Raw genomic sequence first — 144,179 nt, forward strand, 5'->3', positions numbered from 1 at the left:
AATTATATATATATATATTATTTTTTTTACAATGTTTGCAAACTGATATGTGACACTTATTAATATCAAAATAAAATGCAAAACAGGCAACATGTTTTAATAACCCAAATGTAATGCAAATGTAACTTAAATATGAACAACAATGGATCACTGTTAATGTTTAGTCAATTATTTTTTATTACATCATGAATAAATACAGGTTATTGACACTTTTCTACTGTTACGAGAGGGGACTTTTATTTAGACAATTTCCTCATTTCCATGAACCGGAAGTACTTTATTTTGTGTCGCTGAGGAAACGTTGATCAGACACGTGCACACAGCGTTTATCAACTGGTGGCTGGCTATATATAGCATTTTTGCAAGTGGGACACCTGTGTAAAATATGTTTTGGAAGCGTTAAACGTAAGTAGACATGTCTCGAGTGTACGTCAAGCATGGATGGATGGATAGATAGATAGATATACTTACTTACTATATGCGGCAACTGTGTCTTGACTGCTAGGAGTACAATCTGAAACCTGAACTGTTGCGCCTGCAACTGTTTTGTCTTGAAGGGCATGGTGCTTTTGTAACAAACTGTTACATTAGCATGCTAGTTTAACTGCTAACTTGTTACAAGGAAGGGAACAGGCTAACCTAGCACTTGATCAAGACTCTCAGTTCAATTACACGTCATTGGACGAAGCAGTCTTCTGTAGGGCGGTGTTTCGTTAACGAGAGCCGCCAACGGTCGATCTGAACATTAACACGCATCGCTTGCGGTACGGGTTTGGAGTCATAAGGACTTTATATCCGCGAGAAATCATTAACAAAAAGTGAAATTGATACCTCTTGTATACGGTTAGTGTTCCCACACGGCCATAAATCGATATTATAGCGCTTGTTTCCGGAAAACAGACGGTAGACAGTGGATTGACTACCTGTGCTAATGGTGTAAACAAGACAGACGTCACAAACTTGTGTCCACTGAAAATGCTGTCGGCTGCAACTGTGCCAAGAGTGTGTGTGTTGTATTTGTGACATTATTTTGTCATATGACTGGACTGGTGACCACACCAGCCCAGGACCTCCACATCTGTCTTCTTCCCCTGGGGGATCTCTGAGACCAGCCACCTGGACAGCTGATGAAACTGTGGGTTTGGACAACATCAAATAATTTCTGCACAAACTGTTAGAAACTGTCTCAGGGAAGCTCATGTGCGTGCTTGTCATCCTCACCAGGGTCTTGACCTGACTGCAGTTTGGCGTGGTAACTGACTTCAGTGGGCATATGCTCACTGGCACTCTGGAGATGTGTGCGCTTCGTTGATGAATCCTAGGTTTCAACTGTACTGGGTAGATGGCGTTGTATGGTTGAGCGGTTTGCTGATGTCAATGTTGTGAACAGATTTCCACATGGTGGGTTATGGTATGGGCAGGCATAAGTTACGGACAACCAACACAATTGCATTTTATCAATGGCTATTATTATTATTTATTTTTGCTGACCTTTTTTCTCCCCAATTTTGTGGTATCCAATTGGTAGTTAGTCTTGTCATCGCTGCAACTCCTGTTTGGACCCGGGAGAGGCGACGGTCGAGAGCTGTGCATCCCCCGATACACAACCCAACCAAGCTGCACTGCTTCTTGACACAATGCCCACTTAACCCGGAAGCCTGCCGCACCAATGTGTCGGAGGAAAAACACTGTACACCTGGCGACTGTCAGCGTGCACTGTGCCCGGCCTGCCACAGGAATTTGCTAGTGCACGATGGGACAAGGATATCCTTGGTGGCCAAACGCTCCCTTAACGCGGACGACGCTGGGCCAATTGTGTGCCGCACTATCCTGTTGCCCATTGTTATGCCATTCATGTGCTGCCATCACTTGATGTTTCAGAATGCTAATGTACTGCCACAAGTCGCAAGGATCTGTACACAATTCCTGAAAGCTTAATGTCCTAGTTCTTCAATGGTCTGCATTCTCACAAGATGTCACCCATTGAACATGTTTTGAGATGCTCTTGATCGACATGTATGACAGTGTGTTCCAGTTCCCACCAATATCCAGCAACTTCGCACAGCCATTGAAGAGGGATGGGACAACATTCCACAGGCCACAATCAACAGCATGATCAACTCTATTGGAAGATGTGTGCATGAGGCAAATAGTCACAAATGGTCAGCTACTGACTGGTTTTCTGACCCACACCTCTACCTTTTTTTAAATGTTATCGGTGACCAACAAATGCATATCTGTATTCCCGGTCATGTGAAATACATAGATTTCTATTGCATAGAGGGCCTAATTTATTTATTTCAATTGACTGATTTCCTTAAATGAACTGTAACTCAGTAAAATCTTTGAAATTGTTGAGTTTATATTTTGGTTCAATGTAGAACCCAGGGCTAGTCCTGGACATTCTGCCGCCCTAGGGGGACACATTGTTGCTCTTTTACGTTGAACAGACGTCCTAAAATACCTATTTTTCCATATTTTGAAGTTAGGTTGATTTTGGGTTCTGATTGAAAGTTGAAAATATGTAATTTTATAGATGTCTACGTTTAAGGAAAATCGAGGCTGGTCCAGACAGGACAAAATCTGAACCAAACATAGACGTTTATGATTGGTTCAGACCAAAGACCAACGTCCGTGGACGTGGAAATCAAGGCCGGTCCGGATTGCACCAAAAAAGACTCACAGACAGAACAACAAAAATTTCTAAAAGGTGCCAGCGTCTGTCTGTGCTTACTGAGGTATAGCCTACGGTGTCGCCTGAAATTGAATTTTAGGTATGCCAATTTGTGGTAGTCCTACCATTTGACCCAATGCCTCGATTCGATTTTATGTAGCAACATTTGTAATAGTGTTTTAATTAAAAAAATGTAATTTATTTTTTTAATTTAATTTTTATTTTTTTTATATTGGACTCAAAGCTACAAAATGATATCTTACACTGCAGATGGGGAAATAATGATGCTTTGAAAGTTGATAAACTTGTAACTTCACTTGGCCTTTGGAATATTTTGGGAAAGCTACTGGAGCATAATTCACACCCTCTTAAGCCTAGCCCCACCCATCTCTTTAAGGTAAACAACCAAAGACAAAGTGGTGAAAGTAGTAGCCTACAATAAGGGAGAACTCCACGTAAAAATACACTATCTAGTCCTTGGCCTATATGATCTAACATTGAAAGTGTCCAGATAAAAATATTGTATAATTATTAGATAATGCTTACACAGACACTTGTCTAAATTGATGGGTCATGTGAAAGAATTGCTATAACCACCATCCCAGCCATATCTAGCTAAGTGGATGGGTCACTATTGTCTAGACATGTACACATGTTCATGAAATACAAAAGATGGCTGTAATTTTTTACATTTTTATTTCACCTTTATTTAACCAGGTAGGCTAGTTGAGAATACAGTGAGTGCAAATGAGGTAAGTTAAGGAAATAAATAGGCAACGGTGGCGAAGTAATTACAATATAGCAATTAAAACACTGGAATGGTAGAAGATGAATGTGCAGGTGGGGTACTGGGGTGCAAAGGAGCAAAATAAATAAATACCAGTATGGGGATGAGTTAGGTAGATAGGCTAAGTACAGGTGCAGTGATGTGTAAACTGCTCTGACAGCTGGTGCTTAAAGCTAGTGAGGGAGATGTGAGGCTTCAGAGATTTTTGCAATTCGTTCCAGTCATGGGCAGCAGAGAACTGGAAGGAAAGACGACCAAAGGAGGAATTGGCTTTGGGGGTGACCAGTGAGATATACCTGCTGGAGCGCGTGCTACGAGTGGGTGCTGCAATGGTGACCAGTGAGCTGAGATAAGGCGGGGCTTTACCTAGCAGAGACTTGTAGATAACCTGTAGCTAGTGGGTTTGGCGACGAGTATGAAGCGAGGGCCAACCAACGAGAGCGTACAGGTCACAATGGCGGGTAGTGTATGGGGCTTTGGTGACAAAACAGATGGCACTGTGATAGACTGCATCCAGTTTGTTGAGTAGAGTGTTGGAGGCTATTTTATAGATGACATCACCGAAGTCGAGGATCGGTAGGATGGTCAGTTTTACGAGGATATGTTTGGCAGCATGAGTGAAGGATGCTTTGTTGCGATATAGGAAGCCGATTCTAGATTTAATTTTGGATTGGAGATGCTTAATGTGAGTCTGGAAGGAGAGTTTACAGTCTAACCAGACACCCAGGTATTTGTAGTTGTACACACATTCTAAGTCAGAGCCATCCAGAGTAGTGATGCTGGACGGGCGAGCAGGTGCGGGCAGCGATCGATTGAAAAGCATGCATTTAGTTTTACTTAAGAGCAGTATTTAAGAGCAGTTGGAGGCCACGGAAGGAGAGTTATGGCATTGAAGCTCGTCTGGAGGTTAGTTAACACAGTGTCCAAGGAGGGGCCAGAAGTATACAGAATGGTGTCGTCTGCATAGAGGTGGATCAGAGAATCACCAGCAGCAAGGGGCAACATCATTGATGTATACAGAAAGAGAGTCGGCCCGAGAATTGAACCCTGTGGCACACCCATAGAGACTGTCAGAGGTCCAGACAACAGGCCCTCCGATTTGACACACTGAACTCTATCAGAGAAGTAGTTGGTAAACCAGGCGAGGCAATCATTTGAGAAACCAAGGCTGTCGAGTCTGCCAATAAGAATGTTGTGATTGACAGTCGAAAGCCTTGGCCAGGTCGATGAATACAGTAATGTCTCTTATCGATGGCGGTTATGATGTTGTTTAGAACCTTGAGCGTGGCTGAGGTGCACCCATGACCAGCTCTGAAACCAGATTGCATAGCGGAGAAGGTATGGTGGGATTCGAAATGGTCAGTAATCTGTTTGTTAATAACTTGGCTTTCGAAGACCTTAGAAAGACAGGGTAGGATAGATATAGGTCTAGAGTGTCACCTCCTTTGAAGAGGGAGATGACCGCGGCAGCTTTCCAATCTTTGGGAGAGAGAGGTTGAACAGGCTAGTAATAGGTGTTGCAACAATTTTGGTAGATAATTTTATAAAGAGAGGGTCCAGATTGTCTAGCCCGGCTGATTTGTAGGGGTCCAGATTTTGCAGCTCTTTCAGAACATCGGCTACCTGGATTTGGGTAAAGGAGAAATGGTGGGGGCTTTGGCGGGTTGCTGAGGAGGGTGCCGGGCAGTTGACCGGGGTAGGGGTAGCCATGTGGAAAGCATGGCCAGCCGTAGAGAAATTCCCAATTATAGTGGATTTATCGGTGGTGACAATGTTTCCTAGCCTCAGAGCAGTGGGCAGCTGGGAGGAGGTTTGAAAAAGCTTGCCTTGGCTTTTCGAACTGCCTGTGTATATTTGTTCCTAACTTCCCTGAAAAGTTGCATATCACGGGGGCTATTCGATGCTAATGCAGAACGCCACAGGATGTTTTTGTGCTGGTCAAGGGCAGTCTGGTCTGGCGTGGACCAAGGACTAAATCTATTCCTAGTTCTACATTTTTGAGAGGGGCATGCTTATTTAAGCTGGTGAGGAAGGCACTTTTAAAGAATAGCCAGGCATCATCTACTGACGGGATGAGGTCAATGTCATTCCAGGATACCCCGGCCAGGTCGATAAGAAAGGCCTGCTCGCAGAAGTGTTTCAGGGAGCGTTTGACAGTGATGAGGGGTGGTCGTTTGGTCGCAGACCCATTACGGATGCAGGCAATGAGGCAGTGAATCGCTCAGATCTTGATTGAAAACAGCAGAGGTGTATTTGGAGGGCGAATTAGTTAGGATGACATCTATGAGGGTGCCCGTGTTTACTGATTTGGGGTTGTACCTGGTAGGTTCATTGATCATTTGTGTGAGATTTGGGGCATCAAGCTTAGTTTGTAGGATGGCCGGGGTGTTAAGCATGTCCCAGTTTAGGTCACCTAGTAGCACGAGCTCAGAAGATAGATGGGGGGCAATCAGTTCACATATAGTATCGAGGGCACAGCTGGGGGCAGAGGGAGGTCTATAGCAAGCGGCAACAGTGAGAGACTTGTTTCTGGAAAGGTGAATTTTTAGAAGTAGAAGCTCAAATTGTTTGGGTACAGACTTAGCCTGCAGAGTTCTGTATTACTTTCTATCTTTGCAGTAGATTGCAACACTGCCCCCTTTGGCAGTTCTATCTTGGCGGAAAACGTTATAGTTAGCAATGGAGATTTCAGGGTTTTTGGTGGTTTTCCTAAGCCAGGATTCAGAAGACATCTGGGTTGGCAGAGTGTGCTAAAGCAGTGAGTAAAACAAACTTAGGGAGTAGGCTTCTAATGTTAACATGCATTAACCCAAGGCTTTTACGTTTACAGAAGTCAACAAATGAGAGCACCTGGGGGGTGGGAGTGGAGTTAGGCACTGCAGAACCTGGATTAACCTCCACATCACCAGAGGAACAGAGGAGAAGTAGGATAAGGGTATGGCTAAAGACTATACGAACTGGCCTTCTAGCACGTTCAGATCAGAGAGTAAAAGGAGCAGGTTTCTGGGCACGATAGCATAGATTCTAGGCATAGTGTACAGACAAAGGTAAGGTAGGATGTGTACATTGGAGGTAAACCTAGGCATTGAGTAATGAAGAGAGAGATATAGTCTCTAGAGATGTTTAAACCAGGTGATGTCATCGCATATGTAGGAGGTGGAACAACATGGTTGGTTAAGGCATATTGATCAGGGCTAGAGGCTCTACAGTGAAATAAGACAGTAATCACTAACCAGGACAGTAATGGACAAGGCATATTGATATTAGAGAGAGGCATGCGTAGCCAAGTAAACATATGGTCCAGTGAGTGGTTGGGCTGGCTGGGGACATGGCGATTCAGACAGTTAGCAGGCTAACAAGCTAACAGTTAGTAGGCCGGAGCTAAATAAGCTAGCAGCTAGTAGACCAGGGCAAGCTAGCAGTTAGCAGACCGGGTTAGCAAGCAAGCAGTTAGCATGGGCTGGCAGTTAGTAGACCAGGGCAAGCTAGCAGTTAGCAGACCGGGTTAGCAAGTTAGCAAGGGCTAGCAGTTAGCAGACCGGGCAGGCAAGCTAGCAGTTAGCAGACCGGGTTAGCAAGCAAGCAGTTAGCAAGGGCTAGCAGTTAGCAGACCGGGCAGGCAAGCTAGCAGACCATGGCCCGGCAGTTTAGCAGTTAGCAGACCGGGTTAGCAAGCAAGCAGATAGCAGGGGCTAGAAAGTTAGTCTTTGGGGGGGACGTCGATAGACCAGTCATGGAATTAGTAGGGTTCCAAGTAGCTCTAGGTAGCTAGCAGGCCGATATTGTAGCCCAGGAGTATGCTTCGGTGGTAGCACAGGAGCCCTGGCCGGGCTAGCTTCAAGCTAAATTGGTGCTTGCTCTGGGATGGAAACGCTAGCCAGGAGTAGTCATCCGGGATTGTGGTTAGCTAGTTGTGAAGATCCAGATGAAAATGTTCAGTTTGCGGTAGGAATCCGGGGGTAAAAATAACAGGCCCGTTATGCTCTGGTTAGAGTCACGTTGTTCGAACTGGCGAGAGCTTTCTGAGCTGAAGGTTAGCTGATGACCGCTGGCAATGGATTGCTGACTGATATCTGGTAGTTAGCTGGCTAGCTTCAGTTGAGGGATTCCAGATCTGAAGTAAATATAAATACTTTATGAAAAAAAACAGATCCACGCCACATTGGGTGAGGCGGGTTGCAGGAGAGTATTTAGATGAGGTTTAGCAAAATATTTGAAAGGATATGCAACGAAAAATATGTAAAACGATATGTAAAACGATGTATACAAGGGACACGACAGGATAAAAGACGTCTGACTGCTACGCCATCTTGGATTAATAATAACCCCCAGACACACCTGGCTAACTTTATGGGTCATGTAGTCCTTCTCTTGTGAAGTGGAGTCTTTTGTCTAGACAGGTAGCTAGCTAAACAATTAACCATAATCCCACCCATAGCTACAGGACCATCATCCATAAAATGCTGGAGTATGAATCTACATGTAACGTTAGCTAAAGCTAACCAACTAGGTTCGATGTTAGCTAAAGCTAACCAACTAGGTTCGATGTTAGCTAGCTAACGTTAGGCTATAACTAGCAATGCAGATGGCTTTCTGAGATACGAATAATATTACTACACAGATCATACACGTAATGTTCGCTATCTAGCTAACAGTATGCTTTATCTTGCAATGAAGATTACTTTCTGACTAAATTAGAAACATAATATATGAATGTTGCCAGACTCTTACTCATATATATATATATATATATATACGGACGAACGCACGCTGTTTGGCCCATTGTCAAGTCACTCCGGGCAACCGTGTGCAGGAAGTAATGTTAGTCCGACACCTTTTTCCCACTGATCTTTGTTGATAGCGCCTGCTAAATTCTCTGAATCAGCTACCCAACTTTATCAAGAGGAGTTATCCATTGCCTATTTTTTTGCCAAAGCAGGAAATGCAAAAGGTATGCTTTTAGCTATGATCGGCTTGTAAAAAAAATTGACAGATACAAGCATGAAACAATTTATGACAATTTAGCTCACGGGATGAAAGTCCTGGACATCAGTTGTGAGTAGCCTGATTTGTCCATTTTACTTTGATCTGTTCTGATTTTAAGATGTTGTTTGTTAACATATCACCACATTTTTGTTGTTTGGGCAACATTTAGGTTAGGCTATTTGACCGTAGAAACCGAATGTAATAAGTTTACTTCTCATTACACTGTCATCAATTTTATCTCCAGCCTGTAGGCTACAGAAAAGGGCACATACTCTTTCTACCATATGATATCTGCTACATGATTTATGTTAGATTTGTTTTTTGGAGGAATATTGGTGGAGCGCTGCAGAGATGATCTCTCCAACAGCACCATGGTGAGCCACGCTGGGAATTGACAAGATAAATATTTGGTGTCCTTGCATAAAGTGAGCACTGCTTATCCCAGGGTGGTATCAGCGCCCACCTAAAAAGGCCAAATACCACTGGTGGGGAAAAATTGTCATTGTTTTTGGAAAGAATTATGTGTCGTTGTATGTGTTGTTGGAGGTACATCGTGGTCGGTTTAACTCAGAAAATGACGCACTATTGAGCGGCCCGGCCCTGGTAGAATTGTACCGCAATTGAAAACCGATTCATGTTTAGAGTATTTGGCTATTTTGGCTTCCGGAGCCAATTCGCCCTTTATTAAACAGAACATGTAAGGTCATTGGACTAAGGAGTAACGTTACCCTTCTTTAGTCCAATATTGGGCTAACCTGGCCCTCAAACTATGCTGGATTCTTCCTTCTCCCTACAGTTCTCAACCATTAGCTTTGCCCACGACTGCCTTATGTGAGCTACAATCCCGACGAACTTTCTTTGATCAGCGAGAAAGAATCCTTCAAATAAAAGATACTTACTGTTGCAGTTTTGCACAGATTCATACAGCTATGGGTGCCTCCAGCTGACGAAACTACAATTCCCGAGTTATGCTTCCATACAGGTGCTCGGAACATGCTGATAACTAATTAGCACAGGTGATCGATCGCCTCTTGTTTTCCGTAAACAACGCTGTGACATGGAGATATGGCCGTGAGGGAACACTAACCCGATCATACCCAAGCTGTAATCGCTGCCAAAGGGGCTCCAACAAAGTACTGAGTAAAGGGTCTGAATACTTATGTAAATTAGTTATTTCTTCCTTTTTTTTTTATACATTTGCAAACATTATACTTTTTAGGGAACTGTCCCTTTAATTGTGGGCAACTCTGAGCGCACCTCCAACCCGTTACCTAGCTGCTTTTATCAACGCGGGTGTATTTACATAAACTAGCATTGCTTTCAATTGTTTGGTTTTTACAAAAGCAGCATTTTTAAGACTACAAAGTGTAAATAGGATAATTTGGGTGAAGTCAGTCTCGCCTAAAATGTAGTTTGGAACATCCGTGCGTCACAACAGGTAAATGAAGGTTGGGTTTTGATTTGAAACTGTCCATATGCCGTCTTACATGGGGTGAACAACTGCGGTGATTTGCTCTCTATCCAATAGCATAGACAGCGAAACAGACCTGCCCAGCAGCTCCAACTTTGTTTAGATAAGACAACACGTTGTGCATTTTTTTTACTTGATAAATACTCCACCACACACCATAGTTAGATCTAAAACATCCTCAGCATAAACGACGAATTCCTGTGATTTTGAAGAAGTGAAAGTGTCTCTTGGGGGACAAACTTCATTAACCAAACGCAGAATCGGTCAGGAAACACAGGTCCAAGACTGAAATCCCGTGTTTCTAATCAGCATCAGAAAAACACGTGTGCCAATCGGACTGTTTTTGTTCAACCCAATACAATTGAGCGCAACGCTAGTGTATGTACAGTGCCTTGCGAAAGTATTCGGCCCCCTTGAACTTTGCGACCTTTTGCCACATTTCAGGCTTCAAACATAAAGATATAAAACTGTATTTTTTTGTGAAGAATCAACAACAAGTGGGACACAATCATGAAGTGGAACGACATTTATTGGATATTTCAAACTTTTTTAACAAATCAAAAACTGAAAAATTGGGCGTGCAAAATTATTCAGCCCCTTTACTTTCAGTGCAGCAAACTCTCTCCAGAAGTTCAGTGAGGATCTCTGAATGATCCAATGTTGACCTAAATGACTAATGATGATAAATACAATCCACCTGTGTGTAATCAAGTCTCCGTATAAATGCACCTGCACTGTGATAGTCTCAGAGGTCCGTTTAAAAGCGCAGAGAGCATCATGAAGAACAAGGAACACACCAGGCAGGTCCGAGATACTGTTGTGAAGAAGTTTAAAGCCGGATTTGGATACAAAAAGATTTCCCAAGCTTTAAACATCCCAAGGAGCACTGTGCAAGCGATAATATTGAAATGGAAGGAGTATCAGACCACTGCAAATCTACCAAGACCTGGCCGTCCCTCTAAACTTTCAGCTCATACAAGGAGAAGACTGATCAGAGATGCAGCCAAGAGGCCATTGATCACTCTGGATGAACTGCAGAGATCTACAGCTGAGGTGGGAGACTCTGTCCATAGGACAACAATCAGTCGTATATTGCACAAATCTGGCCTTTATGGAAGAGTGGCAAGAAGAAAGCCATTTCTTAAAGATATCCATAAAAAAAGTGTCATTTAAAGTTTGCCACAAGCCACCTGGGAGACACACCAAACATGTGGAAGAAGGTGCTCTGGTCAGATGAAACCAAAATTGAACTTTTTGGCAACAATGCTCAGTACCTGAGTACCTTTGAACTAAAAGACAGTTACAGATTATCCATGCTCTTAAAACTCACATTACATTTTCCTTTTAATTTGTGTCATTCAGTGTGCATTTAAAGACACAGTGTTGTGATTTGCGTTAGAATGTATGGATAGTAATGTTGGATATGTATCGAAATGATCGAATTTTACATTTATGATTAATCTATTTTGTAAATGCATTTGGGAATTATGGGTAAAGAATTATGTAATGGAAATAATGTGTTTGATTATAATTGTAGTTTGGCTACTGGCTCTGAGTTGGAATATTGGTATTATGCCTATGATATACAATATGAAGTTTGCTGATGCAAATGTTTTTTCAGATTTTTCTTTTTTTTTAAACGCACACACATGGAATTGTTTTGGGGAGAACAAATGGGAGCTAAACCAGATCCTCAAGTCTCTCTCCTATCCTTGTCCTCTTACCGGGACACCTACACCTTGTATCACCTGCTTCCTCACCCAGTGCATTCTAAAATAGGCTACCTGCCGTAACACTAACATTCTAAAATGACTGGGGAAATGCGGGTATTAACGATAACTTTAATACTGAGTAGGCCTATATATTTAACTGGGAATGTATAAACATGGTCAAGGGGCTCACAATTGACACACTAGCTGGTCTCCATCCAATTGGTGACAGATTTTGATGTGAATATTTTAAATTCGTATAAAGATAATGTTCACGTTTTCCAATCAGTGGTGTTTGTTGAGAATAAAAATCAGTGCGTGATGGTTTTGTCACACAAACTGTTGCGTTAAAAAGCAAATGTGCCTACTGTGGTCTTGGCATGTACACTATAGACAACAATTCGGAGATACAATGCGGGTAGGCTTGTCAACATTATGAGATTATGGGTAAAGGAGAATATTTGTCATGGCAGTCAAGCATCGATTATGTCACCAGAATAAAACCCTCGATAGTTATTGGAAAGGAACATCAAACTCATCACTGTGCACTTTCGCCACCCTGTGAAGTTAATCACTTTTTCATCTGTAGCCTAATAAACTGCATGGTTTCCCGAGTCGTAGTGGGGGGACAATCGGCGTCCACTTTTAATTCGATATGATCAATATTTGCTCCAAAAGGCGTTTCCACTGCCATTTCTCACATAATGAATATAACCAACACTGGGATTCCACCATATCGAACAAATTCTGTCTGCATTTATACAATTGTACTGAAACGTCCCGTTTCCATCGCAGCTTTTGTAAATTTTATTTTTTATATACGGTATGACTTTACTCGCATAAACTGGTAGATCGAAACGTGGTTATTGAATAAATGACTGCGCGAATTGGCGGGAGTCGGTGCGCATTCGTGGGGAGAGACGTGCCTACTGTGTCTCTGCCATACAGCTCAGTACCGGAAAGGAAGAGGCGACGCAAGAGTGAGGAATTTATGTATGACGTCAATGAGTGTCGAATTTGGTCAACAGAAAATGTAATTGCTACTGTGAGGCTTATTTGATCGAAAATAAATTTGGTAATGTTTAGGTTGTTACAAATGCACTGATTTATAAAGTGGACGCACGTGGCATTTTGGCAACCTTGAAAACATCTGTTTTAACATGGACATTGCCATTGACTGCTTCCACCATTTTAAAGTAGTCAACAGGGTGGGGATGCCTATGAGTTAGGAGCAATCGGCCAATGAAGAAGGAAAATTGACTACTTTAAAATGCAGATTGCCTCAATGGCGCTGCCCATGCTGTCAGGCACTATAATGGTACAGATGCAAAGATGAGCCCTCTATCTCTATTGCCTGTTGTTCAAACACGCATCTGCCTTCACATTGGCTAGAATGGTCCCACCTGATCTCGCCGCCTTACATCACAGAGGACATGTATTTCCATTGTTAGAGCGGTCAATTTAGTATCTTGTTAATATAATAGTCTTGGTCAATTACTAACAAGTACAGTTTACTACAACAAAGCAGTTTTTTGTTGTCTCATTTGCCACCATTAGGGGGCATCCAAAGACCGTAAAAGTAATATCTGAGGTGTTGAAAAAAAATCACTTATTTCAATTCAGAGATGTAATGTGAAAAGGACACTGTCATACATTTCTTAAAAGTGAAGCAAAAAATAAATAGTCCTCCAACTGAGGTTTCCTATATGACCGTGTAATCATGGCCATCAATGCCATGACTATTTTAATAGTGAACTGAGTTTGAGCGAAAGGAATGATTTATTTTGTCAGTGGACTCTTGAGGTATAGCAATGCAGCATAGAGCATGTTTACAATCTCACATTACTGTTCTCCCGGAAAAGCCTTTTGAAATCTGTCTTTGGCTTCTCACTATTATCATGATTGTAATTTGATCTATGTTCCATAATGTTTGCTCCTGTGAACATACTTTAATCTACCTCTTGAGGAATCGTGTGTCTTCTGGAGTTGAACATTAGAAGACTACTTGCATTATGGCTTGCCTGAGGCCAGACTGTACAAGAAGAATGTGGTGTAACAACATAAGACCATGACAGAAGAGGTTATTTTCATGAAAAATTTATTCTCATGAAGTTTACGGTGGGATCCCTGCCTGTATAACGTGACGTGCAAAAACGTGCACTTCATACAATGGCTTTATCCACTCTTTTCTCTCCAGTCAGAACTCGTATGAGGATGATAAAGGAGATATCCAATGTGGATTGACTGAAGTCCCATCTTTGGAAGACCTCTTAGAGGAAGAACTGCCAGGAACAGAAGGATGAAAAGGAAAAGGAGAAAGAAGAATGCTGCTGTAACAGAGGCCATGGGAGGGGAGGAGGACCCAAAAGAAGAGGCCCACCAGGGGCCTAGCACCTTAGCTGATGTGAGGGAGGAATATCGTCCAGCTGTGGAGGATCTGGGAGTTAGGTTTGTCAAAGTCCTGCTTTGTATTATCTCACAACTGACCTCAGATCTGTGTCAATGTCACACAATAGAGCCAAAATGGGTCTCTCTTATTTAATTGTTAGTTAATGATAATGTAATTACTATCTTCCACTTAGTGAGGAGGAAGACCTGTATCGAGGAGCTGAAGATCTCCCCCAAGGGCCAGTCAAACATGCAGGACCGGAGGCACTGTTTGAAAGCACACGTCAGTCACTTTCAGATCATTACATTTTTTCCAGAAGTGTGTCCTTAAAGGGGGAATCTGCATTTGTCAGATCAATTGTTTTACATATAAATGGATGATATGATCCCATAGATTTTGAATAATGTTACGATCACACCCCGTCAGAACCCAGGAAATATAAACTTGTTTTATTTCAATGTTAGTAAACATTGTAAATGTAAAAAATAAAAACATACATTTTTTTATATATATCCTCAACATAGTTAAAATGATCTCATTGATGATCAGTCCTTGCATCCATAGTGCTGTCTATGAATTTGATTGTGGTTACATTTCTCCAGGTAACCTTGACAATTTGTTTAAAACGAGTGGCCTCCTGGATCTTTAATTTAAAGCACTCGCTCCCTTCGGTCTCAACGTAGAGTTTGATCTGAAGCCATTCTTGTGATTTTGCTATCCATTGTATATCATGTTTGTATCTATGATCGATCGATCGTATGTTATCCATTCATGTTTTATTTATTTATATATGCCACAGCTGCCATTATTACAGATACCTGTGTGTCCTTCCAAACTATATAAACTAGTAACCCGCAGTGTTTGTCATTATACCCCGATGAAAACAGCGTGGCTGTCTAAATGTCGGTTGAACAATTATTGCATCTCAGCTCCTATTTCTTTTTCATACATTTCTCCAGGCCCATCCGTTGTTTCAACTGTGGATTGGCCCTTTAAATGTTATACCCCCAAATATTTTTGAAACAATTCTAGTTTGCATCTTCTCACTTTCTTCTCCATATCTCAGTTCCGAAGGCTGAGGACCGATGCAGTCTGGAGCCGATGCTGGATATTCTGTTCTACAGTGAGAGTGAGTGGAAGGGAAACACTACCAAAAGTACCCTTATTAGAAAGGTCAGTTGATTAGCCAGTTATTATGATCTTCATATTTTCAAATAAATATTTTGGACATTCTTATAAATCATTCACGATTCACCTAGATCCCTCTTCCTGTCTGGTCCCAGGGTTACACTAAGCTGTCTCAGAGGTTTGAGAGCCTGAGACGGGTGAGAGGCGATAACTACTGTGCCCTCCGAGCCACTCTTTTCCAGGTGCTCTCCACCAGCACCCAGCCTCCTGTCTGGCTGCAGGTCGAACACATCTCCACGGTACACCATGCTTGCGTAACTAATGCTGACTACACTGTGACACTTTTATATAAGTCACTAGCCCTCGTACTGTCTGTACATTCAGTGGAAGTCCAAGTATACAGTTGAGTGGACATCAGCTGATGGTCAGTGTGGCTTGCCGTTAGTTTTATTGTATTCATCTTGGGTTGTATTCATTAGTATACACTGTAGCAAAACATTTTGCAACAGAACTAAAATTAGCACATTTTTTGGGTAGAAAAGTTCTGGTTTTTCCCTCCTGTTTGTCTGTTTTCTTCCATTTGGTGCATAATGAATAGGACCCTGTTGCTTCTCCACAGTGGGCGGAGGAGCTGGAGGCACGTGAGGGGCTGATTGGCCAGTGGATGTTCCCCTCGGAGTGCAGACAGGGGGATGGGAGCGAAGACGCCGTCCAACAGCTCAAACGCTATATGGAACTCCTCCAGAACAGGGTACCGCCCATGTCTTCCTTCCACAGCCATACAGTTGAAGTCGGAAGTTTACATACACTTAGGTTGAAGAAATTAAAACTATTTTTTTAACCACTCCACAAATGTCTTGTTAACAAACTATAGTTTTGGCAGTCGGTTAGGACATCTACTTTGTGTATGACACAAGTAATTTTCCCAACAATTGTTTACAGACAGATTATTTCACTTACAATTCACTGTATCACAATTCCAGTGGGTCAGAAGTTTACATACGCTAAGTTGACTGTGCCTTTAAACATCTTGGAAAATTTCAGAAAATTATGTCATAGCTTTAGAAGTTTCTGATAGACTAATTGACATAATTTGAGTCAATTGGAGGTGTACCTGTGGATGTGTTTCAAGGCCTACCTTCAAACTCAGTGCCTCTTTGCTTGACATCATGGGAAAATCAAGAAATCAGTCAAGACCTCAGGAAAAAAAATTGTAGACCTCCACAAGTCTGGTTCATCCTTGGGAGGAATTTCCAAACGCCTGAAAGTACCATGTTCATCTGTACAAACAATAGTACGCAAGTATAAAGACCATGGGACCATGCAGCCTTCATACCGCTTCAGGGAGGAGACACGTTCTGTCTCCTAGAGATGATCGATGATCACGCACAAAAGTACCTATATCTACAGTAAAACGAGTCCTATATCGACATAACCTGAAAGGCCGCTCAGCAACGAAGAAGCCACTGCCCCAAAACCGCCATTAAAAAAAGCCAGACGGTTTGCAACTGCACATGGGGACAAAGATTGTACTTTTTGGAGAAATGCCCTCTGGTCTGATAAAACAAAAATAGAACTGTTTGGCCGTAATGACCATCGTTATGTTCGGAGGAAAAAGGGGGAGGCTTGCAAGCTGAAGAACACCATCCCAACCGTGAAGCAACATCATGTTGTGGGGGTGCTTTGCTGGAGGAGGGACTGGTGCACTTCACAAAATAGATGGCATCATTAGGAAGGAAAATTATGTGGATATATTGAAGCAACATCGCAAGACATCAGTCAGGAAGTTAAAGCTTGGTCGCAAATGCGTCTTCCAAGCGTACTTCCAAAGGACAACAAAGTCAATGTATTGGAGTGGCCATCACAAAACCCTGACCTCAATCCTATAGAACATTTGTGGGCAGAACTGAAAAAGTGTGTGTGAGCAAGGAGGCATACAAACCTGACTCAGTTACACCAGCTCTGTCAGGAGGAATGGGCCAAAATTCACCCAACTTATTGTGGGAGGCTTGTGGAAGGATACCTGAAACGTTTGACCCAAGTTAAACAATTTAAAGGCAATGCTGCCAAATACAAATTGAGTATATGTTAACTTCTGACGCACTGGGAATGTAATGAAAGAAATAAAAGCTGAAGTAAATCATTCTCTCTACTATTATTCTGACATTTCATATTCTTAAAATAAAGTGTTGATCCTAAATGACTTAAGACGGGGAATTTTACTAGGATTAAATGTCAGGAATTGTGAAAAACTGAGTTTAAATGTATTTGGCTAAGGTGTATGTAAACTTCCGACTTCAACTGTATGTACTGTGCTCTCTAGTTTAAACAATCAAACACTGATGTCCTTCTTAGACTGTCAATGGAGAAGTTGCTGATTCCCAATCCTTATGGTTGTAATTATGGCCATATAGAAGAGGGTTTTAATGGCAGTTTCAGGATAGTTTCAGGATAGTTTGTGGTATACTGCAACAACTGTACCCTTCCTTGTGGATTGCTGTGTCTTATTGAACCCATCTGATTGGAGACAGGATAGATGGACCCTCAGTCTTCAGGAAACAGTTGAATACATATGTGTGACGTAGACTTGAGACCTCTGCCAAAAGTTAGAGGCTGACATCTAACAGCCTCTTCCAGCTCTTGAAAAATGTTGTTCATTACACTCTACACTTCAAAGACTCCTGTCGTTAAATGGTTGGTAGCTGTACTCTAACATCGCCAACTAAGGGGAAAATGATGCACACTGTCACCTTTTGTATTATGGTGAAAACTGACAGTGAAAGTCATGAATTGCAGTTGCGAAAAGAGCAAAAGTTGAATATTCAATATGGTTTACACTAATGATGACAGTAAGTGCGTGTGTGAATTGCAGTCAATAAAAGGGCAATAATTCAGTATACATGCTGTGTATTATTTCCAGCCATGGTAATGTTGACAGTATGTGGCATGTCTGTGTGTTGTGCCCAGTGGCAGGCGGCGGTGGGCTGCTCCAGCATGGAGGAGAGACGGCGGTTGTGTGAGCGTGTGTTCCAGGGAGGGGAGGAGGAACTGGGGCTGCTGGAGGCCCTGAAGCTCCTCATGCTGGTCCGGGCGTCGGAGTTCCATACCACCATGCAAGAGGGAGGGGACGTGCCCGTCTTTTGCTGGCTGCTCTATGCACGCGACTCTTCCGACTGCCCACGCACATTCCTCTCCAACCACCTGAGTCGAGTGGGTTTCAGCGGGGGTCTAGAGCAGGTGAGCACTGAAGTTTTCCCTAGATGCTGATTTTTGAGTCAATTTAGAATTTTCCCCACTAATGGTTAGGATTGGGAAAGAGATAATCCTGGATCTTTTACCTAGGGGAAACTTCACCCCAGAGTTGTGACCGTATGACTATAGAATACACATTCATGGTTCCCTGTTGAATTAAATGGTGGTAAATCACAAACAGGAGGATACAGTAGAATGGGAGTGCAGCTTTCCCACAAACCAAACCCTGAAAACCTAACATGCATACAGTTGCACCGCACCATCTGTTCTGTTGCCACTTAACAGCTGTCCAGTCTAAGCCTCCGGGTCTGTCTGAATTGTTCAGTGACCTTCTTGGGAAGGTCTTAAGCCAGAGCTTACATTTTTTAAATTTTGGTTTGAAGGTTATTATCATCAATGACAGTGCGGTGTCTCGGGGAAGAATGTATTACACAACAGTACTTTTTTGTTGTTGTTGAGGTTTCTACTGATAAAAGCTAATTTTCAAAGTGGATACTGAACAACGTCAACACTCCCATTAAATCTTAATGGGCCGTTTTTAAATACAGTGTGTAATAATTATGTTTTAAAGCATCAACTCCATATGTCATTGGTTCCTTCAGGTGGAGATGTTTCTGCTCGGATATGCCTTGCAGTGCACCATCCAGGTCTACAGGCTGTACATGACAGACACTGAGGAGTTTGTCACCTATTATCCTGATGACCATAAGGAAGACTGGCCCTGTGTGTGTCTGGTCACAGAGGATGACCGCCACTACAACGTCCCAGTGGGACAGCACAATGGACTCCAAGTCCCAGAGGACGTCCCTCCAGACTGTTTGGACTCTAAGTCCCAGGCTGATTGCCACTGAAGAAAAAGCTCATGGCATGCACACAGGGCCATAATGTCAGAAGGCTCCTCAGGTTGACTGGAAGAAGACTAATGCTTATTGACAGTTTACACTTAGTTAAAAATAGCTTTTGGAGTATGACTAGGGCAGAACGACAGGTTTTTACCTTGTCAGCACGGGGATTCGATCTAGCAACCTTTCGGTTACTGGCCCAACGCTCTAACCATTAGGCTACCTGCCGCCCCAATGTGGCTTGCTTGCTTGCGTTGAATCCGTCCCAGAACTGATGAATAAATATCAGATCACACAATACCATCACGATGCATTTTAATATCAGGTGTAAATGGTGTCTGTCAGATGTCCACTTGCATGAGAGATGGACACTTAACCATCCTGCAAAAGGTGACCAGAGCAAACTACAGTAAGCAGAAGTCGAAACCTCACAGCACGTCATTTAAAATAGAACTACTTCATGTTAAGGGTTTAACTTTGACATTGTTTGACACTGAACCATTTTGATACCAGTATTTGCTGTGACATTTAAAAAAATGTAAAACATGATATACTGGTACACTTGCATTTTGAGACAATCGTAAGGTTAGCACTAGCAATAACGCATTTGAAGATGGGCTTAAACTAGAATACAGAGAGATTGTTTGATCATTTGTCCCTGTGTCAAAGGCATGCCTGGTCTTTGCTTTTGCCATTATGCACTTGACTGAAGGTGTGATCTTAACCAAGGTGCTCTTGGAGAAAAACATTGTGCCAGTGTTGTTGCAACATCCAGATACTGACAACTGTTTCCAGGTTCATTGTTAAACCACCAGCCTCAGTTGGGTTCCAGATAGGAAGCCTGGCTTGGTCCTCCATGTTGCCTTAAGTTATTTATGTGCAATAGGGGTGAAGATTGGCAATTGCTGCCTAGAGACCATTTAGGAAAGAAAGATCAAGGTAACACTGATTATACCACTTGGGTAAATGCTTTTCTACATTGTTAATTATTATTTTTTATTCACTGTGTCAATGTTTCAATAGTCTTCTATTATTTTGATATATTTATTTATACGAGTTCAGCACGAGAAATTGTAGGCTGTATAGAAATAATTATACTCAAATGAAATTAATAAAATATATCCAAATTGTGGTGTAGATTACATTTCACATTCCAGTATTTTAATTTGTAAACAAGGCTGCATGGGATTGACTCTGTGCAGCCAATGGCAATGTCTGCTTTAGGTACAGTATAATGCCAGGAGCCACTTGTGGATTTGACTCTAACAAAGTTCCACCTCGGACACAATAAAAACAACCCCAATGTGGCTGTTGGCTAAAACAGATCTGATTGAATGTAGCCCTAGTCTTTCCAGCTACCTGAAGATTGTGTAGCTGTTAGTAATGCTAATAATAACAAAGTGGCAGACATACACTATAGAAACAAAAGTATGTGGACACCCCTTCAAATTAGTGGATTCAGCCATTTCATCCACATTCATTGCTGACAGGTGTATAAATATTAATCACACAGCCATGCAATCTCTACAGACATAAATTGGCAGTAGAATGACCTTACTGAACAGCTCAGTGACTTTCAATGTGGCACCGTCATAAGATGCCACCTTTCCAACAATTCAGTTCGTTAAATTTCTGCCCTGCTAGAGCTGCCCCGGTCAACTGTAAGTGCGAAGTGGAAAAGTATAGGAGCAATAACGGCTCAGCCGCAAAGTGGTATGCCACAATCTCACAGAACGGGACGGCCGAGTGCTGAAATGTGTCGATTGTCTGTCCTTGGTTGCAACACTCACTACCGGGTTCCAAACTGCCTCTGGAAGAAACGTCAGCATAACTGTTCGTCGGGAGCTTCATGAAATTGGTTTCCATGGCCAAGCAGCTGCACACAAGCCTAAGATCACCATGTGCAATGCCAAGCGTCAGCTGGAGTGGTGGAAAGCTCGCCCCCATTGGACTCAGGAGCAGTGGAGTGATGAATCACGCTTCACCATCTGGCAGTCCAATCAACGGATCTGGGTTTGAGGGATGCCAGGAGAACGCTACCTGCCCCAATGCATAGTGCCAACTGTAAAGTTTGGTGGGGGAGGAATAATGGTTCGGGGTAGGCCCCTTTGTTCCAGTGAAGGGAAATCTTAACTCTATAGCATACAATGACATTCTAGACGGTTCTGTGCTTGCAACATTGTGCTAACAGTTTGGGAAGGCCCTTTCCTGTTTTAGCATGACAATGTCCCAGTCCACAAAGCGAGGTCCATATAGAAATGGTTTGTTGAGATCGGTGTGGAAGATCTTGACTGTGCTGCACAGAGCCATGACCTGAACCCCATGTAACACCTTTGGGATGTATTGGAACGCAGACTGCGAGCCAGGGCTAATTGTCCAATCATTAGTGCCCAACCTCACTAATGCTCGTGGTTGAATGGAAGCAAGTCCCCACAGCAATGTTCCAACATCTAGTGGAAATCCTTCCCAGAAGAGGGAAGGCTGTTATAGCAGCAAAGGGGAGACCAACTCCATATTAATGCCCATGATTTTGGAATGAGATTTTCAACAAGCAGTTGTCCACATACTTTTGGTCATGTAGTGTACATACACTGCCCGAAACACTATACAACGAGCACCCGTTAAGGTCCCGAGGAGCGAGTTTGGGAAACGCTGTCGTAGGGTTCGTGTTGGAATACCACTGGTGCTGCCTATATAGAAATAATTACCCTCAACTAAAAAAAATATTCTACGTAATGAGGATTTATATCAGCCTAATCGAGGTGTAGATTAGCCAACACCTCACATCCTAGTGTTCTGCATGGGATTTCGCTATATGCGACTCCGTCTGCTATGTCCGCTTCAGGATAATGTGCGCTCGTTGATTTGACAGCCGTACCACCTCGACGACACAGCTTTGTGGATTTCGGCTAAAGCGGATCTGATTGAATCGGGCCCAAGGTCACACATACAAGCTTCTGAGGCATTCCCGACCCCTCATTGTTAGTTAATACACACTGCAATACCCGTCGCCAGTATAAAATACACTTGCCCAACTCAACAGGTCCTTAAAAATGTCCCGGCATTATGATCAAGTTTCCCTTTCATTGCTGAGGACAGGTTCTCCTGTGTCAGTTGTTTCCCATGCTCCATTAGCAGTAACATGATGGAAGTTATTTAAATGTATGAACACTTTAGTGCATGGCTTGTCTGTACAGTGTGCGTTCCTCATCATGGCAGATCTCCACCCTTATTGGCTGACTGTCTACGCTCAAGGAGCCAATTAACCCTTTACATTCCTGGGAATTGTCCTATATGGATTAGTGCTTAATTAAAACATTTCTTACAGAAGAAATCTGAAAATAATATGCATAACCATGGTAGCAACTGAAAGGGATACAGTTTGTAAGTAAATGGGAAAAATAAATAATGGGAAAATCGCTTCATACTCGTCACCAAACCCACTGGCTCCAGGTCATCTACAAGTCTTTGCTAGGTAAAGCCCAGCCTTATCTCAGCTCACTGGTCACCAAAGCAGCACGCACTCCAGCAGGTATATTTCAATGGTCACCCCCAAAGCCAACACCTCCTTTCGTCACCTTTCCTTCCAGTTCTCTGCTGCCAATGACTGGAACGAACTGCAAAAATCGCTGAAGCTGGAGACTCATATCTCCCTCACTAACTTTAAGCACCAGCTGTCAGAACAGCTCACAGATTACTGCACATCTACCTACCTCATCCTGTATTTATTTATCTTGCTATTTTGCACCCCAGTAGCTCTACTTGCACATTCATCTTCTGCACATCTACCATTCCAGTGTTTAATTGCTATATTGTAATTACATCACCACCATGGCCTATTTATTGCCTTAAGGGAGTTATCTTACCTCATTGGCACTCACTGTATACAGACTTTTTTATTTTGTTCTACTGTATTATTGACTGTTTTGTTTATTCCATGTGGAACTCTGTGTTGTTGTGTGTCAAACTGCTTTGCTTTATCTTGGCCAGGTCGCAGTTGCAAATGAGAACTTGTTCAACTAGCCTACCTGGTTGAATAAAGGTGAAATAAAATAAATACAATTAGTCCAAAAGGTGAGAGCACACAACTGAATCCAAATAGTACATTTGATTTTGTGCATTTCACATTTACTGTACTTTTGCAGCATTTGTTGATCATGAAAAAAAACCCAACTTGAATATATTCAGTAACAAGACTATTCCTGGAAAATGTGGGTTAGGTAGACCATAAGACAAAACAATTACAAGGGTTTGAGTGAGTACTAACTTGAGTCCATATCCCGGTTTATACCTGGTGCTAACATTGTATTTTGTCCTGATCTTGCCCACATTTTTAGACAGATGAATATGATTAAAATACAGTGATCCGATTGTGACCAGATCTTAAAAGTGTAAACAGATCAAGACATCAGGTCAAGATCATGACGAAGGAGATGACAGGTATAATATAGGCTCAAGTGGCCACTCCTTTCCAAAGTGTGCACAGCCATTTCAATGCCCATTCATGACTAAGGCTGCGTTTACACAGGCAGCTCAATTCTGAAAATGTTTCCACTGAATGGTCTTTTGACCAATCGCATCAGTTATTTTCTTTTTCGCAGCTGATCTCAGAATTGGGATGACTTAACGCAGCCAAAGAAGTCTCCAACAATAAGGTACTTTTTAAATTCTCCTAGATGTGCCGTTGAGGAACTAGAGCAAGCACACCTGCAATTGTTTTGTTTGGAACAACCCTGCATCCCCGCCATCACACAATTACTGTTGTTTACGCAATCCAAAAACAATCCGTAAATCGCAATCTGGGTGAGGTGGGCATGATTTGAAAGCTTGTTCCATTGCCAAAATGACTAGCTAGGTTCTAAAACACGCTGTTACAGTGTTAGGCTTTTACAAGGCAAATCAGAGAAACAGATGGTCCTTTTGGTGAGCATAGAAAGGAGTCATGAGTGCATTCAGGTTCATGTGCAGCAGCACATTTTCTTCACAATAAACAAACATAGGCTCATTCTGTTCAGCACAACCCAGAGAGTGGCACCATGTCATCTTGTAAAAGCACATCAAACAGTGATCATGAACGTTGACACTGTATATTACATACATTTTATGATTTGGAAATGTGAAGTGCAAATTTGGACAAGTTGTTCGGGTTGCTGGTTTGACATCAAAGCGGCATTTATTATAATCCTCATCTCATCTTTCAAAATATAGTCATTTTCATTTAAAGCATTCTCGGACAAAAATTGCAAGAGGTGCCCAATTATCAGGAGGGATGGGGGCAACTTCTTGTCGCACAGGGTGCTCAAGTTCAGAATGGCTGTCAGTCAAAACCCATACACCGCTGTGACATCATATATAGCATGTTACTGTACAGCCACAACATTCCAATTCAGGCTCTTATTAGTGCCCAGACCTACACTTTTCAACCAGTATATGAGTATGAGTGTAAAAGGTTAAGGACTCTGTGATCCCCTCAGTTGTTCTCTCAGGTCCAGTATTAGGACCTACCCACTGCAATTCCCTTTCTCTGTGGCTTTTAGCTCCATTTTCTCCTGTCCCTTTCCCTCCGAGTGCCTCTACTCATGTTCCTCCTGGAGCTCCTCGATGGCGTCCTTTTGAGTTCTGGAACACACCTCACTCGGAGGAACAGACTCCTCTCCCTCCACCAGCTTGTTGGCCATCTCATAGTTTTTCTGTGCAAAAGGAGAGATCGGAAGAAAGGAGAGAGACACGAAAGGAATGAAGGGCAATTTAGAGTGATTTTGTACTTCACTGTGACTATACAGTTTCTTACTCTCCTTTTGCCTTTAGGGATGGGACTTCACCTGTTTTTGATAGACATAGCAGGCAGCTAGGGCCACCATGATAGACTCCCCTATGAAACCAGCCAACAAGGACCCAACCCCCAGAGTTGCCCCGTGGACACTGAAACACAAACCCAAATTCATTAACACTGGAACCACTGACCAGTAGAGATCAGAATACAGGATTTACAGTAGGCCTATGTGGTACAGGCTTATCATTTTGGAATACATTTTGAGGATCCACATAGACTAAAATAAGACACTTAACCCTTCCTCAAAAACAAAAACAAAGCAGCCATTTAGTTGTAGGTCTATTATAGGTGTGTGGCGAGCGAAAAATGTGCGAGCGGGTTCCGGAAGAACATGAGTCATCTGAGATGTCTTGTTGCGAAATATCCTGACATCTGGCACAGATGGATATTGTTGGTTGGGTAAAGATAAAAAGGATTTTCCACTCCTGTGAGTCTTCGCCATAGCAGCAGGTCTGGTCGACTTGCTTCCACTTGTCAGTCCAGATGAAAGGCGTTGCTAAGCGAAGAAAGAAATGTAATCTCTATATGGCCAGTCTTTATGGTGATGTATATAAACAATACATTTTACTTGTAACTCACTCATATTTTTGCAGAATAAGTGCAGATGCAGTTTGCCCACAGAGAAACAACTATCTTGAAGTGACCGTTTTCTGGTACATACGTTTCAGATATAAAAATGGCTTTGCGAGAAACGGCAGTAACATATTCACTTACATTTACGGATAAGGTAGAGTAAAATAAGGGCAGCTACTATTGCAGATGGGTCAAATTTTGGTGGCATAGCTCATAAATTCATGTTTCCATAACCTTATGCCTTATGTTTAATTCAAAACCATGCACAAGGAAACGGTAGAAAGATTTTACGTGTATATCAGCTCAATAAAAAACGGCAGAGAATCCATTAATGCGCACCTCAATGAATTTGCACAGACTGCATTTGATGGTAGGTGATGCAGTGAATGGGGATCCTTTACATTGTCCTGATTTAAACTCACCTCGGAATACATTTCTATGAATATTTGCTCATCATGAAACAGGGAGCAGCTCTTCAACGCTGTCAGATTGAAGTCCAATCAAAATCACACTGAGCAAAGTTTGCTGAATTCAAAATTAACCATCTTTAGTGATCCAGTATTAGAATAGAACATCATTTGTCATATTAGTCCAAAGTAATAGGGTGACATTTGGGACTCAGAGGCTGGTCTGTGTCCACTGAATTGTCCACCTACCCAATAGAAGGCAACATGACCAGGCTGGTGATGAGGACGATGATGCGGAGCACAGAGCTGGGGGCCAGCACAAAGGTCATCTTCAGGGTCATGAACCAACCGGTCAGGTGGGACCGGACTATCACTACACACACACGCACACAGGGAAGTCAGTGGAAACATTACATCCCAGACATACTGCTCTCTCAGCTAAACCATGGCTCATAGCTGTTCACACAGGCAAGAGAGGAACAAAACACTGCATTTTGGGACTAATCATCATGGTCAAACATTTCCAGCAGATATTTCCTGTTAAAACAACTTTGTTAATATATATTGTATTTAATCTATGTGGCCCGTCGGGAATCAAACCCACAACTCTACGCTCCAGCCAACAGCGCAAGAGGCATAGGGAGTGTTTTAATGGTGAAATAAGACGAGTGGTTCTTCTTACCTGGCAGAGGGAAGAAGGAGAAGATCCTCAGTGGAAGAACACAGAGGTCAGCGAAGGCCAAGTCCACCCCAATCACATTCACCAGGATCATTTCCGAGATGTGAGGGGTCCAGAACACCATGAAGCAGAGCTGTCCAAAGTTTAACAAACAGGTGTTCGGTACATCACACACAGCAAATAAACAGAGTAATTTAACTTGGTGTTAAGCACACACACACCAAAGTTGGGCAACCTTGCCAAAACCATGCCTCGTTAGAATTGACTAGATCAATAAAGCGGTAATCAGCAGCTATAACAATAATAAAGCATCCTCCCCGCCCATTTTTCAGTAAAAAGCTGAAGGATGGGGCTGGAGACCATCCACAATATCAAAATGACTGTTTTAACCCTGTTTTAAAAAGGTTGTATTACATTTATTTGTCTACAAACATTGGAATAAAACAAGCTTATATTTTGGGTTCTGATGAGGTACGACAACTAAGCTCATGAGCCATTTAAAAGTTAATATCATTAATATCATTAATTTATAAATCCATAAATGTAGGTAGCAACTGCATATTTCCCCTTTAAGGCGAGTGGTTTTCGATTCACTGTGGTCCCTTAGAAGTTAACACAAGCCAGACGTGTGACCGAATTCATTCATTCAAATTGTGGTAGCAATGTACTGTAGATACAGTATGTAACAATATTGCAAATCAACATATAAACCACCTGTAGTGCTCATCAGGTTCTGGTTAACAAACATTGTATTGTCAAAGAAAATGTAGCAGTGTAGTCGTGCTGATTACTATCAGATGTTTTTCTAGTTGTAGACGGTTAGTCAGTCACCTGTCATACTGTACACAAAGAGAGAGGTCATTTTGATTCAATGAGTCAGTGGTTTTCCTCCCTTTTTCGCCAGACTTCCTCACTCAGTCTAAATCTTTAAACGCCATCTAAAGGGGGGGAAGGATAGATACCTAGTCAGTTGTACAACTGAATGCATTCTGCAACTGAAATGCGTCTTCCGCATTTAACCCAACCCCTCTGAATCAGAGAGGTGCGGAGGGCTGTCTTAATTGACATCTATGTCTTTGGAGCCCGGGGAACAGTGGGCTAACTGCCTTGCTCAGGGGTAGAACGACTAATTTCTACGTATTTTGACATGACTTAGGCCCATGATCAGGGTGGGACATCTTTAAATAAAACCCCAGATCATGTGGGTTGAGGATGCTTTGAACATTAAATGAACACTCAAAATTCGACAACTTTTTTTACTGTCAGAATTTTGTTGGATTACATTTAATGTATGGTCATTTGTTTTGGGTGGTTTGACACTTTATTCAGAAAGTAATTAGATGGGCAAACGGTAGAAACATTGGAAGTAGGTATTGATCCCTATTCTCAAGTGGAAAGTTGTATGCAACACCTGCCGTGGAGTGTGGCCAACTACAACAAGTTGCCACACAGGCCATTTTAACATTAATGGTTGATGGCAGTGGATAACCAAATCATATATTGCAGTCTCCTTGTCCATAGACTGCTTTCAAGGTAAGGACAGAAACTATTTCGTATTTTGTCATTTGGGTTAACTCTTTAAAACAGGGCCAATTTCTGAAAATCACCCAACCTTCAATACAAATCTAATGAATACCAATATTAAGTGGGTTTGAGTTGAGTCCCCCTACCATCTCATATAATTCATTTAAGACAAGCAGGCATATCAGATTTCAAATATGTGATTACACTGGCAAAATTGGGAATAAGTGGAATAAGTATGGGTAATAACTGTAGTGTTCCTGCTGACAAGCACAGTAATTACCCTTTATTTTATCCCATTAAGACTGATTATTGTTCCACAGATCAGACTAAATAAAGTAAAGAGATAAAATATGTTTTAGACAAGTTTACATAAATATGCCCCTACACCCCAACCAAATTATTTTTCTATGTACTGTCCCCCCCCTCTAGAATCAAAACTCACACGTTTGGGTTCACAATCTGTTTGACAAAATCAGGTCACCCTACCAAACTTCCCTGCTAAAACATTCTGTAGGTCTGTCTGCTGCCGCCACTTCTTTGTCACAGCCTAAATGCCAATCACCAAACGAGGGGACTAAGGCAAGTAGGGATTAAATTGACTTCAGTACATGCTGTCAAAAGGCTGCATTCTGCAATAGGGAAGGGTATGAAGGCAACCTAATTTTGTTGACAACATTGTACATAAAACAGCACTACAGTGCTGCTCTTTTTACAGTTTTATAAACTCAGAGGAGAACGTTTTGTTCACTTTAAAAGATGCATCCAATCCCATTGGTCCCTTACATAACTATACCAATCATATCCTTCAATGTGCTGCAGCTCACAGTGCTGTGGCAAGATAAGACCGCTCATGATGTTAAATTGCAGGCGCAGATGCTGCAATTTCAAAACGATTTGGAGCATAGTTGAAAGGTTAACACGCCGAGTACACAAATGGACTAATTACAAAAATAAAAGCAGTAGTTTTCAATGCGCGAGATATAAGAGGTGGTGAGGGAGTGAGAAGAGGGTCCAAATGCGTCTCCCAGCCAATGCATGAGAGTTGGCAGCTCTGTGCTTTGAAATTCTCTGAAAAGCTCTATAGAAGTTGAATTATTATTATTATTCAAACTGCAAGTTTCACCAATTCCAGTCCTTTTTAAATTGTAAATAAAAGTTAAAAACCAGATGATTTATGACAGGGCATAACAAAAGTCAGCAAAAAAAAAAAATGTCCTCACTGTCAACTGCGTTACTTTTCAGCAAACTTAACGTGTAAATATTTGTATGAACATAAGATTCAACAACAGACAAACTGAACAAGTTCCACAGACATGTGACTAACAGAAATTGAATAATGCGTCCCTAAACAAAGGGGGGGTGGTGTCAAAATCAAAAGTAAGTCTGTATCTGGTGTGGCCACCAGCTGCATTAAGTACTGCAGTGCATCTTCTTCTCATGGATTGCACCAGATTTACCAGTTCTTGCTATGATATGTTAGCCCACTCTTCCACCAAGGAACCTGCAAGTTCCCGGACATTTCTGGGGGGAATGGCCCTAGCACTCACCCTCCAATCCAACAGGTCCCAGATGTGCTCAATGGGATTGAGATCCAGGCTCTTCGCTGGCCATGGCAGAACACTGACAAATCACACACAGAATGAGCAGTATGGCTGGTGACATTGTCATGCTGAAGGGTCATGTCAGGGTGAGCTTGCAGGAAGGGTACCAAATGAGGGAGGAGGATGTCTTCTCTATAACACACAGCGTTGAGATTGCCTGCAATAACAACAAGCTCAGTCCGATGATGCTGTGACACACCGCCCCAGACCACGACGGACCCTTCACCTCCAAATTGATCCCGCTCCAGAGTACAGGCCTCGGTGTAACGCTCATTCCTTCGACGATAAACGCGAATCTGACCATCACCCCTATTGAGACAAAACCACGACTCATCAGTGAAGGGCACTTTTTGCCAGTCCTGTCTGGTCCAGTGACGGTGGGTTTGTGCCCATAGGCAACGTAGTTGCCGGTGATGTCTGGTGAAAACTTGCCTTACAACAGGCCTACAAGCCCTCAGTCCAGCCTCTCTCAGCCTATTGCAGACAGTCGAAGCACCGAAGGAAGGATTGTGCATTCCTGATGTAACTCGGGCAGTTGTTGCCTTCCTGTACCTGTCCCACAGGTGTGATGTTCGGATGTACCGATCCTGTGCAGGTGTTGTTACACGTGGTCTGCCACTGCGAGGGCGATCAGCTGTCCATCCTGTAGTGCCGTCTTGAGCATCTCACAGTACAGACATTACAATTTATTGCCCTGGCCACATCTGCAGTCCTCATGCCTCCTTGCAGCATGCCAAAGGCACATTCACGCAGAGTAGCAGGGACACTGGGCATCTTTCTTTTGGTGTTTTTCAGAGTTAGTAAAAAGGCCTCTTTAGTGTCCTAAGTTTTCATAATTGTGACCTTAATTGCCTACTGTCTGTAAGCTGTTAGTGTCTTAACGACCGTTCCACATGTGCATGTTCATTAATTGTTTATGGTTCATTGAACAAGCATGGGAAACAGTGTTTAAACCCTTTACAATGAAGATCTGTGAAGTTGGATTTTTACGAATTATCTTTGAAAGACAGGGTCCTGAAAGACAGGATCCTTTCTTTTTTTTGCTGAGTTTATATCCGTTGGGATATATGTTCTCTCAACAGCGCTTTTACAAAAACAACCTGTTGTGCTCTGTTAATGTCTATTATTCGTACATCTAGAGCTGAATGTAAAATAGAAGACAGCTTTTATTATTTTGAAACCTCCATGCTTCACGGTGGGAACCACACATGCAGAGATCATCCGTTCACCTACTCTGCGTCTCACACAAAGACACGGTGGTTGGAACCAAAAATCTCAAATTTAGACTTCAGACCAAAGGACAAATTTCTACCGGTCTAATGTCCATTGCTCGTGTTTCTTGGCCCAAGCAAGTCTCTTCTACATATTGGTGTCCTTTAGTAGTGGTTTCTTTTCAGCAATTCCACCATGAAGGCCTAATTCATGCCGTCTCCTCTGAACAGTTGATGTTAAGATGTGTCTGTTACTTGAACTCTGAAGTGTTTATTTGGGCTGCAATTTCTGAGGCTGGTAACTCTAATGAACTTATCCTCTGCAGCAGAGGTGACTCGGTCTTCCTTTCCTGTGGCGGTCCTCATGAGAGACAGTTTCATCATAGCGCTTGATGGTTTATGCAAGTGCACTTGAAGAAACTTTCAAAGTTCTTGACATTTTCCGGATTGACTGACCTTCAGGTCTTAAAGTAATGGACTAGAATTTCTCTTTGCTTATTCAAGCTGTTCTTGCCATAATATGGACGTGGTCTTTTACCAAATAGAGCTATCTTCTGTATACCACCCCAACCTTGTCACAACTGATTGGCTGAAATGTATTATTGAAAGAAATTACACAAAATAACTTAATGCACACCTGTTAATTGAAATGCATTCCAGATGACAACCTCATTAAGCTGGTTGAGAGAATGGCAAGAGTTCACAAAGCTGTCAGAGGCAAAGGATGGCTACTTTGAAGAATCTCAAAGGATTCCATGTGTCATTTCATCATGTAAGGGCTATTTGACTAAGGAGTGCTGCATCAGATGACCTGGCCTCCTCAGTCACCCGACCTCAACCCAACTGTGATGGTTTGGGATGAGTTTGGACCGCAGAGTGAAGGAAAAGCAGCCAACAAGTGCTCAGCATATGTGGGAACTCCGTCAAGACTGTAGGAAAAGCATTCCTCTGGTTGAGAGAATGCCAAGAGCGTGCAAAGCTGTCATCACGGCAAAGGATAGCTACTTGAAGAATATAAAATATATATTTGTTTCACATTTTTTGGGTTACTACAGGATTCAATATGTGTTATTTCATCGTTTTGATGTCTTCACTATTATTCTACAATGTCGAAAATAGTAAAAAATAAAGAAAAACCCTGGAATGAGTAGGTGTCCAAACTTTTGCCTGGTACTGTATATCCAGCCATCCATGGCACTGTGCTAATCTATCAGATGCGCCATCTTCGCCTTCCTCCTTTTCTCACAATCATTTTCAGCTAGGACCAAAAAAGTAGGCTATAGCTCAGGAAATTAACAAGTACGACACCGGATGTTATGTAAGAAGCATTGACAGAGGTAGAAATGCCAAGCATTTGTCAGTGCAGGAATCTTAAAGGGACAACTTCCTCTGCTTGCGTGAGTCTCAACCTGTTTTGGCTCTGAATGCTATACTCATACTTCTTTTTTCTGTAGAGTTGGTATACTTCCCAATATAATTTGATCCTGTGACAAATACAGTATTGGAATAAAAACAGATCCATACATCCTTCCATCTATAGATCCTTCTTACCGTAAGTGATATTGCCAAACAACAGGCTGTAAACTTTTTGATATGCGTCTTTGTAACCGGTGTGTCAGAAGTAAGCTTATTGCTGGGATTGGTCTGTTGGAAAAGAACAGTATCATTATTGGGGAATAAAGGACGCCAATACAAGTCACCTGTATTCATTTAAATGTGATGACATTTACTATGTTGTGATCTGCAACAAGAGGCTATTCTTAGACTGTGTATAAGGTCTTGGTTTACCTGGTCGAAAGCAGGATAGACGGCCCTCAGTTCAGTCAGCCAGCCGTACGGCAAGTGACCCACAGGGTAGGTGGCAGTGAGGACAGCCACAGCCTGGCCAAGCAAAGAGAGAGACAAAGAAGTCATTCGGACTCATATTTAATTTCCTTTTTGAACAGCTTACAGTAATGTAGAAAAGTTGTTAAAACACGACTGCTGAGCCAAAGCCTGTCAGCAAAGACAATTATGAATATGTGCCAAGTTGGTAATCACATGTGGATTGTCCCATAACTATCAAATCAAATGTTTTGTGTCACATTCTTGGTCAACAGCAGGTGAAGATAAACAGTGAAATGCTTACTTACTTTTCCAAAAATGCAGAGTTAAAGATAAAATAAATAGCAAGTGACACAAGGAATAAATACACATAGAATAACAATAACATGGCTATATACAGGAAGTACCAGTACTGAGTCAATGGGCAAAGGTATGAGGTAATTGAGGTAGATTTCAGAAAGTATTCAGACTCCTTGACTTTTTCCAAATGTTGTTAGGTTAGTCATTCTAAAATTGCCCCCCCCCCCCCCCCCCCCAATCTACACACAATACTTAAAAATATATATATATTTCACCTTTATTTAACCAGGTAGGCCAGTTGAGAACAATTTAGTTCTCATTTACAACTGCGACCTGGCCAAGATAAAGCAAAGCAGTGCGACAAAAACAACAGAGTTACACATGGGATAAACAAACGTAGTCAATAACGCAATAGAAAAAGTCTATATACAGTGTGTGTAAATGTAGTAAGATTAGGGAGGTTAGGCAATAAATAGACAATAGAGGCAAAATAATTACAATTTAGCATTAACACTGGAGTGATAGATGTGCAGATGATGTGCAAGTAGAGATACTGGGGTGAAAAATAGCAAAACAAATAATTATATGGGGATGAGGTAGTTGGGTGTGCTATTTACAGATGGGCTGTGTACAGGTACAGTGATCGGTAAGCTGCCTGGCAGCTGATGCTTAAAGTTAGAGGGAGATAAGTCTCCAGCTTCAGGGATTTTTGCAATTCGTTCCAGTCATTGGCAGCAGAGAACTGGAAGGAAAGGTGGCCAAAGGTGTTGGCTTTGGGGATCACCCATGAAATATACCTGCTGGAGCAGGTTGGTGTTGCTATGGTGACCAGTGAGCTGAGATAAGGTGGGGCTTTACCTAGCAGAGACTTATAGATGACCTGGAGCCAGTGGGTTTTGCAACACATATGTAGTGAGGGCCAGCCAAAGAGCATACAGGTCACAGTGGTGGGTAGTATATGGGGCTTTAGTGACAAAACGGATGGCACTGTGATAGATTACAGTGGGGCAAAAAAGTATTTAGTCAGCCACCAATTGTGCAAGTTCTCCCACTTAAAAAGATGAGGCCTGTAATTTTCATTATAGGTACACTTCAACTATGACAGACAAAATGAGGGAAAGAAATCCAGAAAATCACATTGTAGGATTTTTAATGAATTTATTTGCAAATTATGGTGGAAATAAGTATTTGGTCACCTACAAACAAGCAAGATTTCTGGCTCTCACAGACCTGTAACAACTTCTTTAAGAGGCTCCTCTGCCCTCCACTCGTTACCTGTATTAATGGCACCTGTTTGAACTTGTTATCAGTACAAAAGACATCTGTCCACAACCTCAAACAGTCACCCTCCAAACTCCACTATGGCCAAGACCAAAGAGCTGTCAAAGGACACCAGAAACAATATTGTAGACCTGCACCAGGCTGGGAAGACTGAATCTGCAATTGGTAAGCAGCTTGGTTTGAAGAAATCAACTGTGGGAGCAATTATTAGGAAATGGAAGACATACAAGACCACTGATAATCTCCCTCGATCTGGGGCTCCACGCAAGATCTCACCCCGTGGGGTCAAAATGATCACAAGAACGGTGAGCAAAAATCCCAGAACCACACGGGGGGACCTAGTGAATGACCTGCAGAGAGATGGGACCAAAGTAACAAAGCCTACCATCAGTAACACACTACGCCGCCAGGGACTCAAATCCTGCAGTGCCAGACGTGTCCCCCTGATTAAGCCAGTACATGTCCAGGCCCGTCTGAAGTTTGTTAGAGAACATTTGGATGATCCAGAAGACGATTGGGAGAATATCATATGACCAAAATATAACTTTTTGGTAAAAACTCAACTCGTCGTGTTTGGAGGACAAAGAATGCTGAGTTGCATCCAAAGAACACCATACCTACTGTGAAGCATGGGGGTGGAAACATCATGCTTTGGGGCTGTTTTTCTGCAAAGGGACCAGGACGACTGATCCGTGTAAAGGAAAGGAATCAGCAAGGGCATTGAAGATGAAACGTGGCTGGGTCTTTCAGGATGACAATGATCCCAAACACACTGCCCGGGCAACGAAGGAGTGGCTTCGTAAGAAGCATTTCAAGGTCCTGGAGTGGCCTAGCCAGTCTCCAGATCTCAACCCCATAGAAAATCTTTGGAGGGAGTTGAAAGTCTGTGTTGCCCAGCAACAGCCCCAAAACATCACTGCTCTAGAGGAGATCTGCATGGAGGAATGGGCCAAAATACCAGCAACAGTGTGTGAAAACGTTGTGAAGACTTACAGAAAGCATTTGACCTCTGTCATTGCCAACAAATGGTATATAACAAAGTATTGAGATAAACTTTTGTTATTGACCAAATACTTATTTTCCACCATAATTTGCAAATAAATTCAGAAAAAAATCCTACAATGTGATTTTCTCATTTTGTCTGTCATAGTTGAAGTGTACCTATGATGAAAATTACAGGCCTCTCATCTTTTTAAGTGGGAGAACTTGCACAATTGGTGGCTGACTAAATCGTTTTTTGCCCCACTGTATATCCAATTTGCTGAGTAGAGTGTTGGAGGCTATTTTGTAAATGACATTGCCGAAGTCAAGGATCGGTAGGATAGTCAGTTTTACAAGGGTATAAGTGAAGGATGCTTTGTCGCGAAATAGGAAGCCGATTCTATATTTAATTTTGGATTGGAGATGCTTAATGTGAGTCTGGAAGGAGAGTTTACAGTCTAACCAGACACCTAGGTCTTTGTAGTTGTTAACATATTCTAAATCAGAAACATCCAGAGTAGTGATGTTAGTCGTGCGGGCATGTAGCAATCGGTTGAAGAGCATGCATTTAGTTTTAATAGCATTTAAAAGCGGTTGGAGGCCACGGAAGGAGTGTTGTATGGCATTGAAGCTCATTTGGAAGTTTGTTAACACAGTGTCCAAAGAAGGGCCAGATGTATACAGAATGGTGTCGTCTGCGTAGATGTGGATCAGAGAATCACCAGCAGCAAGACCGACATCATTGATATATACAGAGAAAAGAGTCGGCCTGAGAATTGAACCCTGTGGCACCCCCATAGAGACTGCAAGAGGTCCGGACAACAGGCCCTCCGATTTGACACACTGAACTCTATCAGAGAAATAGTTGGTGAACCAGATGAGGCAGTCATTTGAGAAACCAAGGCTATTGAGTCTGCCAATAAGAATGCGGTGATTGACAGAGTCGAAAGCCTTGGCCAGGTCGATGAATACGGCTGCACAGTACTGTATTTTATCAATGGCGGTTATGATATCGTTTAGGAGGTGCGTGCATCCATGACCAGCTCGGAAACCAGATTGCATAGTGGGAATCGAAATTGTCGGGGATATGTTTGTTAACTTGGCTTTTGAAGATTTTAGAAAGGCAGGGCAGGATGGATATAGGTCTATAACAGTTTGGGTCTTGAGTGTCTCCACCTTTGAAGAGGGGGATGACCGCGGCAGCTTTCCAAACTTCTGGGATCTCAGACGATACGAAAGAGGTTGAACAAGATAGTAATGATTGCAACAATTTTCGGCAGATCATTTTAGAGAGGGTCCAGATTGTCTAGCCCAGGTGATTTGTAGGGATCCAGATTTTGCAGCTCTTTCAGAACAACAGCTGTCTGGATTTGGGTGAAGGAGAAGTGTGTGTGTTGGGGGGGGGGGGGCTTGGGCAAGTTTCTGCAGGGGGTGCAGAGCTGTTGGACGGGGTAGGGGTAACCAGGTGGAAAGCATGGCCAGCCGTGGAAAAAAGCTTATTGAAATCATTGCTTATCGCAGATTTATCGGTGGTGACAGTGTTTCCTAGCCTCAGTGTAGTGGGCAGCTAGGGGGTAGTGCTCTTGTTCTCCATGGACTGCAGTGTCCCAAAACTTTTTGGAATTAGTGCCTCAGGATGCAAATTTCTGTTTGAAAAAGCTAGCCTTAGCTTTCCTAACTGACTACCCGATAATAAAACATTTACATAAGTATTCAGACACTTTACTCAGTACTTTGTTGAAGTACCTTTTGCAGCAATTACAGCCTCGAGTCTTCTTGGGTATGACGCTACAAGCTTGGCACACCTGTATTTGGGGAGTTTCTCCCATTCTTCTTTGCGGATCCTCTCAAGCTCTGTCGGGTTGAATGGGGAGCGTCGCTGCACAGCTATTTTGGTGCCATGTTTCCTCCAGACGTGACGTTTGGCATTCAGGCCAAAGATTTCCATCTTGGTTTTGATCAGACCAGATAATCAGAGTCTTTAGGTGCCTTTTGGCAAACTCAAAGCCGGCTGTCATATGCCTTTTTACTGAGGAGTGCCTTCAGTCTGGCCACTCTACCATAAAGGCCTGATTGGTGGAGTGCTGCAGAGATGGTTTTCCTTTTCCGGCCAGCTCTAGGAAGTCTTGGTGGTTCCACGATTCTCCCTATAGGACACATCATTGCACTCTATACTTCTCTGTAAACTGGTCATCTCTGTAAACCCGTTGCAAGACCCACTGGTTGATGCTTATTTATAAAACCCTCTTAGGCCTCACGCCCCCCTATCTGAGATACCTACTGCAGCTCTCATTCTCCCCATACAACACCCATTCTGCCAGTCACATTCTGTTAAAGGATCCATAAAGCACACATCCCTGGGTCACTCCTCTTTTCAGTTCGCTACAGCTAACGACTGGAACGAGCTGCAACAAACACTCAAACTGGACAGTTCTCAATCTCTTCATTCAAAGACTCAATCATGGGCACTCTTACAGACAGTTGTGGCTGCTGTGTGTGATGTATTGTTGTCTCTACCTTCTTGCCCTTTGTGCTGTTGTCTGTGCCCAATAATGTGTGTACCATGTTTTGTGCTGCTACCATGTTGTGTTGCTGCCTTGCTATGTTGTCGTCTTAGGCCTCTCTTTATGCAGTGTTGTCTCTTGTTGTGAAGTGCGTTTTGTCCTTTATTTATGTTTAATCCCAGGCCCCCGTCCCTGCAGGAGACCTTTTGGTAGGCCGTCATTGTAAATAAGAACTTGTTCTTTAACTGACTTGCCTAGTTAAATAAAAGGTTTAACTTTTTATAAATTTGCAAAAATATTCAAAAAAGGTGCTTTTGCTTTGTTATTACGGGGTAGTGTGTGTAGATTGCTCAGGATTTTTATAATTTTTTAAAATCCATTTTAGAATAAGGCTGTAACATAACAAAATGTGTTAAAAGTCAAGGGGTCTGAATACTTTCCGAAGGCACAGTACATAGAGTGCCTTAAAATATTCACAGGCAAAATCCTAAAGGAAAACCTGGTTGTGTCTGCTTTCAAACAGACGTTGGGAGACAACTGTTCCTTTCAGCAGGACAGTCTAAAACAGAAGGCCAAATATACACTGGATTTGATAAACAACCAACTTTTTAAAATAATAATGTGCAAAGCTCTTAAAGACATACCCAGAAACACTCACAGCTGTAATTGCTGCCAAAGGTGATTCTAACACGCATTGACTCAGGGGTGTGAACACTAAACTTGCAAAAATGTCTAAAAACATGTTTTCACTTTGTCATTATGGGGTATTGTGTGTAGATGGGTGAGAAAATAAATATATATATATATATATATTTTTTAAATTCAGGTTTTACCAACAAATTGTGGAATAAGTCAAGGGTAGGGGTAAAGTAACTAGGCAACAGGATATAATAGACCGCTGTAGCAGCAGCTTATGTGAGCAGTAGAGCCGAGTATGTCGTGAGAGTGAAAGTGTGTGTGGCATCAGTATGCATGTGTGTCAGTGTACTGTACGTGTGTGTTGGGGTGTAAATATGTGTGAGTAGAGTCAAAGCAAGAGAGTTAATACAAATTAATTAAAGGGTCAATGCATGTAGCCCAGCTAGCCATTCATTACTACTTGGCTGTCTTGTTTAGAAGTCTTATTGCTTCGGGGTAGAAGCTGTTCAGGGTCCTATTAGTTCCAGATTTGGTGCACTGGTACCACTTGCCATGCGGTAGCAGAGAGAACAGCCTCTCCTTCAACGTCAGCAAGACAAATGAGCTGATCGTGGACTACAGGAAACGAAGGGCTGAGCATGCCCCCATTCACATCAACAGGCTGTAGTGGAGCGGGTGGAGAGCTTCAAGTTCCTTGGTGTCCACATCACTAAGTATCTATCATGGTCCACACACACCAAAACGATCATGAAGAGGGCACGTGAATGCCTCTTCCCCGTCAGGAGGCTGAAAAGATTTGGCATGGGCCCTTTGACCCCAAGAAGTTCTATAGCTCTACCGTTGAGAGCATTTTGACTGGCTGCATCACCGCTTGGTATAGCAACTTACTTGTCATCCGACCGCAAGACTCTACAGAGGGTAGTGCGTACGGCCCAGTATATCACTGGGGCCGAGCTCCTTGCCTTCCAGGACCTCTATACCAGGCAGTGTCAGAGGAAGGCCCAAGACATACACTGTTCTCTCTGCTACCACACGGCAAGCAGTACTAATGTACCAAGTCCGGAACATGAACAGCATCTACCCCCAAGCCATAAGACTGCTAAATAGTTAACCAAATAGCTACCCAGACTATCTGCATTCACCCTTTTGACTCATCACATATGCTGCTGCTATTGTTTATTAATCAATCACTTTATTCCTAGTTATATGTACATACACTACATGACCAAAAGCATGTGGACGCCTGCTTGTCTAACATCTCATTCCAAAATCATGGCCATTAATATGCCGTTGGTCCCCCCTTTGCTGCTATAACAGCTCCACTCTTCAGGGAAGGCTTTCCACTAGATGTTGGAACACTGCTGCAAGGACCTACTTTCATTCAGCCACAAGAGCATTAGTGAGGTCGGGCACTGATGTTGGGCAATTAGGCCTGGCTCGCAGTCTGCGTTCCAATTCATCCCAAAGGTGTTCAAATGGGGTTGAGGTCAGGGCTCTGTGCAGGCCAGTCAAGTTCTTCCACACCGATTTCTACAAACCATTTCTGCATGGACCTCACTTTGTGTACGGGGCATTGTCCTGCAGAAACAGGAAAGGGCTTTCCCCAAACTGTTGCCACAGCGTTGGAAGCACAGAATCATCTAGAATGTCATTGTATGCTGGGCATTTAGACTTCACGTCACTGGAACGAAGGGGCCTAGCCCGAACCATGAATAACAGCCCCAGACCATTATCCCTCCACCAAACGTTACAGTTGTCACTATGCATTGGGGCAGGTAGCGTTGTCCTGGCATCAGCAAAACCCATATTTGTACGTCAGACTGCCAGATGGTGAAGTGTGATTCATCACTCCAGAGAACATGTTTCCACTGCTCCAGAGTCCAATGGCGGCGAGCTTTACACCACTCCAGCCGATGCTTGGCATTGCACATAGTGAACTTACGCTTGTGTGCGGCTGCTTGGCCATGGAAACCCATTTCATGAAACTCCCGACAAACAGTTATTGTACTGACTTTGCTTCCAGAGGCAGTTTGGAACTCGGTAGTGAGTGTTGCAACCGAGGACAGACGATTTTTACGTGTTACAGCAATCGGCGGTCCCGTTCTGTGAGCTTGTTTGGCTTACCATTTCGCAGCTGAGCCGTTGTTGCTGCTAGACGTTTCCACTTCACAATAACAGCACTTACAGTTGACCGGGGCAGCTCTAACGGGGCAGACATTTGATGAACTGAATTGTTGGAAAAGTGGCATCCTATGACAGTGCCACATTGAACGTCACTGAGCTCTTCTGTACTCTCTACTGCCTATATTTTTCTATGGATATTGCATGGGTGTGTGCTAAATGTTATACACCTGTCAGTAACGGGTGTGGCTGAAATAGCCGAATCCACTAATTTGAAGGGGTGTCCACATACACTATATATACAAAAATAACTACCTTAATTACTTCGTACCCCTGCACATCGAGTCAGTACTGGTAGCCCTTTTATATAGCCAAGTTATTGTTAACGTTTTCTATTATTTCTCCATTGTTGGGAAGGACCCATAAGTAAGCATTTCACAGTCTACACCTGTTGTTTACAAATCAAGTGAAAAATCAAATTTGATTTGAACAGTCTATGGCTCGGGTAGCTGGAGTCGGACAATTGTTGGGGCCTTCCCCTGACACCACCTGGTATGGGGGTCCTGGACGAGTGCCTCAGGCTAACTTTTCCTTCATTTTGATTTTGGTACAAATGAAAAAGTGGCTTTGACTTGCCCATTTTTCTTGCATTGTCTCAATGTTCAGTGTTCGACTAGCCACGTGCGACATGTACACAGGCCTGCTAGAGTTAGCATCAGGCAGACAAGCAATATCCACTGTCGTAGTACAGATCAAGCCTGAGCTGGAATGCGAAGCTAACAGAAGCTGGTTAGCTTTAGAAAACCCAGAGTAGATCTAGCTTGATTTGTAGTATACCCCTCAGGTAAAGGCCATTGCGGGTGGCAGCTTCCCAATTACAGTGAGTGGGACTGAACAAAATGGGATATTATTGGGGAGTGGACTGAGTAGGCTTCAAACTCACCTCAGTAGCTATGCTGCTGCCATGGAGGTCCCGGGACACGAAGAGGTTGACAATGGGCCTGCTGATCCGCTGGGTAGCCAGGATGAGGGCCAGAGGCCACCAGAAACTCAACATCTTCCCGATGGTGACATCTCCCTGCAAAGAAGCAAAAATGAGAGGGGAAAACAAGGATAAGTTCAATCTGGGTGCCTTAGAGTTGTAGCTGTAGCTCCTTGCCATACGTGAGAGCAGTAGTATTGATTACGAGATAAAATAGGGGCCATTGACCTAATTGTCCTGGTTAATTTTGGGACATGGGCTACTATCTAGGTAGTCTGCAAGTACATCAAAGCCAGTTTTAGAAGACCAAGATTAACAATAGAACCGCCATAGGACAACGGCAACCGATGTTTGATTTTGTAAATGTAAAGAAATAAACAAATAAGCCACCCAAAAAAAGCAACATCCTGCTCCTTACCTGACTTTTCCTCCTACATATATAGTACCAGTCAAAGGTTTGGACACACCTACTCATTCAAGTGTTTATTTTCTACAATATAGGATAATAGTGAATATATCAAAACTATGAAATAACACATGGAATCATGTAGTAACCAAAAAAGTCTGATGGGTGACGATATGATCAATTATAAACTGCGTGGTTAGAGCCCTGAATGCTGATTGGCAGACAGCTGTGGTATTCCAGACCGTATACCAAGGGTATGAAAAAACATTTATTTGTATTGCTCTAATTACGTTGATAACCAGTTTATAATAGCAATAAGGCACCTTGGGGGTTTTCGGTATAGGGCTATGTCCAGGTACACCGCGATGCCTAAGAAGAGCAATAATATACAACACCCCCTCGTGCCTTATTGCTTAATTATACAACAGGTGGGTTTAATCCTGGATACTGATTGGTTAAAACCGCATTCAGACGGTGTCTATTCCATAAGTTACCACCGGCTAAATCTATGACGTTGAAATGCTTATTTACTGCTTCACCTGACTGCGCAATCTAGTCTCAGCTCAGCCAGGCAATTTATATTCTAGATATACACTTTAAAAAGCAACTAGACATTATGTCCCATTTCTTTAAGACTAGTATTTTGGTTTTCAACAGCAGAGATTTGTAATAACTTTGCTGTCCGTCTCTCCTACATTTGCAACATTGTTTCAATATTGAAATTCGATCTCCAGCTGTCCTATGCTAATGAACGTGTCGGGACGAGACAGACAGGCTGGCAGCTTTTCTCAGCTAGTCGAAATCATTAATCAGCATCATTTGTATGGATATATACAAAAAAAATGTCAATAGAAAAACACTAAATGTTTTCAGCTTCAAGTGATTGTGTTAGCAGTGTAGATGGCTAGCTCTTCTGAACAGTGGCCTGGCACGAGAACAAAATGTTCTACCCCAGGCAAAAAAAATCACACATTCTCATTGTTATGGATGTCTCCCCCTCAAAAACAGCTGAAACAAATGCAAATGCAGCTACTTTGTTGTTATTCTTGTTGCACTGTTTGACATGATTGTGTTAGCCAAAATTGGCTAGCTTAGCAAGCAAGGGATAAAAACGTTGCCAGCCATCATGGCAACGGAACATTTAGAACAAATGACTGACTCCCATCCATATTATTAAAAGTAATAATGCCCTCGAAGCAGGTGTTTAGAGGATATTGGCACAAAAAACACCCGTGCCAATATATTCTCCAACACTGGCTTATCACTTAATTGTCCAATTGTACATGAAGAGATGGGTGCAGCTTGTCATTGACAGAAGCAGGGAAAGGGGCACCACTTTTTCAAATCCTCTTCCAGAGTCACACGTAGGTACGACATTTTGATATATAGTATCAGAAAACAGCAGATTCTGCTGTTTCTAAGACACTGACCTTTGTCAAATAACAAAAAATTCAAGAGGTGAGCTCTATTTCAAAATATAACTTTTTCCAAGGATAACCACGCTGTCCATGCGTTCAGCACATGAGCACTCAAGGGATCATTTCTCAGGCTACTAAGTAAAGTACTAACGTAATGCAACTTAAAATATGCCATTCTGTTCTTTTGAAATACATTTTCTTATTTCCATAATGTTTAAGACCTGCCAAAACTACATTTCTGTGGTGGTTTTAATGGTTTCCATATATAGCCTACAGTAAAAACTAATGAAATGCTATTATATTATTTGAAATACGTTTTTTTTCGTATAATAATGTTACCTAAGACCTTCATAGACACACCCAGATTATTATTATTCCGATAGCATATATGGAATTTATTTATTTGACTGTTAGAATATTGATGCAGTCTTTCCCTTGAACCACAGGTGTCAAACTCATTCCACAGAGGGCCGAGAGGATGCAGGTTCTCTCCTCCCTTGTATTTGGATGAATTAAGGTCACTAGTTAGTAAGGAACCCACACCTGGATTGTTTATGACTTAATTGAAAGGACAAACCTGACACTAGGTCCTCCATGGAATGTGTTTGGCACCCCTGGCCTAAATCATTGCAGCCACTCAATTTTTTTAAAACTTATATTAATTAGTTTTTAAAAAATCGTTTTCGTGATGGTAAAAAGTTTCCAGTAAAAAAACAGATATAAACTATGTAGAAAAGATAATGGAGCTGTATATAAAATAAAAACTAGACAGTGAGGGAGAATCTGAAATTAAAAAACATTTCACGGCATTGGGGCCCCAATTGATAATGGTATAATGTTTGAGTCACTCAGCTTAAGAACCCTCTAGTGACTCCCCATCCCGCATGTGGGAGCGTAATCATCGCCTGACACTAATTAGCATAACGCAACGGACATAAATATCCCTAGAAAATATTCCTATTCATGAAAATCACAAATGAAATATATTGAGACACAGCTTAGCCTTTTGTTAATCACCCTGTCATCTCAGATTTTCAAAATATGCTTTACAGCCAAAGCTAGACAAGCATTTGTGTAAGTTTATCGATAGCCTAGCATAGCATTTTGTCCAGCTAGCAGCAGGTAACTTGGTCACGGAAATCAGAAAAGCAATCAAATTAAATCGTTTACCTTTGATGAGCTTCGGATGTTTTCACTCACGAGACTCCCAGTTAGATAGCAAATGCTCCTTTTTTCCAAAAATAATATTTTTGTAGGCGAAATAGCTCCGTTTGTTCTTCACGTTTGGCTGAAAAATCGCCCGGAAATTGCAGTCACGAAAACGGCGAAAAATATTCCAAATTAGCTCCATAATATCGACAGAAACATGGCAAACGTTGTTTATAATCAATCCTCAAGGTGTTTTTCAAATATCTATTTGATAATATATCCATCGGGACAATTAGTTTTTCAGTAGGACCGATTCGAGTAATGGCTACCTCTGTATTTTACGTGAGAATCTCTCTGGCAGCATCAGGTGACCACTTGCGCAATGTAGCCGCTTACGGGTATTCTTCAACATAAATGCGTAAAACTACGTCACAATGCTGTAGACACCTTCGGGAATACGGAAAAAGAGTAATCTGGTTGATAGCCCATTCACTGCTCAATAGGGACTCATTGGAACGCAGCGCTTTCAAAACATGGGGCACTTCCGGATTGGATTTTTCTCAGGCTTTTGCCTGCAACATCAGTTCTGTATACTCAGAGAATATTTTTACAGTTTTGGAAACTTTAGAATGTTTTCTATCCTAAGCTGTCAATTATATGCATATTCTAGCATCTTTTCCTGACAAAATATCCTGTTCATTACGGGAACGTTTTTTTTCCAAAAATGAAAATACTGTCCCCTAGTCACAACAGGTTTTAAGAACACGGCATAAACCATGGTAAAGTTTGTAGAATTGCAGAAATGTGGCTTTAAAATTGCACATTTTCTCTCAGCCACATGGTAAAAATGAATTGCAGGAAATTAGGTTTTAAACCACCATTTTTTCTCAGTCCCATGACAATGTGTAGAATTATAGGAAACTAGCTTTAATTTTTTTTTTAATGTCTCTCCGCCCCATGTCAAAATGTGTACAATTGCAGGGAATTAAGCTTTAAAACAACATTTTGTCTCTGCGGCCAAGAGGGTCTCTAAGATTTTCTGACAAAGACTGAGCCACGGCCACCAATTTAGCAGTTTCTAAGCTAATTTCCTACAATTCTACGCATTTTGACATGGAAAAAGTGGTGTTCTTATGCTCAAACATAGCAAAATCAAATGGACCCCTGATTGTCTAGCTTTTATTTTGCTCACTATAGGTTCTAAAAGATTATAGGCTATTAAAAAATATATAGGTGCAGTATTTTTTCTACAAACATTCTATTTGGTTTTAGTCATTAAGCGTACACTGAAAGCATTTCTTTCCCATTCCCTCAAATGTATTTTCATGCAATGCACCACAAACGTCTCGGCTGCGACCCCGTTTGGGAACCACTGCTGCAGCGGATACTTATCGCCTGAAAGGCCCAGCGGTTCTAGTGTTAAATAAACAACACGTTGAACTCTTAAAAAAGGTCCCAGTTGGGTGACGAAGGAAACAGCGTACCCCTACGTCAACGCCACTGGAGTCCGGGATGTTGTCGTGAATGTTGTAGTAGTAGCCCAGGCCCACGATGACAAAGCGCACCAGGGCTCCCATGTACAGGGCGAGGATGGGGATGAGAAGGGGCTCCACACACGGCAGGTTACTATGCATCAGGACGGACACAAACACAATCTGCCACAGAGAGGGGGGGGGCACAGTCAGAAACACTCCGTTAGGACCACATCACACTCACAACTTATCAGAGCAGGGCATACTGCCAAGTCCACTTGAGGGGAATTGCATTTTTGTTTTGGCTACAAGAACCCATCTTCACTGTAATGGGGATTAGTGAACAACAAGGAAGCAATCTGTTGTGTACCTGGGTGATGACATCAGAGATGGAGGCAGAGCCTACAATGACACTGTATTTGTGCTTGAGGAGGATTCCAGCATGTATCCAAGACTAAAAAACAAAAATGAACAAGGAGACAATTGTTGCTTCTCCACCCAATAATTTTAGCATACCAAGTTATTTTCTGTAAAAATAAAAAGCAACCCAAAGGCTCACATTGAATATGTCAATATGCGGTAGTTGAAATACAGGGACAGGAGTGCGTACGTTTTAAGATCAGCATGATGTCAAGGCGATTATACATACATTTGAGGTGTTAAGCTTCTTTCTGCCATGATTATGGCTCTCTGGCTAGCCATGCTTTGGTTAATGAAAGAGCTGGTCTGCATCCTAAATGGCACCCTATTCACTACATAACGCACTACTTTTGAACATGGCCCATAGGGATCTGGTTCAAAGTAGTGCACTACAGTGCATTTGGAAAGCATTCAGACCCCTTCACTTTTCCACATTTTCAACCTTATTCTAAAATGGATTAAATTGTTTTTTCCCCCCACTCAATACCCCCATAATGACAAAAATAGCAAATCTCACATTTACTTAAGTATTCAGACCCTTTACTCAGTACTTTGTAGAAGGACCTTTGGCAGAGATTACAGCCTCGAGTCGTCTTGGGTATGAAACTACAAGCTTGGCACACCTGTATTTGGGGAGTTCCTCCCATTCTTCTCTGCAGATCCTCTCAAGCCCTGTCAGGTTTGATGGGGAACATTGCTGCACAGATACTTTCAGGTCCCTCCAGAGATGTTTGATTGGGTTCAAGTCCGGGCTCTGGCTGGGCCACTCAAGGACATTCAGAGACTTGTCCCGAAGCCACTCCTGCATTGTCTGGGCTGTGTGCTTAGCGTTGTTGTCCTATTGGATGGTGAACCTTCACCCTAGTCTAGCAGTTTTTCGTCAAGGATCTCTGTACTTTTTTTCCGTTCATTTGTCCCTTGATCCTGACTAGTCTCCCAGTCCCTGCCACTAAAAGAACATCCCCACAGCATGATGCTGCCACCACCATGCCTCACCGTAGGGATAGTGCCAGGATTCCTCCAGGCGTGTCACATGGCATTCAGGCCAAAGAGTTCAATCCTGGTTTCATGAGACCAGAGAATCTTGTTTTTCATGGTCTGAGTCCTTTAGGTGCCTTTTGGAAAACTCCAAGCGGGATGTCATGTGCTTTTTACTGAGGCGTGGCTTCCGTCTGGTCTGCAGAGATGGTTGTCCTTCTGGAAGGTTCTCTCATCTCAACAGAGGAACTCTAGAGCTCTGTCAGAGTTACCATCATCGGGTCACCTCCCTGACCAAGGCCCTTCTTCCCCGATTGCTCAGTTTGGCCGGGCGGCCAGCTCTAGGAAGAGTCTTGGTGATTCCAAACTTCTTCCATTTAAGAATGATGAGGCCACTGTTCTAGGGGACCTTCAATGCTGCAGACATTTTTCGGTACCCTTCTCCAGATCTGTGCTCGACACAATCCTGTCTCGGAGCTCTACGGACAATTCCTTTGACCTCATGGCTTGGTTTTTGCTTTGGCATCCACTGTCAACTGTGCGACCTTATATAGACAGGTGTGTGCCTTTCCAAATTATGTCCAATCAATGATCAATGGAAACAGGATGCACCTGAGCTCAATTTCAAGTCTCATAGCAAAGGGTCTGAATACTTCTGTAAATAAGGTTTTACAGTGTTTTGGGGGTCATTATGCGGTATTGTCTGTAGATTGATGAGGAAAAATATTTATTTAATCAATATTACAATACGGCTGTAACGTAACAAAATGTGGAAAAAGGGAAGGGGTCTGAATACTTAACGAATACACTGTGTATAGTGAATAGGGTGATATTTGGGACGCAGACCCTGAAATCAAGCTGTATACTCTCCTCGGTACTCACCATGGCATCCAGCAGTGGGAAAGTTGCCAGGTAGAGGAAAGCCCTCCTGGTCTTGTTGCCCACGGAGTCGTCCACATGATGCAGCTTATTGATAATGTAGTAGCCTAGGTCTGTCTGGGCTAGAGAGGGGAGAGAAGCAGAATACTGTAAGGACTGAGAAGATGGCACCACTAACTCGATTTTAAACTTTTGAGATGATAAAACACTAGTGGGTTGGCCTCTTCATTTAAAAAAATAAAACAGAAAAGCTGAACTTAAAAGCAGTTTACAACTGACATATCACTGGATTTAAAATCACTTGGAATGAATAAGAATAAATACTAGTAGTTAGTTACTATTAAATGTCATGGTTTGGGACAAAACAACCATGTTTAATCCTCACCGATGAGAACATGAATGATGAATGCCATAGTGCCTGCTACCGCCATGCACAGCACAGCACAGCCCCGGTCCCTCTTGCTGTTGACAAACACCAGGCCAACGTTCTTGAAATCACTCATGGGCCCAGTAAAGAACTTCATTAGCGAATAGGCCAGCCCATAGCTGGCAAGCATCTCAACCGCATCCTCTTTAAAGCCTGCTAAACCCCGGTTTAGAGCCTGCCAAGGACCAAAAGGCCAAGGGAATGGGTGGGAAAGAGTGAGAACGTATTAGCCCCAAGGTTCAGCATCATACAACCATCATTCATACCAGTATGCATTAGCCTGAGGGGTATACTACAAATCAGGTTTGAGGAGTTAGCGAGGTAACTTTGGTCAATTGAACAAATTCGTATTAACAATGACGGCCTAACCCGGGCAACACTGGGCCAATTGTGCGCCTGCCTATGGGACTCCCAATCACGGCCAGAACGCCAAGATAGTGACATTTCTCCATTTCTATTTTAGAAATAAGATTATAATATTGTTGTGACTATGTTAGTGTTTATTGACCTATTGATGAACTGCTGTGACAGTAAATGGCTAGCTACCTGATATATCCTAGCTCCCTAGTTAACCATTGGTAATCTGAGCATCGTAGATCATTTCTGAAGAGGTGTCCTTTCAGAATGAGTGGTGCCGAGGATACTGGTGTTGCTATTGTCTGTGGTGGCATGGGCTGAGGAAAGGGGGATCAGAGAAGGACATTCAACAGTGACAATGAAGAGGTAGCGAGCTTGGGTGAGAGATTCAGATTAAGAGCCAAAGGCCTGAGGCTACAGAGATGAACCACAAATGACTGGCCAGGCCACTACACACACCTGCAGGACACTCCTCTCCCGGCCCTCTTCCCCTGGCAGCCACGTACTCACTCACATAACTACAATTTAGGGAAGATCTAGGGCTGTTTCAGAGTATCATTGCTGATCAGGTCCATCTTGTCCATGTAAATCAGAAGATGCAGCTGCTATTTCAGCACTGTAATGGCGACAAAGCTCTGGAAGACGACTTCAGGTGCACTAGAGTGCTTTAGACAAATTCACTCTGAGGTGGTTTAAAGTAAACTGCATTCAAATGTTTACTTTTCCTTTGGGAAACCTCATGAAACAAGGGTTGCGCGAGTGGAAATTTGAAACGGAATTTATAGAACTCCCTTGTGTGCTTCTGTTATGGGGAAAAAGTCCACAATGAAACTGACATTAAACGTGAAGAATGACACATTTGCATCTTTTGGCAATCAAGTAGGCTGTTAATTGCAATGCCATTGCAGGCTACTGTAGCCTACCATTTGATACAATAAATATATGTCGAAATAGAGATATCACCGGAGTCAATGCAAATCAATGTGTCCACTTGTGTTGCCTACCTGGCTGGAGCTGGCAAACAGATTTAATAAATACCCTATAACTTCAGTTTGTTGTTATAGCCATGTGTTATTATGTAATTATTAAATGGCCTTGTTTACTTAATTAAATTTGAAGTTCTCAATTCTGATCCTGGTCACAGCTCTATCATAAATGTATCATTCTCCAAATTTAATGTCAGTTTCATTGTGGACTTTTCCCTGAAATTCGATGTTGGGATATAGAATACCTGCATCTTGCTCAGCAAACCATAGCAAAGTTGAATTGCAATTATAAAACACAGATGATTTTAGTCAGTAGCCTATGCCTATTGAAATAACAAGTCAATCTAACAAATGAGCCATATATAACATTTGTAATCTTAACGTCTGCCACATAATAACAGCACAACTGCCAGAAAATAGCCAAACATTTGTTTTTCGAAGTTTGTCCAAGTGTTTCTTGCACAGAGATTGAGATCCTCTGTCCAAGTTTTATCACTCAAACTCTCCTGTCGGATTGATCAGTTATGCACATGCGCAAATGGGATTTATTTACAATTATAAACTGGGTGGGTCGAGCCCTGAATGCTGATTGGCTGACATCTGTGGAATATCAAACCATATACAGCGGGTATGGCAAAACATGTATTTTTACTGCTCTAATTACGTTGGTAATCAGTTTATAAAAGCAATAAGGCACCTCGGGGGTTTGTGGTATATGGCCAATATACCACGGCTAAGGGCTATGTCCAGGCACTCCGCATTGGGTCTAGTATAAGAACAGCTCTTAGCCGTGGAATATCGGCCATATACCACACGCACTCAAGCCTTATTGTTTAATTATAAACTGGGTGGTTTGTAAACTGAATGCTGGTTGGTTGAATCCCATGGTATATCAGACAATGTACCACGGGTATCACCAAAACATTTACTGTCCTAATTTCTCTGAAATATTGTAACAAAATCTGCATAGGAGACAATATAATACCCTATATTTTTTTGCCTATACATAATGGATGCAAGTGGAAATATGTAAAACCCCATAGAAATAGAAAGAATAGAACAGGCGTCCCCATTAAAGATAATGATGACAATGGGTGGACTGGCAGAAATTGCAAATGTACCCATAGTAGCAAAGCAGAACGTAAAAGCAGGATGTGTACCTATCAATCTGTTCCGTGATTAATTTAATAAACTTAATTGACAATACAAAAAAAATACATTCCAAGAGCAACTTAAGTTAGCATAATTGTAATTAATATTCTACATTACCAGGCAGTCATTGCGAGTGTACCCATGAATTTACCAGTCAGGTTCCAAACTCAAAGCCCATTCAACTCATTCTATTTCTATGCTAAAAACACTTTATACCCTGTCCTGATCCTGATAAACTGAGTCATTCAGGCGAATTAGACATTATTTCCATTTAGCTTTGCCTCCAGAGAGCATCTGCAGCTGCCGCTTTCCATAGAAGGGAGCTTGGTACGATTCATAGCTGCTCACACGGCCATTACGCCATGCATAATCCTAACCTCTTCTGGGACGCACGCTTGGACTCCTACTGCCCACTAGGACTAGGCAAGAATACCAGCTAGTATGAGTAGGCCTGTCATCTGTCATATGACTGGGACTGCTGTGGGTCACTGGTGTGGGGATATGATATTCATAAGATCTCCACTGAACTGGGCTTTAGTTCTGTGTGCCTTATGGCCTTCTCAAAGCCACAAAGATGCACAAGTAGATCAATACATCTACTAATAATTAAAATCAGTCACCACTCATTCAACAAAAAGCTACTCTTCTTTCCATGTTATAGTGGTCATCTGTTGCTCACTGTCCTAGATCCATGCTACAATGCAAGGGCTTTTTAGTTTACATTCACTGTTCTAGATATCACAGTGGAGCTTGCCAGTTTGAAGTCCTTAAAACCCAGAAATTAGTTACCTCTGGTTTGTTAAGCTATCCCTATTTGTGAAAAAGAATGAGAAAAGAATAGGGTTTTGGGATAAACGCCAAAAATAAGGTCAGAGGTTAACAGACGCTTAAGATATCTTCTACGTATTGTTCTATGAGATAATCAGTCAGTTAAAATTACCTTTATGAATTATGAAGCCTTTATAGATTATGCATATACCGTGCATTCATAAAGTACTCAGACCCCTTAACCTTTTCCACATTTTCTTACGTTACAGCTTAATTCTAAAATGGATTTAAATAAAAAAAATGTCATCAATCTATAAACAGTACCACATAATGACAAAAACAGATTTCGATTTTTTTTGCCAATTTACTAAAAATAAAAACAAATACCATATTTAAAAAAGTATTCAGACCCTTTGATATGAGACTCGAAATTGAGCTCTGGTGCATCCTGTTTCCATTGATCAAGTTGTAAAAACATTTCAAGGATGATTGGAGTCCACCTGGGGTAAATTCAATTGATTGGACATGATTTGGAAAGGCACACACCTGTCTATATAAAGGTCCCACAGTTGACAGTGCATGTCAGAGCAAAAACTAAGCAATGAGGTTGAAGGAATTTTCTGTAGAGCTCCGAAACAGGATTGTGTCGAGGCACAGATCTGGGGAAGGGTACCAAAAAATGTCTGCAGCACTGAAGGTCCCCAAGAACAGTGGCCTCCATCATTCTTAAATGGAACCACCAAGACTCTTCCTAGAGCTGGCAGCCCGGCCAAACTGAGCAATCGGAGGAGAGGGGCCTTGGTCAGGGAGGTGACCAAGAACCCGATGGTCACTCTGACAGAGCTCCTATGTGGAGATAGGAGAACCTTCCAGAAGGATAAGCATCTCTGCAGCACTCCACCAATCAGGCCTTTATGGTAGAGTGGCCAGACGGAAGCCACTCCTCAGTAAAAGGCACATGAGTCAGCTTGGAGTTTCCCAAAAGGCATCTGAAGGACTCTCAGACCATGAGAAACAAGATTGAACTCTTTGGCCTGAATGCCAAGTCCTGAGGAAATCTAGCATCATCCCTATGGTGAAGTATGGTGGTGGCAGCATCATGCTGTGGGGATATTTTTCCAATGGCAGGGACTCAGGATCGGTGGAAAGATTAACAGAGTAAAGTACAGAGAGATCCTTGATGAAAACATGCTCCAGAGCGCTCTGGACCTCCGACTGGGGCGAAGGTTCACCTTCCAACAGGACAACGACCCTAAGCACACAGCCAAGACAATGCAGGAATGGCTTCCGGACAAATCTCTGAATGTCCTTGAGTGGCCCAGCCAGAGCCCGGACTAGAACCCGATCGAAGATCTCTGGAGAGACCTGTGCAGCGACACTCAGATGTGTTAAGTCAAGAAGGGGAGACACAAATACAATATGACATCCATCTAATCTGGAGGAGGAAGTTGTTGTCCAAAATCAAACTTTCAACAGGCACTGACCCAACAATGATAAAGAGTGAATATGCACACACTCAGCCAATTCTCTCCACTGGTGCCATTAAGATAGGCTATTCTGTTCGCTAAATTTAGTTGAGAACTATGATAACAGATATATTAGTATTTTCATTGTCTTCTCTTTACAGCAGTAACTATTTGCTTTCCAAACTGTTTTCCAGCAATTATGTTTTGAAATATTGCAATATGCCTGGTAGTGATGGGGGATCAATAGTTACATCGCGGGACATTATTTTTGACTATCGTATCATTTTGATTTTCATTTGATTTGATTTTTTAAATTGCGCTAGTTTGCTGTACCGGCACCAAAACTCTACCGGCCTTTACCGGCCTTTTCTCCATTTTCTTTTTAAATAATGAGTTAATTAGATTTCGGACTCTTTCTCATGGCTCGTCCCTCTGCGGCAGACATGGTGAGCAATATGTTTGGCAAATCGAATCGCAATAAATAAATAAAATCACAATATCGATTCCCAAAATAATACTGAGAATAGCAATACATATCGCAATGGAACCTAAGTATCGTGATAACATCGTATTGTGAGGTCCCTGGCAATTCACAGCACTAATGCCTGGCTGTGCCTCTACTTTTCACTGACAGTCGCAACTCAAAAATCAAATAGGCTATTTGGTATTTGCCACCAAAGCTCTACAGTGGGGCAATTTTATTAGCATATGCGCCTAAATATTTTGCTGTGCGACCTGGAATTTGAATTTAGGAACACCAGTGCACCTACAACATTTAAGATTCTAGCTTTATTTCTTCATACACCACATGGCCAAAGTCATGGGCATTACTATGGAGTTGGTCCCCCTTTGCTGCTATAACAGCTCCAATCTTCAGGGAAGGCTTTCCACTAGATGTTGGAACATTGCTGCAGGGACTTGCTTCCATTCAGTCATAAGAGCATTAGTGAGGTCGGGCACTGATGTTGGACAATTAGGCCTGGCTCACAGTCGGAGTTCCAATTCATCCCAAGGGTGATCAATGGGGTTGAGGTCAGGGCTCTGTGCAGGCCAGTCAGGGCTCTGTGCAGGCCAGTCAGGGCTCTGTGCAGGCCAGTCAAATCAAATCAAATTTATTTATATAGCCCTTCGTACATCAGCTGATATCTCAAAGTGCTGTACAGAAACCCAGCCTAAAACCCCAAACAGCAAGCAATGCAGGTGTAGAAGCACGTCAGGGCTCTGTGCAGGCCAGTCAGGGCTCTGTGCAGGCCAGTCAAGTTCTTCCACACCTATCGCTACAAACTGAGGAGTATTTGTCTGTAATAAAGCCCTTTTGTGGAGAAAAATTCATTCTGAATGATGTGAAATCCCTAGATTTGGGCCAAATTAATTTGTTTAAATTGACTGATTTCCTTATATGAACTTTAACTCAGTAAAATCGTTGAAATTGTTGCATGTTGCATTTAGTTATGTATAGTTTTCATTGGGAAGGCAGATAAATTGTTTTTATCAAAAGCAATCCCTTTTGCATGAGAAAACACAGAATCCTAGTAATTGCTACACATGCTTAATTACGTCAATTTTGTTTTGAGCCGACTTCGCGGGGCACCTGACTCACGCCCGGGAGGGAGCCAGGTTCCAAATAGAATGCATTCAACTTTCATCCGAAACAAAACACCTACACGGGCACCCGGGCGGGATTAATCGAACTGTGTGTGTCCCTAACTTTGCCAACAGACAAAACACTGAATGGATCAGTGGTTCACCAATCAGGGCCTCACAAGGAGTGATGTGTAATGAAAACATTTTTTGAGGGGGAGAAACAACATTCCCATGAAACGCGTCTATAACATTAATATCAATTATATTCTGAGAATATAGCAACCATGTTCTGTGGGAAGTAATGGAATATTCTCCCAACCCTCAGAAAAAAGGACACATGAATGTTCCTGTAAAGGGAAATATGCTTACTTTCCTTATGAAACACAATTTTCCACCGCCATGCAAGAGTGGTTTAACGTTAATCCCGGATGTTGTATATCTGTTCAACCAATCAGGTTTAAACTACCAGACCATGGGCTATGTTTATTTTATGCCTGATGCTGTGGCAGCATCGCATTGGTGGAAACCAAGACTACTCTCAGGGCAGGCCTGGTTGTGGCAAGAAATGTTGGCGTCATGTCTGGGACTATTTTAGCTAACCCGTTTCCTAACCTTAACCTAAATCTCCTAACACTTTAAAAACAAAATAATTCTCACCCACCAAGCACGTTTTTGTATGGAGGTCAATGCTGTGTCGAATTTGGTCCCCGCCAAAAAATGAATTGCTTATTTACTATGTATTTAATTGAATATAAATGTCCTAATGCATACGTTGTTAGGAGTACTGATATAAGTAGGCCACGTGACTTCCCCGCAACTTTGTGGGGGAAAAAAACACTTTTATCGGAGTTGTATTGAGATGACTAAGCATATTCATGTTATGAGGCTAGTATGGTTGCATTTCTCCATTGAATACATGCGGTTGAAATCAACAACCCTCATCGAATATTCAAAAAAGTATTCAAATAATGAGATGTATCCACCAATCCAAAGAAAGTATAGGCGGGATTAGCATTTTGTCACTAGCATGGTAGTGGAAAACAGTGTTTCATAAAGTAAGCATATTTTTCCCGCCATCTATCCATTCAATAAAGTTGAGGAAATCGACGCCTATGCAGCCTGAATGGAGAAATGTATTGCTGGCTCCATAATTTATTTGGACGGTAAAATGACCCGTCTCAATATCGCCATCTGCCGGCGTTTAAATTATACACGTGCCTGTAATGAATTGATCAAATTCTTGAATTGTAGGCCACTACTAGTGGTGGTCTGATGGATAGATACAACATTCTGTACTACGTTGAATGCTTAGTTCATGTCAAATCAAACAAGCGATAGAAGTTATCCGGACCGTGTTTTGACAGAGCCTGACATCTAGCTAATTGTTGACGTTCATCCGTCACTCTTGCCTCAACCCCCAATGTTGGCTACCGACTAGCACATATCCTATGCAAATATCGCTGTCTCATGTCAATTTGATGCCGCCGACCTACCTGTTCACCGAGGTCGATGGCTACATTGGTAATAGCCATAGGCACCAGAAAGCTGATGAGAGGCCAATATGGAATGAGAGATGGAAATTCCAACATAGTATAGCAGGGGTGACAGAACCAGGGGCATCTGCTTCAGTCGTGATTATTTAAAATATTACGTTAAATCGGTAGAATAGATTGTAGGTAGGCACTTCACGTTAAATAAATGTCAATTCAACTGACAATCAAAGTCAGAACGCTCCCCGCATCGCTGGATCCAAGGAATACGCTTCGGTGTTCAGAGGAGGCGAAGGTCAGAAGAATTATTGCAGATGGGCGTTTCTCCATCGCTCGACAACGTTGGAGAAAATGACAGCAAGCTGCATTAAAAAAAAATTGACCGAGAGAATCCAGCGAGAACCTCGGCTTGTATCAAAAACAATGAGGGAATACCAGAAAGCTTTGCTCTCGTAGCATACGATTCTGAGCGTTCAACAGCAAGCCATCCCCGCCTTGCCTGAAACCAAACCACACACGTGGGTCGGCACCAAATTTAAACTTCCTCCACCTACTCTCGACGTCATTAATTATAGGTAGACAAATCAAATTGTAATGGTCGTGTACACATATTTAGCAGATGTATATAGCTGGTGCAGCGAAATGCTTATGTTTCTAGCTGCAACCGAAGTATACTGGGGGGGGGTCAATTACATTGTTACCAGCAGCACAGTTAAAGTCAATAACGCTCTATTTAACATGGAAACAGCCTAACCAGCTCAGTAAAATGGTCAGAGTTCTCTTATTTGTGTCTTGACGGATCAACCCTACTCCTCGGTCGGAGCGTCCAGTGTGCGCTCTGAACGCTCAGAGGTAACGAACGACCCCGAGCGCGTTCTGACTCACTCACAAGTCAATTCATACAATGTAATTCTTCCACTAGAATATTTAGTCTGGACACACATCTGGTTAGTTATTTTGGTAATGTTGCTCATTCTTTTGCATAGTTGCTATGCAGAAGGTCTGGTCGTCCGTTCTTAACAAAATAGACTACATTTACATTTGACTGTATTCAAGATACAGCACTGACTCGCGTACCTTATTGATTTTATAAAACGGTTACTGTTACCAACATAACATTGCATAGTTGCAATGCAGGTGGATGGTGGTCCGTTGTAAACAAAATGTTTGCTATGCAGGCTGGATAATGTTCTTGTCACTTGCTAGCTAACCAACTTCAGATAAATCTGTCACGCCAAACATTGAACCTGGAATGACATTTTTACCACATTTTCGTTAGAGGTTTTTTTTCTCCCTATTGGCATTTACTTCGATTTGTCCATGATAATGACGTTGATGCGTGATTTCGCCTAGCTCAGAAAAAAAGTTGTCTCATCTCGTCTGGGCACCGTTCACTCTATGTATGGTACTACAGAGATTGAAATGAAAAAGTTAAACATTGTTTCCGAGATTGGGACAGGCGCTGTACCAAACTAAATGCTAGGCTGGAAGTGAGGGGAAATAATGCGCAAATTGAGATTAAATACAAGAGATGATTCAGACATGAACATGATATTCTTATGGCGGTGGAGTGATTGTTTTCAGATGGAACTGTTTGCAGGCATAATGTTCCTGTGACAGCCAATACAGCACGACCTCCCTTCGGGCATGGATTCTACAAGTCAGAAACATTGCACAAGGATGTTGGTCCATGCTGACGCGATGGCATCACACAGTTTCTGCAGATTGGACAGCGGTACACCACCGCCACCAGCCTGTACTGTTGATACCACGACCTCCCTTTGCCTCCAGAACAACCTGGGTTCTTCGGGCATGGCTTCTACAAGTCAGAAACGTTGCACAGGGATGTTGGTCCATGCTGACGCAATGGCATCACACAGTTGCTGCAGATTGGACAGCGGTACACCACCGCCACCAGCCTGTACCGTTGACACCATGCAGGATGGGTCCATGAGCTCATGCTGCTTAAGCCAAATCCTGATTCTGCCATCAGCATGACAGGAACCGGGATTTGTCGGACCAGGCAATGTTTTTCAGATTTTTCTTGTTTTTAGCTGATAGGTGTGGAACTCTTTGTGGTTGTCTGCTGGAAATCCTTGATAACGATCGACGAGTTGTGTGTTCCGAGATGCTGTTCTGCACACCATTGTTGTACTACGCCATTATTTGTCTGTTTGTGGCCCGCCTGATAGCTTGCACGGTTCGTGCCATTCTTCAACCACTTATCAACGAGCGGTTTCGCCCACAGGACTGTCGCTGAATGCATTTTTTTTTGTCGCACCATTCTTGGGAAACACTAGACACTTTCATGCGCGAAAAGCCTAATAGTGCGGTAGTTTCTGTGTTACTGGATCCGGCGTGCCTGGCACCGATGATCATACCACGCTCAGTCGTTTAAGTCACTAGTTTTGCCCATTCTAACGTTAAATTGAACAGTAACTGAATGCCTCAATGCCTGTCTGTCTGCTTTATACAGGAAGCCACGGCCACGTGACTCACTGTATGTAAGAGCAATCCATTTTTGTGAAAGGGATGGTGTACCTAATAAACTGTCCGGTAAGTGTATATACACTACATTACCAAAATTATGTGGACACCTGCTCATCGAACATCTCATTCCAAAATCATGGGCATTAATATGATCGTCCGTTCTTAACAAAATGGACTACCCATTTACATGTGACTGTATTCAAGATACAGCACTGACTCGCGTGCCTTATTGATTTTATAAAACGGTTACTGTTCCCCCTTTGCTGCAATAACAGCCTCCACTCTTCTGGGAAGGCTAGTTTACACTAGTTGTTGTAAAGTTGCTGCGGGGACTTGCTTCCATTCAGCCACAAAAGCATGAGTGAGGTCGGGCACTGATGTTGGGCAATTAGGCCTGGCTTGCAGTCAGTGGGCAAAGCATTGGCTGGAGTGGTGTAAAGCTCTCCGCCATTGGACTCTGGAGGAGTGGAAACGCTTTCTTTGGAGTGATGAATCACGCTTCACCATCTGGCAGTCCGACGGACGAATCTGGGTTTGGCAGATACCAGGAGAACGTTACCTGCCCCAATGCATTGTGCCAACTGTAAAGTTAGGTGGGGGAGGAATAATGTTCTGGGGCTGTTTTTCATGGTTCGGGCTAGGCCCCTTAGTTCCAGTGAAGGGAAATCTTAACGCTACAGCATACAATGACATTCTAGACGATTCTGTGCTTCCAATTTTGTGGCAACAGTTTGGGGAAGGCCCTTTCCTGTTTAAGCATGACAATGCCCCTGTCCACAAAGAGAGGTCTATACAGAAATGTTTTGTCGAGATCGGTGTGGAAGAACTTGATTGGCCTTGACTGACCTCAACCACATCGAACATCTTTTGGATGAATTGGAACGCCAACTGTGAGTCAGACCTAATCGCCCAATATCAGTGCCCGGCCTCACTAATGCTCTTATGACTGAATGGAAGCAAGTCCCTGCAGCAATGTTCCAACATCTAGTGGAAAGCCTTCCCAGAAGAGTGGAGGCTGTTGTAGCAGCAAAGGGGGGGACCAACTTCATATTAATGCCCATGATTTTGGAATGAGATGTTTGACAAGCAGGTGTCCACATACATTTTGCCATGTAGTGTATATTATATAATGGTGTGAATGGACAGTATATGAATAGAAATGGAGAGTACAGCTGAGGTCTTTGATGATCTTATTGGCCCTCATGACACACCGGATGCTGTACTGTAGATGTCCTGGAGGGCCGTCAGTGTGCCCCCAGTGATGTGTTGGCCTGACTTCACCACCCTCTTGAGAGCCTTGTGGTTGCGGATTATGCAATTGCCATACCAGACGGTGATACAGTCCAATAGGATGCTCTCAATGGTGCATATGTTGAAATTTGTGAGGGTCTTAAGGGTTAAGCTGAATTTCTTCAGCCTCCTGAGGTTGAAGACTTGCTGTTGTGCCTTCTTCATCAAACTGTCTGTGTGGTGTGACCATTTGATAAACATCAAGCTTTTCACCCTCTCCACTGCGGCCCAGTTGATGTGGATGGGGGCATGCTCCCTCTGCTGTCTCCTGAATTCCTTCATTTGTTGACGTTGAGGGAGATGTGATTTTCCTGGCACCTCTCTGCCAGGGCCCTCACCTCCCTGTAGGCTGAATCATCGTTGTTGGTAATCAGGCCTACCACTGTTGTGTCGTCAGCAAACTTGATGATTGAGTTGGAGATGTGCGTGGCCATGCAGTCATGAGTGAACAGGGAGTACAGGAAGGGGCTGAGCACGCACCCTTGTGGGGCCCTAGTGTTGAGGATCAGCGTGGAAGTTGTTGTTGTTGCCTACCTTCACCACAGTTGAATGCGTAGTTTGTAGGCCTATGAGGGTTGCTGAAGAAACAAAAGTCCAAACTATAAAGGTAGCAGCTAATTAAACTTCAAAACACAGACAAACTACTAGCCTACATGGAATATTTTTACAGTATCCTCAAGATACTACACTACAATGTTTTATGGGTTCTGCAGTAAAATGGATGCCTTTAGGAAGAAAAAAACATTCTGGAAATTGGTGCAATAATATACTTGTAAACTTGCAACATTGTATCCCAATGATAAGAACTTTGTAGGACTCGATCAGGGATCTAACCCACAACGTTGCAATCCCATGGTGATACTCTAGCCACCAACGCCATTGAGTTGAGAAATGTAGGCCTGATAAAACTGTTGAATCTGTGGCAGTGTGTTAAATTGTCAGTTTGGCCCCGGGCCCCCTGGGTACTTTGGACCTGTTTAATTTTAAACCTATTAAACTAGTTATGTCTGCAACGACTAGGTGTCAAAGCAACATGATATATTAATTATACAGTTGAAGTCGGAAGTTTACATACGCTTAGGTTGGAGTCATTAAAACTAATTTTTCAACCACTCCACAAATGTATTGTTAACAAACTATAGTTTTGGCAAGTTGATTAAGACATCTACTTTGTGCATGACGCAAGTCATTTTTTCAAACAATTGTTTACAGACAGATTACAATTACAATTCCAGTGGGTCAGAGGTTTACATACACTAAGTTCACTGTGCCTTTAAACAGCTTGGGAAATTCCAGAAAATTATGTCATGGCTTTAGAAGCTTCTGATAGGCTAATTGACGTCATTTGAGTCAATTGGAGGTGTACCTGTGGCCTACCTTCAAACTCAGTTCCTCTTTGCTTGACATCATGGGAAAATCAAAAGAAATCAGTCAAGACCTCAGAAAAAAATAATTGTAGACCTCCACAAGTCTGGTTCATCCTTGGGAGCAATTTCCAAACGCCTGAAAGTACCACGTTCATCTATACAAACAATAGTACGCAAGAATAAACACTATGGGGCCACACAGCCTTCATACCGCTCAGGAAGGAGACGTGTTCTGTCTCCTAGAGATGAACGTACTTTGGTGCGAAAAGTGCAAATCAATCCCAAAACGGCAACAAAGGGCATGTGAAGATGATGAAGGAAACAGGTACCTGTATCTATATCCACAGTCAAACGAGTCCTATATCGACATAACCTGAAAGGCCGCTCAGCAAGGAAGAAGCCACTGCTCCAAAACCGCCATAAAAAAGACAAACTACGGTTTGCTACTGCACATGGGGACAAAGATCATATTTTTTGGAGAAATGTCCTCTGGTCTGATGAAACAAAAATAGAACTGTTTTGTCATAATGACCATCATTATCTTTGGAGGACAAAGGGTAACGGATGTGAAACGGATAGCTTAGTTAGCTGTGGTGCGCGCTAAATAGCGTTTCAATCGTGACTTCACCTGCTCTGAGACGTTGAAGTAGTGGTTCCCCTTGCTCTGCTCTGCAAGGGCCGCGGCTTTTGTGGAGCGATGGGTAAAGATGCTTCGTGGGTGACTGTTGTTGATGTGTGCAGAGGGTCCCTGGTTCGAGCCCGGGTATGGGCGAGGGGACGGTCTAAAGTTGTACTGTTACACTTGCAAGCCGAAGAACACCATCCTAACCGTCAAGCACGGGGGCGGCAGCATCATGTTGTGGGGGCGATTTGCTGCAGGAGGGGCTGGTGCACTTCACAAAATAGATGGCATAATGAGGTAGGAAAATTGTGGATATATTGAAGCAACATCTCAAGACATCAGTCAGGAAGCTTGGTCGCAAATGGGTCTTCCCAATGACCCCAATCACACTTCCAAAGTTGTGGCAAAATGGCTTTAAGGACAACAAAGTCAAGGTATTGGAGTGGCCATCACATAGTTCAATACTATAGAAAATGTGTGGGCAGAACTCAAAAACCATGTGTGAGCAAGGAGGCCTACAAACCTGACTCAGTAACACCAGCTCTGTCATAAGGAATGGGCCAAAATTCACCTAACTTGGGAAGCTTGTGGAAGGCTAACTGAAACATTTGACCCAAGTTAAACAATTTAAAGGCAAATACTAATTGAGTGCATGTAAACTTCTGACCCACTGGGAATGTGATTAAATAAATAAAAGCAGAAATCAATCATTGTCTCTACTATTATTCTGGCATTTCACATTCTTAAAATAAAGTTTTGATCCTAACTGACCTAAGACAAGGAATTTTTACTCTGATTAAATGTCAGGAATTGTGAAAAACTGAGTTTAAATGTATTTGGCTAAGGTGTATGTAAACTTCTGACTTCAACTGTATATTGAAGCAAGGATAGGCTTTACATATCTATTTTGTTCTCATGTTGTCCTTCACATTTTATATGGATAGGTCCACATACAGTCGTAGGATATATGGATTATCTCTGATAAGACTACCAGTGTCTGGAGTCTGTGTTGGGCCAGGAGTTTTTCTTGACCATATTACCTGTCCAGGAAAAGTTTAGTTTAGGTTATCTAAAAATCAATGATTCTACACTACACCATGAAACAAAAACCCATGAACTTGATTACGGCATGGCTTGATAGGGTTTTACGCCACAAAATAGATAGCAACTATTTTTCCACTACATTTTAGTACACTTGAATAATTGTCTCAGCAAAATTCATGGATTTATTTCTGAAATCATTTAGGAAAGAGCTAATTATAGAATCAATTGCAGATGACCATGTTCAAGAGAATCAATGAGAATAATGGAATAATATTATGATATTGAAGCTGCTTTTTACTGTCAAATATGATATTGTATACCACCTGTACTATCTATGGATATTACTGATTTGATTACATCTGAATGTAAAAGATAATCCAAACCCAGTAGCATCAACTGGTCCTGACTCCACCTGCTATATACCTGTTATTCTGGGGGAAGTGGCTAATTTCCATGCATTGTTTTTTTATTTTCTTCATGAACAACCTTTTAAATCGTGTTTTAAATAACGTTCGTCTCCCCCCACGTGCTGATGTTGCGCTGCACTGTCGCTTTTAAGACGCTAGAGGGTGCTTTATAACCATACATCGATTAATCGTCTGTTTTTATTGAGGACATTCCAATGTCTTTCTTCACGTTCAATGGCCAATTTGTGGAGGTGCTCATTTTTAAAACGAAACATTAAGCAGTGCAGTTATATCTGGCCTGTTGGAAGCCAACATCGTATCTCGTCACCATTGCCATAGCTCACACCAAGGTCTGGATCGTCAAAGTTCAAGCTCTTGCCCTACATACCATACCACATGATCAACTGGGTTTACCAGCAGCAGACTACCTAATCAAGCATGTCTTCTTGCTGCATGTTTCTTATCCATCAGGTAAAGTTTTCGATCTGGTTGTTCTGGGATTTGTCAGATGACCCAGTCCCTGCTGAACCACACTTTACTATTATTTCCCCTAGTCTCCCAGAGCCATGTATTTAAATATGTATTTAAATATCTCCCCTACGTTTAAATATTTAAATATGTATTTAAATATCTCCCATACGTTTGGTGAGTTTTCAGGGAAAAACAGTTTGAGATGTTTTTACATGTATTTTATATGTATTTCCGATTATGCTCCCTCCCTCTGATTTATCAATACATTAACTCATTTCAGATACAGAATATGACAGGCTTTGAAGTGTTGTGCACATGAACTGGGCATGCATCTTCTCTCTGCTGCTGAGACGTAAAGCTGTTTTTGCACGGAATACTGCGTTTTTTTAAAAACTCCTCCCACTTAAATATCCTTCCGCAACAACTAGTTCTAGTTGTATAAGAATTTCCCGAAGGAAATAGCGATGAATGAATGATATGATCATTCAGAAATACATTGAAGACTGTGATGATAATAATCATCGATAGAAGCAACACGGGAATCTTCATTATATTCACATAAAAACGCTATGGTTGTTTGGCGGGAAAATAAATGTGGCGGAGGGATAGGTGGAATGTAAGAGCACCACCTTTTTTATTGAACCCCGGGCTGAATACTCAGCTGTGATTCTCCTGCAGCAAATGTCATCCAACATCACGAGCAAAAAAGAGCTGTTATGCATGCTTCTCAGCCAGCCACTTTAATAGGAAACTAACATCTCCTTATCACACACGCTGGCAAGGATTAATTTGACTGGCTTGTTTGGAATACTTCTCACAATCTACGTTTTTGAGTTCGTGAATTGACCTCCACTTTGTTTTACAAACGCAAGGTAAGGGGAGTATTGAGATGACACTGCGTGTTCCGTGTAGACGGCCGTTCACTAAGGAGATTGTTTTGCGTGCTATTTATCTGTTAGTTGTGGTGATTTTTTTTTTTTTTAAACAGCTGTTACATATTTGTAGCTGTAACGTCCTATAGTCCGATGCATTTTTATAGTTAACCGGCTGGCCGCTGTGTTTTTGCAGTCTGCTTGGGTTTAAATGTCCAGACTAGCTGTCAGCTGCAGATTGGTTTTGCATGTTAATGTGTCTGACAAGGCTTTTATGAAATGTGATAGTTTTGCTGATTGCACCATTATCAGTTTGCATGCAAGTTGATGTAGCCTATTTTTATAGTTATTTTAACCAACTAATTCACCCTTTTCACTCAGGAAAGAGCGACAATGCAGCTATATTCAAGTTTGGCAAGTAAAAACTACGACTACGATTCTATTCAGCCATATTTTTATGTTGACAACGAAGATGAGGATTTGTATCACCAGCAACAAGGACAACTTCAGCCACCGGCTCCAAGTGAGGACATCTGGAAGAAATTTGAGTTGCTGCCCACTCCTCCTCTCTCCCCGAGTCGGCGACCATCACTGTCTAGTCTTTTCCCTTCAACTTCTGACCAACTCGAAATGGTGACTGAGTTTCTCGGGGATGACGTTGTAAACCAGAGTTTCATCTGCGATGCCGATTACTCTCAAACCTTCCTCAAGTCTATCATCATCCAGGACTGTATGTGGAGCGGGTTCTCGGCTGCAGCCAAGTTGGAAAAAGTGGTGTCTGAAAGACTCGCCTGTCTCCAAGCTGCTAGGAAAGAACCAGCTTTTAGCGACAACGCGGAGTGGACTACTACTCGGTTGAACGCAAACTACTTGCAGGATCTGAACACATCCGCGTCCGAATGCATTGATCCCTCAGTGGTCTTTCCCTACCCAATAACTGATACTTCCAAATCAAGCAAGGTGACACCACCCACGGATTTGGCATTGGACACCCCACCCAACAGCAGTAGTAGCAGTGGTAGTGACTCAGGTAAGCTGAATAGCAGTGTTATAACTTATTGCTCTTTATGATTATTCTGACTAAACCATTTGTATAATGCCAGTGTTTTCTGGCAACATGCATTATAATTCCCTCATTGCATATGTCAACTCTGATTATGGTGCTGTTGAATATTAAAATGTTTGCTTATTAATAAATTGGGGTAAATGGATGGACGTCACTCATGTCCTTGACGTCAAGGGTGTGAACTGGAATTTTGACATGGATGGGTTTGCCAGGCTAAAGGCAGTTGCCTTGTTAAATCAAATAAATAACGCAAGTCGGTTAAGAACAAATTCTTATCTTCAATGACCGCCTAGGAACAGTGGGTTAACTGCCTTGTTCAGGAGCAGAATAACAGATGTTTACCTTGTCGGCTTGGGGATTCGATCTTGCAATACTAGTCCAACACTCTAACCACTAGGCTACCAGCCGCCCCACTTAACCTCTACCACAAGTGCTATAGTCAAGACTGTGCTGTAGTTACTTGTCTACAGACTAGTCTGTGTTGAGGGGAAGGGTTTCAGACTGGAATGTTGAAAAATCAGCTGATGTGGAAAAAGGGGGAGGAGTGTAAAGCAGAGATTTTTCTGACATGAAGGCATGCTGTGTTGTATGGGGCTCAATTGTGGCTAGTGATTCTCCTTAAAAATAATGTGAATGCTGAATTGTTTTATTTAATCTCATTGCAGAATATGAGGAGATAGATGTCGTGACTGTGGAGAAGAGGCACGCAGAGAAGCGGTGCGACCCCAACATGTCTGGGACCAGACATCACAGTCCCCTTGTGCTGAAGAGGTGCCATGTCTCCACCCACCAGCACAACTACGCAGCTCACCCCTCCACGCGGCACGAGCAGCCAGCTGTCAAGAGGCTGAGGCTAGAGAGCAGTAACAGTGGCAGCAGCAGCCGGGTCCTCAAGCAGATCAGCAGCAACCGCAAATGCCCAAGTCCCTGGGCGTCAGACACTGAGGACTATGACAAAAGAAGGACTCATAATGTACTGGAGCGCCAGCGGAGGAACGAGCTCAAGCTGAGCTTTTTCGCTCTACGGGACAAGATACCGGAGGTGGCTAACAATGAAAAGGCAGCCAAAGTGGTCATCCTGAAGAAGGCTATAGAGTGTATTTACAGCATGCAGACAGACGAGCAGAGACTAGTCAACTTCAAAGAGCAGCTAAGGAGAAAAAGTGAACATTTGAAACAGAAGCTGGCCCGGTTGCAGAACTCTCATGTTTGAGATCAAAGCGGCATAGACTTTTTGGCCTTATCGTTATTAATGCAAGTTAAGACATGGCGTGTATAGTTGATATTGCATGGAGAAAAAAAAAAAGGAAAAAAAATGGGAGTCTATTTGATTTAAATGTTTAACTGCCTTAATTGAATTATCGGCAGTAAAATATTTTATTTTATTAAGAAAATATGAAAATGGGGTACATGTGTTGCATGCCCGACCTAAAATATGAATGTTTTGTATGTAATTACTGAGTATTTCCTAAAAATTTATTTTTGGATCTCAATTGTCAGGAAGTTCAGGCAGTATATGGGTTTACATATGTTCCTCGATTCATTTGAAATATAAATGCATTTCTTAACACTCGCCTGTCTTTTTAAACATATTTTGTCTCTTGCAGTCTCACTTGAATGAGGTCTTACAAGATCTGTTTGCATTAACAGTTGATGAAAACATGAATACACTCTAAAATAATGATGGTGCAGAAAACAGTTCTGAAATACTTATTAATTCACTCGTGGGCTGACTTGTTAAAATGGACATGGCTTTGCACTAATGTGTATTCTCTTTGAAGTCTTAACAATTAGACCAGTAGAATCACCTTTATTCAGGAATTTGACCTGGTGAAATGGTGCAGTTATAAACCGATCTATCCAGAGTTGACCATGCCACAAGTTGGTATGGACAGTTGAGGGTCAGTCGTCAAATACATTTCAGGGGAACCAACTTATAATTGAAGGCAATTGGGTCGTAAACCTTATTTCGATCTTAGATGAGTGAACCTAGCAAGCACTGGAGATTTGATGTCCTAATTTACATAGTCCAGATGGCAGAAAGACCAGGTCCTTTTCAATATACCTTGGTTATGTCTCGTTCTTCACCCTTTTAGAATAACTTCCTGTTTATGGATTCAAAAGCACAGGAATGTTGTAAGCATTGGCTGGGAGAGAGACTACCAAGGGTATGGTGTATATGGAGCTTGAATCTCATGGTGGTGGCAAAGGGGATGAAGGAATTTTTTTTCCAATGAGAAAATATGTACAACTGTGGGAAATAATGTATAGTTCTGATAATACCCTATTGTATCTGGTAGGAGTATGTTTTTTTTTGTTTGAAAATTAGGGTATGTCAGACTTCTGGGACTCGTTGGAAGCATCCAAAATGATGCATAAAACTTTAGGTACAGTAAAATCAGTGAAGAGCACGAGAAGTGGGTTTGTTCTGATTTCTTGTTTCTGAGGATCAGAATTTTTAGGGGGGATATCTCTCATCATGCTTTGAGCTACGGAGCAGGGCACCTGTCAAATAAGTAATTTCTCGAGTCTCGGGGGATGTTGAGATTGCTCTATTAAAGAAAATTCCAGGAGTGGTCTATACATAGGATTAATCATATGGTAATGGCAGGAAGGAGAAGAGATTGTCTGTTGTAGTGTTTTCTATGTGGAATCTACTCGAGTGCAGCTGGGATATGTGTACTATCCTGTCAGCCAGTAAACCAGCCTTTACAATGTTCATGATGTAAAATGTTTGGACATGTAAGAAGTGTCTGCAGAAGGGAGAAGCCAATGTGTGGGAAACATCACTATGAAGGAGATGTTGCATGTTTATTAGAAGGCAAGGAGCAAACTGTGTGTGGAGAACAGTCCTTGGATTGCCCGATTAGGGTGAACGAGAATGAGGTTGCCAAAATCAGGGCAGTTGAGAGTCTCCTATGCCAAGACTTTCAAAAGGTACAGTATCTCTGAAGGTCCAGTGGGAATGAAGACCAGTACGTCTACACTGGAACCTTCACCACATCCTGAGTATTACCAGCAGGACCCAGACATTCTTCATGTGAAACAATTGGACTTTGTGTCATTTATAGCAATGGTGATAAATGGAAGTGCATAAGTTCAAAATAAGTCGAGAAAGATCAACATCATTGTTTCTGCAGCTAAACTTTCTGGGATTAAAATATTTGATATCTGAGGAGCTACTGTCTCGTGCAGTCCCACCCACTCAGGCCCCAGAGCCTGAGCAGGGTATTTGAGTTTTCCAATGACTGAAGGAGTTGAAATGTATATATTTTGTGTTAATACTTTTTTTTTGTAGTTTGTGTGGATTCATGTAAATTTTCCCTTCCCATATGGAATTTCCTTTATTTTTGTAAATCTTTTCACCCCCGTCCAGTTGGTGGCGACATTACACCTTTTGTGTGTAGTTTGCCATAAAACCCAAAGAAGAAGAAGCATTTGCTGGAGGGAGTTTACACCATTGAGTTCCACATTATGAGTAATCATACCCATAAAACCTAGTGGTAAAACCAGGAAATGGTTCCTATTGTTTTTTCACCATTCATTTTTGTGTCGGGGATTTCAGATCTATTTCATATAAGGTCTGTGTTTGGGTACATAATCTCCTGGACAAGGTAACTTTTATCAATATTATAAAAGTTAATATTAATGCCCATGATTTTGGAATGAGATGTTAGACGAGCAGGTGTCTTCATACTCCTGGGTCACATAGTGTATATTGAAAAAACTCACCTTGTCCGAGAGAATTACACAGGTATCAAAACGTCACATCAGGGTAAGCCTACAAGAAACACAGACCATTACTGGATTTTACCGCTAGGTTTTATGGGTATTATGACACGTCCATGGTGCCGGACTATTGTTAAATCCATGCAAGAATGTATGTATGTGCACACTTCAAAAGAAGGGTGAAGAATTGGGATGGAGCTCTCTTCATTGATTAAAGCCTTGAACCTACTGACCTCTGATGTCATTCACAATACAAAACAGATGAAAACATTAAAATGTTATGCAAGATTTGATTCTGGGTTGCCAATATTATCTTCCACACATACCCTTGTTCTTGCAATCACTCACTCACTGGTCATAGTTGTATCTTCAGAAATAGCCACTTGAATCACAATTCATTTTTCAACATTTAAGTACACTACTAATCACAAGATGCAGTTGATTTACCTGGTATGGTGCAGATGACAGACATTTGCTGTAACTGATTCAACTGTGAAGCATCATAGGTGTCTGTTGAAATTGAAAGTGTAGCCTCAGGATTAGATTCCAGACAGCCTCGGTTCTTTTATCACCAATGACCCAGTGACGTCAAAGTCTGGGTATGCAGGGCTTACACTGGTGGGTTTTATGCTCAAAATCAAAACATTTGCTGAAACTGCATCAAAACCTCCATTCAAATCATTGACATAAATCTATTCCTGTCTCCAGTAACTGTTAATAGACAGGGTCAGCATAGCTTTGCCTAGCTTAAAGTTGTTCCATTGAGCCGATTTCATATTTTGCACGTGTATTGGCTAAATATGTCACGTGGTAAGCTCTGCACATTTGCGTGTGTCTATATCATTTGGAGCCCGCATCCTTTAAACTGACCGAAGCTAGCTAGCAAAAACAACCTGACAAATGGGGCCTCCTTCACTGCACCTGGATTTCACTGGATTTCCCTTCTGAAAACTTGATATAATTCAGAGGGAGACCAACACCTGCGCTTCCTGACCTTCATCATAGGAAGGGACAGAAAAATCGTCTGATCAATGCACCACACTCGGCCTGACAGACACAGCAACCTGGAGCAGACAGACGATCATAGATGAGAGGAATGTTTTACAACATTTTGGACAATACCAGTGTTAAAATGAAAGCCAGGATTGAAATGTAACTGTGGATTCTACTGTCAGATGATATGAAATATGTTGCCATCAGACGATATTGCTGGAGTATCTTGGCTACGTTGGTATTTACATTTGGTGAGAATTGTTTGTTCATTTCTGTTAATAGCCTATGTTTCTCTGGTTGTTGGCACTAGCTTTTATATGGTGAACTAGGCCTTCGTAAAGGTTTAATTGTCAGTAAATCTGGCTTTGATAATTGCCCGTGCCTACCCAGCCACAGATCTCACCTCACGTCACTGCAATGACCATAATGTGAGTTATCCTTCCCATGTCCATTCCACTGTCCTTGTGTAACATAGGGAAACACATTTGTACATGAGACCTTGACAGAACACATTCACATGTCCTTTATCTGTCTGTAGTAACATGGTGCATCAGTAGCTATTTGAAAGGGGACTGTTTCATTTCACAATGATGCTTCCAACCATATATCATAACCCATACCTTCCCTGGGTTGAGTGCCCTACACTGCAGTGCAGACTGCTGCATTCAAATGTGTTGTAATCATGAGGTTGTAACAGAGTATCTCACCTGTCACTCCCAATCAGAGGGGGGGGGGGGGGGGGCATTTGGAGAACAGCAAATATAAGCAAAAGTGACTCCAGTCATTATCACCTTTTTGCTGTAGCTTCATTTCCCTCAGTCACAGGGGACTTAACATTCAACAAACACGTCATACAAGAATTAGATGCTACGCACCAGCTAAGCATCAGGATTAAAACTCTAGTTTAGTTTCATGTGAAGTCAAACAGCAGTTACATAGCCACATCCATCTAATGCAGCCATAAAATCTAAATGTGTTAGTTGCGGACAAAGATTTGAAGATATTAATCGCAGATGCAGCAAAATGCTTGTGTTTCTAGCTCCAACAGTAAAATAATACCAAGCAATACAAAACAATACACACATAATACAAAAATTCTACAATAAAGAAATATCAATACAAGCAATGTCAGATTCAACTATGTATATGTATACGAGTACCAGTCAAAAATCAAGGGTTTTTCTCTATTTTTACTATTTTGTAGATAGTAGAATAATAGTGGAATCTGAACTATGAAATAGCACATATGGAATCAATTAGTAAACGAAAAAACTGTTAAACAAATCAAAATATATTTTATATTCTTCAAAGTAGCCACCCTTTGCCTTGATGACAGCTTTGCACACTTCTGGCATTCTCTCAGCCAGCTTCATGAGGTAGTTACCTGGAATGCATTTCAATTAACAGGTGTGCCTTGTTAAAAGTTCATTTGTGGAAGCATCCAGGGTCAACGTCCTGCTCAAGTGCACGTTGTTAGGTTTCCCACAATCCCAAAAACGGGGACCCGAACTCTCCATGATCCCCCTACAGTTTCCCAAGAGCTGTCCCTCAACCATTCGAGACCTCTCCCACAGTCCCCCCCCCCAAGAAAATAATAAATAAAAAAATAAAAATAATTCCATTCCCCACCCCCAAGAACCTCCCCAATGCACCAACAACCAAGAAAATGAACTGACGAGAAAAAAGAAAAAGACAAAGGAAAACAGAAAACAACAATGCAAAAAACAAAGGACGTCAAGAACATGAGTGCATGTCTGGCACTACTTACATGTGTGTGTGTCCGTGTATGTGTGCATTTGAATGAGTGTGTGTATATGCATGTGTACAAACACCTGCACGGCATCAGCCTCAGGCAAACGGGCAATAGCTGTAAAAACACTATCCCTCAGTGTCATTCAAACATACTTTTTATGTTTCATTTTTAATTTAAAAAAATATTATTTTTTCTTTGACCATCATTCTATCCCCCGCCCGTCAACTCCACTCCAATTTGTCTCCAATTCCACACCCCAACCCTTAACACATCCCACCTATCTCTGCTGGCCACCCTCTTCGGATTTCTACACAACATTTCACGTCAACAGTGAAGAGGCGACTCCAGGATGCTTGACTTCTAGGCAGAGTTGCAAAGAAAAAGGCATATTTCAGACTGTCCAATAAAAAGAAAAGATTAAGACGGGCAAAAGAACCCAGACACTGGACAGAGGAACTCTGCCTGGAAGGCCAGCATCCTGGAGTCGCCTCTTCACTGTTGACGTTGAGACGGGTGTTTTGCAGGTACTATTTAATTAAGCTGTCAGTTGTCCTGGCACCACACGCCCAGGTCTCTGACCTCCTCCCTATAGGCTGTCTCGCCGTTGTCGGTGATCAGGCTGTTGTGTCAACTGCAAACTTAATGACGGTGTTGGAGTTGTGCCTGGCCGTGCAGTCATGAGTGAACAGGGAGTACAGCAGGGAACTGAGCACACACCCCTGAGGGGCCCCTGTGTTGAGGATCAGCGTGGCGGATGTATTGTTATTTACCCTTACCACCTGTGGGTGACCCGTCAGGAAGTCCAGGATCCAGTTGCAGAGGGAGGTGTTTAGTCCCAGGGTCCTTAGCTTATTGATGAGCTTTGAGGGCACTATGGTGTTGAACGCTGAGCTGTTGTCAATGAACAGCATTCTCACATAGGTGTTTATTTTGTCCAGGTGGGAAAGGGCAGTGTGGAGTACAATATAGACTGCATCACCTGTGGATCTGTTGGGGTGGTATGCAAATTGGAGTGGGTCTAGGGTTTCTGGGATAATGGTGTTGATGTGAGCCATGACCAGCCTTTCAAAGCAACTTCATGGCTACAGACGTGAGTGCTACGGGTCGGTAGTTATTTCGGCAGGTTACCTTAGTGTTCTTGGGCACAGGGACTATGGGGTTCTGCTTAAAACATGTTGGCATTACAGACTCGGACAGGGAGAGGTTGAAAATGTCAGTGAAGACACTTGTCAGTTGGTCAGCGCATGCTCGCAGTACACGTCCTGGTAATCCGTCTAGCCCAGGCACTATGGTAGTCTGCTTAAAACATGTTGGTATTACAGACTAGGACAGGGAGAGGTTGAAAATGTCAGTTCAGACACTTGCCAGTTGGTCAGCGTATGCTCACAGTACACGTCCTGGTAATCCGTCTGTGAATGTTGACCTGTTTAAAGTTCTTACATCGGCTGCAGAGGTCGTGATCACAAAGTCTTCCAGAACAGCTGGTGCTCTCATGCACGTTTCAGTGTTATTTGCCTCAAAGCGAGCATAGAAATAGTTTAGCTCGTCTGGTAGGCTCATGTCACTGAGCCACTCCAGGCTGTGCTTCCCTTTGTAATCTGTAATGGTTTGCAAGCCCGGCCATATCCGATGAGCGTCAGACCTGGTGTAGTTCGATTCAATCTTAGTCCTGTATTGACGCTTTGCCTGTTTGATGGTTCGTCGGAGGGCATAGTGGGATTTCTTATAAGCTTCCGGGTTAGAGTTCCGCTCCTTGAAAGCAACAGCTCTAGCCTTTAGCTCAGTGCGGATGTTGTCTGTAATCCATGGCTTCTGGTTGGGATATATACGTACAGTCACTGTGGGGACAACGTCATCAATGCACTTATTGATGAAGCCAATGACTGATGTGGTGTACTCCTCAATGCCATCGGAGGAATTACGGAACATATTCCAGTCTATGCTAGCAAAACAGTCCTGTAGCATCTGCTTCATCTGACCACTATTTTATTGATCTTGTCACTGGTGCTTCCTGCTTTAATTTGAGCTTGTAAACAGGAATCAGGAGGATATAATTATGGTCAGATTTGCCAAATGGAGGGCGAGGGAGAGCTTTGTACGCGTCTCTGTGTGTGGAGTAATGGTGGTCTGGAGTTTTTTCCCTCTGGTTGCACATTTAACATGCTGATAGAATTGGTATAACAGATTTAATTTTCCCTGCATTAAAGTCCCAGCTACTAGGAGCGCCGCCTCTGGGTGAGTGCTTTCTTGTTTGCTTATGGTGGAATACAGCTCATTCAATGTTGTCTTAGTGCCAGTCTCTGACTGTGGTGGTATGTAAACAGCTACAAACAAAATACAGTCCGTACATTCAACTAAGGTAGATAACATATCACAGCAAGATACATACATAACCGTTACTGAGAAAGTTATTGTAGTTGAAGCGGTCTGTTGGTTTATTGTTTAGGTTTGACAATTTTGAACATGGATGCCAGTGTTAATTTAAAGCTTTTGAAAAAGCGAACACAAGTGCAGGTGACAGATGGGAGCAATAATGAATATTCTATGTTCAAATCTGATTGGCTCTTCTTTCCAATAATTATTGTGATGTTAATGCTTAATTGATAATGTGCAGTTGAAAAATACGTCTTGAAAATACATATTTGTCTTGCTGGATAGTGGCTATTGATTATTTCATGCATTTGCAGAAATAAAAAATGCACCTACAGTAGATGTGTAGTGAACACGATGGTAGACAGAGCTGGTTTCAAGTGCTGGGCGCAGCAGGTGTTTATTGTAAAGGACCACAGGAGGAGGCAGGTAGCTGGGTCCAGGAGCAGGCAGAAGGTCATACACATGGGTCCAAAAAGGCAACGTAACGTCGTCCAGGAGATCAGGCATTAGGTTGATAACAGGAAATCCGATAGGCTAAAGTACATGCAGGGAATAGCCAAAAGGCTTCGTTAGTGAGGCAGGCAAAAAAACCTATCATACACGGGAGGCGTAAAATTACGGCGAAACCCAGAACTCTGAATAGAAGTGGGTCACAAAACAAACAATACTTCTCAATGAAGGGGTGCAAAAAAACTGAACTAAATAGTGTGTGATAATGACATACAGGTGTGTGAACAGGTGATTGGGATCTGGAGTGTGAGCTTGCTCTCAGGGGTTCTACGTGTTGGACAGAGTGAGTTGGAAGCAGACGTTACGCGATGCCTTATTTATAGCACGAGGCCAATCAATCACGCGTGCTTTCACGTCGACGTGCCTATGTGGAGGTGATATTATCCTCATCATCATCCTGAGGACTCCCTATCGTGACGTTACTCACTGTGTCTGTATGCAGTGCTCCATGGAGCGCATGCTGCGAGCACATGGAAAGGAGGTCGAGATTTGTGTTTGAAAGGCACGCACCTATCCGAAATGGAATATAACTAATAATGCACAAAACGGAGTCAGGGAACGGGTAAGAGTGCTCTAATACTATCTATCTCTGGTTCACATCACTTTATGTCAATGTTTATGTTCAATCAAAATCATTTCGGCTAACCTCATCCAACTACAGTTATTTTGCTTATGAAATTAAATCTGGAATATAACTTCTTCATGTTAAAACGTATTTTGTTATTCAGTGTACTTCCAGATTTAATTTTATGGGGGTTTTAACATGGTGCCAAATGTATCAGTTATCTTGGGCTTAATGTTTAGGCTAGAATTGAAGTGATTGTACACTATTATTTTCTGATGCTCATTCAGCCCTATCAACACATTTACAAAGTCTATATGATCCTCAATGAGTCAGATGCAGATGCACACTTGTGTGTGTGTGTGTGTGTGTGTGTGTGTGTGTGTGTGTGTGTGTGTGTGTGTGTGTAGAACACAAGGTCATTGGTTTTCATAGGTGCAAAGAACTGCAGAGTCACGTGACAATGGCAGACATGATGAGTACATTTATTGTCACTTTGTGGTACGTTTGTGCTTGTATGCGCCATAGCAAGATTACAGTCACTACGGGAAAACCGATCCAGAAACAGCCAGAAAACAAATGTTAATTTGGCCTTCATTCTTTGATGTTCTGTCACTTACAATACTGTAAGTATTGATGGCGGCCTTGCCTCCCAGTAACATGACTGAAGATAGAAAAGCCTGTTCACTTTCTCTGGGAATGAGCCAGAGTAGGCATACTGGGCTATAAACTCACGCACTGAGGGGTATGGATTTTGGTGTTGCTATCTCTCTTTCCCTGTTAGTTCTGTCTCGTGCTCACAGCTCAGCAGGTTCACTACTGATACGCTCCTGGGTATAGTTTCCTGTAGATACTGCTCCAGGATCAGTTTTCCCTCCCCCAATTCCCAGAACCTTAATCATTAGTGGGGGAAATTTCTAAACTGACCCAATATCAGCATCTAGGGTCAACTTCACCCGACACGTCCTGATACACAGGGGAAAGGACGAGAGGGGAAAAAGCCTAGGTTGCCTTTAAACCCTCTGAGCCAATCAAACAGCTCATGCATGTTATCAGTTCATTATATGTAGTTGTAGAAAACAATAGGTAAAGATGTACAGTAACAGTCAAAAGTTTGGACACACCTACTCATTCAAAGGTTTTTCTCTATTTTACTATTTTCTACATTGTAGAATGTCAAAACAATGAAATAGTTCATATGGAATAATATAGTAACTACAAAGTGTTAAACAAATCAAAATATATATTTATATTTGAGATTCTTCAAAGTAGCAACCCTTTGCCTTGATGACAGCTTTGCACACTCTTGGCATTCTCTCAGCCAGCTTCTTGAGGTAGTCACCTGGAATGCATTTCAATTAACAGGTGTGCCTTGTTAAAAGTGAATTTGAGGATTTTTTTTCCTTAATGTGTTTAACCCAATCAGTTGTGTTGTGACAAGGTAGGAGTGGTATACAGAAGATAGCCCTATTTGGTAAAAGACCAAGTCCATATCATGGCATGAACAGCTCAAATAAACAAAGAGAAACGATCATTACTTTAAGACATCAATCTGCAGTTGCAAAAAACATGAAGCGCTACGATGAAACTGGCTCTCATGAGGACCGCCACAGGAAATGAAGACCCAGAGTTACCTCTGCTGCAGAGGATAAGTTCATTAGAGTTAACGGCACCTCAGATTGCAGCCCAAATAAATGCTTCACAGAGTTCAACTAACAGACACATCTCAACATCAACAGTTCAGATGAGACCGTGTGAATCAGGCCTCCATGGTTGAATTGCTGCAAAGAAACCACTACTAAAGGACACCAATAAGAAAAAGAGACTTGCTTGGGCCAAGAAACATTAGCAAGGGACATTAGACTGGTGGAAATCTGTCCTTTGGTCTGATGAGTCCAAATTTGAGATTTTGTTTTTTTGGATGATCTCTGCATGTGTGGTTCCCACCGTTGAAGCATGGATGAGGAGTTGTGGGGGTACTTTGCTGGTGGCACTGTAGGTGATTTAACAAATATATGTATATTTTATTTTTTATATTTTATTTTTTATATTGATGGCACACTTAACCAGCATGGCTACCACAGCATTCTGCAGCGATACGCCACCCCATCTGCTTTGCGCTTGGCGTTTTTCAACAGGACAATGACAAACGCACCCCCAGGCTGTGTAAAGGCAATTTGACCAAGGAGAGTGATGGAATGCTGCATCAGATGACCTGGCCTCCACAATCACTCGACCTCAACCCAATTGACATGATCTGGGATGTGTTGGACTGCAGAGTGAAGGAAATGCAGCCAACGAGTGCTCAGCATATGTGGGAATTCCGTCAAGACTGTTGGAAAAGCATTCCTAATGAAGCTGGTTGAGAGAATGCCAAAAGTGTGCAAAGCTGTCAGAGGGAAAGGGTGGCTACTTTGTTCAACACTGTTGTTGTTGGTTACTACATGATTCCATATGTATTATTTCATAGTTTTGATGTCTATACAATACTAAAAATAAAGAAACCCTTGAATGAGTAGGTGTGACAACTTTTGACTGGTACTGTAGGTAAGGGTGCACAACACAGGATGAGTTGTTACGTAATAGTCTGGGGTTAAACCTGTGCACAACCTATACAATAGTAAAAATGTGTCAATAGGATGTCCCAGAACGTCACAAAATAGCCACACTGTTTTCAATTTACAGTTGAAGTCGGAAGTTTACATACACGTTAGACAAATGCATTTTTCACAATTCCTGACATTTAATCCTAGTAAAAATTCACTGTCTAAGGTCAGTTAGGATCAACACTTTATTTTAAGAATGTGATAATTTATTTCAGCTTTATTTCTTTCATCGTATTCCCAGTGGGCCAGAAGTTTACATGCACTCAATTAGTTTTTGGTAGCATTGCCTTCAAATTGTTTAACTTGGGTCAAACATTTCGGGTAGCCTTCCACAACCTTCCCACAATAAGTCAGATTAATTTTGGACCATTCCTCCTGACAGAGCTGGTGTAACCGAGTCAGGTTTGTAGGACTCCTTGCTCGCACACGCTTTTTCAGTTCTGCCCACATTTTCTATAGGATTGAGGTCAGGGCTTTGGGATGGCCACTCCAATAGCTTGACTTTGTTGTCCTTATGCCATTTTGCCACAACTTTGGAAGTATGCTTGGGGTCATTGTCCATTTGGAAGACCCATTTGTGACTAAGCTTTAACTTCCCAACTGATGTCTTGAGATGTTGCTTCAATATATCCACATAATTTTCCTACCTCATGATGCCATCAATTTTGTGAGGTGCACCAGTCCCTCCTGCAGCAAAGCACCCCTACAACATGTTGCTGCCATTCTAGTGCTTAATGTTAGGGATGGTGTTCTTCGGCTTGCAAGCCTCCCCCTTTTTCCTCCAAACACAACGATGGTCATTCTGGCCAAACAGTTCTATTTTTGTTTCATCAGACCAGACATTTCTCCAAAAAGTACAATCTTTGTCTCCATGTGCAGTTGCAAACCATAGTCTGGCTTATTAATGGCGGTTTTGGAGCAGTGGCTTCTTGCTAGCGGCCTTTCAGGTTGTATCGATATAGATACTTTTGTACCTGTTTACCCCAGCATCTTCACAAGGGCCTTTTTTTGCTGTTCTGGGATTGATTGGCACTTTTTGCACCAAAGTACGTTCATCTCTAGGAGACAGAACACGTCTCCTTTCTGAGAGGTATGACGGCTGCGTGGTCCCATGGTGTTTATACTTGGGTACTATTGTTTGTACAGATGAACGTGGTACTTTAAGGCGTTTGGAAAACACTCCCAAGGATGAACCAGACCTCAAATAATTCTGAGGTCTTGGCTGATTCTTATTTTTTTTTATTTTCCCCATGATGTCAAGCATAGAGGCACTGAGATTGAAGGTAGGCCTTGAAATGCATCCACAAGTACACCTCTAATTGACTCAAATGATGTCAATTAGCCTATCAGAAGCTTCTAAAGCCATGACATTTTCTGGAATTCTCCAAGCTGTTTAAAGGCACAGTCAACTTAGTGTATGTAAACTTCTGACCCACTGGAATTGTGATTAAGTGAAATAATCTCCCTGTAATCAAAATGTTGGAAAAATGCCAAGACTATAGTTTATTAACAATAAATTTGTGGAGTGGTTGAAAAATGAGTTTTAAAGATTTCAACCGAAGTGTATGTAAACTTCCCAACTTCAACTGTACATATTTTACATACATGATTACATTGTGTATGTACACTGTGTATAAAACAGTAGGAACACCTGCTCATTCCAAGACAGACTGACCAGGTGAATCCAGGTGAAATTATCCCTTATTGATGTCACTTGTTAAATCCACTCCAACCAGGGGAGAAGACGGGTTAAATAAATATTTTTAAGCCTTGAGACAATTAACAAATGTGTGTGTGTGCCATTCAGAGGGTGAATGGGCAATACAAAATATTTAAGTGCCTTTGAATGGGGTATGGTAGTAGGTAGGGTTGCACATTTTGGGGAATATTCAGAGGTGGAAACTTTCCGTGGGAATTAATGGAAATATATGCAAATTAATATTAGTACCATTTAAATTTAGATGTTTTTATATTGGATACATTTACCATATCCTATGGAGACAGAAACATAAACCTTTTACCTTATCATAAGTAGACATAATTACAAATTATTAAATCCTTCCAATAGAAATAAGAGAACAATTTAGTTATGAATTGAACTTTAAGTAAATGAGTTGACTCTTCACATGGGATGATTTCACTGAACAACAAAAGAAAGGGAATATTGAATGATCCCCAATAATCCATCGCATTTCCCAAAAATGTTTTCAACATACATCTGTAAACCTGTCTTCCTCTCAGGCCTCCATGTCTTCTCCCTGGACCTCCTCAATGGCCACCACTTGAACATCAGACTGTGGCCTCATCTTCACTGTCACTTTCCAACCTTGTTGAGGATGGCTTGTTGTCAGGCTCAAAAAGCCTAAAATTTGCCCGGATGGCCACCAATTTTTTAACCCTTGTATTGGTCAGCCTGTTGCGTGCTTTGGTGTGTGTGTCTGTGTGTTCCCAAACAAGGACCAGTTGCGCTCTGAGGCAGCTGATGTTGGTGGGATTTGGAGGATGATGGAGGCAACAGGGGAAAGAGCCTCAGATCCACAAAGTCCCTTCTATGAGGTGGCTTACCAGATATGTTGGCATGACTCCATATTGCATCTCCATCCCAAAGCCTTGCTTGGAGGTGTACTTCGCCAGACTGTCAAGAACCTTGCCTTCATCCAGGCCAAGGTGGCAAGACATGGTAGTGATGACACCATAGACCTTGTTGATCTCTGCACCAGACAGGATGCTCTTGCCAGCATAATTGGGGTCCAACATGTACGCTGCGGCGTGTATGGGCTTCAGACAAGTCTTCGCGCTTTTGATGTATTTCAGAACTGCAGTTTCCTCTGCTTGGAGCAACAGTGACGTGGGCAGGGCAGTACGGATTTCTTCTCTTACATCTGAAAGCAGAGTCTGAACATCAGACAGGATGGCATTGTCTCCCTCAATCCGTGCAATGGCTACTAATATAAGTTTCAGGCTGCTTACTACTCTCTCCCAAAATACATCATCCAGGAGGATCCTCTTGTCGGGGCTGTCCATATCGGCAGACTGATATGAGCATTTCTTGGAGAGACCCCTTTCCCTCCAGGAGACTGTCAAACATGATGACACCACCCCAGCTGGTGTTGCTGGGCAGCTTCAATGTAGTGCTCTTATTCTTCTCACTTTGCTTGGTGATGTAGATTGCTGCTATAACTTGATGACCCTTCACATGCCTAAGCATTTCCTTGGCTCTCTAGGAGTGTATTCATTGTTTTCAGTGCCATGATGTCCTTGAGGAGCATAGTCAATGCATGAGCAGAACAGCCAATGGGTGTGATGTGAGGGTAGGACTTTAGACCAAGCAGCCTTCATGTTTGCAGCATTGTCTGTCACCAGTGCAAATACCTTCTGTGGTCCAAGGTCAATGATAACTGCCTTCAGCTCATCTGCAATGTAGAGACCGGTGTGTATGTTGTCCCTTGTGTCTGTGCTCTTGTAGAATGCTGGTTGAGGCATGGAGATTATGTAGTTAATTATTCCTTGCCTATGAACATTCGACCACCCACCAGAGATGATTGCAATACAGTCTGCTTTCTCTATGATTTGCTTGACCTTCACTTGAACTCTGCATCCAGCAAATTAGTAGATAAAGCATGTCTGGTTGAAGGGGTGTATGCTGGGTGAAAAAACATTCGGAAATCTCTTCCAATACACATTGCCTGTGAGCATCAGGGGTGAACCAGATGCATACACAGCTCGAGAAAGACACTCATCAGTATTTCTCTGACTACGTTCCTCCATTGAGTCAGAAAAACTTGTGATTCCAGGAGGACCATGCGCTGTTGCTATCGATAAGGTGTCTGATTCATCATTTTCACCTCGAATAGAAGTAGAGGGACTTTTGTCAGAGGTTACTTGTTGTGAGCGCTGAGGGAACTTTATGTACTTGGCCAGATGATACTGCATCTTTGTTGCATTCTTCACATGATTTGGCACAGTATTTGCAAATGTACACAGATTTTCCTTCTACGTTAGCTGCAATGAAATGTCTCCTCACATCAAATATAGCCTGTGGCATTTTCCTGTAACGATGAGAAAAAATGAGTAAAAAACAAGTACAGACAAATAGTTAAGCAGTTAGATTAAATGTTATAATGAAACAGGTGAATTAACACTCCTCAGTTAGCAGGCTCAAGCAAGCTTAAACACACATGGTAGCAAAAACTAACTGTCAGAAATTCAGTTAAATTATTTAAACACACTTTGCTGTAGGCTACTATTTACTAGTTAACAAAAAATAATGTATGTCATATATAAAATATATTCACCCCACCCAGTATTGTAATCACAACTTACCAAAAGCATGTAGTCCTTGGCTCAGACAGTGTAGCATCTCATTAGTGTGCAAGAATTTGAGAATCAGCTGTAGAATCTCACTTCCGGCGCCGACAGAGATGGCCGCCTCGCTTCGCGTTCCTAGGAAACTATGCAGCATTTTGTTTTTTTTACGGGTTATTTCTTACATTGGTACCCCAGGTAATCTTAGGTTTCATTACATACAGTCGGGAGGAACTACTGAATATAAGAGCAACGTCAACTCACCATCATTACAACCAGGAATACGACTTTCCCGAAGCGGATCCTGTGTTCTGTCTTCCACCCAGGACAATGGATTGGATCCCAGCCGGCGACCCAAAACAACGACGTCGTAAAAGGGGCAAACGAAGTGGTCTTCTGGTCAGGCTCCGGAGACGGGCACATCGCGCACCACTCCCTAGCATACTACTCGCCAATGTCCAGTCTCTTGACAACAAGATTGATGAAATCTGAGCAAGTGTAGCATTCCAGAGAGACATCAGAGACGGTAACGTTCTTTGCTTCACGGAAGCATGGTTCACTCGCGAGACTATCGGAGTCAGTGCAGCCAGCTGGTTTCTTCACGCATCGCGCTGACAGAGACGAGCATCTTTCTGGTAAGAAGAGGGGTGTGGGGGGGTATGCCTTATGATTAACGAGACGTGGTGTGATCATAACAACATACAGGAACTCAAGTCATTCTGTTCACCTGACTTAGAATTCCTCACAATCAAATGTCAACCGCATTATCTACCAAGGGAATTCTTTTCGATTATAATCACAGCCGTATATATTCCCCCCAAGCAGACACATCGATGGCCCTGAACAAACTTTATTTGACTCTCTGTAAACTGGAATCAAATCAAATGTATTTATATAGCCCTTCGTACATCAGCTGATATCTCAAAGTGCTGTACAGAAACCCAGCCTAAAACCCCAAACAGCAAGCAATGCAGGTGTAGAAGCACGGTGGCTAGGAAAAACTCCCTAGAAAGGCCAAAACCTAGGAAGAAACCTAGAGAGGAACCAGGCTGTGGGGTGGCCAGTCCTCTTCTGGCTGTGCCGGGTGGAGATTATAATAGAACATGGCCAAGATGTTCAAATGTTCATAAATGACCAGCATGGTCAAATAATAATAATCACAGGCAGAACAGTTGAAACTGGAGCAGTAGCACGGCCAGGTGGACTGGGGACAGCAAGGAGTCATCATGTCAGGTAGGTCCTGAGGCATGGTCCTAGGGCTCAGGTCCTCCGAGAGAAAGAAAGAGAGAATTAGAGAGGGCATACTTAAATTCACACAGGACAACGGATAGGACAGGAGAAGTACTCCAGATATAACAAACTGACCCTAGCCCCCCGACACATAAACTACTGCAGCATAAATACTGGAGGCTGAGACAGGAGGGGTCAGGAGACACTGTGGCCCCATCCGATGACACCCCCGGACAGGGCCAAACAGAAAGGATATAACCCCACCCACTTTGCCAAAGCACAGCCCCCCCACCACTAGAGGGATACCTTCAACCACCAATTTACCATCCTGAGACAAGGCCACATATCACATATCCTGAGGCTGCATTCATTGTAGCTGGTGATTTTAACAAAGCTAATCTGAAAACAAGACTCCCTAAATTCTATCAGCATATCAATTGCGCAACCAGGGCTGGTAAAACCCTGGATCATTGTTATTATAATTTCCGCGACGCATATAAGGCCCTCCCCTGCCCTCCTTTCAGAAAAGTTGACCACGACTCAATTTTGTTGCTTCCAGCCTACAGACAGACTAAAACAAGAAGCTCCCGCGCTCAGGTCTGTTCAACGCTGGTCCGACCAATCTGATTCCACGCTTCAAGACTGCTTCGATCATGTGGATTGGGATATGTTCCGCATTGCGTCCAACAACAACATTGACAAATATGCTGATTCGGTCAGCGAGTTCATTAGAAAGTGCAAACAGCCACCACTAACATTGAGTGGCTGCTGCCAACATACTGACTCAACTCCAGCCACTTTAATAATGGAAATTGATGTAAAAATGTATCACTAGCACTTTAAACAATGCCACTTAATATAATGTTTACATACCCTACATTACTCATCTCATATGTATATACTGTACTCGATACCATCCACTGCATCTTGCCTATGCCGTTCTGTACCATCACTCATTCATATCTTTATGTACATATTCTTTATCCCCTTACACTTGTGTGTATAAGGTAGTAGTTGTGGAATTGTTAGGTTAGATTACTCGTTGGTTATTACTGCATTGTCGGAACTAGAAGCACAAGCATTTCGCTACGCTCGCATTAACATCTGCTAAAAGTGTGTATGACATACAATTTGATTTGATTTACATGTGATGGAAGAGTGCACTGAAAATGTGATGGAAGAATGCACTGTGCATGCAGAGGGTTGCAATTTCATTGAATTGGGGATAGTTTAACCAAAATATACCACAAGACCTAGAATTGCCTTGTGTATCTCACAAAAAGGGTTCACTATTATAAGCAAACTTTTTTTGATGAATTTAAGCAAAATTCCCAAAATGCCTGGGCTTAACTTCCCATGGAAAATTTCCAGAAAAATTCTGAAAATTTACAGTGAAGTTTCCGACCCTTTGCAACCCTAGTAGTAGGTGCTAGGCACACCGGTTTGAGTGTGTCAAGGGGGACTTGTGCAAATGCAGCATAGGTTGTGAGTTCATGGCAAATGTAATCATATTGTCATTCATTAAAGATGTGTACACTATTTTAGCTGATCAGTGTACCACCTACCTTAACCCCCATATAATTTCATTACTTCCCTTTACAAAAAAAACGTGACATTTGCAGTTTCACATGCGAAATAACTGTTCACATATTGAGCTGAAATGTTCACATGTGAAAACGAAAGACACGTGAGGTTGTTGTTCATATGTGAAATCATGTCTTCACATCAGTGGCGGTTGGTGCCGTTTAAGATGAGGGAGGCCAGATTTATTATATACAGTGCCTTGCGAAAGTATTCGGCCCCCTTGAACTTTGCGAACTTTTGCCACATTTCAGGCTTCAAACATAAAGATATAAAACTGTATTTTTGTGAAGAATCAAGAACAAGTGGGACACAATCATGAAGTAGAACAACATTTATTGGATATTTCAAACTTTTTTAACAAATCAAAAACGGAAAAATTGGGCGTGCAAAATTATTCAGCCCCCTTAAGTTAATACTTTGTAGCGCCACCTTTTGTTGCGATTACAGCTGTAAGTCGCTTGGGGTATGTCTCTATCAGTTTTGCACATCGAAAGACTGAAATTTTTTCCCATTCCTCCTTGCAAAACAGCTTGAGCTCAGTGAGGTTGGATGGAGAGCATTTGTGAACAGCAGTTTTCAGTTCTTTCCACAGATTCTCGATTGGATTCAGGTCTGGACTTTGACTTGGCCATTCTAACGCCTGGATATGTTTATTTTTGAACCATTCCATTGTAGATTTTGCTTTATGTTTTGGATCATTGTCTTGTTGGAAGACAAATCTCCGTCTCAGGTCTTTTGCAGACCCCATCAGGTTTTCTTCCAGAATGGTCCTGTATTTGGCTCCATCCATCTTCCCATCAATTTTAACCATCTTCCCTGTCCCTGCTGAAGAAAAGCAGGCCCAAACCATGATGCTGCCACCACCATGTTTGACAGTGGGGATGGTGTGTTCAGCTGTGTTGCTTTTACGCCAAACATAACGTTTTGCATTGTTGCCAAAAAGTTCAATTTTGGTTTCATCTGACCAGAGCACCTTCTTCCACATGTTTGGTGTGTCTCCCAGGTGGCTTGTGGCAAACTTTAAACGACACTTTTTATGGATATCTTTAAGAAATGGCTTTCTTCTTGCCACTCTTCCATAAAGGCCAGATTTGTGCAATATACGACTGATTGTTGTCCTATGGACAGAGTCTCCCACCTCAGCTGTAGATCTCTGCAGTTCATCCAGAGTGATCATGGGCCTCTTGGCTGCATCTCTGATCAGTCTTCTCCTTGTATGAGCTGAAAGTTTAGAGGGACGCCCAGGTCTTGGTAGATTTGCAGTGGTCTGATACTCCTTCCATTTCAATATTATCGCTTGCACAGTGCCCCTTGGGATGTTTAATGCTTGGGAAATCTTTTTGTATCCAAATCCGGCTTTAAAATTCTTCACAACAGTATCTCGGACCTGCCTGGTGTGTTTCTTGTTCTTCATGATGCTCTCTGCGCTTTTAACGGACCTCTGAGACTATCACAGTGCAGGTGCATTTATACGGAGACTTGATTACACACAGGTGGATTGTATTTATCATCATTAGTCATTTAGGTCAACATTGGATCATTCAGAGATCCTCACTGAACTTCTGGAGAGAGTTTGCTGCACTGAAAGTAAAGGGGCTGAATAATTTTGCACGCCCAATTTTTCCGTTTTTGATTTGTTAAAAAAGTTTGAAATATCCAATAAATGTCGTTCCACTTCATGATTGTGTCCCACTTGTTGTTGATTCTTCACAAAAAAATACAGTTTTATATCTTTATGTTTGAAGCCTGAAATGTGGCAAAAGGTCGCAAAGTTCAAGGGGGCCGAATACTTTCGCAAGGCACTGTATATATTTTTTTACGAGCATGGCCTCATTTCTATTACAGCATATTGGATGACTGTCATTCATATTCCATTCACCCAGCTCAATGTAACATCGATAGGTTTAGACTACTACATTATACTCAAATTTTCCCAAAACCCATCATGAGGTTGCTACGACCTAGCCTATGAATGACAGTTTACAAAGTAGGTGCACAGGCCAAGATAAATTTTAGTTGGTGACAGAAACTGACACATTAAATACCGCCTTGCATAATCTTGCCTGCATCTAGTTGATCATTAGTCCAACAGTTGCAAACGAGAGTTACTATTGGACAAATTCAGGTATGTTTATCCCCGTTCTGTTTGCTTCCGTTTTTAAGAAACGTTTTTCAATAGAATCAATGGAATAAATACACCCCTGATCACACGCAAACACAGCCCAGCTAGCACAGTGGATCTAGGCCGATTCCAGCTGAGAGTCAGACTCGGCCGACTTCATGTGGCTCAAGTCTGGGCCGTCTTCGGCAGTATTACTTATGGCTAGGATGCGGGATTGATCTCGGGCCAATTCCGGTGTGAGTTATCTGGCCCAAATGTATTACTGGGGCTCGGACCAATTGGGGCAGCTTTATATAATTAACATTTCATAATTCTTTTTCCATATTTTCTCATTTGTTTCTGTGATCAAAAAATACAAATAACATTGAAATTAAATTTAAGATTCATGTTTAAGTAGTATTTGATACTTTGTGCAAGGCAATTTATAAGCATTAACTTTAGATGGAGCCTCCTGAGTGGCGCAGCGGTCTAAGACACTCCATCGCCGTGCAAACTGCATTGCTACCAATGCTGGTTTGAGACCCATGCCAGCTGCGACTGTGAGACCCATGAGGCGATGCACAATTGGCCCAGCGTCTCCGAGTTAGGGGAGTGTTTGGCCGACCGGGGTGTCCTTGTCCTATTATTCTGTAGCGACTCCTAAGGCAGGCCAGGCACATGCACGCTGACAGTCACCAGGTGTATGGTGTTTCCTCCAACACAGAATGTTTTTTTTGTGTGGATGGGTATACTTTGTATGTACAGTTGAAGTCGGAAGTTTATATTTACTTAGGTTGGGTCATTAAAACTAATTTTTCAACCACTCCACACATTTCTTGTTAACAAACTATAGTTTTGGCAAGTTAGTTGTGTCATGCACAAAGTAGATGTCCTGGCAGCAACAAGTGCACTTAATTATTTCCTCAAGACATCAGTTAAAATGGGTCTTCCAAATGGACAATGACCCCAAGCCAAAGTTGTGGCAAAATGGCTTAAGGACAACAAAGTCAATTGTTTACAGACAGATTCTGACATTTCACATTCTTTATTTCACTTATAATTCATTCTGCCCTGTTCTGAAAGAACTCCCTGGGTTTATCGTCATGCTGTGGATGTTTGGTCAGGACGCTTTAATTTGTTCGTTTTGAGTGACTCATTACTAAGTACTTCCCAGCACAAGACACATTGTGGGCGCTCCCGGTTATGATATGTCATTCTGCCCCTGAACAGGCAGTTAACCCACTTCCTAGGCCGTCATTGAAAATAATAATTTGTTCTTAACTGACTTGTCTAGTTAAATAAAGGTAAAATAAAAACACCCTACTTTCATAGCAACCACATATAAACAGCATGAGCCCTTTGCTCTTTGGCTAATTCCTTCTCGCATCTACACTCTCTCCTCCTCTCATGTTGTCCCTTCGCTTGTAGACAACACATCAGCTGTCTGTGACCAGGTGAAAAAACCTTTCCAAGCCAAACCTTCATATCATAACCGGTAACCGCTATACACAGCCTATATCAGTTGTCCCCATATTAGCTAATGTCATGTCAGCAAAGCTACTAGAACTAAACCTGCTACAATCATGCAGTACAGTTAGCTAGCAGGTACATCAGCGGGTCCCGTGGCAATAAATTAATCAAACCTAAAGCTTTTCCAGTATTGGATATTCATAGCCAGCTAGGTAACATAGCATGTCCCGTGGCAATAAATTAATAAAACCTAAAGCTTACCTTGATTTGGAAGTGTTCCAGTATTGGATAGTCATAGCCAGCTAGGTAACATAGCATCCCTCTCTGTTTGAGTAGGCTAAACTAGCTAGCTGCATTCACTAGCTAAGTAAGAGAAATGCAAAGTATAGCTAGCTCTCCTTCATTTTTTAAATTAATTTGTTCAAAACTGTTCAGCTATTGTCTTTATCTTTGAGTCAACGACACACCACATTCTATGCAGTGCTAGTTAGCTGTAGCTTATGCTTTCAGTGCTATTTTAATTTGATTGGGTGGACATGTCAATTAATGCTACAAGAGTTCTGATAGGTTGGAGGACATTCTCCTGGAGGTGTCATAAAGTGTAAGTCTATGGAAAGGGGTGCGAACCACGAGCCTCCTAGGTTTAGAATTCAGGTCAACGTACCCAGAGGAGGACGGAAATTAGCTGTCTTCCGGCTACACAATGGTGCTACTCTAGTGCTATTGAGGATACTGTAGACATTGCCAAACATTGTTTTAATTATTTGATGACGTGAATACATTTAGTATAGTTTTATCTAAAAAGGATATGTTTCTGGGCTCCCGAGTGGCGCAGCGGTCTAAGGCACTGCATCTCAGTGCAAGAGTCCCTGGTTCAAATCCAGCCGTGATTGGGAATCCCATAGGGCAGTGCAGAATTGTCCCAGTGTCGTCCAGGTTTGGCTGGGGTAGGCCAAATAAGAATTTGTTCCTAACTGACTTGCCTGGTATAAAAAAATAATTTAATCTGAAGGTTTCACTATTTTTATTAAATACATGGAGTATGATGGATTCCAATTGGTCAGACCAGCGTTGAATACACGCATGGGTACTTCCTGTTTGAGTTTCTGCCTATAGGAAGGGAGGAGCTTTGTTGGCATCCCGGAAGTTGGAGTAACAGTGATCAAATGTTTTAGCAGTGCGAGTACTACAGTCAATGTGTTGATAGAACTTCGGTAGTGTTTTCCTCAAATTTGCTTTGTTAAAATCCCCAGCTAAAATAAATGCGGCCTCAGAATATGTGGTTTCCAGTTTGCACATCTGGCTGTATGGACGGGACAGCATATCAAATCAAAATCCGGCGAGGTCCATGATTCCGTGAAGCAGAATATGTTACAGTCCCCGTTGTTATACACTCAGAAGGGGTTGGATGGTGTGCACGCCTGGTTAGTCGGACTAGAAGTCCACTCCAAATATCTCCTCTTCACCGGCCGGCGTCTTGGGGGTAATGCTGATGAGTTACCGTCGCTATAATATCCAAAAGTTATTTCCGGCTGTATGTAATAACACACACTTTCTGGGCTAATAATGTAAGAAATAACCCCCCACCAAAAAACTATGTATTGCAAAGCTGCTTAGGAATTTGAAGCAGAGCTGCAATGTCTGTTGGCACCATCTTGAGGGTCTCATGGTATTACATGTTAAATTTGCAACCTGTGTCACATTTATTTCACGAGATCATGTTATCACATTGCTTTTACATGTTGTCACGTTATCAAATTAACTTCCGATAAGATTACTAGATCACACGTTTTCTCCACTCACTCACTCACTCACTCACTCACTCACTCACTCACTCACTCACTCACTCACTCGGCATCGGAAACATATGTTTACATTGCCAAAGAAAGTGAAATACATAATAAACTAAAGTGAAATAAACATTACACTCAAAATGTTCTAAGAAATAGATATTTCAAATGTCATATTGTAGCTATGTACAGTATAACAATGTGCAAATAGTTCAAGTACAAAAGGGAAAATAAACAAACATAAATATGGGTTGTATTTACAATGGTGTTTTTCTTCACTGGTTGCTCTTGTGGCAACAGGTCACACATCTTGCTGCCGTGATGGCACACTGATAAACTCCTATCAAAATGTTATTTCATTTTTTTTAATTGAGTCTGTCTCTGTGTAATATGTGTTTCCTAATATGGGTCATACATTTGGTAGGAGGTTAGGAAGTGCAGCCTAGTTTCCACCTCATTTTGTGGAGCAGTGTGCACATAGACACTATTTTCTTGAGAGCCAGGTCCCCCCCATCCCCGTCTTTCAATGTTTCTCTCTCGCTCTCATTCTCTCCCTTGCGCTCTCATTCTTTCTGTCCATTAGACGGCAGCCTGTCTGTGTTTTCTTTGGCAGTGGGTGCCTGGATCCCCTCACAATGTTTTCAGTGTGAGAGATGGGGTATGAGAGGCACAGTCAGAAATATAAAGTTGTGGAATAAAAAGTGTGGGGGGGGGGTTACACTAGTTTCCCTGTTTTGCGTTCAACCTCAACAGTTCTGGAACCAAATCAATAAGTTGGGGACAAACGATATAAAAGAATTTCAATGGGATCTCTCATAGGCTGACGTTTTCCCAGTCTGAATGTGAACATTTGCACGAAAACCAAGTTAAGGGAGACATAGACGCTATTAAAACACAACAGACAATATGAAAAGTAATTGGTGGAGGAGATTAATCATGAACCTTTTTGTTTAATTAACGGTGAATTCCTGTGTGTGTGTGTGTGTGAGAGAGAGATTATGTGCACAGGTAAGATCATGTATATTGCCCCTGTATATTGAAACATTAATTCAGGACTTTTGTTGATGGTATTTATTGATTTATTTTAAGGAGAATGTTTTAACATAAAGGTCACATATAAGGTCACATAGGTCACATAACATAAGGTCACATAGGTCACACATAATGTGACCATGGCAGATCATGTCCATCTACAATATAATTAAATCCTATTTGCAGTTTGAAATCAAATGAAAAACATATGTCGAGGAGGTTTCATTAAAAACGGTGGCTGCGATCACAGGTCTTCCACCAGTAATGGTAAAGAACAGATGCACATCACAAATCTCTAAAGTGATTAACATTACAGCCATATCATCACAACGTTATACATACATGTGTTTTCTTAGGGTACAATTCTGGATTTGTTTTCATAGTAAGGTACCCCAGAGAGTTCTCTGGAATAATTTAAATCCTAGAGTACCGCTGTGGGGTAGACACATGCATGTCTGTCTGTTATGTAATGTTATTCCCCCCTGCTGAATGAAATCACTGTCTTGTTTCAGGCACGCTTTTTAGGAATATTTAACTGGATAGGGGCGGGAAAAGGGACATGTTGGAAAACTGAACTGTACGTCTCTCTCATGGATTTTCTTTCCCTTGTTTGGTTCTCTATGCAGAAGTGATACAACATGGATTTGATAAACAGGCCAACTTTTTTGTTTACACACAGAATGGTGAGCTACATCCCATTTTACGTGGACATTATTATCCAGATAAACTTAGTTGGTGCATTCAACAAAGTAAATCACTGTACTTATAGGCCTATAACTATGGCAGGAAGTGAAATGTCTCTTACAGTTTGTAGATTTACTAAGACGCTATAGTTTAGCATTTATATAGTTGAATACTGCGTATGGAAACCTAGAGGTGTCAGCCAACTTTTTTGTTGCCTCGCTAACATAGTGGTTGGATTCAGAACAGGGCCATAGTTATCTCATAGAAAGCCTGCCTGAAAAGCCTTTTGTCACACTAAGACTTTTCAGGCCCCATCGGTCAATCCATGTTCAGATGGAAGGCAGATAAAAAGCTGCTGAATGGCTGGAATCTGTAGAACCTTTTTGTATTTGGATGTGCTTGGTGTCAATGCGCTAATGATGTCTATCATGCTGTGTTGGCTGGATTAGAACTTATTCTCCACTGAGATTTTCCTCTCTGCCATAGATGCATATTGCACACAGCCTTATTTGTGCTGGGGTTTGTGAATCAATAGAGCACATTCTGGAGTTTAAAGGGATGGACAGGGCCAGGAGAAGAGGGAGGGAGAGGGTGAGAAGAAAGTTAGTGGGGAGTTGTCGTATGCCTTATGCCCCTCCTTGGAGACACACACACACACACATCGCACAAAGTCACACGCGCAGAATTATGAAGAGAAATTAATGATTTTAGCTTTCAAGGAGAGAGAACCGGGTAACATCAGAAGTGTGATCTTGCTCTACTTCCCAGGTTCTGTAGACATGATGAGTCATGTTCTTCAAACAATGGTGTTTGATTTTGCTGTCATATGGCCCTATGAAATCAGTTTTGTTTTCACAAATTCCGTTTTTTCCGTTTTTATTTTTCTGAATTCTGTGTGTTACGATTTACGCTAATTTTATCAGAAAAAAGTATCTAATAATGTGAATGAATAAAACATAAACAATTTAATAAGACATAACAGTACATTTGTTATGATGCAACACAACATTGCACTATTTATCAAGGCATGTGCTTCAATACAGAGTTCTAAGTGTCATTATAAATGGAAAAAAGTAATGGAAGAATCTAGGCAATGATGCAGCAATAGGCAAAACTTATGGAACTACCCTATGAGCTCCTATGTCTGTCCATTGTACATTTTCCATCTATCACAGACATCTTTCTCAATAGCTCATCTGTCTCGGCACCATACCCACATGTTTTTGCCGTTCCATTCACTAGGTAAGAGCCCAGATCCTCCATGACATTGTATGCAGACACTGCTGTGGAACGGTGGGTTCCTTCCAGGTTTGACAGAGCTGTCATCAGTTTGGAGCAGCCCAGAGATGAAGGTTATCTTAACAGTGAGGGCCTGCACCTTCTCTGTTTCCAGCTGGCTGAGGATGTTTGTGACTGCCTGGGATGATGACTTTTCTGACAACAAAAACTCTCTGCACAGATGGACATGCTCTGCGTGGTACTTCACTGCCTCAAACCAGTTATTCCATCTGGAGCTCGCTGCTTCAGGAGGAGCCTTGTTCTGCAGAAACCCTTTCATAATGAGGAAGCTCACCCATCTTCTCTTTCTGGCAGGGTTCTTGAAGACAGATCTCATCCATGTCACAAGTGATGCAACTTCAGAGAAGTATTTTTAGTACTGCCAGGTCTCACTCATCAGATTAATGACATGGCAGAGACGGGTTACATGGACACTTGGGCATCACTCCTTTCAGAACCTCCTTGTATGCCTTCAGTCACTAGGAGGCATTATCTGTGACCACTGCCCAGGCGTCTTTCAGGTTCAGACCACGTGTAACAACAGCTGCACAGGATCGGTACATCCGAACATCACAACTGCGGGACAGGTACAGGATGGCAACAACTGCCCGAGTTGCACCAGGAACACACAATCCCTCCATCAGTGCTCAGACTGTCTGCAATAGGCTAAGAGAGGCTGGACTGGGGGCTTGTAGGCCTGTTGTAAGGCAGGTCCTCACCAGACATCACCGGCAACAGCATCGCCTATGGGCACAAACCCACCGTCGCTGGACCATACAGGACTGGCAAAAAGTGCTCTTCACTGACGAGTCATGGTTTTGTCTCACCAGGGGTGATGGTCGGATTCACGTTTATCATCGACGGAATGAGCGTTACACCGAGGCCTGTACTCTGGAGCGGGATCGATTTGGAGGTGGAGGTCCTTCATGGTCTAGGGCGATGTGTCACAGCATCATCGGACTGAGCTTGTTGTCATTGCAGGCAATCTCAACGCTGTGCGTTACAGGGAAGACCTCCCTCTCATGTGGTACCCTTCCTGCAGGCTCATCCTGACATGACCCTCCAGCATGACAATGCCACCTGCCATACTGCTCGTTCTGTGCATTTCCTGCCCGGATCTCAGTACCATTGAGCACGTCTGGGACCTGTTGGATTGCAGGTGCCTTGGTGGAAGAGTGGGGTAACCTCTCACAGCAAGAACTGGCAAATCTAGTGCAGTCCATGAGGAGATTCACTGCAGTACTTAGTATCTGGTGTGGCCACCAGCTGCATTGACCCCCCCCCCCCCCCACTTTGTTCAGGGACACATTATTCAATTTCTGTTAGTCACATGTCTGAACATGGAGTTTGTCTGTTGTTGAAACTTGTTGTGTTCATACAAATATTTACACATGTTAAGTTTGCTGAAAATAAATGCAGTTGACAGTGAGAGGATGTTTCTTTTTTTTACTGAGTTTGTATCATACACTGCAGTTGAGAACAATGGGAAAGGAATTCTGCTTTGAAAGTAGATTAACTTGTAATCCCACCTTTGAGAGAATGGGCCGAATTGTTTTGGTACACCTACTGGAGAGCTCTTCTTTGCCTACACCCATCCCACATCATTCACATCCTCCTAAGACTTAGCCCCACCCATCTCTAAGGATTCACATGTGAGGCCATGTGCTAAACCGAGTGAGCTAAACAATGAAACTTAATCCCAACCCATACTACTAGCAATAAAAACTGATCGTCATAGCTAGTCACCATGCATGAATCTGGAGGTAGCTAAAGCTAACCAACTAGGTTCAATGTTAGCTAGCTAGCTGACATTAGTCAATAACTAGCAATGCAAATGTATTTCTGAGGTACAAATAATATTACTACACAGATCATAAACATAATGTAGGCTAGCGGGCCAGCTAACGTTAGCTAGATAGCTAGCTAGCAGTAGGCTTTAACTTGCAATGAACGTTTTCGGACTAAAATAGAAATGTATAATATCTGAAAATGTAGCTGGACTCTTACCCGTATACATGGATGTCCTTAGTTTGAAGATGTAATCTGGAGACAGGTGTTTTATACAACATCGACTCCCTCTGCATTTGCAATCATACTCTGCTTCCACTGGGCATTCCACTGATTTCAAAACTCTAACTTCTTCCGTGACAACAACACTGTTGATCTATGTTCCCCATCACTGTCTTGTTCAATTAAAATGTTTCTATCTATTTCAGGGATATCCTCATCGTCTGATTCATTTTCAGAGTCAGCATCGTGCGATCGTCTTCCAGAAAGTAGGCCACAATTTATTTATTTTTGTCGATAGCGCCTGTTAAATCCAGGGCAGCAATGTTGAGAGCAACACTTTCGCAGTTATTTTTTTATTTAAAAAAAGCTGTGGTAGCAATGATTATCTACACATGCAGCAACTCATGTTATAGACATGGCAGACTAATCCAAACTCATCTCTCGGCATGTCCAACCCATCCATTATTTCAGCCAATCATGGCTAGGAGGAAGGTTCCTGTCTTTTTCTGTGGCTAAACCAACTAGGCTCGTAATTTTAACAATTTTATTAGTATTTACAGATGGCAGAGGATCTGCAACAAAGAATGGGAGAAACTCCCCAAATACAGCTGTGCCAACCTTGTAGGGTCGTACCCAAGAGGGCTTGAGGCTGTAATCATGGCCAAAGGTGCTTCAACAAAGTACTGAGTGTAGTCTGAATACTTATGTAAATGTGATATTTCACCTTGCTAACATTTTGTAAAAACCTGTTTTTGCTTTGTCATTATGGGGTATTGTGTGTAGATTGATTCTTTAAAAAAAAATATATTTTGGAATAAAGGCTGTAACCTACCAAATTGTGGAAAAATGAAGGGGTCTGGATACCTTCTGAATGCACTGTATGTCTGTGTCGATCTGCCCAGAACTTTTAGACTGTGTTGTTGGAAGTGGTGAAGAAGTTATAACAATATAGGTTCTATAGAGGGTTTGCAGAGTGCCAAAATATACATTTCCACCATCATATTACAGCTAACTGAAATAAATCTAATGTATTTTATGCATGTTTTATTGCATAAAGGAGACACTGTGGGAAAGAACGATAGTGTGCCGGAATCGAACCCAGGTCACAAATGATGATTTTTAAAAACTTTATGCAGCAATCCCCACCTGGACACCTACAGTATAGGTAAAACAAATGTTAACTTTACCTTGCGAAATCAATGACAGTCTACAAATCAAATCATCCCTCTCACCAGTTGGTTTTTGCGTTTTGATGGGGACAGTTGTGACAACACCAGAAACAACAGGAGTTAGTACAGCAGTGAGCTTGCCTTGTAATGGAGTTGCAATTGTGAGGTAAGGAAAGCGTGAAGCTTCTGCTGTCATTTCACCATGAGAGCAGGAGGCTCATTCTGGAGGTGATTAATGGAGCCGTCTTCTATGGCTCCTGAGGGGGAGAGGAGCACACGAGCAGGCTTTATTTTCAACCATTGACCGAACTGACTGAGCTTCCGTTTATTTTCCCACAACAGATGGGCCACTGGGGCCATTGCTTGTTTGCACCTCTTGGCCGCTGAGCATCCTCAATCTTCCTCAGCCCCACTGGTTCCCCTGTATAACAGCCTGTCCCATAGGTCACCTCTATGGCTTAACTACCAGCCCCAAGTTACTAGGCACACTGAAATTGATGGCCTGTTATTCTCTGGCAAACATTGTTACAACTTTGTATTTCTCCATTATACTCACTGCATTGTGCTCAGGGAGTGAGACTGAGGTCTGGCAGGGGTGTCACCCAATGGGTATGTGTAGATGTGCTGCTGTGAGGCATTCGAATAGGTCATTCAAGGGGCTCTGCCATAGACTCTCTCAGCTCTACTACCACATAACATGTAGCGAACCCACATACCCTGATTCCAAGCCCCCTCTACAGGGCACAATGTGGACATATCTAGGACATGGTGTCCAATCAGACCCTGAGCAGAAATGATTGTTCCTAAAATGACGGTCTTCAAGCTTCTTAAACTTACTTACTCCTTTACTCCTTACGCCACACTTAAAGGGATTTTTTTTGTGTGTGTGAAAAAATAAATAAAAAAATATCAGAACTGGAGAAGTCTCCACCCCCCTGAATTAATACTTGGTGGAAGCACCTTTGGCAGCAATTACAGCTGTGAGTCTGTTATGATAGGTCTCTACCAACTCTGCACACCTAGATTTGGCAATATTTGACCTTCTTTAGAAAACTGTTCAATTTCTGTCAAGTTCTTTGGGGAGTGTTGATGGACAGCAATCTTCAAGTTATGCCACTAATTTCCCATTTGGATTTAGTGCAGGGCTCTGACTGGGCCACTCAAGGTCATTTACCTTTTTATTCCTTAGCCACTCCACTGTAGCTTTGGCTGTGTGCTTTGGGTCGTTGTCATGCTGAAAGGTGAACTTCCATTCCAGTTTTAGCTTTTTTGCAGAGGCAGCAGGTTTTCCTCAATTACTTTTCTGTACATTGCTCCATTAATTTTCCCTTCAATCCTGATAGTCCCTGACGATGAGAAGCATCCCCATAACATGATGCTGCCACCACCATTCTTCACAGTAGGGATGGTGTTCTTTGGGTGATGTGCCGTGTTGGGTTTGTGCCAAACATAACACTTTGCATTTAGGCCAAAAAGTTTGATTTTAGTTTTGTCATACCACCCTACCATACATGCCAGATTTGTAGAGCGCTTTTTATACTTATCCCATGATCTGTGCCTTTCCACAACTTTGTCCGGGCATTCCTTTGAAAGCTCCTGCTCATGGTTGTGTTTGCTTTGCAATTCACTACCCAGCAGAGGAAACCTACAGGAACTGCTGAAATCATGTGAATCACCACAATTTAACACAAGTGGAGGCCAATTAACTTAGTGTGTGAATTTTAAGGTGATTGGTTATACCTGAGCTAATTTATGATCACTATTACAAGGAGGGTGGATGCTTATCCAACCAAGCTATTTCAGTTTAAATTTATAGATTTTTCACTTGGAAGTTGTGGGGTAAAATATGTAGATCAATGGCGGGAAACTATTTCTATTTATTTTTATTTAATCTATAAGACAAAAGGTGAACATGTTGAAAGGGGGTGTCAACTTTTTATAGGCATTGTAAGGGATAAGATTTGAGGTCAGAGGCCACAAAGAAGGGGCTACCATGGTCTTGACTTCATCCGAGGACATTCATAATCCGATATACTCTGATATTCAAAGGAAAGTTTCTCTGTGTTCATATTTGAAATGCCACAGAAAATAGTGCTTTGACACTGAAGTTTTCTATTATATGAACCATGACTAGCGTGTCAATTACAAATCAGTCAACCTATAGCAGGGGCTACTTTAAAGAATGAAACATGTCGCAAGATACTAATTAATTTAGCTTGCAAATGGGCATGTTCTTTTCTCCCCTGCAACTCTTCGCCAGGTCTTTGCTGTAAAAGGGATGTGTTTTATGTCACTATAAGTGCGACGTTAGGGCCTTAGACCGCTGCGCCACTCGGGAGCCCTTCACTTTGGATGGTTGGATGGAAACTTGGTTACTGACTCATATACTGAAGCTACTCAAACAGACTCTTATTGGTATTCATTTGAATGAGAGACAAACAGATGCTTGGAGGGAGAGGAAACGCCAGATCTGCAAACACATGTAAACTGATTAAGAGAGAGTCAAAACAAGGCTCTGGCTGCAATCTCAATCTCTCGCGCTCTCACTTCCTCACTCTGTCTCTCTCTCAACTTTATTGAGATGGCAACAGTAAAGTCATGATTCAATGATCATCCACCCCATTAAGGATACTATGTGTGAAGAGATGCCATTCCACAGTGAGATAACTATGAATATGTTTTCAGAACTTTTATTTACATGACTGATCAAAACAAATGATCTCAGGCTCTCGTCTCTCTGCAGCAGACATACAGTGAAAAATATGTTTGGAACATCAAATCGCAATAATATCACAGTATCGATTTGCAATACATAGAATCATGGGAGTCACAATACATACACTGAACAAAAATATAAACACAACATTTAAAGTGTTGGTTTCATGAGCTGAAATAAAATATCCCAGAAATTTTCCATAAGCAGAAATCTTATTTCTCTCATTCTTTTGCAGAAATGTGTTTACATCCCTCTTAGTGGTCATTTCTCATCTGCCAAGATAATCCATCCACCTGATAGGTGTGGCATATCAAGAAGCTGATTAAACAGCATGATCATGGTGCATCTTGTGCTGGGGACAATAAAAGCCCTCTCTAAAAAGTCCAGTTTTGCCACACAACACAATGGCACAGATGTCTCATGTTTTGAGGGAGTGTGCAATTATCATACTGACTGCAGGAATGTCTTCCAGAGCTGCTAGATCATTTTATGTTCATTTCTCCACCATAAGCTGCCTCCAACGTCGTTTTAGAGAATTCGTCAGTGCATCCAACCGGCCTCACAACCCGCAGACCATGTGTATAGCGGCGTGTGGGTGAGCGGTTTGCTGAATTTGAATGCACAGAGCTACCGTGCCCATTGCCGTGTCATTCATCCGCTGCCATCACCTGATGTTTCAGCATTTTACTATTATTAAACCTTTTATTTAATCAGGAAGGGCTCATTGAGATTTAAAATATTTTTTTCAAGAGCGTCCTGGCCAAGATGGGCAGCACCAAGTCATTACAGACAAACAACATGAAAAACGACAAGTAATCTAGTAAAAACCATAGAATTCACAAGAGTTTAACAAAATCAAAAACATCAAATTAAAAACATTGACCGGTCAGGGGGATCCGTATCAAGATCATTCATCAGTGATTTAAAAATATCAATCGGGACAAGTTCTTACAGTTTTTAAAAGTATTTTGTAAGGTGTTCCAAGACGATGGTTCAGAGTACATAAAAGCCCTTTTACCAAATTCAGTTCGGACATTTGGAACAGTTAGCAGGATAAAGTCCAGCGAACGAAGAGTACCCACCACATTTCTGAACAATAAAAATGCCCAAATAAAAGGTAGTAAACCCAAAATGGCTTTGTAAATAAAAGTATACCAGTGACTGAGCCTACGAGTGACTAGAGAAGGCCAGCCAACCCTGGTATACAAAGTGCAGTGGTGCGTAAGGGTTTTGCAGTTAAAAATAAATCTCAAAGTGCCATGGTAAAGGGTGTCAATTGATCTCAAACACGGAGTGGAAGCGTTCATATATAAAATATCCCCATAGTCTAGTAAAGGCATAAATGTAGCTGATACTAGCCTCCTGGCTTCAAAAGAAAAACAGGCCTTATTCCTAAAAGCATGATAATGCACGGCACGTATCGCAAGGATCTGTACACAATTTCTGGAAATTGAATATGTCCAATTTCTTCCATGGCCTATACTCACCAGACATGTCACCCATTGAGCGCGTTTGGGATGCTCTGGATCGACATGTATATGACAGTGTATTCCAATTCCCACCAATATCCAGAAACGTTGCACAGTCATTGAAGCGGAGTGGGACAACAATCCACAATCAACAGCCTGATCAACTCAATGCGAAGGATATGTGTCACGCTGCATGAGGCAATTGGTGGTCACACCAGATACTGACTGGATTTCTGATCCACGCCCCTACTTTTTTTGTGACCAACAGATACTATCTGTATTCCCGGTCATGTGAAATGCGTAGATTTAAGGCCTAATTTATTTATTTTAATTGAGATTTCCTTATACGAACTGTTGCGCAGTAAAATCTTTGAAATTGTTGCATTTATATTTTTGTTCAGTATATACAGTGGCAAGAAGGTATGTGAACCCTTTGGAAATACCTGGATTTCTGCATGAATTGGTCATACAATTTGATCTGATCTTCATCTAGGTCACAAAAATAGACACGGTGTGCTTCAACTAATAAAATTCAAACAATTATACATTTTCACGTCTTTATTGAACACACTGTGTAAACATTCACAGTGCAGGGTGGCAAAAGTATGTGAACCCTTGGATTTAACTGGTTGACCCTCCTTTTGGCAGCAATAACCTGAACCGAACGTTTTCTGTAGTTGAGGATAAGACCTGTGCAACAGTCAGGAGGAATTTTGAACCATTGCTCTTTACCAAACTGTTTCAGTTCAGCATTATTCTTTGGATGTCTGGTGTGAACTGCTCTCTTGAGGTCAGGACTCTGAGCCACTCCAGAAGGCGCATTTTCTTCTGTTGAAGCCATTCTGTTGTTGATTTACTTCTGTATATTGGGTCGTTGTCCTGCTGCATCACCCAAATTCTGTTGCGCTTCAATTGGCGGACATAGCCTAACACTCTCCTGCAAAATGTCTTGATAAACTTGGGAATTCATTTTTCCATCGACGTTAGCAAACTGTCCAGGCCCTGAGGCAGCAAAGCAGCCCCCAACCATGAAGCTTCCTCCACCATACTTTACAGTTCAGATGAGGTTTTGATGTTGGTGTGCTGTGCACTTTTTTTTTTCTCCACACAGTGTTGTGTGTTCCTTCCAAACAACTCAACTGTAGTTTCATCTGTCCACAGAATATTTTGCCAGTAGCGCTGTGGAACATCCAGGTGCACTTTTGCAAACACTTTTTTGCAAACACTTTTGCAAACACTTTTTTTATATTTTTTTTTACAATGTTTTATTTTTTGGACAGCAGTGGCTTCTTCCGTGGTGTCCTCCCATGAACACCATTCTTGTTTAGTGTTTTATGTATCATAGACTCGTCAACAGAGATGTTAGTATGTTCCAGAGATTTCTGTAAGTCTTTAGCTGACACTCTAGGATTCTTCTTAACCTCATTAAGCATTCTGCACCGTGCTCTTGCAGTCATCTTTGCAGGACAGCCACTCCTAGGGAGAGTAGCAACAGTGCTCAACTTTCTCCATTTATAGACAATTTGTGTTACCGTGGACTGATGAACATCAAGGCATTTAGAGATACTTTTGTAACCCTTTCCAGCCTTATGCAAGTCAACAATTCTTAATCTTAGGTCTTCTGAGGTCTCTTTTGTTCGAGGCATGGTTCACATCAGGTCATGCTTCTTGTGAATAGGAAACTCAAATTTAGTGAGTTAATTGTATTTTTGTTAACCTTTTTATTTAACTAGCAGAACGGGTGTTGTTGGTGGAGGATGAGTGCTGCAGTAGATATCTCAGGTGGCTGGAGTGAGGCCTAAGAGGATTTTATAAATAAGCATCAACCAGTGGGTCTTGTGACGGGTATACAGAGATGACCAGTTTACAGAGGAGTATAGAGTGTGTCCTATAAGGAGCATTGATGCCAAATCTGATGGCCGAATGGTAAAGAACATCTAGCCGCTTGAGAACACCCTTACCTGCCGATCTATAAATTGTCTCCGTAATCTAGCATGGGTAGGATGGTCATCTGGATCAGGGTTAGTTTGGCAGCTGGGGTGAAAGAGGAGTGATTTACAATAAAGGAAACCAAGTCTAGATTTAATAGGGAAAGTTGGCTATAACCAACATCTCCAATCTCGTCTCATTGATTGGACTCCAGGTTAGCTGACTCCTGACTCCAATTGAACTTTTGGAGAAGTCATTAGCCTAGGTGTTCGCATACTTAAAGGATGTATTCAATATAGACAAGAAATATACAATAATTTGTGTGTTATTAGTTGAAGCACACTATGTTTGCCTATTGTTGTGACTTAGATGAAGATCAGATCAAAGTTGATGCAGAAATCCCAAAGGGTTCACATACTTTTTCTTGACACTTTATCTTATCGGCACCTATGTATCGTGAGGTCCCTGAAAATTCCCAGCCTTAGTGCTCTACACCTCTGCGTAATCTCTTTGAGCCTGAGACAACTTTAATGCTCTGATCTCTCTTCAGAGAGAGACCGCAACATCAGCAGTGTTCAGGCCCTCCAGCGAGCCCCCTGGTTCCCCAGTCCCCATGCCCTCAAAAGGAGGTTGAACCTGGGGAGGCCAGCACCACAAAGTGTCCTGGCAGCCATCACATGCCTGAAGGTGTTTTGTTTAAACCTTTTTCATTAATTTACTCTACGGCGCAAGTGTGTCTGCAACGTTAAACAAGCAGGGGCCAATGTGTAAATATTTAGCCTTCCATGTTTGAGCGAGTTCAAAGGCGGCCTGTACAAGTGAATGAAAGACATTCTCTGGCTTCCCAGTAAACACCGCATTTTATCTATGCTCAGATAACAGAGTCTGAAATGAATGGCCGTATCTGAGTGCTAACAGGAGAACAAAGCAAGTTCCAGAGACCTGTAAACTGGAGAAGTAATTTGCTCCATAACTGCCGATGGCTTCGTTATGGCAGAGGAAGTAATTAATCAGTCTTTTGTGTTGCATGTTGAATACAGCACACACACAGGACCAACCCCAGATTTAAACTAGAATCTACCAGATCACGGGTCCAACAGGTTTTTTGATGTGCAAATTGAGGACTAAAATCACAAACACCCGTAGGAAGCATCTTGTGCCTTGATGTCCTGCTCCTGTGGGCATTTAGACACAAGTAATAGCCTTCAGATGCTGCTGGGTGTGTTTCCACTGCCAGCTGAACATTCAGGTATTAGAAGTCATGACCCCAGTTGACCCTTAGGACCTCCTGACATTAATCAGTTGGGGGTTCGAGAGCTCTACTGATCCCAAGTTGAAAGGTTAGGATGTCTTAATGAATCATCACCATCATTTGATGTGGATAAGCCTGTCTGGACCATTTAGAATATTATTATGATCTTTTGTCAAATGTTTTTTTAGTTTGACAACCTGGAGGTTCACATGCAAATACAAGTAGCATACGTATTAGATCAATCAAAGTTGTTATGCTAAGCTACTTCTATTTACCGACTTCCCAATGGGAACAGACGTCTATTCCACTTTGGCACAACGTAATTTCATTTAAATGACAACAGCGTTGATTCAACCCTTGTGTGCCCAGTGGGTTGTCTCACTGCCTAGCCTGCACACTGAATATCAGCTCTTGCCCTGAGACAATATTATTTACTGCAACATAATTAATATCATGATGTACTGGAGTAGCATGGCCTGACTACCTGCTTTACAATCACAAAATGAGTAAAGATCAATCAGAAACACATTTTTATTATCTACAACAGCAGAAGGATCATTAACCGACCACCCGTTAATCATGACAAATGAACTGTGGGAAATGTCACAGCTGTCTAAGAACCATGAAACAGCTATGCATATCTAATCAACTTCAAAGACAGCGCAGGTTCCCACAGAAATATTCTCTAAAAGGGTTCTTGGAAAAGCTTGGACTTTGGAACGTGGAACCACCTGAGGTGAATTTTCCTAGCCTGTGAGGTTGTAAAACGAAACCGAGATGTTCAACTCAAGTCAACGCGGCAGATGGCCGTGAGTTCAAGTGGATGATATCAGCGAAGTGCACATCATTTTGTCATGTATTGTGCCTCAGTGACAGTTGTGCTTCTCGCTAACATTATCTCATTCCAGAGGAAGTACAAATTAGAAAGAGAAACGGAAAGATTTCCTCCAGAATGACAATAGGGTTATTAATTTGTCAGGAAGCAAGCAGTCTCTTGTAGAATGCTAATGTAAGGCTGGCTGTCCGTTTATTTAATTTGCGTGGGACACATACTTAACTGGAAGTGGAGATGAAAGAAGCATGAGCTAGATGCCGAGAATATAGGACATAGCCTTTAGGCTGAACTGCAGAACAATTGGTCTTGTATAGGGGTGATTCCTCACCAAACTAGAAGGGTCCTTTAGAGGAAGGGTTGTTGACATATATTTGACATTGGTATCTTAAAGCATAATTGAGAAATCATGAATTGAAGTTGGAATATTTGTGACATTCAGTCCTTACCCAGGTCTCTTAAGACTCCGTAATGTTTCATCTGTAGGTGCTACAAAGCAAAAGTTGGTGTTATCTGAAGCTTTACCGCTTGTCTGTAATGTGACTAGTATCTTCATTTAAATCACACATTTTTTACATACATTTATGAATATTGAAAAATATCCAAATGTATATTTTAAAATATACAAGTTGAATAAACTGAAAATCCAAATCACTATTTTTTTTTGTTTGTTCTAGTTTTGTGAAGAATCCACATAACAGTAGTTGCCAGATCCTTGAATATTCCCCCTTTTCTACCACCAGAGTAAAGCCCTAAAATATACGATGGAAATCATATTAATCATGGTCCATAAATGTGCCAATGAAACATACATTCGTACGGCGAGTCTAATTGAGCGTAATAAAAGTTTCTATACACTCAATCTCTTTAGAAGAAAAATCATTCTCCATTCATTCTAGATGTACACCTGTTGAGTGGCTTTCCATCCTTCGCGTTTTCCATCCTGAATTTATAGCCTTCATCTGTAGAAACGACATTAAACTCCGTCTTCTATAGGACGTCCACAGCCGTTGCCTGGGATGTCCTCGCTGACTCCCCATGTTAAAGATATGGATTATCAACTCACGCCATAAAATCTGTCTAATTTGATGTTTTAAATTACTAAAATGTGAAATGTATCAGACACTCTTATCCAGAGCGACTTACAATGAGTGCATTCATCTTAAGATAGCTAGGGGAGACAACCACATATCACAGTCATAGTAAGTTTCCTCGGGGGTGCATTATTGTGGAGTTCTAGTCTACCACCCATTGGTGACTGTTGCATTTCACTGTTTGTGTCTTATGGTTGTGAGAGAAGAGAAGCTGCGATGATGATAATGGCTTAGATTCAAATTGCACCTTTCTACCAACTGAGGTAGGCTACTCAAAGCGCTTTACATAGTAAGGGGGAAACTCACCTCATACTCCACCACTATGTTGCACAACCACCTAGGTGATGCACAGCAACCATTTTGTGCCAGAACACTGACCACAATTCAGCTAGCATGGTGGAGAGGTAAGGAGTGATATATGCCAATGAGGGATGATTAGGTGGCCATGATGAAAAGGGGGCTGGTTTGGAATTTAACCAGGGTTAACACCCCTACTCTTGCGATAAGTGCCATGGGATTTTCAATGACCACAAGAGTCAGGACACGTGCTTAACATCCCAGCCTAAAGACACACACTACGCAGAGCAATGTCCTCTTCACTGCCCTGGGACATTGATCTTAAGACCAGAAGGAAGAGTGCCCCCTACTGGCCCTTCACCACTTCCAACAGCATAAATAGTACCTGCAAAACATTAGTCTCAACGTCAACAGTAAAGAGGCGACTCCGGCATGCTGGCCTTCTAGGCAGAGTTGCAAAGAAAACCCCATATCTCAGACTGGCCAATAAAAAGAAAAGATTAAGATGGGCAAAATAACACAGACCCTGGACAGAGGAACTCTGCCTAGAAGGCCAGCGTCCCGGAGTCGCCTGTTTACTGTTGACGTTGAGACTGGTGTTTTGCAGATACTATTTAATGACTCTACCAGTTGAGGACTTGTGAGGCGTCTATTTCTCAAACTAGACACTAATGTACTTGTCCTCTTGCTCAGTTGTGCACCGGGGCCTCCTAGTCCTCTTTCTATTCTGGTTAGCGCCAGTTTGCGCTGTTCTGTGAAGAGAGTAGTACACATCGTTGTACCAGATCTTCAGTTTGTTGGCAATTTCTCACATAGTATAGACAACATTTTTCAGAACAAGAATAGACTGCCAACTTTCAGAAGAAAGGTCTTTGTTTCGGGCCATTTTGAGCCTGTAATCGAAATCAGAAATACTGATGCTCCAGATACTCAACTAGTCTAAAGAAGGCCAGTTTTATTGCTGCTTTAATCAGAACAACAGTTTTCAGCTGTGCTAACATAATTGCAAAAGGGTTTTCTAATGATCATTAGCCTTTCTAAAATGATAAACTTGGATTTACTAACGCAACGTGCCATTGGAACACAGGAGTGATGGTTGGTGATTATGGGCCTCTGTACACCTATGTAGATGTCCATAGAAAGTCAGCCATTTCCAGCTACAATAGTCATTTACAACATTAACAATGTCTACACTATTTCTGATCAATTTGATGTTATTTTATTGGACAAAAAAAAAACAAGGACATTTCTAAGTTACCATAAACTTTTGAAAGGTAGTGTACCTGAGCTGACAAGGTGAACTCCAGGGGTGGTGCTCCAGGAGTGGTGCTCCAGGGGTGGTGCCCTACTATGGCTGACCCTGTAAAACCACACACTGGATAGGTGCAGTGAAATGTATGTGACAATTAAACATATTATTTCATTTGTATTTATTTTTTACTACCATGCAACCTCTAGCTGTGCTGTAGCTGTGTGGTCTTTGGCATCAGAAGAAGGACTCATGCTTTTACGAGGCCAGCAGCTGTGAGGGACAACATTAGGCACGCTAACTCATTGCACAGAGTGGCCTAAACACATTGGGCCAATTTATTCCTGGTATTATTGGCAGCAAATTCACATACCGTATACAGTCACAAGTCTTGTGACACGTTTGGTGAGAAATCTGAAGGGAAATAGCCCTGGCTGGTTATCTTATGGTTTTAGGAAGTCCTCATAAGGGGGTCGTATGACCTCATTCACCCTTCCAGCTCTCTCGCTTCTCTAGCTATACTGGAGCAGCTGTTGGCCAGCGCTGTGGGTAATCCCTAGAACAGAGACTGCTAATGAACCCTGAGCTCTTTAGGAAGACCTGGCCCTGAACCCTCTAGAGGAAAAGCCACATCACATGGAGCCTGTTAAGTGAATTGGTTTACCTGCTGCCTCCGGGGGACTCCTGGTGGGCTCCAAGGGTTAAGGGGGGGGTGTCAATATGACAGATCCCAAAAACACATGGATGTTCTGTTCAATCTTTGGCTCATGTTGACTGATATTGTACCTCATGTGGTTTAGTGTCTATTCTGTTTACTGTGTATGTACTTAGGCGTTGCATGTTAAAAATAGTTGACTGAGTTGACCAGTGGTTACTCAGTCTGTGAAGTACTCTAAGCCGTCATCGCACAGGTCAAACGTTTCACCTAACCTCACTCCAAGATCTCCGGAGCAGCCTGTTGGCATGACGACTGGTGATGTTGACATCCATGTCAACATCACCAGTCGTCATGCCAACAGTCTGCTCCGTCCAGAAGCGTCTGCACCATCCGTGATCTAGTGCCCACCAGTCATCGACAACAAGCTCATTACTCAGTAGAGCAGATGAACACCCCGGAGATCGAACTCCTCCCCTCCGACACCCCCTCTACAGTCGCACATTCCATAGGTATCATGTTTCAGTGGAGATATGAAGCACTTGGCTGGAGTTTGACACATTCAGTAAATTATCTCTTGGAGGAGGCTGACATGGCTTTCGGGGAACTAGTTGGATCCCTTCCTGCCCCACCCTCTGAGAGGAGACAAACCCAACTAGAGTGGGACCGGGAAATATTTTATTTGCATTATGACTAGTCCAATATAGTCCAATTTGTCACTCAGTATTGGAATTCTGACAACGTTTTATGACTGTAGGTACGCCTACATGTCATGGTTATCTTTCGTTAATCAGTGCATAATTACCCTGTCAGGCCTGATGGATTTACAGCAAGAGGATTTCCCAATATGTGTGGTGTGAAAAACTTGTGAAAGATAAGTGTGTTCTGTTAGTGAAGCCAGGAATGCTCCTTTGTTCTTCTCCATAAAGAATGTGTTCCTCCTCTTGTGACCTACTGTAAACCGGGCCAGTGCTTTTAACACCATCGTTATCAGGTGACTAGTTTTTAACCCTTTACACTTGTGGGAATTGGCCTATATGGATAGGGCTAAATTTAAATGTTTCTTACAGAAGAAATATGAAATGCATGACAATGCAGTTTGGAGCGTATTGGGAAATTATTAGGCCAAATGTGAGGACACAACAGTTCACCATACACAATAATGAATCCAAACATTAAGACTGTAGATTTTTTGTTGTTGCGCATTTTACATTTACTGTACTTTTCGCCGCATTTGTTGATAACAAAATCTGAAAATACTCTGGATACATTCAGTAACATGATAAGAATATTCTTGGAAAATGTGGGATAGGTGCAACATGAGTGAGCAGACTAACTGGTGTCTCCAAGTGGCCGCACACCTCTCCAAAATGTGCACAGTTCCTAAATAAGTAGTTTCTAAGAGTATTCAACTACTGTATAAGTGCTAAGTGCTTTTTTTGAGTTCTCCTAGCTGTGCCATTGAGGAACTAGAGCAAGCACACTTGTAGTTGTTTTGTTTGGAACACAACCCTGCATCCCCGCCAAAAATGGTCCATTATGAATCCCAATCTGGGTCGGGTGGGCATCGTTTGAAGGCCTGTTCTATTGCCAGCATTATAAAACACGATGTTAGACTTTCGCAATGCAATTCAAGGGAACAGATCATTCTGGTGCTCATAGAAAGGAGTGCATTCATGTGCGTGTGCCGCGACATTTTCTTCACAATAGACAAACAGGCTAATTCTGTTCAGAACAACCCAGGGTATGATGCCGTGTCATTTTGGAACTGTACATCAAACATAGTGAGTGATCATAAACGTTGACACTGTATTTGACATGAGTTTGATATGGTTATGTGAAGTGCACATTTGTACAGGTGTTTGGCTTGCTTGTATGACAGTGGTATTTCTTATAATCCTCAACGTCTCATCTTTCAAATACATTTACGCACATTTCCCTCACTCAGACAACAAAACATTTGCAGAAGTTTCCCAATTAGTGGGAGGGATTGGGGTGCTCAAATTCAGAACGTTTGTCAGTTAAAAACCATACAGCGCTGTGAAGCGCAGAGCCAGAGCTCTGATGTCATGTATAGCATGTTATTGTACAGCCACTGTGTTCCAATTTAGGCATTTATCAGTGCCCAAATCTGCCATTTTCAACCTGTATACGGGTACGAGTGTAAAAGGTTAAACAACTAATTGACCTACGTCGGTTCAATCTGTGAGCGCAATGCACATTTTCTCTAGAGATAAATCCGATTAAGCCCGAACTGTGCAATGTAGTAGGGAGTTGTAGTTTCCAACAGATCAATATTCTACATACAGTACACTGAGAAAACCAAACATTAGGAACACCTTCCTAATATTGAGTTCACCTGGTCGGTCTGTCATGGAAAGAGCAGGTGTTCGTAATGTTTTGTACACTCCGTGTATGTTTATCGCAGAAAACGTGGTAATTAACTATGACCATAATCCATCGCTGCCTAGTTGTCCGGTCTGAGACCGAGAAGAGATAAAATAACAAACAATCGAGAGGGATAGAGGGCAGTTGCTTCATGAGGTATCTCAAAAAGTTAATGATCTAAGATTGATAGCGATCATATGCCTTATTTACTTTGAAGAACTCCTAAAATTGTGACAGCTTAGGCAGCAGCTCTATAGACATGAGATATTTACTTGGAATTGAATAATAAATTAATCAAAAAGGCCTAAAACAAATGTAATATACATAACAACTGAAATATTCTATTAAAGTAATGTGAATAAATGATTAAGTGAAAAGCAGTAATGGGACTTTTTTATTAATTGTTTTATTCTGTGTTACTGCATTCAACCCACATAATGCAGTGCATTATGAAAACTGTGATTGTTTTAATCAAACCGAACCCAAAAAGCACTACTCGCTCAGCACTACAGGTGACCTGCTTGAATAAACACCAAGTCAAATTGGGATTCCCCGTTCCCACTGAAGCATGGCATAGTAAAGGAAAGGCACACTGTCGGCAACCTCCTTTGATGCTTTAAACATTAATTAAGAAGTTATAATTTAACTTATTATACTTCCAGTCTGTGTGCATACAACATGTACAGTAGAGGTGATTTTTATTTTACCAGGTAAGTTGACTGAACACATTCTCATTTACTTTGAAAATCCCATCTGAAAGACAGCACCCTACACAGGGCAATGTCCCCAATCACTGTCTTGGGATATTCTTTTTACACCAGAGGAAAGAGTGCCTCCTACTGGCCCTCCAGCACCACTTCCAGCAGAATCTAGTCTCCCATCCAGAACCAACCCTGCTTAGCTTCAGATGCAAGCCAGCAATAGGATGCAGGGTGGTATGCTGCTACAGTATGTGTATTTTGGGTCCATAGTCTCTTGGTGTGTGCTTGAGGCGTGCCAACAGTATTTTTCAGTGACAACACCTTTTCTGGTGGCCTTCTTCTGTTACACACAGTTGTTCGAAGCATGCTAGATAGACTAGATAATTAGCTATCTTCTGTAAACACACCCTGTAACATGGAGATATGACCGTGTGGGAACACTAACCCTATAAAGGTGTGTATCAATTTAACCTTTTTGTATTTTGGAAATGATTTCTCACTGATATTAAAGATAAGGTCCTTATGCTTCCAAAACCGTACCGCAAGCGATGTGTGTTAATGTTCAGACCGAGTGCTGGGGCTCTTTTAATAAAACTCTCCCATACAGAGGTTGCCTTCTTTGGAAAATGCCATAGTACTTTTTTTTAAATGTATTTTTTATTTTTACCCCTTTTTTTTCTCCCCAATTTCGTAGTATCCAATTGTTGTAGTAGCTACTATCTTGTCTCATCGCTACAACTCCCGTACGGGCTCGGGAGAGACGAAGGTTGAAAGTCATGCGTCAACCCTTATTTGACACTATATACTATATATATTTATCTACATGGTATGTGCGTCGTTTAGCCAGGTCACTCATGGATACCACCCTGACAAAAATAGGGTGCCACCATCACATGAGTGGGGACCAAAGCTACAACCCCTCCCTTCACTCACACGCATTCCTTTCAATACTTTGTCACCCTCCTGAAATACAGTCAGACTGACGTGTGCTGGAGGTGCCATACTCTTACGACCAGTCAGCTGCCTAAGCAATCACACCCCTGAGGGAAGTGTATAGTGCTCTACATGCAGGACAATGATGGAGGCAATTAATATGTCAGTGGAAATGTCTTATGTGGAGGGAGTCTTGCTGTGTTCATTGAGCCTACTGTATATGGTACCTGTGGGGAGGGATGTACCTTCAAGTAACATTAGCATCCACCCCTAGAAACCAAAGACTTGCTGTTATATTGCACTCAACATTTGCAAAATTTCCCTAACCACTATGTGGATACTGAATCCTGATATTTTGATGTTCATATGTACTCTTTACATTTATTCCCAGGATATTGTGTGTTATAATCCCAACATTTTTATAGCATGGCAAAATAACTGAGAGAGGATCTTATACACAGAGAATGCGTGGTATGGATACCATTCTGCACAGTTGTCCTATTTCCTGAACAAATATCATCAAGAGGGCAAACAATGACCAAGAACATTTTGCTTTCTTTGTTAGCAAACCTTGTTTCCCCATACCTGAGCTGCAAGCAACCAGTGGGTGTAACGTGAGAGGCTTTGAGGCATCCATTCTCACAGAGCTGTTAAACAATATTGAAAGAACGGTCTCGCCACTGTCAAGATATGACATGTTCTGCATAGGCATTCCGAAGCTGACGCTCCCTTCAGCTAGGCAACATTAGGTGGAGTGTAAAATGAGCTATTTAAAAGAACAGAATGCACATTCCAGTTGGTCTTCTTGTCTCCTCAATGCCTTGATTTTTGTCTCAACTCTTCTAGTCCCATGTATGCAAGAACACCCTTGTCATTGGATGACATCAGCACATTCTGAGTTGTGCTACATCGATATGAACACCCAGAGCTGTAGAGCTAAATGTTCTGGGCTAATCATTAGCATTCACTGTGCAGCAGACCTGTCAAAGGCTAATATGTTTGAACCGTCGCATGGATCATTATTGGTTTAGCAGTTAGGCTGTGCTGTGTCGATTTAACATCCTCTATTCATATTTTTTACAAAGCTGAGGCAACACTTTGTGTGTCCCAAATGGCACCCTATTCCCTATGTAGTGCACTACTTTTGACCAGAGCCCCGTGGGCCATGATCAAAAGTAGTGCACTATGAAGTGAATAGGGCGCCAATTGGGATGCATTTTATAAGTGGGTGTGTGTACGCACTTTAGCCTGCATGTTTGGCCTACGAGTGGTTCTGCTTTAAGAGTTGTAATTTATAAATTAAGATGAAACTAGGGCCAAGTGTGAAAGACCCCAGACACTTCTTCTGGTAAACGGTTTCCCTTCAAAGGAGAGCAGCTTTTAACATGCACACTCATAAATCAGTAAGGAGGGTAATCATTTCACTCTTGGTAATGGCTCTCTGATGAGTTTATTTTTCTCTGTGTTTGCAGGATGGCTGTTTGACGACCCTGCCCTTTCTGCTATACTCAGCTGTCAATCAACCAGGATCAGCAGATCTCTAATCAAGACATGGACCTGGATGCAAAGACTGAACAGGTGGAAACAGCATAAGGAGTTTGATCATGCTCAATAAGGGATTTTATGTTGTAATGTCTGTTCCTTATATTTTATCAATAGAGTCTGCTGTATGATAGGAAGCAAGCCATAGAACATGGTTTTAGAATGACCACTTCTTCCCTTTTTAAGTGTATCTATGAATAAAGACAAGTGAAATAACTCAGTTCTGAAGCTAATACAGACACACACACATACGTAACACAATTCCCCTCATTGACACACTGAGGTCAGTTCACTTCACACCTCCAGGTCAAGACAGGGATTGAGGGACATCCTTAGGGAATATTTACAGTGGTCATCACCTTTCCTTCCTCTCCTGCCACTCAGTTTACAACTAGTTGCTTATTGGCTTTGTAACTGGGGCTCGTATTCGTAAAGATCCTAGATCCGCACTTCCACACAGAGATGATTTATGAATACAAGCCCAGAGGCTTTATGAAGGTCAGAATTGAAGTTAAATATATAAATAAAAAAGGAAAGAAAGAAGTAGCTTTGTTACACACTTCTCATTTCCACTTTTCTTTGAGTCATGCTGATGTTGAAGACAGACCCACAAAGGGGCCCCAGTGGTACGATACATTGTGAAAGGTACTGTGGCCGGGAAGTACCTAATGTCACAAATGTCACGTCGTACCACATCCGCTTACCACAGCCTTATTCTAGTGAAAGCAACAGTACTCGTGCAGTCTCACCTGCCGTACATACGTGTGTGTGAGTGCCTGCATGTGTGCGTGCATTCATGCGTGTGTGTCTGTCCTGACAAAGACATGCATCTATGCAAAAGGTATCGCAATGTTCTAATCTCTCATTGTTCTATGTGGGTATATGGCGTCAAATCAGCCTCAAGTCAATTGGGCAAGATGGGGCTGTCGAGCAAGATGAAACAGCATTGAGCAAGCAAAAACTGAGTCGAGAGCGCAGAGGATGGTTACTGCAAGCAGAGGATGACTGCAACGAGTGCACAGACAAGTTGAGAGTGCAGAATGTGGTCGAGCGAGCGAAGGATGGGTCCTGAGAGCGAACAGGCAGCGGGGACGCGCAAATTAAAAAATATATATATATATATACAAAATTGTCAAATGCGCTTTCACAAATCCACTGCTTCCCCACATGGATCTTTTCTCTCACAACAAGAAGTCTTGCTCTCGCAACTGCAATCTTTTCCTATCATTTTTTATTACAGGTGAAAATTCTAGCCAATGAACACCGGTTAACACAGCAAAAAAGTAATAATTATTATGGAGCCCCAAACCCTGCCAATTTCTACAATTTCACTTCTTAAAATCAGATTTTAACCCTAACCACATATTTAACCTTATGCCTAACCTTAAGACCAAAAAGCAGATGTTTGTTTTCTTAACATTGGCTGTATCGTAAAAATGTGACTGTGGCTGTGTTAGCTTGTGGAAACCAGATTTGGGCAGTGAAAGGCAAGGTGATGGGTTTGTTATAAAAATCTTTGGTGATGGTAGTGGTGAAGTAGGGACGATGGCCGACGATAAAAAGGTACGCTCTAGTTTTTCAGTAGAGAACCTAACCAACCAACTAATCATCTGTGATTTCAAAATTAAAATTGAAGTAGCTAGCTAGCTAGTTACTTGTTCTTCTGTTATTAAAGCAAGACATCTACAGTGGTGGAAAAAGTACCCAATTGTCATACTTGAGTAAAAGTACAGATACCTTAGTAGAAAATGACTCAAGGAAGAGTGGAAGTCCCCCAGTAAAATACACCTTGAGTAAAAGTCTAAAAGTTGGTTTTAAACATACTTAAGTATCAAAGTAAATGTAATTGCTAAATTATACTTAGGTATCAAAAATAAAAGTACAAGTCTAAATAATTACAAATTCCTTATATTAAGCAAACCAGACGGCAGCATTTTCTTGTTTTTAAAATGTATTTACGGAAAGCCAGGGGCACGCTCCAACACTCAGACATAATTTATAAATGAAGCTTGTGTTTAGTGAGTCCGCCAGATCAGTGGCAGTAGTGATGACCAGGGATGTTCTCTTGATGTGTGTGAATTAGACCATTTTCCTATCCAGCTAAACATTCTAAATGTAACCAGTACTTTTGGGTGTCAGGGAAAATGTATGGAGTAAAAAGTTTTCTTTAGGAATGTAGTGAAGTAAAAGTTGTCAAAAATATAAATAGTAAAGTACAGATACCCACAAAAACTACTTAAGTACTTTACACCACTGGATATTTAAGAAAGCCAACTATCTAGCTAACGTTTAAACACATGTAAAAGTTAGCTACAATGCTCTTGGTTAAATCAAAAGATACTGCTAAGTTAACTAGGGGATAGTATGGAAGGGGGACTTGGAAGACCAACATAACTGGGAGGGAGTGGCGGAAGAAGTGGAGCCAAGAGAGCTCAAACTCTGAAGTAAATAGCCAATATTATAAACCCCTAACTGCGTACTTTGAGTTGTAGACTATTTCGAAACACAGATTTGATTTACTTTTACTCTGGCAGTTTTTGTGCAGTTACAACAAAAGAGAATGCTTCTAACCATCTCTCTCTTACATCTACCTCTCCATGCAGGCCCACATTTTACTATGTAGTGGGGAAGTTATTCTCTGCTTAGCTGACAGAGATAGGAGATACAGGAGTCAATTCTGTTTCAAGTACCTTGGGTCTCTTCTATGCACAGCCCTCTGGGGACTTGCTGCAGGTATTCATGACTTCTATCAATCACCCCCGTAATCATTGGTGGTACTGAGTTCCTCTAATTGCTTTGATGCTGTGTGGAGGCATTGTTATGAGGACATTTGTCACGTAGAGAGGATGCCATGTTATTGACTTTGACCACCTGCTGTCTTTTTGGTTAGAAATATGGTTCTACATAGAGGATGGTTCTATACTGAATGTGTACAAGTAGGTTAGGTAAGGGATGAAGTGAAAACTAATAGGAGGATAGCTCTCCACAATGAGGGTCGGGCATTAAATGACAGCAGGCTGTTCAATACTGAGCCATACTGACTGACGAGTGGCGTGGATTAATGCAGCTTGGCTCAGTCCCACATTGTATACAGTATTATCACTTATTTGGCTAAATGATTATCCATAGTTGCCTCTTTTTAATACAGCTGCAGTCCTAAAATATACTTAACTTTTCAACTCCAATTGAACTCTGACATTTCCTGACATATTTTGACTGTGTGTAGAGAACATACAGTAGCAGTCAAATTTGGACACACTTACTCATTCCAGGGTTTTTCTTTATTTTTACTATTTCTGTGTTTATAGAATAATAAGACACCAAAAATATGAAAAAACACATGGAATCATGTAGTAACCAAAAAAGTGTTGGGAAAAGCCACCCTTTGCTTTGATGACAGCTTTGCACACTCTTGGCATTCTCTCAACCAGCTTCATGAGGTAGTCACCTGGAATGCATTTCAATTAACACGTGTGCCTTGTTAAGTGAATTTGTGTTATTTCTTTCCTTCTTAATGCGTGTGTTGTGTTGTGACAAGTTAGGGGTGGTATACAGAAGATTGCCCTATTTGGTAAAAGACCACGTCAATATTATGGCAAGAACACCTCAAAAAAGCAAAGAGAAATGACAGTCCATCATTACTTTAAGACATGAAGGTCAGTCAATCCGAAATTTATTTTTGATACTGTCGCAAAGCTAACTAAAAAGCAGCATTCCCCAAGAGGATGGCTTTCACTTCAGCAGTAATAAATTCATGAACTTCTTTGAGGAAAAGATCATGATAATTAGAAAGCAAATTACGGACTTCTCTTTAAATCTGTGTATTCCTCCATAGCTCAGTTGTCCTGAGTCTGCACAACTCTGCCAGGACCTAGGATCAAGAGAGAACTTCAAGTGTTTTAGTACTATATCACTTGACACAATGATGAAAATAATCATGGCCTCTAAACCTTCAAGCTGCATACTGGACCCTATTCCAACTAAACTACTGAAAGAGATGTTTCCTATGCTTGGCCCTCCTATGTTGAACATAATAAACGGCTCTCTATCCACTCGATGTGTACCAAACTCACCAAAAGTGGCAGTAATAAAGCCTCTTGAAAAAGCCAAACCTTGACCCAGAAAATATTTTTTAAACTATCGGCCTATATCGAATCTTCCATTCCTCTCAAAGATTTTAGAAGATGTTGCGCAGCAACTCGCTGCCTTCCTGAAGACAAACCAATGTATATGAAATGCTTCAGTCTGGTTTTAGACCCCATAATAGCACTGAGACTGCACTTGTGAAGGTGGTAAATGACCTTTTAATGGCGTCAGACCGAGGCTCTGCATCTGTCCTCGTGCTCCTATACCTTTGTGGTGATCGATGGTATCAAAAGCAACACTTTCTTTTGGAGAGATTGGAAACCCAAATTGGTATACACGGACAAGTTCTGGCCTGGTTTGGATCTTATCTGTCGGAAAGATATCGGTGACCTCATTTGACGTGATCTTCCTGTCTGGGTTGCGCCCCCCCTTGGGTTGTGCCGTGGCGGAGATCTTTGTGGGCTATACTCGGCCTCGTCTCAGGATAGTAAGTTGGTGATTGAAGATATCCCTCCAGTGGTGTGGGGGCAGTGCTTTGGCGAAGTGGGTGGGGTTATATCCTTCCTGTTTGGCTCTGTCCGGGGGTATCATCGGATGGGCCCACAGTGTCTCCTGACCCCTCCAGTATTTATGCTGCAGTAGATTGTCGGGGGGCTATCCAGTGTCCTGTGTGAATTTAAGTTTGCTCTCTCTAATTCTCTTTCTCGGCGGACCTGAGCCCTAGGACCCTGCCTCAGGACTACCCGGCATGATGGCTCCTTGCTGTCCCCAGTCCAACTGGCCGTGCTGCTGCTCCAGTTTCAACTGTTCTGCCTGTGGTTATGGAACCCTGACCTGTTCACTGGACGTGCTACCTGTCCCAGACCTGCTGTTTTCAACTCTCTAGAGACAGCAGGCGTGGTAGAAATACTTTCAATGATCGGCTATGAAAAGCCAACTGACATTTACTCCTGAGGTGCTGACTTGTTGCACCCTCGACAACTACTGTGATTATTTGACCATGCTGGTAATTTATGACTATTTGAACATCTTGGCCATGTTCTGTTATAATCTCCACCCGGCACAGCCAGAAGAGGACTGGCCACCCCTCATAGCCTGGTTCCTCTCTAGGTTTCTTCCTACGTTTGCCTTTCTAGGGAGTTTTTCCTAGCCACCGTGCTTCTACACCTGCATTGCTTGCTGTTTGGGGTTTTAGGCTGGGTTTATGTACAGCACTTTGAGATATCAGCTGATGTAAGAAGGGCTATATAAATAAATTTGATTTGATGATCAAAGTGATTCAGGAGTAACATTAAAATATAATAATATATAGAAAACCTCTCAAGTTGCTGAAATAAGTCAATTTAAACATTAGATGGTAACTAAAATAGATGTGCAGATGTCCCTATTTTGCTAAATCCAGAGGTTGAGTTCAAATCCCAGGTGAGGTAATATTGAAAAGTCAATACTAAGTGATCATGTCAAATGTAATTATATTGATTAAAGATGTTTACATTATTTTAGCTGAACAGTGCATCTCTTAGCCTAAAAACCCCATACCACTTAATTACTTCCCTTACAAAATATACAATTGTGAAATTTCACAATTTTCACATGTGAAAACAGGTCAGTTTCAAATATTGCATTTAATATTAACACCTTTTCACATTGAGAACATGTTTTCACCTCACACTTGAATTAAATCTAATTCTTACATGTGCATTTTAACACTTAACAAACTTTCATGTGTGAAAATCGAATTCTGACATGTGAAATAGCATTTTTGTTACGGTTTTCTTCCGAAGGAGAGGCGGACCAAAATGCAGCGTGGTTATTTCAGTACATGTTTAATAAAAGATGAACCATACAAAAGCAATAAACGTACCGTGAAAACCTAAACAGCCTTATCTGGTGCAAACAAACACTGAGACAGGAACAATCACCCACGAAACACTCAAAGAATATGGCTGCCTAAATATGTTTCCCAATCAGAGACAACGATAAACACCTGCCTCTGATTGAGAACCACTCCAGGCAACCATATACTTTTCTAGACAACCCCACTAACCACAATCCCAATACCTACAAAAAGCCCAAGACAAAACACACCACATAAATAACCCATGTCACACCCTGGCCTGACCAAAATAATAAAGAAAACACAAAATACTAAGAGCAGGGCGTGACAATTTTCACATTTGAAAAACATTGAAATTTGGCAACCCCATGTTGTCACATTTATTTAACATGAGATTGTTTTCACATGTGTAGTTTCATGTTATCACAGGTTGCTTTTACATGTTGTGACATGTTATCACATTACAGTAACTTCACATAATATCATGTGATCACATGAAATTCATGTTTTTCTGTAACGGAATGTCAAAGTGGAATATTTTTTTAAATTTTTACAGATTAATAAATGAAAAGCTGATATGTCTTGAGTCAATAAGTATTCAACCCCTTTATGGCAAGCCTAAATAAGTTCAGGAGCAAAAAGTCACATGATTTGCATGGACTCACTCTGTGTAATATAATAGTGTTTAATATGATTTTTGAATGACTACCTCATCTCTGTACCCCACACAAACAATTATCTGTAAGGTCCCTCAGTTGAGCAGGGAATTTCAAACACCGATTCAACCACAAAGATCAGGGAGGTTTTCCAATGTCTCGCAAAGAAAGTCACCTATTGGTAGATGGGTAAAAATTAAAAAAAGCAGACATTGAATATCCCTTTGAGCATGGTGAAATGATTAATTACACTTTGGATGTTGTATCAACACACCCAGTCACCACAAAAATACATGAGTCCTTCTGAAGGAAACCACTCAGGGATTTCATCACGAGGTCAATGGTGACTTTTTAAAACCGTTCGAGTTTAATGGTTGGAGAAATGTGATAGGAGAAAACTGAGGATAGATCAACAACATTGCAGTTACTCCACAAAACTAACCTAAATGATGGAGTGAAAAGAAGGCTGTACAGAATAAAAAATATTCCAGAACATGCATCCTGTTTGCGGCTGGTTAATCAAATCAAATTTTATTTGTCACGTACAAATAGTTAGATGTTAATGCGAGTGTAGCGAAATGCTTGACGGGTAGGAGCGTTGGGCTAGTAACAGGAAGGTTGCTGGATCGAATCCGGGTGTGCAAAACACTTATACTTACCCAGAAAGACTCACAGCTGTAATCGCTGCCAAAGGTAATTCTAACATGTATTGACTCAGGGGTGTGAATACTTATGTAAATGAGGTATTTCATTTTCACAGTTAAATCTTTTACACTTAGCATGAATAAACAAGTCAGTTTTCAGTGGAACGGAACACAGGGATTTAAAAGAGCGTATGATGTGTTGTGCAATGTAAAGTTTTATGGAGAGGTCAGGTGTGTGTGTGTGTGTGTGTGTGTGTGTTTGTGCCAGCATACCCCCATGTCTCTGTCTGCGTGTCTGTGTTGGACTGTGTCCAGAATGCTTTGTACTCCTGTGACGGTCGCTGTCAGTAGCTGTCACATTCCATCCATCTGTACTAATCAGTCTTTTGTCAATCAGAAAGAGTCTGGAGCAGAATGGTTGAGTCTGAATAAATCTCTCACTTTTGCAGAAGCTCATTTGACTGTGTTTTCTTGCTGTTCCATGGGCAGCTGAAGCTCATTCATTACACAAAACCAAACACTGACGCTGAACCTAGATTTTCTGCATAACTACCTTCTAAATCAAATCAAATCAAATCAAATTTTATTTGTCACATACACATGGTTAGCAGATGTTAATGCGAGTGTAGCGAAATGCTTGTGCTTCTAGTTCCGACAATGCAGTAATAACCAACAAGTAATCTAACTAACAATTCCAAAACTACTGTCTTGTACACAGTGTGAGGGGATAAAGAATATGTACATAAGGATATATGAATGAGTGATGGTACAGAGCAGCATAGGCAGATACAGTAGATTGTATCGAGTACAGTATATACATATGAGATGAGTATGTAAACAAAGTGGCATAGTTAAAGTGGCTAGTGATACATGTATTACATAAGGATACAGTCGATGATATAGAGTACAGTATATACGTATGCCTATGAGATGAATAATGTAGGGTAAGTAACATTATATAAGGTAGCATTGTTTAAAGTGGCTAGTGATATATTTACATCATTTCCCATCAATTCCCATTATTAAAGTGGCTGGAGTTGAGTCAGTGTCAGTGTGTTGGCAGCAGCCACTCAATGTTAGTGGTGGCTGTTTAACAGTCTGATAGCCTTGAGATAGAAGCTGTTTTTCAGTCTCTCGGTCCCAGCTTTGATGCACCTGTACTGACCTCGCCTTCTGGATGATAGCGGGGTGAACAGGCAGTGGCTCGGGTGGTTGATGTCCTTGATGATCTTTATGGCCTTCCTGTGACATCGGGTGGTGTAGGTGTCCTGGAGGGCAGGTAGTTTGCCCCCGGTGATGCGTTGTGCAGACCTCACTACCCTCTGGAGAGCCTTACGGTTGAGGGCGGAGCAGTTGCCGTACCAGGCGGTGATACAGCCCGCCAGGATGCTCTCGATTGTGCATCTGTAGAAGTTTGTGAGTGCTTTTGGTGACAAGCCGAATTTCTTCAGCCTCCTGAGGTTGAAGAGGCGCTGCTGCGCCTTCTTCACAATGCTGTCTGTGTGGGTGGACCAATTCAGTTTGTCTGTGATGTGTATGCCGAGGAACTTAAAACTTGCTACCCTCTCCACTACTGTTCCATCGATGTGGATAGGGGGGTGTTCCCTCTGCTGTTTCCTGAAGTCCACAATCATCTCCTTAGTTTTGTTGACGTTGAGTGTGAGGTTATTTTCCTGACACCACACTCCGAGGGCCCTCACCTCCTCCCTGTAGGCCGTCTCGTCGTTGTTGGTAATCAAGCCTACCACTGTTGTGTCGTCCGCAAACTTGATGATTGAGTTGGAGGCGTGCGTGGCCACGCAGTCGTGGGTGAACAGGGAGTACAGGAGAGGGCTCAGAACGCACCCTTGTGGGGCCCCAGTGTTGAGGATCAGCGGGGAGGAGATGTTGTTGCCTACCCTCACCACCTGGGGGCGGCCCGTCAGGAAGTCCAGTACCCAGTTGCACAGGGCGGGGTCGAGACCCAGGGTCTCGAGCTTGATGACGAGCTTGGAGGGTACTATGGTGTTGAATGCCGAGCTGTAGTCAATGAACAGCATTCTCACATAGGTATTCCTCTTGTCCAGATGGGTTAGGGCAGTGTGCAGTGTGGTTGAGATTGCATCGTCTGTGGACCTATTTGGGCGGTAAGCAAATTGGAGTGGGTCTAGGGTGTCAGGTAGGGTGGAGGTGATATGGTCCTTGACTAGTCTCTCAAAGCACTTCATGATGACGGAAGTGAGTGCTACGGGGCGGTAGTCGTTTAGCTCAGTTACCTTAGCTTTCTTGGGAACAGGAACAATGGTGGCCCTCTTGAAGCATGTGGGAACAGCAGACTGGTATAGGGATTGATTGAATATGTCCGTAAACACACCGGCCAGCTGGTCTGCGCATGCTCTGAGGGCGCGGCTGGGGATGCCGTCTGGGCCTGCAGCCTTGCGAGGGTTAACACGTTTAAATGTCTTACTCACCTCGGCTGCAGTGAAGGAGGGTCGTAAGTTTTCGTTGCAGGCCGTGTCAGTGGCACTGTATTGTCCTCAAAGCGGGCAAAAAAGTTATTTAGTCTGCCTGGGAGCAGGACATCCTGGTCCGTGACTGGGCTGGATTTCTTCCTGTAGTCCGTGATTGACTGTAGACCCTGCCACATGCCTCTTGTGTCTGAGCCGTTGAATTGAGATTCTACTTTGTCTCTGTACTGACGCTTAGCTTGTTTGATAGCCTTGCGGAGGGAATAGCTGCACTGTTTGTATTCGGTCATGTTACCAGACACCTTGCCCTGATTAAAAGCAGTGGTTCGCGCTTTCAGTTTCACACGAATGCTGCCATCAATCCACGGTTTCTGGTTAGGGAATGTTTTAATCGTTGCTATGGGAACGACATCTTCAACGCACGTTCTAATGAACTCGCACACCGAATCAGCGTATTCGTCAATGTTGTTGTCTGACGCAATACGAAACATGTCCCAGTCCACGTGATGGAAGCAGTCTTGGAGTGTGGAGTCAGCTTGGTCGGACCAGTGTTGGACAGACCTCAGCGTGGGAGCCTCTTGTTTTAGTTTCTGTCTGTAGGCAGGGATCAACAAAATGGAGTCGTGGTCAGCTTTTCCGAAAGGGGGGCGGGGCAGGGCCTTATATGCGTCGCGGAAGTTAGAGTAACAATGATCCAAGGTCTTTCCACCCCTGGTTGCGCAATCGATATGCTGATAAAATTTGGGGAGTCTTGTTTTCAGATTAGCCTTGTTAAAATCCCCAGCTACAATGAATGCAGCCTCCGGATAAATGGTTTCCAGTTTGCAAAGAGTCAAATAAAGTTCATTCAGAGCCAACGATGTGTCTGCTTGGGGGGGGATATATACGGCTGTGATTATAATCGAAGAGAATTCTCTTGGTAGATAATGCGGTCTACATTTGATTGTGAGGAATTCTAAATCAGGTGAACAGAAGGATTTGAGTTCCTGTATGTTTCTTTCATCACACCATGTCACGTTAGTCATAAGGCATACGCCCCCGCCCCTCTTTTTACCAGAAAGATGTTTTTTCCTGTCTGCGCGATGCGTGGAGAAACCTGTTGGCTGCACCGCTTCGGATAGCGTCTCTCCAGTAAGCCACGTTTCCGTGAAGCAAAGAACGTTACAGTCTCTGATGTCCCTCTGGAATGCTACCCTTGCTCGGATTTCATCAACCTTGTTGTCAAGAGACTGGACATTGGCAAGAAGAATGCTAGGGAATGGTGCACGATGTGCCCGTCTCCGGAGTCTGACCAGAAGACCGCCTCGTTTCCCTCTTTTTCGGAGTCGTTTTTTTGGGTCGCTGCATGGGATCCACTCCGTTGTCCTGTTTGTAAGGCAGAGCACAGGATCCGCGTCGCGAAAAGCGTATTCTTGGTCGTACTGATGGTGAGTTGACGCTGATCTTATATTCAGTAGTTCTTCTCGACTGTATGTGATGAAACCTAAGATGACCTGGGGTACTAATGTAAGAAATAACACGTAAAAAAACAAAAAACTGCATAGTTTCCTAGGAACGCGAAGCGAGGCGGCCATCTCTGTCGGCGCCGGAAGTACCGGCGCCGACAGTATCTAGCTAGACTTGGAGGGAATGTACAGATACATACATCACATGCACTTACACACAAAATACTTATGTCACGCGACAACACAACACATACAAACCACACCCTCACCTGTGCACATGTTTATAAAGCATGAGAGTTAAATGACATAATTAAAAAATTGCGTTGCAGACACTAGTTTGTTCAAACATTACTCAAACTGATTCAGTTATTGTTTCTAACCATATTATTTTATTCCACCCCACCCATGTCCCAATCTCCACTATATAACTTTCACTATAAGGCACTGTAAATTCCCTAACAAAATATGTTGCCTTTGTACCAGAAGCCATTGAACCACAGAAGATACTGTAGGTCTAGATTAGATGCCTCATTTTGTTTTAATTGTTCTCTTTCTCTCGCTCTCTCTCTCTCTCTGGTTTCAAGCTCAATTGGATCTGAAAGAAAGTAAGAGCGTTAAACAGAGATTTCCTTAAAAAAAAACGCTGTCAACTCAGTCGTCCCACTCACTCCCTCCTCAGGACGACTGGAATGTCCTGTCATCCATTTCCTCCCAGACAACCTGACACCAAGTGTGGATAGGATGACTGACTTTCCCACCAAAGTCGGAGGTGGCTACAGATGATTGAAAACACACACACACACACATTCCACACAGACAATTTCCTTGCCACACACAGGACTCAAACATACACACTGACATGCTGTACTGTGAAACACTCAAATAGTGACAATGTCAAAGGAATTCCACAGACTTGTGTTACCACTAATTCACACACCTTAATGCACATACACCCCCCCCCCCCCCCCCCCCCAGAGGCTGCTCTTGGTTTTGGTCCTATCAGTGAATCTTAGCAATTAAGATATTACTGTATTCTTGAGCAGCTAAATAGCTCTCTATATTCTACCCACACAGTATATTTGAGTTTATGGCTCACTTAAAGAGAGTCTGAAGATTAGTAATTGAGAAATCACCTCCCCTAAGGTACTGATTCATTTAAGCTCTTACTAGAAGTAAGTTAAGGGACTTTACACAAACTGAAAGTGAAGGCAGTAGAAATGGCCAAAATATTTTTTCTCTGGGTCTACATGTTCGTGGTACAAACCAAAGACTTACATTGTCTGTAAAGCTCACTTAGTTGGTAGTGGGAAAAATATGCCTATCTGGAGTTCAATTGGTTCAGTTCTCACTTTTCATCCCCATGACCTCAGTCTCTATGACTGGAGAATCAACGAGAGGCTATGCATTCTATGGGAAATAATGAACAGCGTGGAAGGGGTGTTCCACGACGCACTAGCGGAGTGAAAGTAACCTTCCACTGCAATCTCAATACAAGAGATCACCATAACAATAACGAGCTAATTTAGTTCTGGGTGGAGAGAGTTACGTTCTATGCATGGTTTTGCCCTGTATTTACAAATCAGTAATTGCATAATGTAGTTGACAGTATGGTATGGAGCCGGCAAAGTCGACATTTCAACCAACATGAACCATTAAAGGAATACACCACCCAAAAAATGATATTTTGGTTTGTTTCATTAGTCCATTGTTGACAAAGTCCCCCAAAATATTTTGCTTGTCAGCAATCAAGTTTTTAATAAACTCAGCAAAAAAATAAACGTCCTCTCACTGTCAACTGCATTTATTTTCAGCAAACTTAACCTGTAAATATTTTGTATGAACATAACAAGATGTAACAACTGAGACATAAACTGAACAAGTTCCACAGATGTGACTAACAGAAATTGAATGTGTCAAAAGGGGGGGGGGGGTCCAAATCAAAAGTAACCGTCAGTATCTGGTGTGGCCACCAGCTGCATCAAGTACTGCAGTGCATCTCCTCCTAATGGACTGTACCAGATTTACCAGTTCTTGCTGTGAGATGTTACCCTACTCTTCCACCAAGGCACCTGCAAGTTCCTGGACATTTCTGGGGGAAATGGCCCTAGCCCCAACCCTCCAATCCAACAGGTCCCAGACGTGCTCAATGGGATTCAGATCCGGGCTCTTCGCTGGCCATGGCAGAACACTGGCATTCCTGTCTTGCAGGAAATCATGCACAGAACGAGCAGTGTGGCTGGTGGCTTTATCATGCTGGAGGGTCATGTCAGGATGAGCCTGCAGGAAGGGTACCACGTGAGGGAGAAGGATGTCTTCCCTGTAATGCACAGCGTTGAGATTGCCTGCAATGACAACAAGCTCAGTCCGATGATGCTGTGACACACCGACCCAGACCACGATGAACCCTCCACCTCCAAATCAAGAGTACAGGCCTCGGTGTAACGCTCATTCCTTCGACGATAAACGCAAATCCGACGATCACCCCGGTGAGACAAAACCATGACTCGTCAGTGAAGAGAGCCTTTTGCCAGTCCTGTCTGGTCCAGTGACGTTGTTGCCGGTGACGTCTGGTGAGGACCTGCCTTACAACAGGCCTACAAGCCCTCAGTCCAGCCTCACTAGGCTATTGCAGACAGTCTGAGCACTGATGGAGGGATTGTGCGTTCCTGGTGTAACTCGGGCAGTTGTTATTGCCATCCTGTACCTGTCCCGCAGGTGTGATGTTCGGATGTACCAATCCTGTGCAGGTGTTGTTACACGTTGTCTGCCACTGCAAGGACGATTGGCTGTCCATCCTGTCTCCTTGTAGCGCTGTCTTAGGCGTCTCACAGTACGGACATTGCAATTTATTGCCCTAGCCACATCTGCAGTCCTCATGCCTTCCCTCAGCATTTATAAGGCACGTTCACGCAGATGAGCAGGGACCCTGGACATCTGTCTTTTGTTGTTTTTCAGAGTCCGTGTCCTAAGTCTTTATTACTGTGACCTTTAATTGCCTACTGTTTGTAAGCTGACAGTTCCACAGGTGCATGTTCATTAATTGTTTTTGGTTCATTGAACAAGCATGGAAAACAGTGTTTAAAACCTTTACAATGAAGATCTGTGAAGTTATATGGATGCATCATACTGGGATGATTTATATATTTTGAAAGTTTACATGTTTGAAAGTTTATTTATATTTGTTTTGTATTTTTTTATTTTTTGTTCTTGCTTTTACCCCTTTTTCTCCCCTATTTCATGGTTTCCAATTAGTAGTTAGTCTTGTCTCATTGCTGCAACTCCCATATGGACTCGGGAGAGGCGAAGGTCGAGAGCCGTGCGTCTTCCGAAATATAACCCAACCAAGCAGCACTGCTTCTTGACACAATTTCCACTTAACCCGGAAGCCAGCTGCACCAATGTGTCGGCAGAAACCTGGCAAACCGTGTCAGCGAGCACTGCCCCCGGCTCGCCACATGAGTCGCTAGTGCGCGATGGGATAAGGACATCCCTGCCATCCAAACACTCCCCTAAGTCAGACGATGCTGGGCCAATTGTGCGCCACCCGAAGGGTCTCCAGGTCGTGGCCGGCTGTGACAGAGCCTGGACTCGAACCCAGAATCTCTCGTGGCACAGCTAGCACTGCGATGCCTTAGACCACTGCGCCACTCGGGAGGCCATTTTGAAAGTTACATACAGTGTCTTGCGAAAGTATTCGGCCCCCTTGAACTTTGCGACCTTTTGCCACATTTCAGGTTTCAAACATAAAGATATAAAACTGTATTTTTTTGTGAAGAATCAACAACAAGTGGGACACAATCATGAAGTGGAACGACATTTATTAGATATTTCAAACTTTTTTAACAAATCAAAAACGGAAAAATTGGGCGTGCAAAATTATTCAGCCCCCTTAAGTTAATACTTTGTAGCGCCACCTTTTGCTGCGATTACAGATGTAAGTCGCTTGGGGTATGTCTCTATCAGTTTTGCACATCGAGAGACTGACATTTTTTCCCATTCCTCCTTGCAAAACAGCTTGAGCTCAGTGAGGTTGGATGGAGAGCATTTGTGAACAGCAGTTTTCAGTTCTTTCCACAGATTCTCGATTGGATTCAGGTCTGGACTTTGACTTGGCCATTCTAACACCTGGATATGTTTATTTTTGAACCATTCCATTGTAGATTTTGCTTTATGTTTTGGATCATTGTCTTGTTGGAAGACAAATCTCCGTCCCAGTCTCAGGTCTTTTGCAGACTCCATCAGGTTTTCTTCCAGAATGGTCCTGTATTTGGCTCCATCCATCTTCCCATTAATTTTAACCATCTTCCCTGTCCCTGCTGAAGAAAAGCAGGCCCAAACCATGATGCTGCCACCACCATGTTTGACAGTGGGGATGGTGTGTTCAGGGTGATGAGCTGTGTTGCTTTTACGCCAAACATAACGTTTTGCATTGTTGCCAAAAAGTTAAATTTTGGTTTCATCTGACCAGAGCACCTTCTTCCACATGTTTGGTGTGTCTCCCAGGTGGCTTGTGGCAAACTTTAAACAACACTTTTTATGGATATCTTTTAAGAAATGGCTTTCTTCTTGCCACTCTTCCATAAAGGCCAGATTTGTGCAATATACGACTGATTGTTGTCCTATGGACAGAGTCTCCCACCTCAGCTGTAGATCTCTGCAGTTCATCCAGAGTGATCATGGGCCTCTTGGCTGCATCTCTGATCAGTCTTCTCCTTGTATGAGCTGAAAGTTTAGAGGGATGGCCAGGTCTTGGTAGATTTGCAGTGGTCTGATACTCCTTCCATTTCAATATTATCGCTTGCACAGTGCTCCTTGGGATGTTTAAAGCTTGGGAAATCTTTTTGTATCCAAATCCGGCTTTAAACTTCTTCACAACAGTATCTCGGACCTGCCTGGTGTGTTCCTTGTTCTTCATGATGCTCTCTGCGCTTTTAACGGACCTCTGAGACTATCACAGTGCAGGTGCATTTATACGGAGACTTGATTACACACAGGTGGATTGTATTTATCATCATTAGTCATTTAGGTCAACATTGGATCATTCAGAGATCCTCACTGAACTTCTGGAGAGAGTTTGCTGCACTGAAAGTAAAGGGGCTGAATCATTTTGCACGCCCAATTTTTCAGTTTTTGATTTGTTAAAAAAGTTTGAAATATCCAATAAATGTCGTTCCACTTCATGATTGTGTCCCACTTGTTGTTGATTCTTCACAAAAAATACAGTTTATATCTTTATGTTTGAAGCCTGAAATGTGGCAAAAGGTCGCAAAGTTCAAGGGGGCCGAATACTTTCGCAATATATATATATATATTCCATGTCAGATATATTTTCCATTTTTTATTCAAATGGAATGGATTAGAACAGCAAACACACACATGGCCACTGCGCCTGCTACTCCTCTTCATTTCCATATGAAATAGCCATTGGGTGCTGTTGGGGAGGGAGAGGCGCACAACAATGCCCGGAGTTGAATGGAACAGCACTTCACCTTAGTGACTGTTCCCTCTGCTCTATACAATACATATCTGTTTATTTTATGTGATGATAAAAGGCTCATACAATACAAATATTTGTTTTAATGTTTTCTTTCACAGTGATAGCGGCTCCGACTGGGAGCCCCTGGTGCCAAGGTGCCCATCCCCCACAGAAGTGGGTTTATCCAGCCGGACTCCTGCTGTCTCCGGCTCCACACCTACCCCCGCCCGGCCACCTAGAGGTGTGAAGACAGTAACAAAGAAGCAGAGGAAGGGAAGTGTGGAACCTGCTGGCAGAGAGGTAGAGGGGCAATGGCACTCTGTGCTGGAGGAGGATGTGGAGCCACGCCTCCAATATTCCGATCAAAAAGGCCACCAGGACCTCAGCTCGACATGACATCAAAATACAGCCCCATGCAACTTTTTCGATTGTTTTTCTCCCCGGCAGTTGTTGATTCCCTGGTGTGTAATACTAACAAGTATGGGGCTAGGAAGCAAGCAGGAAAGAAAGAGGCATGGAAGCCCATTTCCATGTTAGACCTTTTCTGCTACTTTTCACTGGTAATTTACATGGGGCTGGTGAAGTTAAAAACTCTAAAGGATTACTGGAAAACATCCCCACTCTATCACCTGCCTTTTCCCCCACTGTCATGTCCTCTACAAGGTTTTTAAATATCTCACAGGCGCTTTCACATCAGTGATCCAGAAGTTGATGAGGAGAATGACAGGAGGAGAGGCACCGCAAGGTTTGACAGGCTCTGCAAAGTCAAACCTCTCTACCCCAGCATGGTTGAGGCCTGCAAGATCAATTTTCAGCCCACCCAGAACTTGTCCATAGATGAGAGGATGGTAGCCTCAAAGGCCAGAATTGGCCTAAAACAATACATGCGTAACAAACCAACTAATTCGGGTTACAAGCTGTTTGTTTTGGCTGATTCTGTGTGTGCAAACACATGCATTTTTTTTTGTCTATGAGGGGAAGAACACTTGTGCGACTGGTAAAGGACTTAGCTATGACTCTGTAATGGAGTTATTGGATTTTCAACTGCTTGGGGAGGGCTAAAAACTCTTTGTGGACAAATTTTACACAAACCCTACCCTGTTTGCAGACCTGAGGAAGCTGGAGGTGTGGGCTTGTGGCACCATTCGGACCAACAGAGTGGGCTTCCCGAAGACCAAGGTAAATTACATGCCTAAGCGGGCTGAGCGGGGTACCATGCGATGGATCCGTGAAGATGGCCTGCTGCTTGTGAAGTGGATGGACACCAGAGAGGTGGTGATGTGCCCCACTATCCACAAGTCCTTCAGTGCGATCACGTCGTCAGGCGTACTGGGGCATGGACCACCAAAAATGTCCCCATTCCTGCAGCCATCAAGGACTACAACAAGAGCATGGGAGGTGTAGACCTATCAGACACACTGATAGGGTACTACAATGTTCTACATAAGACAAATAAATTGTACAAGACATTGTTTTACCATTTCATTAACATTGCTGTGGTGAATTCCTTCATCCTGCAGAAGGAAATGGCGAAGAGCTGTGGACAGCCCCCCATCTTCAGGGAGCTGCTCATCCGGGAGCTTGCTGGCTATAGCAAAAAGTCCACTGCATCACATTCTGCCCCCTCTACCTCTGCCAGCTCTACTCCTGCCTCCAGTGGTGTTTATATGCCACAGTTCATTACTGCAGGCATGACTGTGCCTCAGGGCCAAAAGGGCAAAGCATGGAGGCGTTGTTGTGTTCTGTGTCGCATAAAGTCCCCCATCACCTGCACCACTTGTTCAGTTTGCCTCTGCTTTACATCAGAAAGGGACTGCTATGGGACATGGCACAGGCACCAAAATATTGTGTAGAGGACTTCCAAAGGGTCTACCCCTGTTTTTTTAATGTTTTTTTTCTAATATGTTGTATATATTTATTTGCACTGTTGTATATAGTTATAGGTCATTTCACCAATTCGGCCACTTGGGTACATTTGGGCAACTTGTGTGGGACACCTGGGTGACTTCATGCTAATGTCATATAACTCACCTATTCTTGAAGTTATCAGTCTGAAACTTTGCACACCTACAGTTGCCCCCTTGTGTTATCCATCAACATTATCCCCAGCATCCTATCTGACTGTGCTATTCTAGTACATGTGAAAGATGATGCTACAACAATAAAAAACAGAACACGTATGCTCTTTCTTTCTCTTTTCTTCCACCAGATCTACTGTTTTATATTCTCCTACATTCAATTAACATTTCCACAAACTTCAGAATGTTTCCATTCAAATGATACCAAGAATATGCATATCCTTGCCTCTGGGGCTGAGCTACAGGCATTTAGATTAGGGTATGTCTTCAGGCGGAAAAACTGAGAACAAGGGATGCAGCCATAACAAACTAGTATTGACATTCCCAGCCTTAGTTACAGTCGTCCAAGGGTCGGAGAAGCTGTCAGTCTCATCAGCTTAATATGTTTAAATGCATGGTACGGTGGAGATTGTCCCCCCAAAAACTGCAACATGTTGCACAGGTCAGATTATATTAACCCCCACTGTAACAAACCAAATGCTAGGTAAGAAGCATAGGGAAATGATGTCTAGATACTTTTTTCCTGTGGATATTATGTATTTGAACGCCTGGCTGGGATGCAGGACAGTAGATGCACATTGATACTTGAAATGTAATTATGGCATTATGGAATAACTAACTATCAACCAATCAGCATCCAGGATCCAAACTATGTTTTATAAAAAAAGTATATGTCATGCAGTGGGACCCGTTCTCTTTACAAGAAGGCACCCATTTTTAAATTGTTTTATACATCTAAGTGGTACTCCACTGTTTGATGTTAGGTCAATGTCTCTTTAAGAAAGGTGAAAGAAAAGTATCCTGTCAACAATCAATCTCTCAATGTATGATAATGTAGTGTTTTCAATTCAGCTCTTTATCAGCTATGGTGATGTTATGTTTAAGCTCTATAGTTTAGCCAGGGAAAGGCTGATGTGGCCCTCTGTTTGTTGACTAGCACCAGTGGTCTGCGCTCCCATTGAGCAATCTTACACTGGCAAAATTCCACTTCGCAACAAAGCATCCTTCACTCATGCTGCCAAACATACCCTCGTAAAACTGACCATCCTACCGATCCTTGACTTCTGCGATGTCATTTACAAAATAGCCTCCAACACTCTACTCAACAAATTGGATGCAGTCTATCACAGTGCCATCTGTTTTTCCACCAAAGCCCCATATACTACCCACCATTGCGACCTGTACGCTCTCGTTGGCTGGCACTCACTTCATACTCATCGCCAAACCCACTGGCTCCAGGTCATCTACAAGTCTCTGCTAGGTAAAGCCCCTTCTTATCTCAGCTCACTGGTCACCATAGCAGCACCCACCTGTAGCACGCGCTCTAGCAGGTATATCTCACTAGTTACCCCCAAAGCCAATTCCTACTTTGGCCGCCTTTCCTTACAGTTATCTGTGGCCAATGACTGGAACGAACTGCAAAAATCACTGAAGCTGGAGCCTCATATCTCCTCACTAACTTTAAGCACCAGCTGTCAGGGCAGCTCACAGATCACTGCACCTGTGCATAGCTCATCTGTAAATAGCCCATCCAACTACCTCATCCCCATACTGTATTTATTTATTTATCTTACTCCTTTGCACCCCAGTATTTCTACTTGCACATTCATCTTCTGCAAATCAATCACTCCAGTGTTTAATTGGTATATTGTAATTACTTTGCCACCATGGCCTATTTATTGCCTGTATAGACCTTTTCTACTGTATTATTGACTGTATGTTTGTTTATTCCATGTGTAACTCTGTGTTGTTGTATGTGTCGAACTGCTTTGCTTTATTCTTGGCCAGGTCGCAGTTGTAAATGAGAACTTGTTCTCAACTAGCCTACCTGGTTAAATAAAGGTGAAAAAATATATATATTTCCCCTCGCTGGGTAGTAGCAGCATTGTTTGCTGTTACACTGGGAGGTGTGAAACATGCAGTCTCATTCACACCTCCCCAGCACCAGTCCTTTTTTTTAGGCTCTGCTGACAAGTTCACTCAGAAGAAGGTGTGACTTCACACCTTAGGTCAGACTTCAACCCAGGAACAGAGAGTTTTTCTTTCAATCGAGGTTCAAATGTTGGTCTGCAATGAGAATGCTTCATTGACAACATAGCTACTCACAATGTGGCTAGTTTCACTATCAAACTGCTACAATAAATGCTTCCTCAAAAAAGCACATTTTCCCAAAACAGAGATAGAACTACTGTAGTTGCAGTATGTACTGTAGTTATGTATTTCATATGCTGTATGGAGAGAAACTGTGTTTATGTTGCCGAAACATCAAAATAATTTAATCAGTCCAACTTGTCCTTATCTGTCTATTGAAGTTAAGGGTTGTGAGGGACCCGACTGCTACAGTTTGAGAATAAGTACACTACATGACCAAAAGTATGTGGACACCAAAAGTATGTCAAACATCTCATTCCAAAATCATGGGCATTATGGAGTTGGTCCCCCCTTTGCTGCTATAACAACCTCCACTCTTTTGGGAAGGCTTTCCACTAGATGAACATTACTGCAGGGACCATTCAGCCACAAGAGCATTAGTGAGGTTGGGCACTAATGATTGGACAATTAGGCCTGGCTCGCAGTCGGCGTTCCAATTCATCCCAAAGGTGTTCGATGGGGTTGAGGTCAGAGTTCTGTGCAGGCCAGTCAAGTTCTTTCACACTGATCTAAACAAACCATTTTGGTATGGACTTCGCTTTGTGCACTGGGGACATTGTCATGCTAAAACAGGAAAGGGCCTTCCCCAAACTGTTGCCACAAAGTTCAAATCAAAACAAATCCAATTTTATCGGTCACATACACATATTCAGCAGAAGTTATTGCGGGTGTAGGGAAATGCTTCTTTTCCTAGCTCCAACAGTGCAGTAGTATCTAACAATTCAAAACAATACACAAATCTCATAGTAAAATAATGGAATTAAGAAATATATAAATATTAGGATGAGCAATGTCAGAGTGGCATTAGCTAGAGTACAGTAGAATGCAATACATACATATGAAATTAGTCAAACAGTATGTAAACATTTATTGAAGTGACCAGTGTTCCATTTTTAAAGTGACCAGTGATTCCATGTCTATGGATATAGGGCAGCAGCCTCTAAGGTGCAAGGTTGAGTAAACGGGTGGTAGCCGGCTAGTGACAGTGACTAAGTTCAGGGCAATGTAATGGGTGGAGGCAGGCTATTGATGGCTATTTAACAATCTGATGGCCTTGAGATAGAAGCTGTTTTTCAGTCTCTCGGTCCCAGCTTTGATGCACCTGTACTGACCTCGCCTTCTGAATGACAGCAGGGTAATCAGGCCGTGGCTGGGGTGGTTGAAGTCCTTGATGATCTTTTTGGCCTTCCTGTGACATCGGGTTCTATAGGTGTCTTGGAAGGCAGGCAGTGTGCCCCTGTGATGCGTTGGGCAGACCGCACCACCCTCTGGAGAGCCCTGCGGTTGCGGGCGGTGCAGTTGCCGTACCAGGCGGTGATATAGCCCGACAGGATGAAACAGCCCGACACAAAGTTGGAAGCACAGAATCGTCTAGAATGTCATTGTATGCTGTAGCATTGATTTCCCTTCACTATAACTAAGGGGCCGACCCTAAACCATGAAAAACAGTCCCATACCATTATTCCTCCTCCACCAAACTTTACAGTTGGCACTATGTATTCGGGCAGGTAGAGTTCTCCTGGCATCCGCCAAACCCAGATTCATTCGTCGGACTGCCAGATGGTGAAGCGTGATTCATCACTCCAGAGAACATGTTTCCACTGCTCCAGAGTCCAATGGGGGCGAGTTTTACACCACTCCAGCGGACGTTTGTTATTGCGCATGGTGATCTTAGGCTTGTGTCCGGCTGCTCAGCCATGGAAACCCATTTCATGAAGCTCCCGACGACCAGTCATTGTGCTGAAGTTGCTCCAGAGGCAGTTTGGAACTCGGTAGTGAGTTTTGCAACCGAGGACAGGTGATTTTTATGTGCTACGTGCTTCAGCAATCGACGGTCCCGTTCTGTGAGCTTGTGTAGCCTACTACTTCGTGGCTGAGCCGTTGTTTCCACTTCACAATAACAGCACTTACAGTTGACCGGGGCACCTCTAGCAGGGCAGACATTTTATGAACTGACTTGTTTGAAAGGTGGCATCCTATGACGGTGCCACGTAGAAAGTCACTGAGCTCTTCATTAAGGCCATTCTACTGCCAATGTTTGTCTATGGAGATTGCATGGCTGTGTGCCCAATTTGATCAGCAACGTGTGTGGCTGAAATAGCCAAATCCTCTAATTTGAAGGGGTGTCCACAAACTTTTGTATATATAGTGTATGAGTCCATGTCTAGGACAACAATCCAATAAGCACTCAGGTAAAGGGATCACTACAAGTGATACAGATCCCAGACTGAATGACAACCATGTAATTCAAAGATACAATAATCTTATCAGATTTAAGACAAAAATAAAATATTATTGTTGATATTCTATGTTATCCTACTGTACATTCAATTTAACTGAGAAACAAACATTACACAGTCATTTTTCTTGATGGAAGAAGTTACTTTCACAGTACATTCACTACAATCTGAGACATTTGTTAAGCTGAAACATGTACTGTGTAGTGTGTAAACCCAAACCTCGGAGTTCAGTTCCTCTTAACCTGAGGACTTGACTTTACACACCATAAATGGGAGAGAGTTTCATTCACAAATTTCACTCGATGGGACTATGACAGAGCGCATGGAGAAGAGCTGCGGTGCTTACCAAGAGCCTGGGATTTGTTTAATTGGGCTCACAACAAACCATAATAAAGGAACTTTTGTAATGACGTGCATGACTGTTAGACAAATGCTGGGGGTATTTCCATGGTTTCTCTGTACAATTAAAATGGCTTGCACTAGAGAATAACGAGTGGGGGAAAATAATGTATGCTCTCTTTGATCACTAATGCAAAAATGGTGACTGATTTCTTCTTTCCATCAACATTTGGCTCATGATTTATTTGCGAATTCACATTCTGAGTGGATGATGGCTTCATAATGAGTCTATGTTGACACGTTGTACCAATTACCCGCCTGTGAAACCAATTTACTCATCTCTTTCTACTTTCACAAACGTTTAACTATAAGCTGTGGTATCGGTTATAGGTGGCTCTACTTTCTAGCAGCTTTTTTCCCCAACAGCTTAAAGTCATTTGAATCTAAACAAGAAGCTGTTAATCCAATGAGAGCAGAGCAGTTACAACGCTGTGGAAAATTAGATAGTTAATTGTTGTAAAACTAAGGCCAATACTATGTATAATTGCATTAGTGGAAGAGAATGATGATCTAAACATTGTTAAAGTAACGTTAAAAGCTTCCCATCTTTCCTCTTTTCCAGCATAATAAAGTTCTGAACCATTTGGAACCAAAAAAAGTAACGGTTCATACAGTTCCTTTTCGTTCATTTTTTTTAACCCATGAACTCAGTTTTTACATTTAGCTCATTCATTTACTCCACCAATTAGCGGTGCCTGTGCTTAGCTCCATTCCGTTTCGTTTATCTTAAACTCCCTAGTCCTTACCCATAACATGATGCAGCCACCAACATGCTTGAAAATATGAAAAGTGGTACTCAGTTTTGTGTTGTGTTGGATTTGCCCCAAACATAACGCTTTTTATTCAGGACAAAATGTATATTTCTTTGTTGCATGTTTTTGCAGTATTACTTAAGTGCCTTGTTGCAAACAGGATGCATGTTTTGGAATATGTTTTATTCTGTACAGGCTTCCCTTCTCACTCTGTCATTTTGGTTAGTATTGATGAGTAACTACAATGTTGTTGATCCGTCCTCAGTTTTCTCATATCACAATAATAAAACTCTGTAACTGTTTTAAAGTCACCGTTGGCCTCATTGTGAAATTCCTGAGCAGTTTCCTTCCTCTCTGGCAACTTAGGAGTTAGGAAGGACGCCTGTATCTTTGTAGTGACTACATCTTTGTAGTGACTTGACACATAATCCAAAGGCTAATTAATCACGTCACCATGCTCAAAGGGATATTCAGCATCTGTTTTCTTTTTATACATCTGCCAATCGATGCTTTTCTTTGTAATGCATTGAAAAACCTCTGGTCTTTGTGGTTGAATCTGTGAATGATATGTACTACTCGATTGAGAGACCTTACAGATAATTGTATGTGTGGTGTCGAGAGATGGGGTAGTTGTTAAAAAATCATGTTAACCACTATTATTGAACACAGAATAAGTCCATGCAACTTATTATGAGATTTGGAATCTGGGCTTGTTTTCATCATGTCCGAGGCATTTCTAGCAGTGGAGGCTCCTCAGAGGAGGACGGGGAGGACCATCCTCCTCCTCAAAAAAAAATATCCTATTTCGATAAAACTATACTAAATATATTCACGTCACCAAAAAATTTATTAAAATACACTGTTTTGCAATGAAGGTCTACAGTAGCCTCAGCAGCACTATATATGGTAGGACCTCGGTGTAGCCGGAGGACAGCTAGTTTCTGTCCTCCTCTGGGTACATTGACTTCAATACAAAACCTAGGAGACTCACTGTTTTCACTCCCTTCCACAGACTTCCACAGTAATTATGACAACTTCCAGAGGACGTCCTCTAACCTATCAGAGCTCTTTCAGCATGAAGTGACATGTTCAGAGAACATCAGAGAATGAATCAGAGAATGAATCTAGTACTGAAAGCATACGTTACAGCTAGCTAGCACTGCAGTGCATAACATGTGGTGAGTAGTTGACTCAAAGAGAGATAAAGACAATAGTTGAACAGTTATGAACAAATTAATTTCTTCCAAGGAGAAGCAATAGAGAGCGAGAGAGAGAGAGAGAGAGAGCGCTAGCTATATTTTGTAGTACATATGTACTTAGCTAGCATCAAATGCAGCTAGCTAGTTTAGCCTATTTAAACACCTGGCTTAAACAGAGAGGGATGCTATGTTAACTAGATGGCTATGGCTATCCAACACTGGAACTCTCTCAAGTCAAGGTAAGCTTTTGGTTTTATTAATTTATTGCCACCGGGGCCTGCCAGTGTAACTGCTTGCTGTCGACTGTACACTCTACTGCATGATTGTAGCGGATTTACTTACGCTGTAGTTCTGGTAGCTATGTTGGCTATGATGTGACACCGATCGATATAGGCTGTGTGTAGCGGGTTTTTCGCCTGTTCATAGACAGTGTAGGGAAAATGTGAGGGAAGGAGAGCACGTAGATGAGAATAAATTATATATACAATGAGCTGTTTGTATATGACTGCTATGAAAGTGAACTGTGTTTGCTTGTGATAAGGCATGTATTCATTGCGCTGATTCTGTTGAAATACTTTTCTTAAACGGAAGCAAATGGATCAAAACTGGGATGAACATACCTGAATTTGTCCAATAGAAACTGTTGTTTGCAGCCGTTGAACTAATGATTACACTCTAGATCAGCTAGATGCAGGCAAGAGTGTGCAAGGCGGTATTGAATGTGCCACTGTCTGTCACCTTCATTATTCAAAAGTCTCTTGACCTGTGCACCCAAGTTGTAAACTTTCATTCATAGGCTTGGTTGTAGCAACCTTATGATGGGCACAGGGAACATTGGAGTGCCATATAGTAGACTAAACCTATCGATTGAGCTGGGTGAATGGAGTACGAATGAGAGTCATCCAATATGCTGTAATAGAAATAAGTCCATGCGCATAAAAAAACAAAAAAAACATCCTCCCTCTTAAACGGCACTGACCGCCACTGTTTCACACATAATTGCCCAGGTGGAAGGCAGGTCTGGGCTTTGAAGGATACACCCTATGATGTCTTCCGGCGTATTGTTGCCATCATACAAATGAAGGCAGCTGTCACGCCCTGACCTGAGAGAGCCCTTTTATGTCTCTATTTTGGTTTGGTCAGGGTGTGATTTGGGTGGGCATTCTATGCTTTGTTTTCTATGTTTCTTTATTTCTATGTTTTGGCCGGGTATGGTTCTCAATCAAGGACAGCTGTCTATCGTTATCTCTGATTGGGAATCATACTTAGGTAGCCCTTTTTCCCTCTCCTTCAGTGTGGGTAGTTGACATTTGTTAGTGGCACTATAGCCCTGTAAGCTTCAAGGTTGTTTCTTTGTTTGTTGGCGACATTTTAAATAAAAAGGAAAACGTACGCTCACCACGCTGCACTTTGGTCCACATCTTTCGACGGCCGTGACAGCAGCAGACTTTGTGAAAATGAGTATTTGTGTCATTCTCAAAACTTTTGGCCACGACTGTACACTCCCTTGTATTTTAGATTTGGACAAATAAACATTCTTTGGATATATCTGAATGTCTAACATATGCTTGATGCTACAGAGCCCATAAAGGCAGAACATTTTGAGGATTGATAGAAAATATCCATATTTATTTTATGATGGTTCTACATGATCTTATGCTGAGACACTGTCCTTTATCTGGCTTCGGGTACAGTGGCAATGATATTTGACATTTTAGACTTTGGAAGTTGACTCTGTGCTTGTGGCGAATGGCCTTCTCCTGTCTGCGGTGTACGGCCAGCTGGATAAGACTACCGGAAGTGGTGTACGGCTTGTAGACCTTAACCACCAACTGTTTGGACATCTTGCAGAATATTTGCTGGTGCTGCATGTCTCCTGGAAAGACATGGTTGTGGTGTTACCATTTTAAAAAATTTGTGGAAGGAACGTATGGCAACATGCCTTTGTTGGCGAAAATGTCAACCAATTGGGACCTAAGTGTTTAGAGACAGACTAGTGTATTGTTGAGGGACATCGAGAGTTTCTTTTGAGAGGAAAGAACAGTCAACATAGTGAATGGGCTAGGGGGCTGCAGGCGATGTGAAAAGTCCTAGGAGGGCAGTTCTCACACAGTATTGTTGTGCACGGAAGATTTAGAAATGGCACCTTTCAGTCGTTCTCATACACAACTATACATACATTTCCTGTCTCTAAGCACAACCCTGCACAACTAAAAACCCCTTCCTCATCTCAAAGACCTATCTGTCAAGTTCCCCCAGCATATTGACTTTGACAGATCATTCTTATCAATAGTAGCTCTTGGCAGCGGATTTTTGTAGATATGTCTTTGTATTGTGTTTTAAGAATCTGCAGAGAGAAGAATGAGCTGGTTGTGTCACTACTGTTGTAGTCTTGATTTGATATCTTTCAGTGTCCCTTGACTGTTTTTGTCCCACAATCTTGTTTGTGCTCCATAACCACAAGGTGTGCCCCTTCCCTCATGCTCGTGTACCCAAAATGCTGCTGTTTTGAGGTATTTTCAGCAGGGCCTGTGGAAGGGCTCCAGATAACCTGAGTTTTACAAAGAGAAAAGGGAAAAAGAGAAGAGGGGTAGACTAAATTGATTACATGTTTTCGAAGGTACTTTGTTGTCCTCAGGCTACATCTAGCCACCTGTAGCCCCATAACACAAACCCGTACAAACACTACCCAATTCAGGTGTATGCCGTCAGCTAGTAAATATTTTTGCCAACTTCCCTTCACCTTGTGCAGAGCTAGGGGTTGGAAGCACATGCTGGTGGAATCAGATTCTGTACCAGCTACAACAAAACATACATTGCACAATTGAACCACCCCAATAATTGTATTGATCTATATTAGACTGGCTAGCATAGTACACATAACATGGGGATTACAATATTGTCAGCATGCTGTTAACAAAATTGCTAGCCAGCTGAGAACCAACTAACCAACCATAGCTGATTTATACACATTTATCATTGCTACCAAAACACAAACAGAGAGTCAGTTAGCTATATTGACAGTATTTTTAGTAACGGTGTGTTTTCCAGACATGGGTGGAATAGATGGCTACCAGAAAGTTACTTTTATTGCTAATGTTAGCTAGCTTACGTTAGCTAACGTTAGTCAAGTATGTTTACTCTGCTGAAGGTAGCTAACAGTCTAGCAGTGACTACCATGGCATACGAAAAATTGATTGACCGTATGTATCCAAATGATAACTAGCTAGCTATATGATTTAGCTGATGGCTGTCAGAGTTAAATACAGGATATTAGATAGCGAGCTAACTTACATAGTCCAGCTATGCTAGCAAGCTAGCTAATGTTACATTACCTCTAATCAAGAATCTTCTGCTTTGCTGTGAAGGAAAAAACTGTTATATCGCATTGCTTCTCAGCTGTTGTCGAAATGGATTCCCCATTAGTTCAGCTTGTAAATCTTTCTGATAATCTTTGGTCACTGTAAGCATCAATCTTGGTAGATAGAAAGATGACAGATAAAACATTTTCATGCTTGTTTGTAATTAGCAGAGCCAGACACAGAACACCACACAGGCATGATGACAAACGTTAGTGAAAAACAAACGTTTTCCAAAACATTGTGCCTTGAAGTTTTGAGATTCCTGTGTGTTCGAAGTAAACAATGTCATCAAGTTTATGGGCACGCCCCAACTACCTAGTGGGCTGGTATCTGTATTCACTATGAATGCCAGACTTTGTGGTTCACTATCAGTAGACATACACAGGAAGTTGAAACTGCCTGATTCTACCAGTGAAATTAAAATTTGCTCATCGATCTAGCTTGTGGTTTGGATAATTTTGACGTTTATGACAAAAATGTAATGTTGTTAATATAGTAATTACTATATGCCGTGGCAGAGCCAGTGTGAAATTTCCCTTTAAAACCTCTTACTTCTACCCCCTCCTTTTTCGAACATTCTGTTAAAAATCGCGCAACTTTTCAGCGTCCTGCTACTCATGCCAGGAATATAGTATATGCATATGATTAGTATGTGTGGATAGAAAACACTCTGAAGTTTATAAAACTGGTTAAATCACGGCTGTGACTATAACAGATCGTGTGTTTCATTGAAAAACGCAAGAAAAACTGCTCTCTGAAAGCTAAAAATAATTTCCATAAGTCACTTCCACGAGTTGTTAAAAGAGAACAGAATTTAATATCGACCTGCCTGCAATTCATACAAATTCCACACGATGTCGCCATTGTCGTCATTTTCAATTGAATTAATTGT

General features: G+C 42.2%; 3 protein-coding genes across 3 annotated transcripts; 2 read left to right on the plus strand and 1 right to left on the minus strand.

Moving 5' to 3' along the window:
* The first annotated feature begins 289 nt into the window (after positions 1-289).
* On the plus strand, positions 290-20,382 carry LOC139420472 (ubiquitin thioesterase otulin-like). Its single transcript, XM_071170656.1, has 8 exons — positions 290-405; positions 13,825-14,075; positions 14,210-14,298; positions 15,083-15,189; positions 15,300-15,443; positions 15,764-15,895; positions 18,112-18,381; positions 18,999-20,382. Exons 2-8 carry the CDS (start codon positions 13,927-13,929, stop codon positions 19,245-19,247), a joined length of 1,140 nt encoding a protein of 379 aa, XP_071026757.1. The 5' UTR covers positions 290-405; positions 13,825-13,926; the 3' UTR covers positions 19,248-20,382.
* A 3,462-nt stretch (positions 20,383-23,844) lies between these two features.
* On the minus strand, positions 23,845-56,907 carry LOC139420730 (progressive ankylosis protein homolog). Its single transcript, XM_071170960.1, has 12 exons — positions 56,654-56,907; positions 48,806-49,022; positions 48,424-48,542; positions 46,514-46,597; positions 46,156-46,326; positions 41,660-41,794; positions 32,855-32,947; positions 32,618-32,710; positions 26,734-26,863; positions 26,301-26,424; positions 25,061-25,160; positions 23,845-24,928 (listed from the first exon to the last, which is right to left on the minus strand). The coding sequence occupies exons 1-12, from the start codon at positions 56,747-56,749 to the stop codon at positions 24,812-24,814; spliced, it is 1,479 nt and encodes a 492-aa protein (XP_071027061.1). The 5' UTR covers positions 56,750-56,907; the 3' UTR covers positions 23,845-24,811.
* Positions 56,908-64,977: 8,070 nt separating this feature from the next.
* Positions 64,978-67,852, plus strand: LOC139420473 (transcriptional regulator Myc-like). Its single transcript, XM_071170657.1, has 3 exons — positions 64,978-65,213; positions 65,595-66,243; positions 66,945-67,852. Exons 2-3 carry the CDS (start codon positions 65,607-65,609, stop codon positions 67,490-67,492), a joined length of 1,185 nt encoding a protein of 394 aa, XP_071026758.1. The 5' UTR covers positions 64,978-65,213; positions 65,595-65,606; the 3' UTR covers positions 67,493-67,852.
* The last annotated feature ends 76,327 nt before the right edge of the window (positions 67,853-144,179 follow it).

Source organism: Oncorhynchus clarkii, chromosome 11, assembly GCF_045791955.1.
Source record: "Oncorhynchus clarkii lewisi isolate Uvic-CL-2024 chromosome 11, UVic_Ocla_1.0, whole genome shotgun sequence".
Lineage (NCBI taxonomy): Eukaryota > Metazoa > Chordata > Actinopteri > Salmoniformes > Salmonidae > Oncorhynchus > Oncorhynchus clarkii.

What these genes read in the sequence shown, in the direction of transcription:
- LOC139420472 (XM_071170656.1), top strand. Translation starts at nt 13,927, where the DNA reads ATGAAAAGGAAAAGGAGAAAGAAGAATGCTGCTGTAACAGAGGCCATG. An exon ending in GTGGAGGATCTGGGAGTTAG is followed by an intron (nt 14,076 to 14,209) that starts GTTTGTCAAAGT and finishes TCTTCCACTTAG; the next exon opens with TGAGGAGGAAGACCTGTATC. An exon ending in TGGAACTCCTCCAGAACAGG is followed by an intron (nt 15,896 to 18,111) that starts GTACCGCCCATG and finishes TGTTGTGCCCAG; the next exon opens with TGGCAGGCGGCGGTGGGCTG.
- LOC139420730 (XM_071170960.1), bottom strand. Translation starts at nt 56,749, where the DNA reads ATGTTGGAATTTCCATCTCTCATTCCATATTGGCCTCTCATCAGCTTT. An exon ending in TCTCTGATGTCATCACCCAG is followed by an intron (nt 46,327 to 46,513) that starts GTACACAACAGA and finishes TCTCTGTGGCAG; the next exon opens with ATTGTGTTTGTGTCCGTCCT. An exon ending in GCTATGTCTATCAAAAACAG is followed by an intron (nt 24,929 to 25,060) that starts GTGAAGTCCCAT and finishes CCTTTTGCACAG; the next exon opens with AAAAACTATGAGATGGCCAA.
- LOC139420473 (XM_071170657.1), top strand. Translation starts at nt 65,607, where the DNA reads ATGCAGCTATATTCAAGTTTGGCAAGTAAAAACTACGACTACGATTCT. An exon ending in TAGCAGTGGTAGTGACTCAG is followed by an intron (nt 66,244 to 66,944) that starts GTAAGCTGAATA and finishes ATCTCATTGCAG; the next exon opens with AATATGAGGAGATAGATGTC.